Genomic DNA, 110,077 nt, shown 5'->3' with positions numbered 1-110,077 from the left:
CACATCCTCTTAGATCTTGTAGAAAAAGCCTCAATAACAAGATAAACAAAATGGATCTTGAATGATCTGAGAAACTACAGCTCTTACATGTCCCACTCAACAACTACCCCAGTCACTCTCCCTCCTTCTGTCCACACAACCCTTACTCTTTCCACTATCACCCCCGTTAGTGAGTAGAGGCTTCAAACACCCTGAGAGACCTGGGCGAAGCCCTAAAAGGATGGAGGGGATTACATCCCTTTATAGGGTACCCAGCACACAGTAGTTTACCTAATAAATATTTGTGGGATGAGTAAATTGGTTGGATGGATGGATGGATGGATGGATGGATGGATGGATGGATGGATGGATCGCAGTCAGAAAGGCCCCACCCCCATCCTTCCACACAAACATACTCATACCTAAAGCCTGAGAAGCTCCAGGCCAGGACAAAGGATAAGAGAAGCATTCTTTTTTCTGAGAACAGGGTGTGTATATGAGAGAAACAGATTGGTTTGTGGGTGGGTTGATCAACTCCATTGACTTGCCTCTAAAAACTCTGTATGCTCTGATGGCACTGTGATTTAGTTAGAAAATATTTCCTGACCCAAAGGAACTGTCTACAAGGACTGAGGGGGATTATTATTGTTGTTGTTATTATTATTGAAAACCCTCACCTAGGAAATTATTATTATTATTATTATTATTGAAAACCCTCAGCTAGGAAATAATAACAACAATAATAATATTATTATTATTGAAAACCCTCAGCTAGGAAATAACTAGTGTGTATGTGTGTGTGTGTTTTCTTTTGAGAGGACATTTTAAAACCTTAAGCTGTATGTTTCAGTAAAAGGTTAGTAATAAGGCCTGATCTCTTCAAAACAAGCAAACAAAATGGGAACCAACTGCCCCCTCCCCCAAGCTCGGCTTTCAGAACTGTGTGAGTGGCTCCTCCTGTCTGGCCAAAGCGGCAGCAGCCAGGCCCCCAGGCAGGCGCAGAAAGGGCCTTTGATTTCTGAAGGGGCTTTGGGAAGCACATCCGGCTTCTCAATCTACATACCCTCAACAGTGCCTCACTCACCCAGGCCTGGCCCTGAGTCTCAGCCCCAGTCTTAACCCTGGCAGCTTGCAGGGTTTGTCAAGACCATCCAGATCCAGGGCCTCAGGAGTCCTTTACAACTGACTTGGAATTACTTGGGGTTGGGGGAGCTGGCTCAAAAAAAGACCAGAAGGAACACTCTGAGGAATTGTTTGGGCTGGCACAGACACAGAATGACTGCAACAGACACACATCAAACACATGGGAACCTGACTCACTGCTCACCCCTGGCACCAGCTCATCAGCACGCCGAACAACACCAGAGTCTAGAAGGAAGAAGGAGAGTGAGCTGGGTAGGCTACTTGCTCCCCACTCTGACTGCAGCTGGACTTGCCCAGATCACAAGGAGCACTTGGAGTAATCCTTTCCTTTTCTATTTTTACCTCTAGAGAAAGCATTCAGGGTACAGATACAAAGATACATTATCAGCCTCCATTAAAATAGACCCACCGAGTTTGTTTTGAGGGGTATAACAAAAGGCTCCCCCAAAATCTCTTTCCCACTAACCCCATCATGGTGGAAAAGACCTCCCTCCTTGTTCCTTTGCTCAAGGGACCAGGGGCTCCTGTGAAAATTAGAATATTACCTATGAGACAAAAAAACATTAAACCATTTTCAGCTAGCAACACCTAAGATTTAATTATTAGATTATAATAATAATGGCTAACATTGAGCATTTACTACAGGCTAGGCACTGAAGTGCTTTGCACACATTATTAGCTCATTACTTCCTCATGGCAAACTTAAAATTGCTTCTATTATTACCCCCATTTTACAGATGAATTATGTAGTGAGATTAACTGACTTGCCCAAGGTCACACAGCTAATGCATTATGGAGCCAACACTTACCCTAGATCTCTCTGGACAATGTCCACGTGATAACTCTCGGTGCATACCGTCTCCATTTACCTACTAATGGCCTGATCAGATGTCATGCCTAGTAGGTCATTAATTAGGACAAATTTGACTAGAGCAGAAGAATTCCCCGGATAGTTTTTCTGTCCTTTGTGTCCTTTTTTTTTTAAAGATTTTATTGGGGAAGGGGAACAGGACTTTATTGGGAACAGTGTGTACTTCCAGGGCTTTTTCCAAGTCAAGTTGTTGTCCTTTCAGTCTTAGTTGTGGAGGGCGCAGTTCAGCTCCAGGTTCAGTTGCTGTTATTAGTTGCAGGGGGCGCAGCCCACCATCCCTTGCGGAAATCGAACCCGCAACCTTTGGGGTTAGGAGCATGGAGCTCCAACAGCCTGAACCACTGGGCCAGCCCCTGTCCTTTGTGCCTTTTCTCAAGCTATTTCCTCTACTCAAAATGTCTCCCTTCCCTTTAGAGGTCAGATACACAAATGACCTTAGAGGTCAGATGTCTCTCTCTGAGGAGTCCCAAATGAGTAGACTCCACAAAATATTGGTTAAGGCTATGAATGGACTGTGAAAGGGAAAAGACAAATCACCTTGAGATGAGTTGGAGCTCTCCAGTTTGCTGGGGTCCCCACACGGCTCCCGCAGGCTTTTCAGTGTTTGTCATTTCCTAGGCCACTGATGGTGCACTTGTTAATGCTGTTGATCTTCTCGGGTATTTGGAGGAGGGTTGTTTGGTTTTTGTTTCCTGGAGGGTGTTGGGATGGATAGTTTCTAGTTGTGTTTTGGAAGAGGTCACATCTTTGCTTACTGTCACGACTGGATAGAAAAGTCCACCCTAACATGTAAAGCCCAGGAAGACTCATTTTCACCCAGGGGACATCTGGACAAACCAGGGCAAGCATATAGACTAGCTCCGACTATTTTTCTGAGGAGGGCAAAGAAAGATCAAAGTGGTTCAGCCACAAGCTTTGAGTGTGGCTCTACTCTGGTAACCTGTAGGAAAATGTCTGAGACCCACCCTGGTATCACTGAGCAGGACTTTTCTAGGTGGACAAGGGTAGGTAGGGCATTTCAGGTAGAGAAAACAAGTGCAAAGACACAAAGGTCAGAGAACATGGCTTACTAAGGGACTGCAAGTACTAGTTAAGCATGGCTAAGTTAAGATAGGGTAACAGGTGGGAAATGGGAAAAATGTGGCAAGAGATAAACCTCTGGAAGCACATAAGAAGGCGCTAGAATACCATGCAAAGGATCATTTAAGTGTTTTTTTTGTTTGTTTGTTTTTTAAGGCAAACAGCCTTTTGGTGGTGATTACTTTGCAGTACATACAGATGTTGAATTACAATGCTGTACACCTGAAACTAATATAATGGCATATACCAATTTTACCTCAATTTTAAAAAGGCAAGCACCATAGTCAGATTTATATATTAGAAATATTATTCTAACGGCTTTCATCCCAAGGACAATATTGAGTGCCTACTACATGCTAGGTCTGTGCTAGACTCTAGGGGCACAGAGAAGACTCAGAAACTGCCTTCAAGTTGCTCACAGCTTCATGTGTGAGACAATGAACTAACATATGCAATAGAGTAGTAAGTACAATGAAGGATGGACTGAAAGGGAGACAGACTGGAAGCTTGGACACCAGGTAGGTGACAGTTGTAGTACACATCTGAGGACCTGAAGCAGGGCAGTTGGTAGGAAGGGTGAAACAGTGCCTCCATCCCCCTCCAGTGGGTCTCCCTCATATTTTCCTTTTATCGTTTCTTCCATGCCTTACTATGTGCTGAGTTGCTAAAGGAGGATTAAGCTGCGAGCAGCTTTTGTCCTTCGGGGGTGGGACACGTGGTGTAGGTAATTCTCATTGCCATTCCACAATCTTATTCATTGGCTCCCTCATCACATTTACCCAAATTACTATACTTCAAATTATTTCTACTCTTCTCAAAGGTCTGGCCCAAGCCTCAGCCAATAACCTCCCTTCTTGCTTTACTGAGAAGGTGGAAGCTATCCCTGCAAAATCCTTCTCTACCTCAGAGTTTCTTCCAGTTTTCTTCTGATTCCGTCATTCCCAAAGTAAAATCCCCTTTTTCCGTTCCCTAAGGTCCATACCTCTACTCATCATGATCTCACACCATTCTCTTCCGATATCCTCTGGGACCTTCTTCATAGATTTTCTCTTTCTTGCTTTCATCTTCAATCGTTTCCTTGCCGCTGACACTTCCCTGCTATCTAAAAACATTTCAGGAGCAGGAATTTTGTTGATTCCTGTGAGCTGGGAAGGGGGAAGAACATTACCTCACTAGAGAAAGCTTCCCCCGCCCCCGCACACACACATATCCCCCCACTGGGATTCAGTTAGAACAGCAAACACACACACAACTAGGTCAAGAATGTTTTACCAACAAGGTGGAGAAAGTCTGGAGGGAAGTAATATCATCAGGGCAAAGAATTTCCAGGCTTTAAAATAAGGCTGGGAAGTAAAATGCAGCACTAAGAAAATGCCGAGGATAAGAATAATACATCTTGGTCAGTTATTTGCAGAGTGCTTTTTTTGCCACATTTTTTATTTACTTAGCAGAGATTTGCTTCCAATAAATGGGGATTTCATGAAACAAAACCAAAAGGGTTAAGTGGAGCAGTAGACAGAGGTGAAATGTCTCAGGAGAAGGTAGGATGTGAGAATGAGTCAGACAGCAGGAGGGAGGGAGTTCCACCAAGAGCGTATGACATAGACAAGGAAGCCGGAAATTGGGAGCTACGTTGGAGGAACATGTGAATGTTGGGGTGCAATGCTGAAAAGGCTGGATTTTGTCACTGGAGCTGATTCAGAATACTGTAAAGCCACAACAGACTAAGGGTTGAAGATTCAGTGTTGTCCCAGCCAGTGTTCTGAGCACCCTCTACTGCTTGTGCTGAACATCTCAAAGTGCAGAACTCAGTCTTGCATACTTGGTTACCTCCCACCCTCTTCTGCTATTCTTTAAGCTTCTGCTAAACCAGACCCAGCAGCTGGGATGTTATGTAACCAAATATTATGTTCTATTTATGTTTTCAAATATATTCTGTTTAGACCAAAGCCATTCAAGCTCCAGTTAAAGTGGTACAGTGGACAGGACACTGAATTAGGAGGCAGAAGACAAAGGTTCTAATCCAAATTTTGCTACTAAATTTCTGTTAACCTTTTTGATTCTTGGGTTGTTGTTGGTTTTTCTCCACCAGAAAGAGGATAACATCTGTCTTGTCACTTGATTAGCCTGATGCTCAAACAGGATAATGGATGTGAATATATACTGAATATACTGAAATTATAAAGTACTATTCAAACATAAGAGATGATTGTTTCTTACTTCAAGGTCCTGGTGGTTTTCCTATCTCCAGAAGACACAAAGATCCAGAGTAGATTGTAACGGTTAAAGAAGTGCTTGCTGCCAGGAATGTAATTAGCTCCATTTCTAAGACAGATCAGATATTAGAGTGCTTTAAGTAGACATGCCAACAAGGCAGTCGGACTCTTGTTCACCATCCCTCACATTATCTACCTGCCCATCCTCCTGCCAGCCCAGAATGCTAGACACACACACACGTACTAACAGTCTTTACATGTGAGATTCCAGGATAGGATACACAACACGCTAAGAACCACTGGTTTTCTAGGCTAGAGAACTGCAAAGGATTTGTACTTTCATCACGTTTAGGTTGCTGGGACAAGGTGGGCATTTCTTACTTGTATCTTGCATTGAGAGAAGAGGTGAACTAACAGTTCTTGAGCTCATAATCTGTGCCAAACACCGTGTAAAACACTTGACATCCGTTACCTCCTGTAATGCTCACAACTTCATGAGGTAAGGATTATTGTCCCCAACTCTACAAACAAGGAAAGTGCAGCTCAGAGATACCAAGTAACTTGTTCAAGTTCATTAAGCTAATAACAAATGTAAGCAGGTATCCCATCCCAAATCCATCTGATTCCAACGCTGATGCTCTTTCCACTTCTCTCCTTCTCCAAGGCAGGGCCTCAATATTAAAAGTAGGGCACATCTTAGAAATGACCACTTCTTGGTACACTCGAAAGCACATACGGGCATAGTATCTGGCAAGTACCTTGGCCACCATCAGGTAGAGGCCCCTTCCAGTGACACCTTCACATCCTGATGCTGTTTTCAAATCTAAAGCAAGCCTGGGCCTAAAAGACAAGAGCCATCTATCTTTTAAATCTAGTAGTGAGCTCTATACATCTCACTAACAAAAGGCAAGATATTTGCGTGACAAAGGCAATTTCAAGGTGAGACTGTGTCAGTGATAAAAGCATGCTTCACACAGTGTTGTCCGGTCAATAACCAAACAAACTCAGAGCTACTGCCTTAGATTCCATCTTAAATTCATGATATAGGGGTGGGTAGAGTTAGTAGATACCAATTTGGCATGATTTGAAGAGGACTGAAATGCTATCACTGATCAAAATGACTTTTCCCTCTGGCCCTGCAATGAGGCCTGCAATTCCCTATTAATCACTTCTTTCAGGTTAAGGCATCTATCAAAATGTAAGTGCTATCTTTAGTCACTATACATTATACTCATTGGTTTAGCACCTTCATTCTAATCACCAGACAGGTATGGGACATGGCAGATTCTGGAGGGGAAGGCCGAGGGCAAGATTCAATGTGATATACGATGGGTAGCTAGAGTCCAGCAGGGCCAGACTGAGACAATTAGAAACCCCAAGCACTGAAGAGGTAATGTTACAAACCCCACACACCCATATATAATTCAAAATAAAAATAATACTAATCTGCAAAATAAGCATAAGATGGTTCAACAAAATCTGATCTTTCCCATAATTACTACTGCGATTCTTTTTTATTGTCATACAATTTACTCATTAAAAGTATACAATTCAATGGCTTTTAGTATACTCAGAGTTGTGAAACCATCACCACAATCAATTTTAGAATTTTCATTACCCTCTCCCCCCAAAAAACCTATATTAGTCCCTCCCCACTTCCCCCCAGGCCCCTCCCAGCCCTAGGTAACCACAAATCCACTTTCCATCTCTGTAGATTTTTCTACTCTGGACATTTATATAAATGGAATCATACAATATGTGGTCTTTTGTGATTGGCTTCTTTCACTTAGCATATTGTCAAGGTTCTTCCATGTTGTAACATGTATCATACTCTATTCCTTTTTATTGTCAAATGACATCACATTGTGTGTATATGCCATATTTTATTTATCCATTCATCAGCCAATAGACATCTAGGTTGTTTCCATGTTTTGGCTATTGTAAGTATTGCTGTTGTGAGCACTTGTGTACAAGTGTTTGTATGGACACGTGTTCTCAATTCTTTTAAGTACACACCTGGGAATGGAATTTCTGGCTTATATGGTAACTCTATGTGCAACTTTTTGAGGAACCACCAGACTGTTTATCAAAGTGGCTGTACCATTTTATATTCCCACCACACCAATAATTGTTATTGCCTGTCTTTTAGATTATAGCCATCCTAGAGGGTATGAAGTGGTATCATATTGTGTCAATCCCTTTTTGAAATATCAAATATCTGTTTAAAAAGAATGTCTTCAATTATTTTTTATTTTTTTAATTAAAGTTTATTGGGGTGACAGTGGTTAGCAAAGTTACATAGGTTTCAAGTGTACAATTCTGTAATACATCATCTATGTGTCACATTGTACGTTTACCACCCAGAGTCAGTTCTCTTTCCATCACCATACATTAGACCCTGTTTACCCTCACCTACCACCCCCTCCCCATTTATCTAACCCTGGTAACCACTGAACTATTGCCTGTGTCTATGAGTTTTTGTTTCTTTGTCTTGTTCCATTCGAAAAAAAGTCTTTAATGCCTCCACGTAGCTGATTTCCTAAGCATAGGCTCGATCTGCCTATTATTAGGCCATTCAGGACTGAGATCTGCTTGAATGGATTTGGTTCCTGGGGTTGGACGGCATGGAAGGGAGGGCCTACTGTGTAAAAAAAACATTTCCATCACCAAACCAAGATACAAAGATGACTAAGCCACACTGCCTGTCTAGCAAAGGGGGGCAGACACCTACTCAAACAACTACAAAACAAAGTAGAATGAGAGAAGTGCTAAATAAGGCAATAGAAGTAGAGAAGGGTGTTAGGGTAAACCAGATGCAGTTCTCCCAAGGACAGTGCTAAGCAGCCCCAAATGTCACCAGCTTACCCAGCCACAGCGTGAAGCCAGAGTCTTCTTGGAAAGAGCTATAAGAGCAGGGAACAAGGCTCTTAGAGATATACTGTTCTGGGCTTGAGAGGTGTATTTGTCATTTTCTCATTTCAATTACTATTCATGCTTACTACCCACTGACTCTTTTAGACTTGGCCTCATTACTTTTAGCCTTATGTCAATGTGTAGGACTGCACTGAAGAATGGCTGTAAAGTGCTTTGTAATTCTAAAGTGCATTATAAATAATAATCTCCCATTGCCACTTTCTTATCAACAAGCAAATCCTACTCCAGCAGTTCCTCACTGCCTTCTCTCCAATCTACTATTTTACCAAATTGTTCCCATTACACCTCTTCGCATCAGTACACCCCATCTTCTGGAGGTAATACTAACAATCAGCTAAGCCTTCAGAGAGCCTTTGCAGTCTTCTAAGCACTTGGATTCAGTATTTTGCTTTGGAAATAGAAAGCAAACCAGAGAGAGTGCTCCCATTTCTTAACGGAGATGTTGAGATTAAGTGACCCAATAATTAAAAAGAAATCATGTTAGCACACTGAAATTCTGTGTTCTCCCTGCCTTACCCTGCCTCTTCTCATGAGGAAACTGCAGCTATTTAGGTTGTGGGTTTGGGGTTCCTACTCCCCAGACCCCAAGCCTTTCTCCTGAGAGTAGCTAAGAGGAAGCAGGCTGCCTGAGCACAGCTAACTCCTATTCAACAGACCAGAGAAGAGAATTTCACTTTTGAACTGCTCTCTACTTTCCTGAAGTGGGACTCAATTGTGCTTGAAAATGTCAAGCACAACCTAATTGCCCTCAACCATCTGTCTGAACCCTGCTTAGAGCAAATGGGCCAGGATGTTGCAAAAACACATGACTCTGCCTGAGGGAGGCCTTGAGAGAAGCCCTTTAGAAATTTAGAGCCCTCTAATTATTTATTTATTCAAATATTTATTGAGCACTTACTAATTTTAATACTTCAGAGTCGTAATAGCTTAGTGGTTACCAGCACGGGTTCTGAAGGCCGACTGCCTAGGCTCAAACACTGACTCTCGTGCTTTCTTATTGACGTTAGTTTCCCTCTTGGTAAAATGAAAATAATAAAATGACTCATACCATAGGGTCAGTGTGAGGAAGAAATGAGATCCATATGTGAAGTGCCTGGCACATTGGAAGTGTTCAATCAATGTTAGCTATTACTGCTATTCTTGCCGAATCAGAGCAAACCTGTCAGGGATCAACAGATAGCAGTAAAATGTTACAGCCCTTCAGCCAGTTTCATGGGCCCATTGTTGGAACCACTCTGGGGAAGAAGCACCTGCTGAGAAGAGTGGTAGGAAAGGTGTCCTGACTGGTGGAGGTAAAGTAGGAATGATATCTGGATGCCAGAGAACTACTTGGTGCACTGCTGAAGTTTCAGAAGAATATCAATAGCAAGGAGGAAATTATTGCCTAGCAATACATTCTGTTCTAGGGCAAATGATTCCTGCTAACACAGCCGTGCCCCTATGCGTCCTGTTTTCCATCACATGACTAACAACACAGTGCAGACTTAGGACAATGATTCCTAGGTGCAAAGCCTGGGGCCTGCCACATTATTTCAACTTTCTCCCAGCAGCCCTTTTCCTGGAATTCGCCCTGTAAGTTGTGGTACCCCAATTGACCCCAAGAAAAGGCAAAATGTGGCAGAGAGAAAATCCAACTGATGAAGCTAACTGAGCAGAGGACTGATTTTGGACTACCATGAGGGGGTAGAGGGTCTTTTGCTGGAACGAGGTTCAAAAGCAACTAGGGAAGGTGGGGAGTGAAGACGAAAATACTGTTTTGACCATGCTAATGGCTGTCCATCAGGAATCTTTAACCCCTTCCCTGGCTCATGTTTATAAAGCGTGTACTCTGTGCAACAGGAGTGCTAAGCATTGCAAGGGACAGAAAAGAAGCAATAATTGAACTTCCTGCTTCCAAACTGTGGTTAAACTGAAGCAGGAAAAATATTCTTCATTTTCTGCTATAATTTAATTCCAGATTAGAGAGTACAATGGTAACAGATGCACTAATTGCTTTTACTTTACATATAGCACTTAGAGTTAGGGCCTCTTGAACTCAATTCACAAAGTGACGTAAAACCATGTGTGGGGACCCCTGTCTGTTACAGGATTGCAGCTAGAACTGTATAAAATTCTGTTTGTGTTCTCTGCTGCACCAGTCTCTCATTGAACTGGAGTTCCATAGTCTTTAAACAATAACCAATCCAGTGATATATCTCTGGTCCTCCCAGGGAAGGGCTAGAGAGCCTCAAAGGCATATACACAGTGAGTTCATATCATTGGGCACTACTCTGCCAGCTGTTTTCTTTCCAGTGCCTTGGCCATTTGGAGGCCCTGTTTTTGTTTTCCACCCCTGATGGGCTGAACCTCAGAAACAGTGGGCTGGTGAGCAACCATTTGTGAACAATCTAATCGTGAGGGAACTGGGGCAAAGGCAGACTGAGCAGAATGAACCCTGAATACTGACGAGCCACAAACCCACCCACACATCAGTATACTCTTCAGATTCCGGTGTCTGAGTTCCTCGCACCTCCCACTTAGGGTAAGAAAGAGAGAGGCGAGGGGGAGGAACAGGCGAGGCAAGTCATTTTCTATGATTATGTTTCTCTTCTACAAGACATTCTCACAAAGTTCTCCTTTGCTGGTCTGGGGTGGATTAGCTGTAGTTGTGCGGAAAGCAAAGGACGGCCTTTTCCAGCCATGTGGATCTCTGGTTCTACTCCTGACTCCCACAGAGATGAGCCAGATTTGGTGTCCATGCTGTTCAGCCTTTTGTTGTTGCTGCTGTTCAAACCTACCAAGGGCCAAGCTATCCAGAAAAATCTCTGCGTACTGAAAGCTTGCTATTACTGCTATTACTACTACTTTTTAAAATTTTTATTGAACTACCATTGGCATACAATATTGTATTAGTTTCAGGTGTACAACACAGCAATTCAACATTTATACACCCTACGATGTGATCACCCCATAAGTCTAGTAACCACCTGTCACTATGCAAAATTATTACGATATTAACAAATATATTTCCTGTGCTGTGGGAATAAGAGGTACAAATTTTCAGTTACAGAATAAATATTACCACTTTCATCAGTGATTCCTTTTGGAAAAGCTCAGCCTGAATGCACAGCAACTGAGAAATTAATTTTGACCTCAAGGGAAGAGTGTCTGTGAGACTTTCCAAGGGGGGCTGATATTTAAACTGGTCACCAGGTAAAGGAGCACATCCCAGGTTGAGAGCAGCATGAGCAAGCGCAGTATGTAAGTGCAAGGCGAGTTCAAGAAAGCTGAGTGGGGCTACAGTGGAAGGTATGAGAGCAGAGCGTATTGCCCGAGAAACTGGAACAGGTAGGGAGGGGCAGATTGTGAAGCATGTCATGCTAAGGGGTGGGGATTGACTCCTCTAGGCAATGGGGTGTTCTAAGCAGATGAAACACAATCCAATCCATGTTTATAAAGAGAGCTTTGGTGGGAATATGGAGGCTTGATAGGCAGAGATAAGGAGACCATTTAGGAGGCTCTCGCAAAACGCTAGGTAAGAAATGACAGCTATATCTAGGGCAGTGGTAGCGGGTAGTGAAAGGTGATAGATTTGAACAACACTGAGAAGCAGTGGTGTGCTGATACACTGGCTCTCCTGAAAACAAAAAACAAAGGCCCGATGTATAGTATTTGTTGACTCCCATGGTGTAAATACTTCCCCATGGTTGATTTCAAGCTACCAACTGGACGTCATGGGTTGTGGAGTTGGGAAGAGATGTGCTTAATCAGCTCTCTTGAGCCAGTGTGAGCCGGTGTGAGCCAGCATACCTACAAGGTGACCAAAGAGATGTGGGGAAAGAGAGGGCAAAATTAAAGATGATGGAAGTGTCTAATTTGGATGACTCCTTAGATGTTAGTGGAGAGGAAATGCAGGAGGAAAAATAGACTTTCTTTACTTGTCTATCTGGGGTAGGTGGGGATTAAGAGGTAAGAGGCATACCAAGAGGGAATTATGACTTTGGAGTTCGACGTGTTGAGTTGGAAGTGCTAGCCCTGGAATGCAATTATCAGTGAGGCTCTGCCTTGTAACAATAACTCACATTAATACTTATAGTGTACTAAGCACATTATGTATTTTTATGTTCTTTTAGCTTCACAACAACCCTTTGGGTCTAACAGAATACCTGGCATATAGCAGTTGCTCAACACACATCTATTAAATGAATGAACGGATTAGGTATTGTCATTTTCATTTTACAGATAAGAGAAATGAGATACAAACTGGCTAAGTAACTTGCACACGGGCACACAGCTGGGACTCAAACTCAGGCCTGTGGGATTCCAATGATGTGTCTGCTGTACCACATGTGTGCTGTGGAGACAAACCACGGCAGGATCTTTTCTTTTTATCTTTCTAACTCTAGTCTAACACAATGCTCATACATAGTGTTACGGACTGAAGGTTTGTGTCTACCTCAAATTCATATGCTGAAGCCCTAACCCCCAATGTGACTGTATTCTGAGAAAGGTCCTTTGCAGAGGTGGTTAGGGTTAGATAAAGTCATAAGGGTGGGGCCCTGATCCAATGGGATCGGTATCCTTACAAGAAAATGAAGAGACACCAAAGCTCATTCTCGCATTCTCTCTCTCTCTCTCTCTCTCTCTCTCTCTCTCTCTCTCTCTCTCTCTCTCTCCACCCCATGTGCACGCACCCAGGAAAGGCTATGTCAGGACATGGTGAGAAGGTGGCTGTCTGCAAACCAGGAAGAGAACTCTCACCAGAAGTTGAATTGGACAGCACTTTAGTTTTGGACTTTTCAGCCTCTAGCACTGTGAGAAAATAAGTGTCTGTTGTTGAAGCCACCTAATCTATAGTATTTTGTTATGGTAGCCCAAGCAAACTAATACACATAGTACAGGATCATTAAATAGTTGTTAAATGAACAAAGACTGATCCTAACATTTATATTGGAATTACTATTTTTCAGAGACAAGATCTATTTGGAAATCAGGAAGAAATAGGAGTAAAAAGAGGCTCCACATGATAGATCTTTGGTGGTAGACTTTTCTCTGATGGAAACTTTTCTCTGTGGGATTAGTGAGGGATTCCTTGCCAGGGTTTACAATGGTATCTATCACTAACCAAGCCTCAGAAATATCTTTTCCTGAGAATCATCATATTCTGCTTCCTCCATTATTGATTTACTTAGGACATTAGGAATGCAATGAGAGAATTACAAAAGTATGCATTAACAAATATGTATTGAGTACCTAAGGTGCTATACAATATGCCCATAATAGTATTTATTTTTTACCACAAGTCTGGGAGGTAGTTCATATTATCCCATTTTTGCCAATGAGAAAATTGAGGTTGGCAGAGGCTAAGTAATTTGCTTAAGGTCATCTTATAAGTGGAATCACACATTTAAACTCATGTTTGACTTTTAAAAAAATTATCTTCTCCCCTTCCTTACCCCTACCAACCAGCAGGGTGCATCCTCTGCTCAAGAGATCTTTTCTCTACCTCTTGGTTTCTGCTTGTCTCCACATGGGGGTACTATGCTAACTGCTCTGTGTGCGTTTTCTTATTTTACTCTCTTGGGAACCCTATACATCTAGTGCAGTAGGTAGCACATAATAAATATTCGATAAATGTTTTTTGGAAAGATAACCATGTAATAATAATAGAAACTATTAATAACATTTGAGCTTTCTATGGGTCAGCATCTATTTGAAATATTTTACATGTATTAACTCATTTAATTTCCACAACAACACAACAAGGCAGCAACTATTGTTATCTACATTTTAAATATAACTGCTAACTTTTTGGGTGTTTCAAAGGCATCTCAAACTCAACATGTTTAAAATTGAGTACCTCTTCCCCACCACATCCTGCTCCCCTGAGTAGACATATCTGTCTGCCTAACATCCTATTGTCCCTGCTTCTGTAAAAAGCACACATTATTCTTTGGAGAAATTGGCCCTATCCCATTTAATTGGTTCTTGTGGAATTATGAATCACAGTATCTCCACCTCCCTGCGACAACAGGGGCACGTGATCCAAGCAAGGTCGGACTCTCTGTCTTAGGAATCTGAATCTCAAGTGCATATGGAGATGGAAGTTTGCTAGGGCTCGGATACGTAATGGCAGCACCCTAAAGAGACATCCACAATTTCCTGCTGTAGAGAAACCCATAGGAGTTGCTGTGATCCTGTCCTTTCCAAGATCTGGTAGCTCAGCTCTTCCTTCAGTTGTGACCTCTCCTATATCCTTCCAATGAATTTTAGGTTGCTTTTTTTGTTCTTGTTGTTTAAGTCAGTTAGAGTCTATCTGTCTATGTCTGTTTGTCTGCCTGTCTGCCTGTCTGCCTGTCTGCCTGTCTGCCTATCTATCTATCTATCTATCTATCTATCTATCTATCTATCTATCTATGGATCATATATCTATTATTTTTCTGTTTGCCACTAAAGGACTCTGATTAAACCAAACTTAGTGAATTGTACCATTTTTATTTACCTAGTAGCTTAGATTAGAAACCTGAGAATGCTAGGCTGATAACATACTCTTATACCATCAGTCAAAAAGTCTGATATTGACTCAACTTCAATCTTTCTAATTTGTCTCTCTATTCTTATTGCTACTGCCTTGATTCAGGCTTTTGTCTTCCCTTAATTGTAGCAATAGCTTCTTAGTTGGCCTTGCTTCCGGTACAGTCCCTTCCAATATACTCATGCTGAGGTGCACGCTTTCTGAAAACCCAAACCTGATCATGTTACTCCACTATTTAATACCTACTGTGGTTCCTCATACCCTTAAGATGAGTCTGAATTCCTTAGCTTAGCACAAAAGGCAACTGATGACAAAGACCCTGCCCATAATTCTCCCTCTTGAACAAAAGATAAAATAAAACCACTATTTTTGTGTTAACATGCAACTACCCCCCAACACACACAACATGCAACTACCCTGCCCCCAACCACACACACACATAATACAAACCAATAGGCAGGAGATATTTTCAAAATATTCCCCCAAAAGACTTTAACTCCTGGAGGGACAGACCATGTTTTATTCATCTTTGTAATCACAATGCCTACTCATAGTAGGCACATGATATTTAATTCCCTTTACTCTTTCCCATGCTGGATATTCCCCAGTAACTCCTCAATGGCATTATTTCATCTTCTTTCTTTGTTGCTTTGACTCTTCTGCACAAGCCAAAATGTACACATTATAATCTTTTCTTCCTGTGATGGTCCCCCAATGAGCCTATGCCTCCCTACGTTCACGCCCTATCTGATTCATCCCCATGTCTCTCCGTTTCCCTTGAAATCTTGACTGGTCTTGTGACTTAACTTTTTACCAACAGAAATGACTATATGAATGTTGAGGAGAGGGCAGGAGAAGCCTTATAGCTTCTATCTGGGCCATGTGGACCACTCCCTCTAAGAACCGAGCCATTATACTGTGATAAATCCAAGGCACGTGGAGAAGGCACGTGTAGTTGCTCCAGTTGACAGCCCCAGCTGCGTTTCTAGCCCACAGCCAGCATCAGCTACCAGTGATGTGAATAAGCCATCCTGAACATCCAGCTCAATCAAGCCTTTCGATGACTCCAATAATTGCCCAACTGGGGCTAGTCAGCATGCAAGGGTGAGAGACAAAAATAGTTTTAACCTTGGGGTGGTTTGTTACACAACAAGAGATCATCAGAACACTTTCCTCATTCCACCCTGTATCTAAAAAATAATTCTCATAGGTAAACCTGCTCATGTTGTAGGACTGAACTTTTTCTCCTAGTCATAGCGTCATCGAGTCTAACAAGTTTTTGCTCCTGGGACATTCAGAGAAAGTAATCCAGATGATTCAGCCATAATCTACATCTTCTACAGTTCTGAGTTTCTCTTTAAAAGACTGAATGTATTCATTTATTTTTTTAAAAAAATTAGGAATAGTACTGATTACAGGATTTCAGTAATTGCAGCTTTGTGATGAAGTATTTAGAAATTCATCCTAAGTAATGGCCAGGTACTTTTTCTTTCAACTCTGAAAATCTACCCTAGAACTCTTCTACTGATAGCTATAGAACCCATAGACATCTTCATCCCTATACATGGTCTCCAGGAGCCAATCCCTCTTCTACTTGCATTAGAAAGATATTTAACAGCAGCAGACAGACCACTGACATCTCATTCCCATTTCTTCAGACAACATCTCAACAATCTATAACAAATAAATTCTAGGAACCTGTGCCAGTAATTTACCCATTGCCCCTCATCCCCACTCCCACCATTCTATACTTTGCTCTGTACATGTCCCAGGCTCTCTTGCCAACTTAGCTTGCTCTTAGAGTTTGCCAATAGGAGGCGCTGGCAGATCAGAAAGCAGGAGGAAAAGAGATGTATCCTGCTTTTGGCTCTGATGAGTGGCAGTTGCTGGCAGAAACTGTAGTAGCAGCAATAGTAAAGTTTCTAGCTCTGGTTAAGGTGATACCACCTTGGCAGATCTGGGACTGATCGTAATGTCTCTAGCAGTAGTACAATAGTAGGTACAAGCTTGAGAGCTTCACTCCTCTCTGGGTATTGTTTCTTTTTCTCTTGTCCCCCCCTCACACTCTGCCCTTTCCCTTTTGCTCTACCATTCTTTTCAAGACCTTTGTAACTAATTCTTTTTTTTATTTTATTAAATTCCCTGTTTGAAACATCAAGAGTAATTTAAATTCTATTTACCTGGCTGGACCCTACGACCACAAAGAACTTACAGATGAGACAATCTGATCCCTGCTGATGATTTCAAGAAAGTGATAAATACAGAAATAGCATCAGAGGACTTAAACAAGCAAAATATTGTACTTAAAAAAACCCTTTTGTATTGTAAAGAATAACACACACAGAAAAAACAGCACACAGCAACATATGGCTCAATGATTTACCACGAGTCAGTGACGTAACCAGTACCCAGATCATGAAACAGAATGTTACCAGTACCCCAGAATCCTCTTGTCAATCACCAAGTCCTCACTCTTCCACAAAGGTAACCACTAACTTGACTTCTATGAGAATCATGTCCTCATCTTGCTTTATAGCTTTACCACATAAGCATGTATCCCTGAGCATGAATCATTTAGTTTTCCTATTTTTTGAATTGTTATACACATGTAATCAAACAATATGTATTCTTCTGTGTCTGGTTTCTTTCACTCAACATTATATTCATAAACTTCATCCATTTTGATGCAAGGAACTGTAATTCATACATTTTATTGCTATATAATATTCTACTGTATGAACAAACATGGCTACCAAACAAGGTCTGATCTGAGGCTATATTAATAAAGTAGATGACATTAGGTAAAATACCAATGAACTAGAGGGCACACTGTGAAGGATGACTAAGTCAGTAAAGGTCTAGTTGTTTATACTATTCTGGAAAAAGGGAAAGCTTGGGCATACAAGAAAAGGAGCCACAGCTGTCTTAAAATGTTTAAAGAGCTAGGTACAAGAGGAATTGAACTTATTATTCTCTGTACTTTCAGAGGGAGGGCAGAATTAGAACCAATAGGTAGATGGTATAAATAAGTGTATTTCAGCCATCTTGTCACTATGTTCTTGTCCTTATCACCACATAAACTTCTTGGAGCTAATTTGGTCAGATAGGCAGGCCACAGGCATACCTATCTAAATATGGGTAAACTAAATGATCTACCTGGCTAGTTGCCTGAGCCCAGGGTTTTCAAATGCAATAAAATAGTTATAAGAGATAACCCTCATCTTAGCATTCCCTGCAAGCTTTCTGTTGAGAGTTTTCAGCTGGAGCAAGCAGAGGCAAATCAATAAAAAAGATAGGATAGGAACTATAGTAGATACTGACCATACAAATCATGAGCACTACATAATGTGAAGGAAGGCCTCTGAACTGGAAAATTAGGATGTCATTTGAGTTTTACACTAATCTTTTTCTTTTTCTTGAGGGCGCAGCTCACAGTGGCCCATGCGGGGATCAAACTGGCAACCTTGGTGTTATCAGCACCACGCTCTAACCAACTAAGCTAACCGGCCGCCCCTACACTAATCTTAAAAATCAATTCCTGTACTAGGTAATGTTGGAAATTTTTCTGACAAAAAAGTGACCTTAAATATATAAAGTTAGAGGAAAAAGACTGCAGAAATTTCTTGGGACCTCTGTGTGTATAAATGCTATCTGCCTTAGAGTTATAAAGTTCAAACAAGAGAAGGTAAATATAAGCACTTCATAAACTGCAATGTGCATTAAACTAAGAAAATGAGCTTTTAAAAAAGCAAGGTTTCATAGAACTCTCAGAGGAATCTACCTGAAGTACCAAACCAGGGTTTAGTCTGAATAATTTTTTTTCAGAAATGAGGCTCCCAAAAATTTCCTGATGGGATTCTTGAACAGAATTAAAGACATAAGAATTAACCCCTGAGAGGGAGTTAATTTTGTGAATAAACATAAAAGGTACACCATTAGACTTTAGACCATCAGGTCAAATTTTGCTAAGAAAAGCCTTCTTCTAGTCTACCAGCTCCTTAAATACACCACCAGAGGTTTTCCTTTTATAGGCTGGCCAAAACACTAAAGGCGTTGTTGCTTAAGTGGTAATTTCAAAGATAACTGATAAACAAAGTGGGTTTTGCAAAAATTTATTCCCTAATCTAAGCATACTGAAGAAAGAGGTGTAGGATCTGATGTTAATAGTAAATGGTAGGATGAGAAACTTCTCTCCGAGCCTTCAAATTCTATCTTAAGATTTTGGTGGGGAACTTCAGTCATTTACAATAATATGAGTACAAAGATTTCAATCATACCTCTCTCAATTGACTATTAGCCATAGTACGGTGCCTCATTGTACTTATGTGTAGGGGAAAATCAAGATAGAGAAAGAACACAGTATTTTTTTTTTTTTTAAATTCACATCTTACAGAAAAACAAAATAGATGAGGTTGGGTATGTATATTTTTTTGAGGTTAGAAAAAATAAAAAGATAGAAAAGAAAAGAATGTTATTTAAAATTTGAAAACAGAAAATTACAAAATATTGCTGAAATTAAAGAAAAAGTAAATAGACTGTTATACTATGTTCATGAATTAGAAAACTCATCATTTTTAATATGCTCATTTTACCCAAATTGATAAATAGCTTCAATACAATCTCAATAGAAATGCCAACAAGTTTTGTTGTGGAAATCAACAAGATTCTAAAATTTATATGGAAAGCAAAGGTTGTGGAAGTAATCTTAAACAAAAATAAAGCTGGAGGGCTTACACTATCAGATATCAAGACTTGTATTATAATGCTACAGTAATTAGGACAACATGTATCTATGCAATGATAGTCAAATAGACCAAAGGGAAGAGTGTCATCAGCAGGATGGCCACATTAGACATCCTTTGCTCATATTCCCTTCTCAACAACAATTTGGCATCCATCTATACACCAAAGTGCCTTTGTGGGAGATGTGGGTTCCCAGTAAGAGATTTTAAAATCCTGGTACAGTCTAAGAATGCAGACAGTCATTTTAAGAAGACAGGCCTGCACCCAGGCTGCTGACTTGCTACTGTGGCCCCAGCTATAGACCCAGAAACAGCTCTGTACCCCTGCAGACTGGGCTACAACCGCATTTAGTTTTGATTCTGTCACCAGCACCATACACTAAGGGAAAACTTTGCATTTGAACTATACTAAAGACCAGTGGACTTAAAAGACATATATAGAATACTCTATTCAACAACAGCAACAGCAGCATATACATTCTTCTCAAGTGCAAAAAGAACATTCTCCAGCATAGATCACATGATAGGTCACAAAACAGGTCTGGACAAATTTAAGAAGACTGAAATCATACCAAGTATCTTTTCCAACAACAGTGGTATGAAACTAGAAACCAATTACAGAAGGAAAACTGGAAAATTCACAAAAAATATGTGGAAATTAAACAACATACTCTGAACAATCAATGGGTCAAAGAAGAAATGAAAAATCAAAAGATATCTTGAAACAAATAAAAATGGAAACACAACATACCAAAACTTATAGGATGTAGCAAAAGCAGTTCTTAGAGGAAAGTGATAAATGTCTACATTAAGGAAAAAAAAATCAAATAAACAACTTAACCTTACACCCCCAGGAATTAGAAAAGGAAGAACTAGGCCCAAAGTTAGCAGAAGAAATGAAATAAAGATAAGTGGAAACAAATGAAATAGAAGCCAGAAAAATCATAGAAGAGATCAACGGAACTGAGAGCTGGTGTTTTGAAAAGATAAAATTGACAAACCTTTAGCTACACTAAGAAAAAAGAGAGAAGACTCAAATAAATAAAATCAGAAATGAAAGAAGAGACATTACAACTGATACCACAGAAGCACACAGGATCATAGAAACTACTATGAACAATTATATGCCAACAAATTGGATAGCTTAGAAAAAATGGGTAAATTCCTAGAAACATACAACCTACCAAGACTGAATCATGAAGAAATAGAAAATTTTGAACAGACCAATAATGAGTAAGAAGATTTAATCAGTTATCAAAAGCCTCACAAAACAGAAAAGCCCAGGACCAGATGGCTTCACTGGTGAATTCTACCAAATATTTAAAAAATTAATGCCAATTATTCACAAACTCTTCCAAAATATAAAAGAGGGCAGGAACACATTTTAACTCATTCTATGAGGCCAGTATTATCCAATATTAAAACAAGACAAAGAGGGGTGGCCAGATGGCTCAGTTGGTTAGAGCATGAGCCCTGAACAATAGGGTTGCCGGTTCAATTCCCACATTGGCCAGTGAGCTACGCCTTCCACAACTAGATTGAAGACAACGAGCTGCCGCAGAGCTGCCGGAAGGGCGGCCAGATGGATCAGTTGGTTAGAGTGCGAGCTCTGAACAACAAGGTTGCTGGTTTGATTCCTGCATGGGATGGTGGGCTGCGCCCCCTGTAACTAAAGACTGAAAATGGTGACCGGACTTGGAGCTGAGCTGTGCCCTCTACAACTAGATTGAAGGACAATGACTTGTAGCTGATGGGCCCTGGAGAAACACACTGTTCCCCAATAGTCCCCAATAAAATAAAATTTTAAAAAAAGACAAAGAAATCACGAGAAAACTACAGACCAAGATCACTTATGAATATAGACATAGTAAATCCTCAATAAAATACTAGCAAATCAAATCCAGCCACAGATAAAAAGTATTGCATACCAGGACCAAATGGGATTTGTCTCATGTTGAGTCAACATAGAAATATCAATCAATGTAATTCACAGTATTACTAGAATAAAGAACAAATACCAAACCATATGATCAGCTCAATAGATGCAGAAAAACCACCTGACAAAATTCAACACCATTTTATAATAAAGAGCTCAGCAAATGAATAGAAGAGAATTTCCTAAACTTCATAAAGAACATCTAACACATAACCACAGCTAACATCATACTTAATTGTGAAAGGCTAAAAGCTCCATCCCTGAGTTTACAAACAAGAAAAGAATATCCTCTCACCCCACTTCCATTCACCACTGTATTGGAGATTCTACTAGCCATGAAAAGAAAGTAAAATAAAAGGTATCCAGACTGCAAAAGAAGTAAAAATACCTCTATTTGCAGATGACATGATCTTGTATATAGATAACCAAAAAAATCCTCTAATAAACTACTTGAGGTATTAAACGAGTATGGAAAGGATGCAAATTACAAGATCAAAATACTAAAATCAGTTGTATTTTGAAATTGTTATAGCTCCATAGCAAAAAAACAAAAAACCTAATTTTTAAAAATAGGGCAAAGAAACTGAACAGACATTTCTCCGAAGAAGACATACAAATGGCAAACAGGTATAAGAAAAGGTGCTAATCATCAGGGAAATGCAAATCAAAACCACAAGGAGATATCACCTCACACCTATTAGGATGGCTATTATTTTTCTGAAAAATCTGAAAAGATAACAAGTGTTGTCAAGGATGTGGAGAAAAGAGAACGCTTGTGAACTGTTGGCAGGAATGCAAATTGGTATAACGACTACAGAAAACAGTATGCAGGGTCTTCAAAAACTTAAAGATGTAATTACTGTATGATCTAGCAATCCCACTTCTGGGTACATATCCAAAGAAATTGCAATCAGGATCTTGGAGAGCTATCTGCACTCACATGCTCACTGCAGCATTATTCAAAACAGCCAACACAGGGAAGCAACCTAAATGTCCATGGATGGATGAATGAACAGAGAAAATGTGATATATACAGGTACATACAATGGAATATTATTCAACCTGAAAAAGAAGGAAATTCTGCCATTTGCGACAACATGGGTGAACCCGGAGGACATTGTTTTAAATGAAATAAGCCAGACACAGAAGGACAAGTACTACATGATACCACTCATTATGAGAAATTTATGAATTTTATGAATTAAAAAGTCAAAATCATAAAAGGATGAGTAGAATGGTAACGCCAGGCGCTGGAGGGAGGAGGGGTGGGGAGGTAGTAGTCAAAGGGTACAAAGTTTCAGCAAAAAAAATAAAATAAAAATAAAAACAATCGTATTTTATACACTTGTAATGAAGAATGCAAAAATAAGGAAAACAATGCCATTTACATTAGCATCTATAAAAAGAATACAATATTTAGGAATAAATTTAACAAAATAAGTTCAAGATTTGTACACTAAAAACCATAAAACATTGTTGAAATTAAGTAAAGCAGACCTAAATAGATGGAAAGACATTTGGTGTTCACGGACTGGAAGACTTAAAATCATTGAGGTGGCACAACTCCCCAAACTAATCTACAGTTTCAATGTGTTCCCCATCAAAATTCCAATTGCCTTTCTGTGTAGAAATTGAGAAGCTAATCCTAGGCTTCATATGGAAATGCAGGGACCCAGAATAGCCAAAACAATATTGAAAAAGGACAAAGTTGGAGTATTCACACTTCTCAGTTTGAAAGCTTACTACAAAGCTACACTAATCAAGACAGCGTGGTACTGACATAAGAACAAACATATAGATAGATCATCAGGACAGAATTGAAGGTCTACAAATAAACCCATACTTCTATAGTCAATTGATTTCTAACAAGGATACCAATGGGGGAAGTAAGAGCCTTATTCATTGGGGGAAATAATAGCCTTTTAAATAAATGGTGTTGTGACAAATGCATATATCTCCATGTAAAGGAATGAATTTGAACCTCAAACTAACATTGTATAAAATAACTATCTCAAAGTAGATAAAATACCTAAATAAAACAGCTAAGACTATAAAACTCTTAGAAGAAAATGTTAATGTAAATCTTCATGACCTTGGATTAGTCAACAGTTTCTTTTTTTTATTAGTTTCAGGTACACAAGACAAAGTAATACTTAGACGTTTATTATTTATATCCCTCACACTGTGAACCCCCATCCACTATCCCTCTGACATCGCACAGAACCATTATATTTCCACTGTCTCTATTCCTAATGCTGTACTCCGCTTCTTGTAAGTATATACATACATATATATACACATATATATATATATATATATATATATATATATATATATATATATATAATTATAGTTGGCATTCATTATTGTTCAGCTTCAGGTGTACAGTGCAGTGATCAGGCATCTACATCATCCCTGAGGTGGTCTCCCAAATGGGACAAGTGTCCATCGGATACCCTACAAAATCTTTACAACATTATTGATTACATTCCCCAAATTAATTTTCAAAACCCCATGGCCATCTTGTGGTTACTGACTGTTTTCTAATCCCTCACCTTCCCCCTTATCCCCATCCCCCTCCCATCTAGCAACCCTCAGTTTTTCCTCTATGTCTCCAAAACTGTTTCTGATTAGTTCATTCACTTATTCTTTTCTTTAGATTCCACATATAAGTGAGATTATATGGTATTTGTCTTTCTCTGTCTGACTTATTTCACTTAACATAATGTTCTCTAGGTCCAACCATGTTGTTGCAAATGGTAAGATTTCTTTCTTCTTTATGGCTGCGTAATACTCCATTGTATAAATGTACCACTGTTTCTTAATCCAGTCATCTACTGATGGGCATTTCGGTTGTTTCCTTGTCTTGGCTACTGTGTATAGTGCTGCAATAAACATAGGAGTGCATAAAGATTTTTGAATTAGAGTTTTGGATTTCTCTGGATAGATACCTAGGAGTGGAATTGCTGGATCATAAGGTAGTTCCATTTTCAGACTTTTGAGATACCTCCATACTGTTTTCCATAGTGGCTGCACCAATCTGCATTCCCACCAACAGTGCACAAGTGTTCCCTTTTCTCCACATCTGCGCCAGCACTTGTTGTTTGTTGATAGCCATTTTGACTGGGGTGAGGTGATATCTCATTGTGGTTTTTATTTGCATTTCTCTGATGGTTAGTGAGGTTGAGCATTTCTTCATATGTCTGTTTCCCATCTGTATGTCCTTTTTAGAAAAATGTCTCTTCATGTCCTCTGCCCATTTTTAATTGGGTTGTATGTTTTTTTGGAGTTGAGTGAGTTTTTTTTAAAAATAAATTTGTGATATTAACCCCTTATCAGATATATCATTGGCAAATATCTTTTCCCATTTTGTTTTATTGATGGTTTCCTTTGCTGTGAAAAAACTTTTTAGTTTGATGTAACCCCACATGTTTATTTTTTCTCTTACTTCCCTCGCGTGAGGGGATATATCAGTAAAAATCTTACTCCAGGTAATGTCTGTGAAGTTTCTTCCTATATTTTCTTCTAGGAATTTTATGGTTTCAGATCTTACATTTAATTCTTTAAGCCATTTTGAATTTATTTTTGCATATGGTATAAGGAGGTGGTCCAGCTTCATTTGTTTGCATGTGTCTGTCCAGGTTTCCCAGCACCATTTATTGAAGAGACTGTCTTTACCCCACCGTACATTCTTGCTTCCATTGTCGTAGATTAAATGGCCATATAGGCATGGATTTATTTCTGGACTCTCGATTCTGTTCCATTGATCTATGTGTCTGTTTTTATGCCAGTACCATGCTGTTTTGATTACTGTAGCCTTGTAGTATAATTTGATGTCAGGTATTGTTATACCTCCCACTTTGTTCTTATTTCTCAAGATTGCTGAGGCTATCCGGGGTCTTTTATGGTCCCATATAAATTTTAGGATTATATGTTCTATTTCTGTGAAAACGTCGTTGGTAGTTTGATAGGAATTGCGTTGAATATGTATATTGCCTTAGGCAGTATGGACATTTTAACTATATTAATTCTTCCTATCCATGAACATGGTATGTGTTTCCATCTATTTGTATCTTCTTTCATTTCTTTCTTCAGTGTCTTATAATTTTCTGAGTACAGATCTTTTACTTCTTTGGTTAAATTTATTCCCAGGTATTTTATAGTCTTTGGAGCAATTGTAAATGGGATTGTTTTTTAATTTCTCCTTCTGATGTTTTATTATTGGTATATACAAATGCAACTGATTTCTGAATATTAATTTTGTATCCTGCTACTTTACTAAATTCATCTATCAGCTCTAATAGTTTCTTGGTGGAGTCTTTAGGGTTCTCTATATATAGTATCATGTCATCTGCATATAATGACAATTTTACTTCTTCCTTACCGATTTGGATGCCTTTTATTTCTTTATCTTGTCTGATTGCTGTGGCTAGAACTTCCAGTACTATGTTGAATAGAAGTGGAGAAAGTGGGCAACCTTGACTTGTTCCTGATTTTAAAGGGAATGGTTTTAGCTTTTCCCATTGAGTATGATGTTAGCTGTGGGTTTATCATATATGGCATTTATTATGTTGAGATATGATCTCTCTATTCCCACTTTCTTAAGAGTTTTTATCATAAATGGCTGCTGGATTTTGTCAAATGCTTTTTCTGCATCTATTGATATGATCGTGTGATTTTTGTTTTTCATTTTGTTAATGTGGTGTATCACATTAATTGATTTGCGGATGTTGAACCACTCTTGCATACTAGGGATGAATCCCACTTGATCATGGTGTGTGATCTTTTTAATGTATTGCTGAATTCTGTTCGCTAATATTTTGTTGAGGATTTTTGCATCTATGTTCATTAGAGATATCGGCCTGTAGTTTTTTTTTTTTGTGGTGTCTTTGTCTGATTTTGGGATCAGGGTGATAGTGGCTTCGTAAAAAGTGTTTGGGAGTCTTCCCTCATTCTGGATTTTTTGGAAGAGCTTGAGGGGAATAGGTGATAATTCTTTTTTGAACGTTTTGTAAAATTCACCTGTAAAGCCATCTGGTCCAGGGCTTTTGTTTGTTGGGAGATTGTTGATTACTGATTCAATTTCTCTGGTGGTAATCAGTCTATTCAGGTTTTCTGTTTCTTCTTGAGTTAGCCTTGGAAGGTTGTATGCCTCTAGAAAATTGTCCATTTCTTCCAGATTGTCAAATTTGTTGGCATATAGTTGCTCATAGTAATTTCTTAATTTTTTTTGTATTTCTGCAGTGTCTGTTGTCACTTCTCCTCTTTCATTTCTGATTTTATTAATTTGGGTCCTCTCTCTCTTTTTTAATGAGTCTGGCTAAAGGTTTGTCAATTTTGTTTATCTTCTCTAAGAACCAACTCTTGGATTCATTGATCTTTTGTATTGTTTTTCTGGTTTCTATTTCATTTATTTCCACTCTGATCTTTAGTATCTCCTTCCCTGTATTCCCTTTGGGCTTATTTTGCTGTTCTTTTTCCAGATCCCTTAAGTGTGAAGATAAACTGTTGATTAGTGATGTTTCTTGTTTCTTTAGATAGGCCTGCAATGCTATGAATTTCCCTCTTAGGACTGCTTTCACGGCATCCCATAGATTTTGGGTCGTCGTGTTTTCATTTTCGTTTGTCTCAAGACATCTTTTGATTTTTTTCCTTGATCTCCTGGTTGACCCATTCATTATTTAGTAACATGTTATTCAGCCTCCATGAATTGGTGTGTCTTCTAGTTTTTTTCCCTGTAGTTCATTTCTAATTTCATAGCACTGTGGTCAGAGATGACAATTGGTATGATTTCAATTTTCTTAAATTTATCAAGACTTGTTTTGTGGCCTAACATATGGTCTATCTTGGAAAATGTTCCATGTGCGCTTGAGAAGAACGTGGATTCTGCAGCTTTGAGGTGAAATGCTCTGAAGATATTGGTTAAATCCAAGTGGTCCAATGTATCATTTAAAGCTGTTATTTCCATATTGATTTTCTGTCTGGAATACCTGCCCCTTGTTGTCAGAGGTGTGTTGAAGTCCCCTACTATGATAGTGTTACTGTTGATCTCTGTCTTTATGTCAGTCAATATCTGTTTTGTATATTTAGGTGCTCCTATGTTGGGTGCATAGATGTTTACTAGGGTTATGTCCTCTTGTCGGATCGATCCCTTTATTATTATATAGTGCCCATCTTTGTCTTTTAATATGTTCTTCATTTTAAAGTCTATTTTGTCAGATATAAGTATTGCAACTCCAGGTTTTTCTCATTTCCATTTGCATGAAATATCTTACTCCAACCCTTCACTTTCAGCCTGTGTGTGTCTTTTGATCTGAGGTGAGTCTCTTGTATACAGCATATACAAGGGTCTTGCTTTCTTATCCACTCAGCCACCCTATGTCTCTTGATTGGAGCATTTAATCCATTTGCATTTAAAGTGATTATTGATAGGTACATAGTTACTGCCATTTCTAAATTTATAGTTAGATTGTTTTCATCTTTCTTCTATTTACAGAAGTCCTTTTAGTATTTCTTGCAATGCTGGCTTGGTGGGAATAAATTCCTTTAGCTTATTCTTTTCTGGGAAGCTCTTTATCTCTCCATCAACTTTAAATGATAGCCTTGCTGGATAAAGCAATCTAGGTTGTAGGCCTTTGTTTTCCATCACTTTGAGTATCTCCTGCCACTAACCTCCTGGCCTTCAATGTTTCTGTAGAAAAGTCATTTGATAGTCTTATGGGAGTTCCCTTGTATGTAACCCTCTGTCTTTCTCTTGCTGCTTTTAGGATTCTCTCTTTGTCTTTAACCTTTGCCATTTTAACTATAATGTGTCTTGGTGTGGACCTGTTTGGGTTTATCCTGGTTGGAACTCTCTGCACTTCCTGGGCTTGTATGTTGGTTTCCTTCATCAGGTTAGGGAAGTTTTTGGACATTATTACTTCAAATATGTTCTCAATCCCTTGCTTCCTCTCTTCACCTTCTGGTATTCCTATGATGCGCATGTTGTTGCGCTTGATGTTATCCCAGAGGTCTCTTAAACCATCTTCATTGTTTTTTATTCTTTTTTCTTTCTGTTGTTCTGTTTGGGTGATCTCTGCTAACTTGTCTTCTAAGTCGCTGATTCGATCCTCTGCTTCATCTAACCTGCTGTTAATTCCTTCAAGTGAGTTCTTTATTTCAGTAATTGTGTTCTTTAGTTCTAACTGGTTGTTCATTATGATTTCTACATCCTTCTTTATGTCGTCTCTAAGCTCCTTAAACATTCTTATCATCAGTGTTCTGAACTCTGTCTCTGATAGGTTGGTTACCTCTGTTTCATTTGGTTCCATTTCTGGAGGTTTCTTCTGTTCTTTTATTTGGGACATGTTTCTTTGTTTCCCCATTCTGGCTGACTCTCTGTGTTTGCTTTGATGTATTAGGTAGATCCCCTAGAGTTCTTAGTTCTTGCTGGGTTATCTTATGTAGTATGTGTCCTTTATATTTGACTTGCACTACTTCGTTCTTCTCCTCTGCGTGTGCTCCAAAGGTGACTCTTGTGTTGTGTATATTGTCCTGTTAAAGAAGATCTTTAATTGCTCTTCGCTTGTGAGTAGGTGGGGTTAATTCCCAGGCTGACTGGTTGTGAGACTTGGCTCTGCCCACCGCAGGGTGTTCTGCTGCGTGAGGGTTGACCACTTAAATGTGGTTTGGCCTCTATGGTTTGGCTTTTGTGCCTATAGAGAATTCCCTCTGGTGTGTAACTTGTAGGTCAAATCCGGTAGTACTCTGGTTTGCTCTGGAGTTGGCCTCTGGGTGTGTTGAATCTTGTGTCTCTTAAGCTGGGCCCTGGTAGGGCAATTTCAGAACAAAGCAAATCACCAAGCACAACAACAACAACAACAACAACAAAGAAAAAAATCAAATACCTTCACATGTAAAAACATCCGACAACCCCCACTCAACACAGGCAAAGATATCGAAGATATAAAGACAAAACAAAACAAAACAAAAAGCAGCGCCAGTCTTGGCTTTAGCCCACCAAGTACTCTCCAGGTTGTCCTCTGCTGTAGCAAAGAGTCCTCTGTGTATTGTGCAGGCAGAGCCGGTCACCTGGTGCCCAGAGTGATGTTGGAACTGCAGATTTAGATGCGTGGGGCTGAGGGGTCTGGATGGTAGTTTCTACAAAGTCAGTGCAGTTTCTGCTCTTGCGTGCACATATGAGCACTGAGAGTAGCACCACCAGCCCTGTGTCCAGTTCTCCTGAGTCTTAGGGCACTTTTTCTGTGTGTGTGTGTGTGTGTGTGTGTGTGGCGGGTGGGAGATTTCTGAGCTGCTGAAAGCCCAGAGCTGTGTCTGCCGCTTACTGCTGATCCCTGGGAGTGCCTCTGCAGTTGTAATTGTCTTCCCTAGGCAGGCATGAAAAAGTGGTGGCTGGGGGTGGAGGAGTCTCTTCTCTCCTAGCCCAGCAAAAATCACTCTTCCCAGCCTCTTCCCTGGGTCAGAGCTGCACGCTGGTCTTCCCAGAGCCTGAGCACTAAGGCTCCTCTGTAATCTGACACTACTCCTCAGTTCAGGGGCCAGTTTAAGTCTCTGGATGGGTGGGGGTAGGATTGGAAGAGTGGGGGGAGGGGCCCAGGTATGGAGTTTGTGTCCTTTGTCCGGCCTAGGGCCCAACTGGAGGTCTCACTGAGGTTACTGCCTCAAATGCTGGATATGCTGCCCCCTCGGCGGGAGAGATCAGCTGTGGGACGCAGGGAAAGAGCCCACCTCCTGGCTTTTGTGTTCTCTGTTCTGTCCTAGGCTCCCCTGCATCTCTGCAGTTGCGGATGCAGGCCGCATTTCCACCGCCGCAGATGCCGGCGTGTTTCCACCACCGCAGATGCGGGCTGCGTTTCTACAGCCACAGGTGCGGACTGCATTTCCATAGCTGCAGATACGGACTGCGTTTCTACCGCCGCAGATGTGGGCCGCATCCCCACAGCCGCAGATGCGGGCCGCATCCCCACAGCCGCAGATATGGGTCGCGTTTCCACAGCCACAGGTGTGGACCGTGTTTCCACAGCAGCAGATACGGACCGCATTTCCAACGCTGCAGATGCAGGCCACATCTCCATTCCGTTCCCTTCCCTCTTCCCCTGCTCGCCCAATTTGCCCACCTTCAAGTAATCCTTGCACAAGTCTCTTAGCTGTTCTGCGTGATGAGCGGAGAGTCCTTTGATGGGTTATAGATGTCCCGTTTTTTGATAAGATCTGGAGGAGAACTCAAAAAGTGCGCCTTGCTGCCGCCATTCCTATGACGTCCCTCCAGTCAATAGTTTCTTAAACATGACACCTAACCAAGAAAAAGCAACTAAATAATGAAAAAAACAGACTGGACTTCATCAAAATTTAAAGTTTTGTACGTTAATGGGCACTATCAAGAAAGTATAAGGGTAACCCACTACTTGCAAATCATATATCTGGTAAGCATCTTGTATTCAGAATATATAAAGATGTCTTACAACTCAACAACAAAAAGACAAACAACCCAATTTTTAAAATGGGCAAAGTACTCAAATAGGCATTTCTCCAGAAAAGATATATAATGGCCAGCAAGACATGAAAAAACGCTCAACATCAGATTCATTAGGTAAATGAAAATCAAAGCCACAATGATACCCATTCAGACCCACTAGCATGGCTATAATTTTAAAAAATGAAAAATAACAAGTGTTAGTAAGGATGTGGAAAAAACGGAACCCTCATATATTGCTGATGGGAATGTAAAATGATGCAGACACTTTGGAAAACAGTTTGGAAGTTCCTCAATAGGTTAAACATAAAATTAGCATTGAACCCTGCAATTCTATTCCTAGGTATATACCCAAAATAACTGAAACACAGGTGTTCAAATGAACATTTGTATATATGAATGTTCACAGCAGCACTACTGACAATAGCCAAAGGTGGAAACAATCCAAACGTCCATCACCTGATGAATGAATAACAAAATGTGGTCTACCCATACGATGGAGTATTACTCAGCCACAAAAAGGAACGAAGTACTGAAACATGTTGCATAATGTTGAAATCATTATGCTAAGTGAAGGAAGACAGCCACAAAAGGCCATATATTATATGATTCCATTAATATGAAATATTCAGAACAGGCAAATTTGTAGAGACTAAAGAGATTAGGGGAGAGAGGGAACAGGGAGTGACTGCTTAATGGACCTGGGGTTCCCATTTGGTGTGGTAAAAAAGTTCTGGAACTAGATATTGGTGATGGTTGTACAATATTGTAAGTGTACTTAATGCCACTGAGTTGCACACTTAGAAATGGTTAAAATGGTAAATATTATGCTATGTGTATTTTATCAGAATAAGTAGTAAAATAGTAATCTTACCAAAATTAGCCTTAAAAAATGCTTAAAAATAGAATAAATGAGCAAACTATTCAGAAACAGTCTCAGAGATATAGAGAAAAAAACTGAGGGTTGCTAGATGGGAGGGAGGTAGGGATGAGGGAGGTGAGGGGATTAGAAAGCACAAATTGGTAACCACAAGATTGCCACGGGGATACAAAAGACAGTTTGGGGAATATAATCAATAACGTTGTAAAGATTTTGCAGGGTTTCTGATGGACACTTATCAGGGAGACCACCTTATGGACAGCGTAGGTGCCTGACCACTGTGCTGTACACCTGAAGCTGAAGCTGAGTAATACTGAATGTCAACTATAATTTTATATGTATATGGTGACAGAATGTGGAGTACAGTATAGAGAATAGAGTCAATGGAACTGTAACAGCTATACGCGATGTCAGAGGGACAGTAGATTGGGGGGAAGGGTTATCACTTTGTGAGGGGTGTAAATGTCTAACTATTACATTGTTTTGGACACCTGAAACTAATAATAAAACAAGTGCTTAAAGAAACCTAATAATACAAAAATACAAAATACGAAATATTTAAGAAGTCAAAGTTAAAACTATTGGTGATCGAATAAGAAAAAATTCTAAGAAAAAAAATTAATGCTCATTAATATCAAGGAAAAATCTGAGAGTAAGGCTAAAAGGAGCTAATATAATTGGTTATTAGCCAATATATCTACTGTTAGGTCAATGGCGGACAGAGGCAGGATTTTTCATGAAGTGTAGATCCCAGCAAGACTCAATTACTGTCCGACTCCTAGAACCTAAGTCATGAGCCAAGAATCCTCAAGTGCTTTCTTTCAGCTCAGGTCATTTCCAAACACAAGGCACATGGCTCTTTGAAGTCAGGAAGGGCAGAAAAATCCGAATTGTACTCTAGCTCCCCATTCAGTTCAACACACTAACTACTGTAGCCTTCTCTGCGCTTGTAAAGGCTGTTGCAGAGATCGAATACTTACTTCCTTGTAGTGGGGTAAATGTCCACCAGGGGGTGATAGTACGTTATCCTAGATTCAGCAATAACACGTAATTCTAAATATGACTTAAGTTTTTTACATAGAACATCTTAGAAACTGAGCTTTTTTAAAATAAGCCTAATTTTTACAATTCTCATCTGAAATTAAATAGATTAATACTTTTTTTTACAGTTATCCATTTAAAAATGTGAAAGTTTCCAAATCCTATTTAATATATTCATTCTAGCTATGTACTATACCCTAAATTCAGAATGCGGGAAATTAACTAAATGTTTTGTCAGAAATCTAGTTGTGCTTTATTTGCTTGAATACAGCCGTAATAGCTATATTATATATTTCATTCTCGGCAGAAAAATATGCAAATCCATCTAAAACTGCTCAAAAACTTTTTAAAGAGAAATAATGATTTTTATCCACATACAATTTCAAAACCTACTTTCTACTTATCTGTATTTTAGAAGATTATTCTAATGTATTTGTTTTCCTCGATGACCCTAAAATATTTCAAATAAATGTGTAAACCTGATATTTACCTTTAAGAATTCTTAATCCAGTGCCTTAGACTACTCAGCCATGCTACCATGCAAATTCCTAGAAGTACTTGATAGGTGCACAACTACCCCACACAATTCTTCTTCTTGCATATTCATAATTTCCTAGACTGGAAGAAGACACGGTATGAAACAGATGAGAAGCAAATCATGATTTGATGACTATAAATTTTCTAAATTTGTTATTATACAAAAGATAATCATGCAAACACAAGATCTTTAAGATATTTCATTGTTTTCCAAAATGGGACTTGAAGCAGTCCTTACAAGTTTTTTTTAACAGCTTTAGTGTTACAATTTCATAACATAAAACTCATCCATTTAAAATGAAATAAAATTCAGTGGTTTTTATTATGTTTAGAGCTTAGAACATTTTCATCATCTTAAAAAGAAACCTCATACCCATTAGCAGTCACTCTCTGTCTTAGTCCATTGCGGCTGCTGTAACAGAGTACCACAGACTGGGCAACATATAAACAGAAATTTCTCACAGTTCTGGAGGCTGGGAAGTCCAAGATCAAGGTACTGGCAGATTCATTCTGTTGAGGGCCGGCTTCCTGGTCCACAGACAGCCACCTTCTTGCTATAAACTTACCTGTGAAAGGGGCAAGGGAGCTCTCTGGGGTCTCTTTTTTAAGGGCTCTCATACCATTTAGTAGGGCTCCACCCTATGATCTAATCACCTCCCAAAGACCCTACCTTCAAATGTCATCACACTGGAGATTAGGTTTCAACATATGAATGGGGGGGGGGCAAACTTTTAGTCTATAGTGCTCCCCATTATCTGTCAGCCTATCCCCAAGAGCCCTAGACAACCACTTAACTACTTTCTGTCTATAGATTGCCTACTGTGGATATTTTCATATAAATGGAACCATACAATATGTGCTCTTTCATGACTGGATTATTTCATTTTGCACATTGTTTTTGAGGTTTGTCCATATCACAATATGTATCACTTCTTTATTTTTTTTGTTAGTGTTCCATTATATGGAAATAACATTTTATTTATTCATTCATCAGTTGATTCCACTTTTGGCTATTATGAATAACGCTGCTATGAACATTTGTGTACAAGTTTTTGTGAGGACGTTTTCATTTCTCTTAGGTATATACCCAGGAGTGGAACTGCTCAGTCATATGGTATTTCTAATTTAGATTTTTGAGGAACTGCCAAATTGTACTGCAGTTGGCTACACCATTTATAGTACAGTTGGCAATGAATATTTCAATTTCTCCACATCCTTACTTGTCTTTATTACAGCCATCCCAATGGTGGAAAGTGATATCTCATTGTGATTTTGATTTGAATTTAACTAATGACTAATGATGTTGAGTGTCTTTTCATGTTATTATCCATTCACATACTTTTCTGGGGAAAAAATATCTATTTGGATCCTTTGCCTGTGATTTAATTGACTGACTTTATTATTGAGTTGTAACAGTTATTTATAAACTCTGGATACAAGATGTTTATCAGATATCTGATTTGCAAATATTTTCTCCCATTCTGTGCATTTTCTGTACATTTTCTTGGTCTTGTTTGAAGAAGTTTTTAATTTTGATTAAGTTAAATTCATGAATTTTTCGTTCATTTATGCTTTTGTGCATCATAGCTACAAAATCACTAACTCAAGGTCACGAAGGTTTACTATTTTGTCTAGTTTTCACGTTTTAGATATTCCATTTAAGTTTGTGATCCATTTTGAGTTAATATCTACATATGATGTGATATAGGGGTCCAACCAGATTGTTTTGCATGGAGATATCCAGATGTCCCAGCCCCACTTTCTGAAAAGACTGTTCTTTCCCCCATTGAATTGTCTTGGTATTCTTGTTAAAAAACAAATTGACCCTAGATGAATGGGTTTATTTCTGGACTCTCAGTTCTGTTCCATTGACCTATGTGTATCCTTATGCCATTAAATAGTGTCTTGATCAGTGCAGCTTTGCATTAAGCTTTGAAACAGGGAAATGAGGTCTCCAACTTTGTTCTTTTGCAGTATTATTTTGGTTATTTGTGGCCCCTTGCATTTCCACTTGAGTTTTAGGATCAGCTTGATTATTTCTACAAATGCCAGCTGGAGTTTGATAGAGATGCACTGAAACTGTATATCAATTTGGGGAGTACTGCTACCTTAACAAAAGTCAGTCTTCGCATCTATGAGTATCAAATATCTGAGTAAAAAAATGCATTTATTAGACGCAGTTTTACTTTTTTGTTCGTTTTACTTTCTTTAAACAATGTTTTGATACGGTGTATTACATTGATGTTAATAAAACAACCTTGCATTACTGGGATAAACCCAAGTTGGTCATGGAGTGTAATTTTTTTCATATATTGCTGGATTTGATCTGCTAGCATTTTCTCAAGCATCTTAAATGTGTAGATTTTTTTAAAAAAATCAGATTTGGGGCATTATCAGTCTTATTTCTTCAAAGTTTTTTCTGTCCCTTTGTCTCTTCCTCTGGTATACCCATGAGTGTGTCTGTGTGCTTAATAGTGTTAGCACACATTTCTCGAAGGCTCCGTTCATATTTCTTCCCTCTTTTCAAGTCCAGAATTTCCATCTGGTGTGTATATATGTATGAACTCTATTACTGATACTCTTTTTGATGAGACATTGTCATCATATAGTCCTTTAATTAAACATGGCTTTTTAACGCTCTTTGACCATATTTATAATAGCTGCTTTGAAGTCCTTATCCACCAAGTTCAACATCTGATCCCCCTTAAAGTCAACTTCTACTGTCTTTTCCCCATGTATGGGTCACATGCTCCTGTTTCTTTGCATGTCTTATAACCTCTTATTAATTTGAACAGTTTAGGCAATACATTGTAGCAGCTCTGGACACTGATTGTTCCTGCTCCAAGATTTGCTGCTGTTTAGTAATTTGGCTGGACACAATCTGTCAAGTCTATTCCCCCCCACAGTGTGCCGCCTCTAATGTTCCTGTTAAGATTTATTATCTTTAAACCTGGCTTCTTGAGGGTCATCCCTGGGTCAGTAATTTAACAGTTAGACACTGATTGATCCGAGTTGTGCTTAAACCCTTGAATCAATAAGGTTTTCATTTTTTGCTGTTTTTAATCTGTGCGGCCTGGACACTGCTTACACACTTCAGGGACTTTACAAGTTTGTCGCACATTTAGTCAAGGACTAAAAGCAAAGCAGTTTCCTCTCCAGTTGCTCCTGCATGTGGTATTAGGCATGTACACATTCTTCCATATCAACAGGCCTCCTTTGTGCTTTCTCTGATCTCCCTGCTAAACTTCTGGCTACTCTGCCTCTATTAGTGTCATATCACGCTTTTGGACTCCGCTGATTTTTATTTTGGACAGTTCCTTGGAGCATAAATTGCTCCACAATAAAGTTAGGCCCCTCAGGCAGGGCCAGTGTATTGCCAGTCTTTGAGGTTTTCTCTGACCCCCTCCTAGGCAGAACCTCTGTTTTATGCAACAGTGTGTAGGAGAGATGGGAGCTGCCACTTGGCTGCTGAGCCCACTGGAACACCTCTTCTGTAACCCAGAGTTGGGTGGGTGTTTGGGGTATAGCCTCTAGCTCATAAGTTGTTGCGTCCTACTACTATTACTAGTTCTACAGATTTTGAATAAATGGTTTTCAATTTATTGTAAATCATTTTATCATTCTCCAGAGACTCTGAATGATTGTCTTTGCGAATTCTGACCAAGTAGAAAGATGTTTCTCTGGGGAGAGGTTCCACTGAGATCTGCACATTATCACCTAGAAGTCCTCTGCATCAGTTTTCAACTGACTGCAGAAACGGGTGATCAACTGTCTGTATTTAACTTAGTCCACAAAGCTGATTATAAACAGAAAAATGAATTTCTAATTTTTAAGTTAAAATTAATGTCTAACTTAAAAAATATATATACTTTATTCTTCCTCGTTAACCCAGCTAACAAAAAGTTGCCTACAAATAGATACAAGGGGAAAGCACAGCATATAAAAAATTCAGTATTGTTCAATTTCATACATGATTTAACTGTGCTATTGTATTCAGGTGGAATACTCATAAATGCCCAGGATGTCGAACTATTACATAGGTCCTTATACATTTATACTTTCAGCACTTTTTTCAGAAAGGCTCAGGTAACCTCTGTTCACCAGAGGATAAAGCTTAGAAAAGGCATGTTATCTCGGTAAGCTCCTGCCTTCTGGGATAGACAGTCTTCAATTGTATTTCTGTAAGCTACACTTTGATTGGATATACTGCAAAGGTAGGAAACATTTTTATATCATTTTCCCCTTTTTGGCTTTTCGATGAAATTTCAGATTTTCTACCATATTATATGCCAAACCTTTGAAAAACAGACATTAAAATCTAAATTTTACCAAAGAGGGAATGAAGAGGAAAAGTGCTTAAGTGACTTCCAAAGTCATACAATTCATTAACGACAAACCTAGAACTAGAAGCAATGGAAGGACTCCTTGACATCCATCCTTCAGCTCTGTGCACCAAATCTTGTTAGATAAACTAATATTCTTCCTGGAAAGCTGAAAAAATTGGTTTTACTGGTATGTACTTAAAAGTAGACTTTAATTCACATGTACTATTATGATCCTTGGGAAGATATCATTTTCTGAATGTTACAAAAATAAAACATTGGTAATTCAGGTCAACAATATGTTCTGTTAAACACTGTTGCCCATTGTCTTAGTCAGATCAGGTTGCTATAACAAAACTGCCATAGACTGGGTGGCTTAAAAAAAAACAGAAATTTATTTCTCACAATTCTGGAGGCTGGAATTCCAACATGGTGGGTTCCGGTGAAAGCCCTCTTCTTAGCTTGTAGACAGCTGCTTTCTTGCTATTTCTTCACATGGTGGAGAGAAAGGTCGTATTTTTCTTGTCTCTTCTTATAAAGACATCAATCCCATTCACAAGGGCTCCACCTTCACGATCTAATTACCTCCCAAAGTCTCCACTTCCACATACCATTACATTGGGGGTGAGGGCTTTAACATATGAATTTGGGGAGACACAAACATTCAGCCCACAGCAGCCATATTTATTAGAAATAGAATTTTTAAATGATTCTATTTAAAAACCTAAAAGTTTAATAAAGTGAAAAGTAATATCAACTGAAATCTTAAAAATACAGAGGATGCCAAAAAAAGTATACACATTTTAAGAAAGGAAAAAACTATTAAAATTGTAATAATATATACCAATAACAAAAGATGAATACAAATCATGTGTATACATTTTTTTGGCACCCCCGGTATTAATACCAATTTTAGAGATTTTTTTCTTTCTAGTAAACCATTTTGTAATATAAAAGGTAAAGAGAAAATTTCTACTATGTTAATAAAAGTTATGTAAAGTACCACAGACTGAACTACTTTTCTTTCCAGATCATCCCCAATGCCATGGAAGAAGTTACGATAAAATGGAAAACAAAATGTTAGAAATCTAATAACAACTTTAGCATTGAACATTAAGTGAACATTTATAATGTCAACAATTTTGCAAATACTAGGTAAACAAACTATTATTTGTGTACAATTGGGAAAATAAATCAAGTTTTCTATTTTTTTTCTAGACATCTTTTCCACCAAAGCAAAACAGCTATTCTTATATAAACCTTGTTTTACTTTGCCACGAAGAGTCTTCCAAAAAGTTTTCAAATAACTAGAGGTTTGGCCTATTTCTATAGCCATATGTATAATCTTAAGTGAGTTAAAACATTGACCAAGGAAAAACTGGGGCAAAAAGGTGCCCAGGGAATAATTACTGAACAAATGACAAACCTAAGGGAACATTTTTTTTCTTCTGGAACGTAAACTTAAGTTTAGAAAAGTTTCTTCAATAATCTGAATATTGTTAGTTGTTAAATAATCAGATCCCTTCTCACAAGTTAAAGTTCTACGTGATCTTAAAGATCAAAATATCACGTTCTGAAAAACAAAATAGAAAGTTATTTGGAGTACAAACTTAAAAACCAAAGAGAACTCTATATGAGATTACCCATTGCAGAAGTTATCATATTTATTTCAAAGCAACTAAAGTTTGCCGTCAACATACCACACCATTAAATACTTTTTGAAACGCTCCTTCACTTGGCTTCCAGCAAAATGAAGTCTGACTTTTCTTGTAGCTCACTGGAGGGTCCTTCTCAGTATTTTGCTGGTTCCTCCTCTACTTCTTAAGGTTGGCACACCCCAGGGCTCAGTCTTTTGTCACCTTCTCTTTCCTAGTTGCACTAAGTGATCTCATCCAATGTCATGGCTATTCCCTAATGACTCCCAGATTAATTTGCCAGTTCCCACTTGTACCTCGGATATCCAACTTGGATATCCAACTGCCTACTCAGCATCTCCATCCTAACACGGCCACAACAGAACTCCTGATTCCACATCTGTTCCTCCTCCAAGGTGCCTCACCTCTGCATCCCAGAATTCACCCAGTTGCTCAAAAACCTAGGAGTCATCCTTCACCGCTCTCTTCCCCCTCCTTATATCCAAGTTATCAGCAGATGTTATCTTCTCTACCTTTAAAGTAGAGCCTGAATCTAGCATCTAACCATCTCTTCCACCCTCTTCAACCACACTACTCTAAGACTCTCGCTTGGAACACTAATAACCTAACCGGTCTCTCTTCTTTAACCCTAAATCCTCTTCAGTCTAACCTTCACCCTGAAGCTCCATGTAGCTAAGTCAAATTATGTCACTCCTCTGCATTCAATCCTTTGAATGGTTTCCCATGACATATCCAAACCGAGCTGTAAGGACTTTCATGAACTATCCTCTGGCTTTCTCCCATTTCAATTCTTATCATTCTTCTCCCTTAATCACTATGTTGTAACCTTACTGGCCTCTCTGCTATTCTCCAAACAGGCCAAGTAAGTTAACATTTTTAAGCTTTTTCACTTGCCTTGACATCTTTCCAGAATGCTCTTTCCCCAAATAGTCACATGGTTCATACACTCATTTCAATAGGGCCTCTGCAAACGTCACCAGCTCAAACAAGCCTTCTTTAACCACCTTATCTAAAATAGCGATTCTCTCAACAGTCTGTCTCTATTCCTTGCTTTTTCTTTATAGCACCTCATATTACATGTTTATTTATATTTTTATTGTCTGTCTTCTCCAATAGGATATAGTAAATTCCACAAAAGCATGTACTTTGTATTGGCCACAGCTGTATAACGAGTACACAGAAGAATACTTGGCACATAGTAAGCTCAATAAATATGTATTGAATCCGAAAATGAATGAATAAATGGGATTCTATTCTGAGCATCATCCAGTAATATAGTTTAGGGCTTTATTTTGCTTTGAAGCAAAAAAAAACACAAACAAACAAACAAACAAAACCAAGAAAAGAACCATAAGAATGTGCCCTTAAAAACAAAAATTCACCTTGATTTCTCTCAAATGATATGAATTTTATTAAAAGGGGGAGAGTTACTCAGTAGCATTGAAGCAAAATTTTATAGTAAGTTTTCAGCAAGATATTTTAACTATTATAATTTTTTTAAAGCTTCAGAATTATCCCTGAAAATAAAGTTGCAATTAGTTTATTTGTGCCTGAAGACTTAAAAAGTGGGATATATACATATACTGGTACGCACACACAAGAGAGCAGTTTCGTGAAATAGTAATGTCTTGATTATCCCACAATTCTCTCTCCCCTTCCTTCTCTCATCAAATTGCTACCAGTGAAGGCCAAGGACTCTACCAACTACCTAAGGCTAGCTTTTAGAGTTAGAAATGTATCCTGTTAACTGGGTGTCGGTGCAGTTGTTCACAGTAAGAAAAACGGGAATACCCACAGAGGTTTCACGGAGGCAGCAGAGTATTTTACATGAATATGTCTGTGGCTTAACTGCCACTGTATTACCTGCTCTCTTCCATCAGCGCAGTTTATACTCCACAAGAATGTAAAAAACCCCAGCACATAACGATGTATCTCTTGATATATAATTTGGTGAAAGGCAGAACTTGATGATGAAATCATTTTTCACTAGGGGGCTAAAGACTCTAGATCCTGAAAAACAAAGTTAGCCACATCGAAGCTTTCCTGAGCCATGGACAGAAGGCTAGTCCAAGCACACCCTGAGGATGTCTGTTGGTGAAAAGAATATGGAAACTCAAGTTGAGCCACTTGGCCTCTCTAGCAACACGGAAGGAATTTAGTCCAGTATGCTCCGTTTATTTCTATCAGCATGCATTTCATGTCGATCATGGGGTTTATGCTCTCTGATCAGTGGACAGAAGAACGATGGATACTACTTCTTATGAAAAGTTTCAAGCCTTGTAGCCCCTCTGAAAATAAATAGTCCAAATACCAGTTCCATTTCTTTCCCTGTAGGCAAAAAAAGGGGATAATTACTTATCAAATATTTACTATGTTTATTCTCTACTTCCTCTTCTTTGCTGAGGAAAGGTTCCCTGCATCCTGGATGCACATACTGAGTTAGCTCAGAGGAAACAGGTTCATAATTGCAACTTGGTCACTATGTAACATTCAGACCAGAAAGTACCCAAAGTTTAAGGGCTACACATTCTTTTTACTATATTGGCAAAAAAATTTAGCTGTTCAACTGAGTAAGTATTGTGAAATGGAAATGGGTCATTATTCCCACCCACTGTGAAATAGATAACACAGGAGCAGACATTATTATATTACTGCCTATGTTAAATATGTACACATCAGGGTTTCTATAATAATGAGACAACTGTGTATGCTTTTGTTAAATTGGCCTTATTATAGTCACACTATAAATACATGCAACTGTATTCTAAAATGAGACACATGGTCACAACAAGAGCCAAAACCATGCATAGTTTTATCTTTAGAGAAGACTGTAGAGGGTATGTGTCAATAAATTCACCTAAAAGTCACTGGAATAAATTCAGAAGGCAAACATTTCATTTTGACTTTGTGGAGGCAGCAGACTTAAGATCTGGGAAAAAGTGAAGGTATAAATTCTTTTAATGATATGAAGCTGTATGAATTCCCTGGACATGATTAAAATAAGTTTATTTACCTGAATAGAGCTCACGTCTACCGTCCTTTCTTCTGGCCAGTCCTTTAAAAAACAACAGGAAAAAAACACACAAAAAACAAAATAAGGAAGGGTGTCCATATGGGGATAGAAATATTCGGTTAGCAAAAATTACGAGAACACTAAGATGGCTCTTTACTGTCTGATTAATTTGCTACATTCTATTCCTACCATCAGTCTTGAATTCCTTTTGAATAAACACACACCATAACCTTCCACATTTCTTCCTAGAAGCACAAACAGAAGAAAAGTAAAACCACAGTGGATAAAGTGAGCACCATTTTGCTAATCTATGGTCTCACTTTTTAAAATTCTGTGTTCAGCCACTGGGGTGGCAATGGAAGGTATCAGAGAGAAGGCTTTTTCAGAGGAATAAGATACCCGAATTGAGTCTTGAAGGAAGAGGAGGAAGTCTGGTGAGGCAGTCTGTGTAAACAGTAGCTATAAAACTGTAATTCTTTACGAGAACTCAGGCCTAAGTGACCCCATTTATTCCCTGGCCTTAACTATCACCTATTGTATTTCATTGAAATGCCGTCAATTCTTACAAACATTTTTTTATTCATCACTAAGAAAAACCTGCCTATTAAATTATATATAACACAATGCCTTTTCAACGCTTAGAATTTTTAAAAATTTTATAATAACTGCAAGATGTAGGCAGATTATGATCATATATCATTTTTATAAACATGAAATGGTAAATATATACAAAATTAGTGGTGAAAGTAATTCTAAAACTTCACATTTAGAATCCAACTCTTCTGAATTACTTTTCTACTACTTGACTTTGGATATCTATGCGTGTTCACAAAATAGCGTCATCTGTGCCAGAGTGTGGGTCATGCAGCATTTCTTAAAAGAACTAAAAGTTACTGGTGCTGGGGTGCCAGTTACATAAAGCTAATCAGCTTTTGGTCCCTGTTTCAAAAAAAGTCCACAACATGTATCCTTCCCTCCCCTCTTCCTCTAAGTCATCTGGTTTCTGAGACTTAAAACAGTGCTCCACTATTGTCTCCAAAAATTTTCCCCAAGCTGCTGACATCCATTGTGCAAGGTGTAATTCTGGTAATCTGCCTGTGCACTCTCAAAAACTACAAATGACAACTACATCATGATTGCAGCTTGGCTGACATCAATCAGAAGATGAGACGCATCTTGATCTCTGAGAAGTTAAAAAGTAAAAAAAAAGTGTGTTTTTGGAACTGATGAAATATTGTCCAGGCTGATGAATTCTGTATTTATTTCTCTAGTTCCAACCTCTCTCCTGAGCTCCAAGCCCCTATTTCCAACAGCCTACTTATATTTCTTGAATGTCTTAATAGGCATCTCAAACTTAAGTAGGTCAAAACAGAACTTGATTCTCAACTTGCCTTCCCAAACAACCAAAATAACCTCTCCTGTTCTTTCATCAGTATTCCTCTTATTAATAAATGAAACCACCCATTAACCCAATTGCTCAACTCGAAAAACTCAAAAGTCCTTTTGTTTTTCTCATTCCCATTTCTAATTAAGCTATCTTCAAGTCTTGTCTGTTCTACCTCTGTAATACGAGTATATCTCACGTCAGTCCACTTCTATGCATCTCTACTATCACCACTTGAATACAAATCACTATCAGTATCTCTTATCTAGACTCCACCAACAGCCTCCTAATTGGTGCCCCTGCTTCCACTCAGGCCTCCCCTTATAACTATCCTCCATGAAAAAGCCAAAGTGATCTCTACTAAACATCAACTCAGAACATACTACAACCCTGCTTAAAAATCTTTTAATTGTTTCCCCATGGCACTGCTATCAGATTTGTAAGGTAGATGGCCCTGCATCTCTCCAACCTCACGGCATTCCATTCTCCCTCTTGCCCCTTAACCATTAAGTCAAACTGTACTTCCTTTTTCCCTCGAATCCCTTGAGTCCTTGTACTGCTCCCATTGCCTGGAACTCTCTTTTTCCAGATATTCCTGGGCCGGCTTATTCTCATCTTTTAGAAGAAACCTCAGATCAAATGTCGCTCCATAAAAAGGCCTTCATGAACACCCATCCCTGATAATTCTCCAGTCACTTGCTGTCTCATCCCACCCTGTTTATGTCCTTTGTAGCCTTTCTCAAAATTTAAAATTATGTTTACTTATTTCATTACTTGCATAGTGTTTATTTTCATCAGGTGTTTAAACTCCATTTGGGCAGAGATGGTATCTATCTTCTTAAGTACTGTATTCCCAATGCCAGAAGCATAGTGGACACTAAATAAATATTTGTTGAATGAGTAAACAAAGAAACAACTAGTCATTAATTCAAAGGTAATTTATGATAAGAAAACCTAGAGCTTCAGAATTTCCTGAAATGTAAGCTCTACAAATGTTCGAAATATTTGAACTCATTAAATGAGCTGAGCTCTTTGACACTGAGAACCGATAGGCTACATTAAATTTACTGAATTATCTCTAAAAATCTGGCTAATTTGAAGTATTTACAGTGTGATAACTCAGTAAAATAAAACTGTCAAAATTAAATCATACTAACATGGTAGGTATCAGAGGTTATTTTTACCATCTCAAAAGTAAGATACTTAGATAATGAATCGTTAGTTGGTGATAATTAGGGCTCAAAAGGCACTCTTTACAAAAAAAAAGATTGGCATTAAAGCCTACTTTCAGAACCACATAGAAACATCATCAATTATAAAAATGGCAGTTTCATCTTCTGCCAAATGTGTTCTATGCCACTAGAATTTAACCATCCAGAACTAACCTTCCTTAAACATTGTAAAAAATATTTTCTATTTAAAAGAATATATCAATTCTTGATCCTCCAAAACAAGTTTGCTTACCTATATCCAAGTTGATACTATTTACTACTTTAGAGGCTGAGTCTTATAACTAAGACAGACAGACAGACAGACAGACAGACACACACACACACACACACACACACAGTCTAGGGAAAAAAACTGACTTATGAAAATCAATTCCACTCTATGATTCATTACATGCTTTTCCAAATAAGAATTCAATGAAACTGTGTTGACAGGGTATGAAGAAATGGGCACCCATTCATTGTTAGCGGTAATGTAAACTGGTATAACCTCTACTAAAAGCAATTTGACAGTACATAACAAAATTAAAAAGGTATACCCTTTTGAAAGCAATTCCACTTGGACCAATTTTATCCAATAGACACACTTACATGTGTTTAAAATGATGCATATAGTTCAAGAACATTCATTAGAGTATAATTTAATAACAAGATTAGAAACAAATTAAATGCTCAATTATAAATTATACGTTTAACTTATGTTAGATCCATACAATGAAATACTACAGACTTCAACAAGAATGAGGCAGCCCTTTATGTAAAAATATGAAACAAAGCCAAGATATGAAGTCAAAAAATCAAGAAGCAGAAAAGTATGTATAGTGTTGAAAAAGATCATTTACAAAGATGTATACAGTATGCCTCTAGAAGGATATAAGAAACTGAGAGTGGTTATTTTATCATAAACAGTGCCCACGTGGATTTCCACTTCCAGGATGAGGTCATGAGGAGTTCTGTGGACCCATTCCCTAGCAAAATGGGCAAAACTAGCAAAAATTTTTTTTAAAAATCCAGTATTTAATGTCTCTGGAAATTGTCCTAAGAGCATATGGCAAATATAAAAATATTTATTGAAGAAAATCTACTAAAATTCCATAAGAACAGTGAGTGTCTGGGGCATGTGAGCCATGACCGGCTCCTTCCTAGTGAGTGTGGCTGAGGGGTCAGGGCTATAAACACCTACATTAAAAATAAAGGAAGATCTCAATTCAATAATCTAACCCACTGCCTTAAGAAACTAGAAACAAGAGAACAAACTAAAACTAAAGCAAGAAGGAAGTAAATGATAAAGATTAGAGCAAAAATAAATGAAATAAGGAATAAAAACAGAGAGTCTCACACTTTCTGATTTCAAAACTTACTAAAAAGTTATAGTAATTAAAACAGTGTGGTACTGGAATGAAAACATACAGATCAATGGAAAAGAATAGAGAGCTCAGACATAAACCTTCATGTATATGGTCAAATACAATCTTTGACAAAGGTGTCAAAACAACTCAAAGGGGGAAAGAACAGACTCTTCAACAAAAAGTGCTGGGAAAACTGAATATCTACATGCAAAAGAATAAAGTTAGACCCTTATTTTACACCTATACAAAAATTAACTCAAAATGGATTAAAGACCTAAACGTAAGACTTAAAATATAAAATTCCTAGAAAACGGGGAAAGCTTTGACACTGGACTTTGCAATGATTTCTTGGATATAACATTAAAAACACAAACAACAAAAGCAAAAATAGACAAAAAATAGCCAATGGGACTACATCAAACTTGAAACTTCTATGTATCAAAGGAAACAATCAAGAGAATGAAAAGGCAACCTACGGCATGGGGGAAAGTATTTGTAAATCATGTATCTGATAAGGGGTTAATATCCAAACTTTTTATATAAAGAACTCCTACAACTCAACCAAAAAAATAACAAAAAACCCAAATAACCTGATTTTAAAAATAGGCAAAAGACCTGAATACACATTTCTCCAAGGAAGATATAGACAGCCAATGAGCACATGAAAAGATTCTCTACATCATTAATTAGGGAAAGGAGAATCAAAATCACAATGAGACACCACCTCACACCCATGAAAATGGCTTTTACCCCTAACCCCAAGAAAAACACCCAGAAAATAATAAGTGTTGGTGAGGACATGGAGACACTGGAACCCTTGTGCACTGCTTATATAAATGCAAAATTCATATGGAAATTCCTATGGAAAAGAGTATGGTGTTTCCTCAAAAAAGTAAAAACAGAATTACCGTATGACCCAGCAATTCCACTTCTGGGCATAAACCCAACAGAACTGAAAGCAAAGACCTGAACAGATAATTTTATAACCATGTTCATAGCAGCATTATTTACAATAGCCAAAAGTTGGAAGTAACCCAAATGTCTATCAAAGGATGAACAGATAAACAAAATGTGGTATATACATACAATGGAATATTTTTCAGCTTTCAAAAGGAAGGATACTCTGACACATGCTACAACATGGACGAGCCCTGAAGACATTATTCTAAGTGACATAAGCTATTTACAAAAGGACGAATACAGATGATTCCACTTATATGAGGTACCTAGAGTAGTCAAACTCATAGAGACTGAAAGTAGAATGAAGGCTGCAAAGGGCTATGGGAAGGAAGCAATAAGGAGATATTATTTAGTATATATAGTTTCAGTTTTATAAGATGAAAAGAGTTCAGTGGACAGATGGTAGTAATGGTAGCAAAACAGTGTAAACATACTTAATGCCATTGAACTATACACTTAAAAATGGTTAAGACAGTAAATTTTATGTTATGTGTATTTAACCACAATTACAATCTTAAAACAAATTAAGTATAGAAAAAGCAATGAAACCAAAAGTTGGTGCTTTCAAAAAGAACAACATTGACAAACCTTTAGCTAGACTAAATAAGTGAGAAAAAATTACTAAATTACTAAAATCAGAAATGAAAAGAGGGAAATTACTAATGACAACAGAAAAAAACGTATTGTAAAGTATACCAATAAATTAGATAAATTATAGGAAATGGACAAATTCTAGAAAGAAGCAACTAAATGTTGAGAGTGACTCAGGAAGAAATAAAATATCTGAATAGACCTGTAACAAGAAAAGAGGTTGAATAGTAATTTAAAACATTCCCACTAAAAAAAACCAAAAACAAACAAGCCCATGACCAAAGGGCTTCACGGGTAAAATCTACCAAATATTTAAAGAATTAATCCTTCACAAACTTTTCCAAAGAGTAGGAGAGAGAATACTTCCTAACTTATTCTATGAGGCTAAAATTAACCTGAAACAAAAACCAGACGAAGATACCACAAGGAAAAATCAATATCCCTGAGTCTCCACAAACTACTTGGAAATCAAATCTGGCAACATGTAAAGGGACTGCTCTCCACAACCAAATGGGATTTATCCCAGGAATATAGGGTTGGTTAAACATCTGAACATCAATTAACATAATATACTATATCAATAGAATAAAAGGCAAAAAAAGAACACCATGTGATCATGTTTGTAGAAGCAGAAAAGGCATTTCACAAAATCCAAAACCCTTTCATGATAAAAACATTCAACAAACCAAAAATAGAAGGGAAGTTTCTCAACCTGATAAAGGGCATCCATGGAAACTCCTAACATCATACTGGTGGAAAACTGAATTGCTTCCTCCAGGATCAAGAAAAGAATAAACTTGTTCATTCTTGCCACTTTTCTTCAACATTCATTGCACCTGAGGCTCTAGGGAATGCAATTAGGCAAGAAAAAAAGAATAAAAGGCATCCAGACTTGAAAGGAGGAAATAAAATTATCTGTTTGCAGAAGACATAATTTTGTATACAGAAAACCCCATGCACTGAAAAGCTATAAAAACTAATAAATGAGTTCAACAAGGTTTCAGGATATAAGGTCAATTAACACAAATCAATTGCATTTCTATACAGAAGCAATAAAGCAAATGAAAATTAAATTAATAAAACAACCCCATTTATAATAACGTCAAAAGTAAAATACTTAGAAATAAATTTAATAAAAGTATAAAACTCATACTATGAAAGCTACAAACCATTGTTGAAGAAAACTAGAGGACCTAAATAAATGGAAAGACATCCTATGTTCATAGATTAGAAGATATAACATTGTTAAGACGGCAATGCTATCCAAATTATCTATAGATCCAAGACATTACCAATCCAAATCTCAGTTGGTTCTATGTAAAAACTGAGAAGCTGATTCTAAAATTCATATGGAATTTCAAGGGACCAAGAATAACCAAAACGACCTTGAAAAAGAAGAACAAAGCTGGAGGTCTCACACTTTCCAATTTCGAAGCTTATTACAAAGCTATACCAATCAAGACAGGGTTGTACTGGAATAAGGATAGACATAGATCAATGGAACAAAATTGAGATTTCTGAATAATCCACAAACCTACGGTCAATAGATTTCAACAAGTATGCCAAGACATTTTAATGGGGGAAGAAGAGTATTTTCAACAAATGGCGTTGGGACAACTGAATAGTCACATGCAAAAAAAATGAAGTTGAACACCTGTATCACATCCTACATAAAAATTAATGCAAAAATGGATCAAAAACCTGTAAGAGCTAAAACTATAAAATTTTTACACAAAACATACAAGTAAATCTTCATGATCTTGGGTTAGACAATGATTTCTTAGCTATGACATTAAAAGCAGAAGTCAGACATAAACAACCAATTATCCAAAAAGGAAATTAAGAAAACAATACCATTTACAATAGTTTTAAAAAAGAATGAAATATTTAGGAATAAACTTAACCAAGGAGGTGAAAGATATTTACAATGAAAATTATAAAACACTGATGAAAGAAACTGAAGTATACACAAATAAATGGAAAGATATCCCGTGTTCACAGACTGGAAGAATATTGTAAAAATGTCCAAACTAGCCAGAGGGTAACGGGGGCGGGGGGTGGGGGGTGGGAGATGAGGGTAAGGGGGATCGAATATATGGTGATGGAAGGAGAACTGACTCTGGGTGATGAACACACAATGGGATTTATAGATGATGCAATACAGAATTGTACACCTGAAATCTATGTAATTTTACTAACAATTGTCACCCCAATAAATTTAATTAAAAAAAAAAATGTCCAAACTAGCCAAAGTGATGCACAGATTCAATGCAATCTTTATCAAAATCCCAATGGCATTCTTTACAGAAATAGAAAAAAAAATCAAAGAAGTCCTGTGTAACTACAAAACATCTTGGATAGTCAAAGCAATTGTGAGCAAGAAGGACAAAGCTGGAGGCATCATACTTCCTGATTTGAAAATATATAACAAAGCCACAGTAATCAAAACAGTATGGTACTGATATAAAGACAGATACAAAAACCCATTGAACAGAATCGAGACTCAGAAATATATGCCTGCATATACAGTCAACTGATTTTGACAGTTGGGTGCCAAGGGTGCCAAGAATACACAATTGTAAAAGGACAGTCTCTTCAAGAAATGGTGCTAGGAAAATTGGGTATCCACAGGCAAAAGAATGAAATTGAACCCCTACTTTACACCACTCACAAAAATTAAGTTGAGTGGATTAAAGACTTAAAAAAAAAAAGAAAAAAACAACTAAAACCCATAAAACTCTGAGAAGAATACATAGGGAAAAGGCTTCTGGACATTGGCCTTGACAATCATTTCCTGGACATGACACCAAAAGCACAGATAACAAAAGCAAAAATAGACAAGAGGGATAACATCAAACTACAAAGCTTCTGTACAGCAAAGGAAAAAAATCAACAAAATGAAAAGGCAGCCACACTGAATGGAAGAAAATATTTGCAAACCATATATCTGATAAACAGTTAATATCCAGAATATATAAGAAACTCCTACAACTCAACAGCAAAAAAAAAACAAATAACCTAATTAAAAAATGGGCAAGGGAACTAAAGAGACATTTCTCCAAAGAAGACATACAAATGGCCAACAGTAATAAGAAAAGTTATTAAACATCACTAATCATCAGGGACATGCAAATAAAAACCACAATGAGCTATCACCTTATGCCTGTTAAAATGACTTTTATAAAAAAAAACAACAACAAAAGATAACAAGTGTTAACGAGAATGTGGAGAAAAGGCAACCTTTGTACACTGTTAACGGAAAGGTAAATTGGTATAATTGCTATGAAAACAGCATAGTAGTTGCTCATCTGAAGAAACCCAAAATGCTACTTCGAAGGGACATGTACATCCATGCATTCATTGCAGCATTGTTTATAATGGCTAAGATGTAGAGGCAGCCTGGGTGTCTATCAGTGGATGAATGGATAAAGAGTAGGTGGTACATATATACAATAGAATATTGCTCAGCCATAAAAAAGAACAAAATCTTACCATCAGCAACATGGATTGTGCTGACTGGAGTTAAGTTGGACAGAGGAAGACAAATGTCATATAATTTCACTTATATGTAGAATCTAAAGAACAAAATATACAAACAAACAAACTCATAGAGAACATTTTGATGGTTGCCAGATAGGAGGGGGGTTGGGGGACTGGGTAAAAAAGGGGAAGGGATTAAGAAATACAAATTGGTAGTTACAACATAATCATGGGATGTATAGTCCAATTAATATAGTCAATAATATTGTAATCAGATGGGTACTAGATTTATTGGGGTGATCACTTCATAAGTTATATAAATATCTAATTACTACATTATACACTTGAAACTAATATTATATGTCAACGACAATTGAAAAATAAAAATTATTTTAAAAAAGAAAAAAAAACAAAGTAGCAAAAGTTCTCATGCTCACTTCGGCAGCACATATACTAAAATTGGAATGATACAGAGAAAATTAGCATGGCCTCTGTGTAAGGATGACACACAAATTTGTGAAGTGTTCCATATATTTTTAAAAAGAAAAAAAGTTCTAAAAATACCCATAATTTCACGGTTTTAAAATATAATCATTAAAAATACATTTAAAAAAATAGAACAACCAGATTCAAATCCAAAGGAATTGAAATCAGGATCTTGAAGAGCTATCTGTACACCCATGTTCAATGCAGCATTATTCACAACAGCCAAGACTGGGAAGCAACCTAAATGTCCATCAACAGATGAATGAACAGAGAAAATGTGGTATATATGGAATATCATGCAGCCTTAAAAAAGAAGGAAATCCTGTCATTTACAACAATATGAATGAACCTAAAGGAAATTATGTTAGGTGAAATAAGCCAAACACAGAAGGACAGATACTACATGACATGACTTATATGATGAAAGTAAAATAATCAAGTTCATAGAAGCCGAGAATAGAATGGTGGTTGCCAGGGGCTGGGAGGAGGAGGAAATGGGGAGGCATTAAAAACCATTGAAAAAAAGCACAAGTGGTAAAAGAAAAAAATCTGTAAATTAGAGTTAATCAAAATTATGAATTTTTGTCCTTCAAAAGATACCAAAAAATGGAAAAAGATAACCCACAGAACATGAGAAAACTTTTGCAAATCACATTATCTGATAAGTGACTTGAATCTAGTATATAGAAATGATTCCTATAAGCCAGAAAGAATAACACAAAAAACCTAATTAAAAATAAAGGGTCTGAATAAACATTTCTCCTAAGAAAATGTACAAATGGTCAATAAGCGAATGAAAGAATGCTGAACGTCAAGAAAATACATATCAAAACCACAGTGAGATACCACCTCACACCCACTAGGATGGCTAGAATAAAAAAAAAAACACAGATAACAAGTTTGGGAGAAGATATGGAGAAAATGGAACACTCTAACATTGCTGGTAGGAATGTAAAATGGTGCAGCTACTGTGGAAAACAGTCTTGAAGTTCCTCCAATAGTTAAACATAGAGATCCATATGATCCAGCATTCCCACTCCTAAATATATACCCAAGAGAAATGAAAACAGGTCTAAAAAAAATGGTGCACACAAGTCTTTATGGAAGTATCATTCATGATAGCCAGAAAGTGGAAATAACCTAAATGTCCATTAACTGATGAATGGATAAGCAAAATGTAGCATATCCACACAAAAGTATATTTGGCAGTAAAAACAAGTGAAGTACTGATACATACTATGACAAAGATGAACACTGAAAACATTACACTAAGTGAAAGAAGCCAGTCACAAAAAAACCATATATTGCATGAGTCCACTTTTATGAGTTTCCAGAATAAGCAAATCTACACAGCTATGAAGTAGATTAGTGTTTGCCTAGGACTGAGGGGATGAAAACACTAGGGAGTGATGGCTAAGGGATGTAGGGTTTCTTTTTGGGATAATGCAAATATTCTAAAATAAATTGTGATGATGGATGCACAGCTCTGTGAATGTATTAAAAGTCATTGAACTGTATACTTTAAATGAGTCAATTGCATGGTATTTGAATTATATCTTAAAACTGTTAAAAATGAAGATGAAAAAATTTTAAAGCGCCCCTGTCTTTTATAGGTATATGAAACATTTACAGCAAAATTGTATAATATTTGGTATTTGCTTCAGAATTGGGTGTTGGAGGTTATAAAACTGGGTGGGAGCAGAGACCGAACTAGGTGATGGGTATGTGGCAGTTTATTATACTATTCTCTCCACTTTTCTATGTTTGAAATTTTTTTTTAAAAAAAGAAGTTTTGCAAAAAGAGTAACAAAGAGCTAATGCTGGTAAGGAATGCCAAAATCTGGGGTAAGGTAAGACAAAATGTAGAAGATGGAACCAAGAGGGGCAAACTTAATACTCAGAATCACTCTTGGCCTAAGGACATTTGCCAATCCAGAGGAATCAGCTGCAAAACTGAACTGTACTGCTACAATTTTGAAGGGCTTAGGTGACTAAAGTCAAAGTACAGGTTTGCCAAAAGTGGGAACACTTCCCTGACTTTAAACTAGTAGAAAACCAAAGGGCTACAACTTCAAGGTAAGAGTTCACTTGCAGTCTGTCCGCCTGCAGGGAATCTCAAGCACAGAACTTGGATTAGGGTAGTCCCAGAAAAAGGGCACCCTTAGGTACCTGTCAGAAACAAATAAAAGTTCTCTCTGCAGAAAGATATTCTAATCTCTAATTCTTTCTAAAAAAAAAAAAATACACCAAGGCCCAACACATGGTCAAAGATAACCAGACATACAAAGAAATTAAGCTACATTACGAAGCAAGAGGAAAATGAGGCAACACAGACAGACACACAGAAACTTTCAATACTGGAATTATCAGACTCAGATTATAAAAAATGCTTAGTTAGTTTAAAGAAGTAACACTGAATGGAAAAAAAAAAAAAGGAAGCAACACTTCAGACAGAAGTGTTGGCAGAATCCATTGTTTCTTTGTTGAGCCCTACCACCTCTCAAAGTGCAGATGCAGGCTGTCGCTATATCTGAGTCTCTACCAACCTAGTAACACTGCTCCTTCACCAAGCCCCAGTGATTTCCTGAGACCCTGCCCCACCCAACTTTTGGCCCACTCAAGCCACTTCCAGTGGCTTTTCCATATAAACAGCCTGTCTTGGCTCTTGCTGTGGACTTTCCTAAAATCTCTAAATGTTCACAAAACCCAAACAAGCAGCATCTGGCTTCGGTGTATTCTGTACCTCTGGATGAGCAGCCCCAAGCCTGGCATTAGCAGCAGTCAACCATGGTTTACAGCTTGGCCTCTCACGGCACCTCCAAAGCCAGTGCAGATGATGGCCATCATCGGATTGCTTTGTGGCTCATGCCAGGTGGCCCCGGGTAGGGCCAGGTTGCAGCTGAACATGGCTTGCAGCATGGCCCCAATCAGGAGGCCCTAGGGCTGGCAAGTCCAGTGGTCAGCTTTGGACCAAGACGGAGCATCACCCGGCCACGTCCAAGGATGAAACACCCAAAGGGCAGACTGGGCAGGCACCAGAGCCCTGCTGCAGCAAATCCTGCTCTGCAGGGTCAGCCCGTGCACCACAGCTCCTCCACTATAGTCACGGCCAGTGCTCACAACCAATGAGTCCAAGGGTCAATTCCTCCCACTAATGTGCAAACAGCAACTAAGGCTCAACTACAACAGGAGGGCACACACAACCCACACAAATGACACACCCGGAGCATTTGGCTCTGGTGACCAGGGACACTGTGCCACTGAACTGCAACAGACACCTACTACATAAGGCCCGTCTACTACGACTGGGAGGCATAGCAGCTCTACCTAACACATAGAAACAAACAGGGAGACAGCCAAAGTGGGGAGACAAAAAAAACCCCAAAACAAAACAAACAAACAAAAACCGTCCCAAATGAAAGAACAGAACAAAGAACCAGAAAAAGAACAAAATGAAGGAAAGCAATCTACCAGATGCAGAGTTCAAAACACGGGTTTAAGGATGCTCAATGATCTCAGGGAGTACTTCAACAAAGAGACAGGAAACATAAAAACGAAGACAGAAAACATAAAAAAGAACACTGAATCAAGAAAAAATGCAATATCTAAAACATGAAAACAAACCGAAACAAATGTACTCAGCTGTACGTAAAATATAGTATGTGCACTGTAGACTTGTAGTAGGATTTAGTCCAGGAGCAAAAAGAACAAAATTATTTCAAATTTTATGCAGTCATCTCATTATTAATAGTAATACTAATACCATTAATTTGAAACAAGTTTTTATATATTATATGATAAATCAGGCAAGTTATGAAGGCAAGAAAAAAAAGAGGAAGGAATATCAGAAAATCACTAAACTGTATGACCTCTGAAATTCCTCTATGTACTTAAAAATATAATTTTCATTCAAATATTGAAAACAATCAATAGGTTTTTGCAGGACACATATTACTTTTTTCAATATCTGGTCCTTGACTACATTTCAAATCCTTATTTCCTAACATGCTATATAGTCTAGCCTGGCAGCTCTCAACCCTTGTTGATCAGAATAATTATATTAAAAAATAGATCCTGGATGTCACCCTAGAGTTATTAAAAGAGAATCTCGGTGGGAGCAATCAGGGATGTATACTTTGGAAAGACACTCTGGGAACTGCTGCTGCTCAGTCAGAGTAGAATCCCTGCTCAAACCCTACTTAAGTTCCTCCAACATGGCAGGCTCTAAATCGGGGCAGCACACCATAGCCCACAGCCCAGTGCCTGTTTTTGTAAAGAAACTTTTATTGGAACACGACTATGCCCATTTGCTTACCAATCGTCTATGGCCACTTTCATGTTACAATGAAAAAGGCTGAGTAGTCTCAACAGAGACCACATGGCCTGCAAACCCAAAATATCTACAATCTGGCCCTCTACAGAAAAAGTTTGCTGTTCCCTCCACTATCTGCACTTTCCCTCAAATACTGCTCCTGTCTTGGCAAGCTCATGCTCATCCTTCAAAACTCCAATTAGCATCACTTCTTCTGTAAAGCCTGAACTGGGTTAGCACCCTTGTATATTTTTTACCACCTTCTGTACTTTCCATGTATTATTCATTGATCTTTAAGATGTCTGTTTAATGACTACCTCCCCGATTAAACTGCAAGCTCTATGAGGGCAACACCCAGATGTGTCTTGTTTACCAGTGTCTGGTTTGCTGCATGCATATATTAAACATTTATTCAATGAATATCTCCTCCATTCTGTACAACTTCCCCCATTTTGTTAGATTTCTCGATGTTCCAGTCTGTTACAGGAAATTCTAAATCCAGACTATCAGTGTGTTTGTAATCCCACCCTGTTGTGTCATCCACACATTTGATACGCACACTGAGTTCTTCCTCAAGTCATTAATAATCCTGGAAATGACAAGGCGATAATAAAGTCCTAAGAACACCCTGACCCAACCCCTCCTGTATTTTGACATCAATCTAGTAAATAATCAACAGTCTTTGACTAAGACTCCAACTTTAATTGTAATATTATCTAGCCTACATTTTCCATCTGTCTGGAAGGATTTTATGAGATCTTCCACTTCTCTGCAGAATTTTCTTACCTGGCACCACCTCTACTCAAGCAGAACTGAACTAATAATCAGTCCCCCATCTTTCTCACAACTATACCTTTTGTCTCTTTGTCACACCGTAATGCAGTAATGTTTACAAGTCTGTCTCTGCCACAAGTTCAAGCTCTTGGAGACTTACTTAAGCTAACTTTGATTCCCCATAGCCTGCCACAATGCCCAAAATTTAGCTGGTATTCAAAAAGGAATGACTAAACACATTTTGCAATTCAGACACACTAAATATATGGCACTTCCTATTTCTGCCATCATAGCATTCCCATGTAAAATCTAAATATCCTTACCTGTAGCAAAAAGGAAACAGCATAACTCAATAGAGCAGGGTGTTGAACCAAATTTAAACTGTTTTTATATTTTTCTATTCCAATATTTTTAAAGACTTCAGGGTCAATATATGATCCTTTCTGGAAGGGTTTGGATGTCCACAGGCAACCAACCATGGCTGTCAAATAGTGATTATATTCTTCATAGGTCTTGCTGCTGAATATGAACTCTGATTTTGACTATTGGGAAAGAAAAAAAAATGTCATTATCACCTATTCTTCCTTTCCTTCATATTCCCAACAGATCATAAATATCTATACTCAATTTTTAAACAATGGTGACTTAACACAGAGGTTTATCATTCATACCTTTAGTACCGACTCATTTTTCTTTGCAGCTATTAAATTTTTACGGTATCTAAAAGGGAGAACAAACAGAATGAGCGTTTAACATTAAATGCCTTTGAAATGTAAAATGTAAATAAAAGTGTATATTTTAAATGTAAATACATGCAGATATGCACATACATAAATATCCAACTGTCCAGTTAAGGTTTTTAACTTGTTTTGGTACATTCTCCTCAAGGAATAAAAATCATTGGTGGCTAATTTAAGATATGCATGTAACAATATTTAAGTTATACTTCAATACGAAAGAGAAAATAATAAAAGAAATGCTTTTAATGTTTCACTGTCAAGGAATTAATAGAGGCTCAAAAGCAGTCAGTCACGGGGTTGACAGTTCGATTCCTACATGGGCCAGTGAGTTGCGCCCTCCACAACTAGATTGAAGACAATCCGGGGAGGCCAGATGGCTCAGTTGGTTAGCGCACAAGCTCCCAGCAACAAGGTTGCCAGTTCAATTCCCACATGGGATGGTGGGTTCGACTGGACCTGGAGCTGAGCTGCACCCTCCAATGACTTGGAGCCCTGGAGAAACACAATGTTCCCCAATAAAATTAAAATAAAAAAGCAGTCACTAACACAGACCATGTTTTCTTAATGTGGAAAAAAGGTGCAGTAGAAAGGATAAAGAGGAAATTTAAAAATGCAATCTCTTTTTCTTGCCTGAGAACTATTATCTAATTAGTTTTTAAAGATTTTAACCTTGGCATAATCCTGCAAGCTATGCTAAAGGAGTCTACACCTATGGACTAAAAAGAGTCATTTCAGTCCATAAGTGAAAGAAGTAGAAGGAACCAGAAATAATACTTACAGTTTCATGTAACTGACAACACCCCCTCACCCCCCAGAAAATGTTATTTTCGCTAGAGATGCTACAGAGACCTAAACCAGTTGTCAGTAAATGACTAACTCTTTTTTAAGACACAGCAATGAGAATTAACAATGCTGAGTGCAGCAGTACCACTGCACAAAAGATTCTTAACTATGAATTTTTAAAATCTATATCCCCCATAGTCATGTTAAAAAACAACAAACAAACAAACAATAAAACAAACCACGGTTAAAATAGCCTCATATTGGAAGGTCATTTCCAAAAGAATGGAATGTTTCCTATTTCCATAGGCCCTGGCAGAAAATAGCTAGTCATTTCACTGTTTAATATTTTACTGTATCATATACAACAAATTTATTATAGTGTGTTTATAAATTCACACTTGAAAAAGTGAAGATAAAATTATGATGTACTAATTCATAAACCAGTCAAAAGGCTTTGTACCTGTGCATAATGTAACAGAGCTGGTTCAGGATACTGGAATCCAGACTGAGGAGTGCGAGATAGAAGATTCCAGGAGGAAACAACACCACTAATGGAAGGTTATAGTTTATATATATGTCACACACCTTTTGGGAAGAATGATAACATCAGTATATAGATTATTCCCCAGAACCCTTCAACCAAGTTCACCCAAAGAATCATCAGTAGAGAACAAGCGATATAACACCAGGTTGGAGAGTGCCCGACTCATACATAGAATAGGTAGCCACAAGCCTGCTTAAAAACGTACCTCACCAAAACAAAACAAAAATACGAGGTCTGACAATTAGGTTCGAGGTCTGACAATTCAGTTCGTGAACTTATTGTAACAATGTTGTTAACCTTTTTGATATCAGAAGGGTTATTCATTATGAATTTGTACCAACTGGACAAACAGTTAACCAAGTTTACTATTTGGAAGTGCTGAAAAGGCTGCATGGAAAAGTTAGACGACCTGAACTTTTTACCAACAATTCATGGCTCTTGCATCACAACACTGCACCAGCTCACACAGCACTGTCTCTGATGGAGTTTTTAGCCCGTAAACAAATAACTGTATTGGAACACCCTCCCTGCTCACCTGATCTGGCCCCCAATGACTTCTTTCTTTACCAGAAGATAAAGCAAATATTGAAAGGAAGACATTTTGATGACATTCAGGACATCAAGGGTAATATGATGACAGCTCTGATGGCCATTCCAGAAAAAGAGTTCCAGAATTGCTCAGAAGGGTGACTAGGCACTGGCATCGGTGCATAGCTTCCCAAGGGGAGTACTTAGAAGGTGACCATAGTGATATTCAGCAATGAGGTATGTAGCACTTTTTCTAGGATGAGTTTGAGAACTTAATTGTCTAACCTCGTATCTCACCAAACATTAAACTTATCACAGAGGATTATTTTTAGAAGATTATTCAAATCTTTCTTTTTTTAGGGGGACAGATTTTAGAGTTGGAGAGAAAGGGGAAGAGAACATCTCTTTCTCCTAAGTCCCATAAATAATGATTTATCATATGAACTAGCTGTCAACATGGAAAACAAAGGAGCATGCTTTTAAGCAAATGCAACACAAGACATCTAGGTATTAGGGAAGGGAGGAGGCCAGAAAAACTGAGATTAGTGGCTACTTCCTACATAATAGTTCTGTCCAGGTCAAATACTATAAAACAATAGAACAGGACCAGAATCATAGGTACTGGGAGAAACAAGGCAATTGAAAGGTGGAGCAGAGATCTGAAGGTACTTTCAGTTTTTGCCAGGGGTTAGGGATGATCAAAAAGTGATGCTAGAGACAGACTTCTGCCTAGGGCCAGCATCATACACGAGAATGTCTATTAAAGTGGTACCTTGACTTTTCCCAAAAAAGCATTTGTTTTTCCAATTTATTTTATGAAAGTCAGTTATTCAGGTGAAAATAGAATCATTACCTTCAAAATATGTAGGTTATTCTAACTATGCTAATAAGGTCATAGCCCAACTTAATGATTGCAAATAAAATTTAAATAACAGACAAGTACAGCAGAAAGCCATCACAACAATCTAGATAGGGTAAATGAGACGTGTACTACCTTCTCATAGAAATCCAAAACAAAGTGTAGCAGGAAAGTACTGTTGCTTTCCAAGCGCATTGCATTAGTGGACAGCCACCCTACATAGTGAATAAGTTTAGACAGAGAGTTCATGGATCCACTGAATGTCGTCTCTCTGCAATAAGAAACCAGGACAATCAGATTCACATTAGCAAAAGTCATCCCAATTTCCAAGGTAAAGCTGGATAATATACAGCAAAAGTTGTTAGGGGTTTCAGTAAATGATCAGTGCTCCAATGCATAATTCACTTTTTTTTTAAACCAGTGATTACTTATAAGACTATACAGCCCTCTAGGGAACCATTACGATCAATTCATAGAACATCTTCTGTAATACTCTACTCATAAATACCAGATAAATAAAGGATTAAGCTCCAGACAGACTTTAGATAATATTAGATAATACCCAATGTCCAGGGACCACCGTAGTCAGCAAATTAGTTTCTAAGTATACAAATCAAAATCTGGTTTTGCCTACATTCCTGAGCTAAAATGCTGTTAAAAATATTTTCTGTCATTTAACTGGAATCCAGTTCAATCCTAAATTAGTAAAATTTTTGGCATCTTTCATTCTTTCAGTAAAAAGCATTCTTGGGCATTTTATATTCTTCCCAAATCAATGAACTGTATCTCTTTAAATCATGGATATAATTGGTTCAATTCATCCATCTACTTACCCCTGTCCTTCAATCCACTGTTGAGTAGATTAGGAAAAGACCTAGAAATGTGATGTCATAGTTTTACCCTGTGATCTACGTAGCCAACAATGGTTATGCATAAGGAAAAGGGAATAGATGATAATGATTCTGTCATTCCCCTCCACCATGATAGTTCAGTGCCAGAGCAAGCCGGAAAACATTAGGAGGCCATTCAAACAGGTGGACATCCACATAGTCAGCCGGCCATTTGCAAAATTGTATTCTATGATTTTTGGCAGCACTTTGTAAATGTGTCTGAGATAATTTGAACAATGGAGATTGCTCAGAACAGCATCCTTGGAAGAGCTACTGGCATTTTAGATGAAACAATTTGCTACTCAGGACTGCCTCCTACGCGCCACCCATTGCAGCATATCCTGGCTCCTACCTACTAATGATGGCAACACCCTCTTCCCAGTTACCATGCCAACCAAAAATGCTCCCTGGAGAACCACTGTTGAAAATGGTTTCCCACCTTTTGCTCCCTGTAATTTATAACTATAATTTACTCTTTCTTTGACAGTCATATGGCAAATTGTCCTGTGATGGAGACATGACATTACACCTATATCCCCAGAACAGAAGGAATTACTGAGATCTTACAAGACCTATAGTATATAATGACAAGTAGTATTATGATAAACATAGTTATCTACATTTTATGTTCCTTTATTTGTTTCAAGAATTTTAGAAAGATCTCCTTTTTAAATGCCCTCCTAAAACATATGACACTAATTTAAAAAAGGGGGGGATCACAGGAGTTTTGGAAAGAAAATATGGAAATTGTAAAGCACCTGTATCAGGATACCTGAGACTTACCTTGGAAGCTGGCCGAAGATTATAGATGCAAACATACTATTATTAATAGAATTGAGGTGTTTGAAGAAGTTAAGCATTTAAATGGAATTTCTTTATGACAGTGGTTCTCAAACTTTAGCTTGCACCAAAATTACAGATTACAGGGCCATACCTCAGGAATTTACTTCAGTAGGTCTAGGGTAGAGCCCGAGAATTTGCAGCTCTAACAAGTTCGCAAGTGATAGCGATGCTGCTGGTCCAGGGACCACACATTGAGAAGCACAGCATTACAAGATGCTTTCACTACCCACAAATGCTCTATTCCTACTAAAAGTGATCATATATACATGATATATGGAAGGATTACAGCAATGAATATGAAGAATTAAAAACAGTTTTTCAAGCTACTCCCAAGAAGCTTCTATTCTCCATTCTCCTAGCCAAGTAGGAGATCACCACAAGGAAAAGTACATATAGAAAAATAAGTCTCGGCTAATCTTTTAACCAAGCTAATCACCAGCTATCTGCAACTGAGGCTAATGGACCCTGATCTTATAAAGAATGTGACTGATACAGGGAATTTGAACATTGATTAGGTACTTGAAGATATTAAGAACTATTATTTTAGGTGTTATACTGGCATCATTTTTCAACAGCTGAAATGATGTCTAAGTTTTGCTTTAAAAAAACCTAGTATAGGGGTAGAAGAAAGTGAGAGGTATCATAGATGAAAAAAAAGCTAACCATGAGTTGATAATTGTTGAAGGAGGATGATGCGTACACCGGGGTAACATCATACCATTTTCTCTAGTTTTGATTACATTTGCAACTTTCTACAATGCAAAGTTTTAAAAACTTAACGTTAAAAAAATCATGTGGCTGATAATAAACTATAGGAGAAGCCAAAGATTTCACGTAGCTTGAAAACAACCTAATTAGGCAGTTCCTTGAAATTCAGCCTTTTACTTTCACTTTGAAGGTAAAGCACACATTTAACAATAATCAACATAATGGAAACTCAGGGTTCTTTTTTTATTACAAAGTGAAAATAAATTTATATATATATATATATATATATATATATATATACACACACACACACACACACACACACACACACATATATGTGTGTGTGTGTGTATATATGTATATATATATATATAAAACCTATCTCTATCTATCTATCTATCTATCTATCTATCTATCTATCTATCTATCTATCTCCAAAACACTGCAGAGAAACAGAAAAACAAAACTGTACAGCAAAATTACAGACTTTCCTAGCCATCATCAAAATTGACTTTACATGTAAGAATACATTTTATAAAGTGAGCTAATCTGAATGGAAGTCAAAGTTCTAATGTCAACTCTCTAATCTTTTGCTATATTAACCTTTTCAAGTCACTTACTAGATGCTTAGGCAATGCTTTCTGATATTAGGTTGGTGCAAAAATAATTGCGTTTTTTGCAATTGTTTTTAACCTTTTAAACCACAATTACTTTTGCACCAACCTAACATAATAGCACTTGAAGAATTAACCTTCCTCACATGATTTTGGGGAAGGAGAGTGAAAGGTAACAAAAAAATCAGAAAAATACGACTAAGCATTTACATAAAACAACTAGGTCTCATGCCACACTATTAAATACCATATGCAAACATGTTTTATACAGATCACGTCTTGTGGACGGCGGTAAGATAACTCACAGAGGACTGGCCGGCACAGTTTTCTTGTGGATGTCCATAGAAAGCCACAACAGCCAATTCTGCAGTAGCTCTTTCAGGCTCTCAAGAACACTACACTGAGGGGGCAAAACAAAAAATTCATAAAATCATTCAGACATATCACAGCATTGAGAACTAACAAACTAAACCAGAGGCTTAGAAGTGGAAGGGACCAAGGAGATGAGCTCATCCAGTTCAGAACCCAATAGCTGCTGCTCCAACCTGATCAGTCTCCAGGAGAGATGATAGCAAGTACAAGTTTATTTGGCCATTTTCTCTACAGGACTGACCCCAGCTTACCAGCCCAGGAACAGACTTCTGTTTCTCTAAATTACATTCATTTATAACATATATTACATCATCAAATATAACATCACCCACCCCTTATTGTCTCTTCTCAGAGATCCTTTGAAGTTGCTACAGATAAGAGTTTCCCACCCTTTTCACCTTGTTAGGTCTATGTCTACAATTTACTCTCTTGTTGATGGTCATCAAATTTATCTTGTCTTCTGTGACTGGGTAACAAACAATTCTAGTCTTTCCTTTCTCAGGCCTTGCCTTGATTTTCCAGGGACTCACTCACATGCAAAAATAGTCTTGACAGAAGGGTGCCCGGGGCATTTATGAGGATAAATCATAACATCTATAAATCTAAACACAATTCATGCCATCCCAAAACCTACTACAGGAAAGCTTTCTTAAACATCCTTAATAAATAATGGCCCAGATACTATCTGAGCATCTTCAGTGATACGGTGCTCGCTGCTACTTCACAGAAACAGTTCAATTAATATTTTTTAGAATGTGGATGAAAAGGAGGGTATATACAAGTTCAGTAAACAAAAATCACCTCACAGGGTGTTCTGATTATAAATTCCTAACTAGGCAGGTCATGGTGGGTAGTCAAGCCCCAGGCATGTAACTTCTTTAGTAAAAGGTTTTTTGATGTTGTTGATGTTGCTGTTTAATTAAAGTTTATTGGGGTGACAACTGTTAGTAAAGTTACATAGATTCCAGGTGTGCAATTCTGTATTACATCATCTATAAATCCCATTGTGTGTTCATCACCCAGAGTCAGTTCTCCTTCCATCACCATATATTTGATCCCCTTTACCGTCATCTATCACCCCCCACCCCCCTTGTCCTCTGGTAACCACTAAACTATTGTCTGTGTCTATGAGTTTTGTTTCTTTGTCTTGTGCCTTTGCTGTTTTTGGTTTATATACCACACATCAGTGAAATCATATGGTTCTCTGCTTTTTCTGTCTGAATTATTTCGCTTAGCATTATATTCTCAAGATCCATCCATGTTGTCACAAATGGTCCTATTTCATCTTTTCTTACCACCGAATAGTATTCCATTGTGTATATATACCACAACTTCTTTATCCATTCATCTATCGAAGGACATTTTGGTTGTTTCCATGTCTTGGCCACTGTAAATAAAGCTGCAATGAACATTGGAGCACATGTGTCTTTACGGAAAAATGCTTTCAGATTTTGGGGTAGATACCCAGGAGAGGGATGGCTGGGTCATATGGCAATTCTATTCTTAACTTTTTGAGGAACAGCCTTCCATAGTGGCTGCACCAATCTACGTTTCGACCAACAGTGCATGAGGGTTCCTTTTTCTCCACAGCCTCTCCAACGCTTGTGACTGTTTGTCTTGTTGATGATAGCCATTTTAACTGGGGTGAAGTGGTATCTCATTGTGATTTTTATTTGTATTTCTCGCATGATTAGTAATGCTGAGCATTTTTTCAGGTCTATTAGTCCTTTTTGTCCTTTTTGGAGAAACGCCTCTTCAGGTCCTCTGCCCATTATTTATTTATTTAATTTTAAATTAATTTCAGGTGTAGAAAACAATGCAATAGTTACACATTTATCATTTATATCCCTCACACAGTAATAACCCCCCTCCCCCCATCTACTACCCCTCTGACACCACATACAGCCATTACATTTCCACTGTCTCTATTCCTAATGCTGTACTCCACTTCTTGTAACTATAAAATTGTAGTTGACATTCATTATTGTTCAGCTTCACCTTCAGGTGTACAGTGCAGTGATCAGGCATCTACATCATCCCTGAGGTGGTCTCCCTAACGAGACAAGTGTCCATCGGGTACCCTACAAAATCTTTACAACATTATTGATTACATTCCCCAAATAGACTTTCGTATCCCCGTGGCAATCTTGTGGTTACTGATTGTGCTTACTAAACCCCTCACCTTCCCCCTTATCCCCACCCCCCTCCCGTCTAGCAGCCCTCAGTTTTTCCTCTGTCTCTGAGACTGTTTCTGATTAGTTCATTAGTTTACTCTTTTCTTTAGATTCCACATATAAATGAGATCATATGGTATTTGTCTTTCTCTGTCACTAATCATTAGAGAAATGCAAATAAAAACCATAATGAGATACTACCTCACCCCAGTCAAAATGGCTATCATCAATAAATCAACAAACAACAAGTGCTGGTGAGAATGTGGAGAAAAGGGAACCCTTGTGCACTGTTGGTGGGAATGCAGATTGGTGTAGCCACTATGGAAAACAGTATGGAGGGATCTCAAAAATCTGAAAATGGAACTACCTTATGACCCAGCAATTCCACTCCTAGGTATCTATCCGGAGAAATCCAAAACTCTTTAATTCAAAAAAATGTATGCACCCCTATGTTTATTGCAGCACTATACACAATAGCCAAGACATGGAAACAACCGAAATGCCCATCGGTAGACGACTGGATTAAGAAACTGTGGTACATTTATACAATGGAGTATTAAGCAGCCATAAAGAAGACTGAAATCTTACCATTTCTAACAATATGGATGGACCTAGAGACATTATGCTAAGTGAAATAAGTCCTCTGCCCATATTTTCATTGGATTGTTTGTTTTTTTGTTGTTGAGTTGTATGAGCTCCTTCTATATTTTGGATATTAGCCCCTTATCGGAGGCATTGTTGGAGAAAATCTCCCATTCGGTTGGCTGCCTCTATTTTGTTGATGGTTTCTTTTGCGGAGCAGAAGATTTTTAGTTTGATATAGTCCCATTGATTTATTTTAGCTTTTACTTCCCTTGTCTTTGGAGTCAAATTCATAAAATGCTCTTTGAACCCAAGGTCCATAAGTTTAGTACCTATGTTTTCTTCTATGCAGTTTATTGTTTCAGGTCTTGTGTTTAGGTCTTTGATCCATTCTGAATTACGTTTGGTACATGGTGACAGACAGCAGTCCAGTTTCATTCTTTTGCATGTGGCTTTCCAATTCGCCCAGCACCATTTATTGAAGAGGCTGTCTTTTCTCCATTGTATGTTTTTGGTTTCTTTGCTAAAAATTATCTGTCCATATTTACGTGGTTTTATTTCTGGGTTCTCAATTCTATTCCATTGGTGTATGTGTCTGTTTCTCGCCAATACCATGCTGTTTTGATTATTGTTGCCCTGTAGTACAAGCTAAAGTCAGGGAGTATGATACCTCCAGCACTGTTCTTTTTTCTTAGTTTTCAACAGAAAGAATTAAGTACCTAGGAATAAACTTAACCAAGGATACTGAAAAGTGTAAGAAATTTTTAAAAGAAACTGAAGAAGACACAAAAAAATGGAAAGACATTCCATGTTCATGGGTTAGAAGAAACAACATAGTTAAAATGGCCATATTACCCAAAGCAATATAAAGACTTAATGCAATCCCCATCAAAATCCCAATGGCAGTTTTTAAAGAAATAGAACAAAAAGTCATCAGATTTGTATGGAACCACAAAAGACCCCGAATAGTCAAAGCAATCCTAAGATTTTTAAGCCGGCCCTGACCATTGTTCTCATGCATCTGGGTTAACACACCTTTGAAATGCCAGAGTAATCCTCTTTTCCAGACCCCTCAAGGGATCATATAATCTTAACTATGCTGGATCTCGCTTTCTCTCACATTCATGTAACTTTCCTTAATCCCATATGTATAAAATAAACTGCAAAACTGTCATTCTCCAGAGCATTTGAGATCTTACTTCCCAGCAGGTCATCACTTTGGCTCAAACTCTTATAAAAAATTCTCTACAGGTTTGGGCATTTATGTTTCTTATCTAGACAAGAAATTGACACCTCACATTCAGGTGTAAAAGAAAGCTGCTTTAGTTGAGTATTTTCTTGTACCCTATACTTCTCTGTGCTTCTTTCCCCCTTTCATTGAGCCCATCCTTCCCAAATCTTTCAACTGCAGTTTCCAGAACCTCTATTCCATGGTAATCTAAACCAACACTTTCATATTCTTCAAAGTCTGCTTTTTCTGTCTTCTCACTCTCATCATATCAGTGCTCTGCCTTGCCACTCAGCTAGGGCACTGTTTCCTGTGAATACATTTCCACATCCCACTTCAATACCTGGACACTGTCCTGGCTCCCCACTGCTCAGATGAGAACAGAATATAAGCCCCTTCTTTGAGAAGGAAATATCAAATCAGAGATGAATCTCCCTTTAGGAAGGGAGTCAGCTATAAAAAGGTATTATAAAGAAATCAATGAACTTTCTATTTAATCAAGTGCCACAGAAACACTGCCTTTTTTAGAAGAATATTTACAAATATTTTGTGAGCTACAGAAGCTCATTAGCAGTAATATCAGCTGAATTTGCTAGGCTAAGATCAAAGACTCCCGGTTTAGATTGCACTCAGTTTTATTCATGAATTTGACAATCTTTTGGTTTATTGAACATAACACAAAAGCTATCTATTCTTCAACACTATTCCCAAACTATTCCTCCTCCTTCCTTATGTAGAAACCCTTTCTCCTTTGATGTTGACACTATTCAATTACACTACCTTTTACTTACCTTTCCATATCTCTGCTGTCTACTTCCTTGACACTCATGTACATTCACTGAGAACCTTAGCACTCTGTGCCTCATGTCCTGCCATCAGCACCTGAGTTATGCCAGTGTCCATGAAGATGATCTACCCAATATTTCAGCCTCACAGTTCCTTGATCCCAAATCAAATAACCTTCACCTTCACTCTACCTTAGTTACGCACTCCCACAGCCACACTAAACTTTGTCATCACCTGAACTGACCCACCATCAAAATCTATTATCCTTTCTTGTTATGACTTCCTATTCTTCCAGCTTTCTCAGACACCCAACTCCAACTAGTTATTCTTGTTCTTCCAACTTTAGAGATATTCAACCCCTTGATTCCTTCATTTTTAATGCCAATTTGCAGTCTTTTCAGCCTTCTCCTGGCCTTACCTCTGTATCTAGACTAGACCACACTGTTAATCATTCACAACTCCTTTGCACTACATTCAACCTGCGAAACCCTGTATGATTCAATCTCATAACTCTCTCGGCTCCTACATCTGAGCTGAAGAAAAACAAAACTAAACAGATAGGCACCACTCCAAATTTATGAGCTCCAACTTCATATGGGCCATTAATGAAGCCCAACAATCCTTTTACTTATCTTTAATCAGCTCTGTCTCCTGTTTTTCTCAGTGGCTGTGCTATACATGTAATATCCCCCAAATCCCCTATGCAATTCTATCCTCTACAAAACACTTCCTATTTTTAGGAATATAACATTTTTAGGCACAGAGTATTTCAATTTCTTGCTCTTTCTTCCAACTGTATAAATATACATATCCACCTATCTATATGTTCCTGTCCCCAGTCTTAGAGAATAAGTGGCACCTGCCCAATCCCTCAACATCCATTCAAGCAAATTCATCTACCTAGTCTTAAACCAGTGCCTTCATGTTTCTTTCTCCACCATCAATTATCCCCCATCCTTTTTCCATTTTCAACCTCTCCCTCTTCTCAGCTGGCTCTTTCTATTCTATCTATAAACATACTCAGGTTTCTCTCATTTTGGACACAAAAAAAAACCCCAAACCAAAAAATCCCCAGAACTGTCCCTTGATTCAAAGTCCCACTTTAGCTATCTCTCTATCTCTTCTTTTTTAGCCAAACTTTTCAAAACATAGTCCATACTCACTGTCTTGTCTTCATTTCCCATTGACTCAACTTCCACAGTCTGGCTTCTACCCCCACATTCCACTGAAACTGTTCACAAAGGTAGCTAAAACCTCTGTATTATCAATTCCAAAAACTGTTTTGGTCCTTATCATTCTGGACCTTCCTGCGATATATGGTGATATTATTCCCTCACTCCTTGATATCCTGCATTCTCTGTTTCCTTGGCACTATTGTTCTCCTGGTTCTTTTCATACTTTGAAAAAATTAAATGTATTGGGGTAACATTGGTTACTAACACTACACTTTCATACTTCTTGAAAAGATTCTTTTATAGACTCTCCTTTTCATTTGAAAACTAAATAGTGAATATTCATTCCCCTGAGTTCTGTCCTTGGTTCACTGTGTTTCTCTTCCTCCATCTTTTCCTCTCCTCACAACCCCCACTCAAATATGAATATATGAATGTGTATATAAATGTATATTTACTTATTAGGCTGGGCCATATGAAACTGCCAGTTGTCAAACATCCCTGATCTACAAAAATGGTAATTTCATATGGTTCAATTAATATTTGCAGATAAATAGCTCTGTAGATTGGTGGAATAAGAAAAGAAATAAAGAATACCTGAATTAGAAGATCAGAAGAGAATTACAAAAAACTGTAAAATGAAGCTACTGAAAATGTATTAGCTGAAAGAAGTGGTGTGTGTTGTCACATGAATGATATGAATGATACTGGTCTAGAAATAAGTTACTAGACTAATAATATAAATAAACCTCAAATCCAAGTTAATGTGATAGGTAATTAATAAAATGCCCTTTGATTATGACAAACACCAGAAAAACATATTTTTCCTGTAAATGTGGCCAACAGTACATGATTTAAGGTGAAAAAATTATAAAAGAAACATCATTTATATTGTCACTCTTTTGGAATAGGAATAAGCATTCTATAAGAAAGTGGCTCTCAAATTCAGTCAGGTGAAACTCCTGGAAGCCACAGTGGTCTTTTTGGAGAATGCCCAAAAACAGAAACATAATTTTTAAAGTTGGAACAATTATATTAGCAGAAAATGACTATATTACAAATATATAGTATGAGTGTCACAGGCAGTTTTGTTTGCTTTGTATGTATCCCCAGTGTCAAAAAGCCGTCTAGCACACAGTGGGTAATCAATAAATACTGGTGAGATGAATAAGTGTATCTACAAAAATATCAACCATAGCAGTCAAACCAAGTATGCTTAAGAATTTCTCAGTTTGCTTTTATTATTAGGTTGGTGCAAAAGTAATTGCGGTTTAAAACGTTAAAAATTGCAAAAACCGCAATTAGTTTTGCACCAACCTAACAATACTCATGTGTTATCTATTGCACTTTATCATCTGCTAAAAGTGGAAACAGTTTAGGAAAACTGTATGCAACAAAAACCTTAGAAACAGAAAACCCTATGCATTAACTTTGATTTCATGGATGCAGCACCTCAAGTCCAGGTCCAAGAGAATCCTGTTAGAAAACCACTGCTGTAATGTAGGTTTGGAATTATGTACCACTGGCCATAGAATAATATTTCCTACTGAATCTAAGCAAGATAGCTTTTTTTTTACCTTGAAATAAATGGTTGATGTGAAGAAGAGCTGTGCTAGATGGTCAAAAATAACTGGTTTCATCTCTAGGAATTAAAAAAAAAAAGAGTATTCAAAATCCTTTTAATTAATATTACATTGAATTACATATCACACCAAATTTTCATGATACATACCAGAGAAGCTACTAAAAGGAACCCAGCTCACAAGTTGAAGGAACTGTGACCGACAACAGAAGCCATCCCAGAGAGGAAGGCTCTTATATAGGAATGTTTCACAGGAACAAAATCCCTCCTGTAACACAAGTCAATAGTAAAATCTTATCTGGAGCTCTTCAGTCTTAACTGCTCTCTAAACAACCAGTTTATTCGGTGCTATAGTTGTTTTACTCTTAGACTAATTTTGCCATTAATATAATTAAAAGTCTTGGGTTAGGTGCCAGACTTCCTCATAAAAAGGATCAGATGATTAATATTTGGATATATTACCATCTTTATCAACATAGTTTTCAAACACTATGTTTTCAAACATCATCAACTGGAAAGAAGGTAAAAAGTTACTGAATATTTTTAAATGTAAATAAAATTGTATGATTTTGGGGTACATGCAGTCACTTGAACAGTCAATAAATGTATACAATGTTGTACATAATAAGGCTGGAATTTCAGTAGAGGCCACAAACCAAATCCAAACTCTGGACAGCTCCATATGGAGAGGCCTGAGTGTCTAGGCTATTTACGTTTCCACCAAAGTAAGGATCCAGGGCTTTCCTTTTTTCCTGTGTCACCCAGGGCCCTAAAGAGTGGTGCACACAAGGACTCTACTCCAGACCTTTTCATAATATGAATTCTCTGTGCAATCTCATCCATCGCATAGCTAAAACCACCACCTATATCATGAGTAGTTCTAAATCTGTATCGCTAGCCCAGTTCTCATTACTGAGCTCCAGACTCCTTATCTGTCTACTGAATATGACCTCTTAGGAGCCCAACAGGCATCTTTTAAATCAAATTTATCTTTCCTTCAAAGCCTGCTCCTCCTATAGCCAATCCCTTTCTCATTGAATGCCATTATCATCCTCCCAAGCGGGAAACCTAAAAAGTCAACCTAAATTCATCTCTTTACCCTCACCAGTATCATCCACACCCAACTTCCAATTCAATGGTTTCAGGCCAAATCCTTAACATTTATTTACTCAACAAACATTTTTTGAGCATCTCTTTTGTACCAGGTGCCAAGCTGAACATCTGTAAACAAACAAAATTTAGACACGGTTCCCACCCACTGGGAGCTCATAATGTGTAGAGAAACATGCTGAAAGTTCCATGATACAGGTAACCACAGAGAGCTAAGGGAGCACAGAGAACAAACATCTAACCCATACTAGGGTGTTGAGTAAAGGCTTCTTGATGGTGCTGATACCTGAGATGTAGTTTAAAGTACAACTCAGGGTTATCCATGCCAAATAATTGGCCAGAACATATTCAACATCCAAAAAAGTGTCTGTTGATTTTAAGAACACAGGTAGTGACTCTATGAGATTTATCTTAGTGGGTAATTCAATTAATTGAATACATTCAATTACATCTTCAGTTTGTTCTCTAAACTTACAGGCCATTCTCTCTTATTTGCATAATTTAAAAAATTCTTTCTTCAAATCCAACAATACAAAGACAAACATCAACTTGGCTCTATTTACAATGAGTTTTGAATTGAGCAAATATTGTTTATCAAAGCTGTGGAGCACTAAAGAAAAGGTTTTCAGTGGATGTTTAAATAAATTTGAGTAAGTGGAACCTTACTTGTAAGAAGCACTGTGCCCTGATGATAGTGTCCAGGAAGTTGGTAAATTCTTTTCCTTGTTGATAATTATTGACCTTGTACCAAATACATTCTGGAGCAGAAATATTAAACATAAGTATCCAGTTGCACAACAATAAAAACAACATAAAACATGATTACCATAACTATAGTGACAAATAAATGACAAATATAAACAAGCAATCAGTCTCATACACCCTAGCCAACTGGCACTGTAGATTGAAACAGGTATGTGGAGGTGATAGTGAGAAGTTCTCAAGAACTTGGTAATGCAGGGGGAAAGTTTATAGTGAAAAAATAACTGCTAAAATTCACGTACAATGAATGCGATTAGCTTTATGTCATACAGTAATCCAGGAGACTATGAATGTATGAATTTAAAGTTTGCAAATGCCCCGAATTTCAATTAGGGTGAGATGGAGGTAATCTAACAGTGATAGGACTTTAATAAGTGGAAATAGAATAAACTGGATCATATCCTACCCAAAGAAAGACTCCGAGTAGAAAAAGGAGAGTTAACCTGGAACCGACTAAAACCAACTTTTAAGCACATGAAGAGTCAGGAGTTGCTTATTTAGGAAAGAAACAATGTGATGAACAAAATACTATATCTCTAGAGAAATCGACCTCCTTGGAGGAATGAAATGATCAGAATTTACTACGCCCTGGATGAAAAACTCCCTCGTTGCCCTTTCCTTCAATTCTATAATCAGGAAATCTTCTAATGATTAATTTGACTCCTATATATACTGAATGGTCTAAGAGAGGAGATATTCGAGTTGGCAGACATGAACATTTTGGTCACCAGAATTACTTCTATTATAAAATAATAAGGTGACATTCTGGCTTATACCATAGTCTCCTCTGAGTTTGCTTAGCATCAATCTATAGATTCTGGGGCTTAGTGGCAAGTTTCTGGACATACAAAGATAAAGAGGCCTTGGATTTTGATGGTCATCAAAGTGGAGGCACCCAATGCATTTTGGTGCCATCTGGCAATATCTCCTTAACAACACCCCTCCTTTCTTACTGCCCTTAAAATCACAACAATGGAAGCATTCAGGTTCTGAATATATGATTATCTGAGAAATAATTACAGCATATGAAGGCTCCTCCTGTCTAGTTTGGCACCCTTATGAAAGAAACTCATCTGTAAACTATATTCTTCCTTCCTCATTCATCCAACTTTTAAGTATCCATTTTTACCTTCTTGTAATATCTGACTCAACCAATGATAGAGCCTCAGTAAGATCGATTTATCTTTGACACAGTTAATATAATGAAGCAGCAGAGAATTGTTCAGCACTGCGCCCATCTGAGAAGGCAGCTGCAAAGACAGAACAATTGATCAACTGTAAATATATAAAAAGTAGGTCAGAGCAACAAGTAACTCATCAGATAGGAAATATATAACAAAAAGAAAGACCATGAAGAACAAATGGAAAGTGCAAATCAGCACATGGTCCAGTCACATACCTCTAAGCAATGAATATTCTGTAAGAGTTGAGGGAAGCTTCTAAGCTGTTCTACTGGAAATGATCTATTGCTACCGAGATAATCAGAAAGACTCATTCCTTTTTCTCCATATTCTTTACGGTGGCTACTGGAATTTAGCACTGGTATAAGTGAGTGAGCATTCCATTTCTAAACAAGAAAGACAATAAAACAATCTATCAATAGACTAAACAGACTACAAGCCATAAAAGGCAGTTGTTAAAGTGGTTCAATGAATGGCCTCTCAATGTAGTTTGTATAGAATCCTGGGTAATAAAAATGTATTTAAGAATCTGAATAGTTATCATTTGGATTTAATAAAAGAAGGCATCCCAAGTCATTTAAAGATACTTACTCTTTTTCTAGGACGGACATTAGCTGGACCTAACATGAGCTTCAGAGGTTCTGGAGAAGGTCCCTGATTCCTTTGCCTCACAGCAATTAGAGCTGTCTTCCACAGATTCTCTGAATTCTTAAAATAGATCTATAAATTTGGATGTAAAGTACATGAGAGTAGGTACCCATAAGTTGAAGCAAAATAAAATCTAAAATTCTTTATTAATTGAGAGTATATTATGAACTATTTTGCTGGCATGCAAATCAATTTAAAGATTTTTTTTTTTTTTACTGATCAGGAATCTATTAAACACAACAAACAGAATCAAAACAAAGTGTCAATCCCGCCCCCCCAAAAAAAAAATTCCCAGAAACAATGCCAGAATACTAGGTCTTAAAACAGTATGCCATGTGGTATATAAACCAAAAACAACAAAAGAACAAGACAAACAAATGGGAAACAGAAACTCATAGACACAGACAATAGTTTAGTGGTTGCCACAGGGTAAGGGGGGCGGGGGGTGGAGGGTGGGTGATGAGGGTAAGGGGGATCGAATATATGGTGATGGAAGGAGAACTGACTCTGGGTGATGAACACACAATGGGATTTATAGATGATGTAATACAGAATTGTACACCTGAAATCTATGTAATTTTACTAACAATTGTCACCCCAATAAATTTAATAAAATAAAATTAAAAAAAACAACAACAACAGTATGCCATAAACATTTAGTCTAACTCTGTAAATTAACTTAATCAAAAATAACATATTTCAATCTCAGTATGACTCATTGGTCCTTAATCCCTTACCTTCTTCTTTACAGGCAAAGATACAGAAATCAATGTAGGAACAAAGAACTTATACAGCGACAACAAAGCCTGGAGATGAGGCTGCTTTCCCTGAAATAAAGAGTTTTCAATGTTCAATTCTATGGTCAATAATAAAATAAAGGAACAATAAAATAAACAGATTAAACATATATTCAGACCCCAATTTTACAATGTGATACAGTTATAGGAAGATGCTATAAAAAAAAATCAAGGAATGAGTAACCAGACATTAAAATCAACTATTATAAAACAACCCTTGCCAACTTGTCTTCTCCTTCATGACCTATTCCCCTATTTTACCTCTTCCTTATATTTTCTCTCTTCACCGCCCATGCCTTAGGCTCACCAGTCATACGTGCTAGCATGGCTTACTCTCACTGGTAGCATATTCAGGACTCAAAGTTTACTCATTCTTGATTTAGACAAAAAGGTGGGAAGACAAAAAGGGAAGCTAAGAAAACAGAACAAGGAAAACACTGATATATTATTATAATTCCTGAAAAATCAACTAGAAAATCTAACAATAGGTAAGCACTAATCAAACTGCTTGCTATAACTGAAACAAGTCTTAAGAAAAACATTATTTTTACAATGACAGAAGTCATTAGTGCTGTATACCTGTGTTTGATATATCTGGCTATGCAGAGAAAACATACCACTATCCCAAGGAAGTAACCAAATTGTTTCATTATATTACAATTTTGTTGAATCAAATACTGTACAAAATAAGGAAGGCAGAAAATGGGGCTTAGTAATAGAGTATCCCTATTTTATAGCAGCTTCTTGAAATTAAATTTATTATAACAAAACCAAAAGGACCCAGTTTTTCTATGCCAAAATATCTTCTGATCTCTGTACTTACATCAATTACTATCAGAGTGCTTGCTTTGAGTTGAGATGTTTTTTGATAGGGCAGGTATTTAGGAGTGGAGAGATCTTTAGAACTTATTGTCTGCTTAACTAACCTATCTTTGTTGTTAAAAAAAGTCAACACTCTTTTAAAAAGGACACTTTTAGTTAAACATGACATACTGAATGTATGTGTTTAACTCTGAGTCTTCCCAAAGTCTCACTATAAAGTAAAGGAATGAAAAAGACATAAAGCACGAGTTCAAAAAGAACAAGAGAGGAGACAACAGCAAATGAGAATTCTCCACAAGATTTTGGAACCTAGAATGAAGATGGACAAATAGTAACCAACTTAGCAGAACAGAGAAAACGAAACCTAAGGCAGCAACAGAAAAAGCCTCAAAAGCGGCAGATTCATGCTTGAGAACTCCCAGAAAAGCTCAAGAATTTGTAGGACTAGATACCTCTGAAAAATGGAGGTGCAAGAGGGGCAGAAAACAGGAGGATTGCTTGAAAAACCTATGTAAGAAGCAGTTAGAACCCCAAATTCCTTCACTACACTTATAGGCGAATATCAGCGTTTGACTCTGCAGATGAAGCTGGACTCAGACAGCAGGCACAGCTGAGGGAGGATACCAGGACCTCTCTGCACCCCTTTCTACTAAGCTTCCAGAGTGCTAATAGCCAGGTTCCTACCCCTATGATGGTTCACTGTATGTGTCAACTTGGCTGAGCCACGGGGTGCCCAAATATTCAGAGTAATAAACATTACTCTGGGTTTTTCTGTGAAGATGTTTTGAATGATTTACATTTAAATAAGTGGGCTTTGAGTAAAGCAGATTGCCTTCCATAATGTGGGTGGGCCTGTACTCATTCAAGTTGAAAGTCAATACAGACAAAAAGACCAGCCTCCCCCAATCAAGAGAGAATTCTTCAGCAGAATGCCTTCAGACTTCATCTGCAACACCGGCCCTTCCTGGTTCTACAGCAGAATTCCTTCGTACTCAAACTGGAAAATCAGATCTCCTAGGTCTCCAGTCTGCTGGCCCACCCTGCAGTTTAGATTTGCTAGCCTCCATAATCACGTGAGCCCATTCCTTATAATAAATCTCTTCCTATATACGGGGGTGCCAAAAAATGTATACAAGTGGACACTTTGGCCATGTCGTGCGGGATGTCACACAGGGTCTCTGCTCCCACTCCCCAGATAAGAATGCAGGATATCGTGAGGCCAAAAAGGAACACTCACGGGGCCATAGGTAGGGGAGTCACACCACTATAGTCTTGCTGGTGGCTGGGTTGGAGACACAGGAAGCAGGAGCCACTCTGTCTGCAACCTGCTGTCCACTTCTCTGCAATCTGTAACCCGCACTCCGCCGTGCTAACTGCAATCCGCGCTTGCCAGCTCAACCACCATCTTCTTGCTATCCCCCTTTTTCTACTAGCGTAGCCACAGCAGTTATGTTAGTGGCCAATGGCTCACTGGTTACAGCTGACGGCCAACTAGCCACAGCTGATGGCCATCCAATCACAGTTGATGGCCATTTACTACCCGAGCCAGCACCTTTCCACATGAGGCCGAGAGCCTGGAAACTGCACTCCTGGCTCTGTCCCCACAGGCCAACATTGCTCAAGCAGTCGTTTGCTGTAATCAGAAGTGTCTGGATGCTGATGGTAACCACTTTGAGCACCTCTGGTAATTGCAGAAGTCAAATGTGACTTGTATTCATCTTTTGTTATCAGTATATATTATTATAATTTTAATAGTTTTCCTTTCTGAAAATGTGTATACATTTTTTGGTACCCTCTGTATACACACACATGCTATTGGTTCTGTTTCTCTGGAGAAGCCTGACTAATACAACCCCGAGGCAGGAGACAGAATTCCTCTCTTCGGGAAAAGTGACACACTCATCTGGGGGTCTCCCCAATTAAAACGTGAAGTTCCTACAATAAACAAGTCCTGCTCACGTACACAAGTTTTCAATCACCATTTTAATGTTTCACTACTAAATATAGACAGACAAGGTTTACCACCAGGCTTTAGATAAAAGCCTCTACCATGAAAGACCAAACTAAAGAAATGCACTCTGAGGAAACAGAGACAAAGCTGGGAACAGAAAAACCAAACCACAGCCTAAAGCACACAGGCTCATGCTGGCAAGGGGAGAATCCCAGAAACCATCCTCATCAACCCTTAAGGTGAGACCTAACTGCCCCTTCCTGTTGCAAACGTTGCTCTCAACAGGGTCTGGTGATTATAAAATAACGTGCTTGCTCCACTTCCCACCATTCATGCTGGCCATGAGAAAGACAACTTCTGTGTTTTGCTTCCTCCATGGATTGGGAGTTATGGGGCATGGATGGGTATGGAGGGGACATATGCCTTTGCAGGTACCTGAAATTCACATATCCAATATATGGGTTCACGTGTGCTGTTATCATTGTATATGTTCACTTACATGTGAGCATCGCTATGTCTTCTTGGTTTGATAGTGTTGGACTTGTGAAAACTCACCAAAATCCAGCTAATCAAAACAATTTTATGAATACATCTTTATAAACGGGCATTGATAATTGAATTTAGTAATGTACTATATAGAATGTTAATAATAAAGCCATACATTTAACATCTGGGTTTAAAATTTTTAGACAATCATGTACTAAATCATTTTCTTAAACTTGAACAATACCTTGTTGTTTCAGTTACTACAAATGAGCCAAGAGCTTATTTATGGTAAGAATTTTCTTATTCTGTTGAAATGTTTTGCTGTTAACATGGAAAAATGTTTATCTTCTTCACAATTTCTATTAATGTGAAATGAAATTCAATTTGGACAAAAACATTATCATTAATATAGTTTTTGAGAGAGCTTCTCAGAGAACTAAGAGAAGATATTGTACCCATAGAAACCAAAACAAGAACAATCATTGAACTGTACTAACAGGAAGCCTCATACTGGAGAAGCATGAATGTGCATGTGTGTCTTTCATTAAATTTGAGTGCCTTGGGTAGGTCGCACTACAACTTCCTATTGTTTTATACCCGAAGCTTCATAGACTTCTGTTACCTGGCAGGTATGGTAGAAATAACAATACAAGAGAGCTGTAAGGACAAGAGCTGATTGTCAGGGACTATACTGAAGTTTAAGTATCCAAAACGAATGCTTTCCTAGATCACATCAATAACAAAAAAATAAACTGCTCACTTTATTTTAAGAAAATAAAGTAGTCATTTTTGACTACTCCCTGACACTTATTTCCAGCCGTAACAATCCAGTTCCTGCAAGTTTCTGCTGTTTGACATCTACCTGCCTTTGTTCATGCTGTTCCCTCTGTCAAGAGTGCCCTGCTCTTCTTGCTTGGCCTAGTTAAATCCTATTCATCCCTTAAATTTCTCTCAAGTGTCACCACTCCTTTTGACCCCAGTCTGATTCTGATTTTTTATTTTGTTGACTGAGCTCCCCAGAACTTCAATAAGTTCCTTGAAGATAATGACTCATTCAATTTTATATCCCCAAAGCCTAGCTTAGTACCTATCAGAGAGGACAATGGCCAGTTTTGGGTCTTTTTGGTACTCACCATTTTGGCCTGAAGATCAAGGAGCTTTCTCACACGAAATGGTTTGACTAGCAAAGGTAAAAAAACAACAACACAAAAACAAAAAAAAGTACTATACATGTTGCCCATATAGCTTCTTCTAACACATCAAGAATACAAACACGCTGTTCAGTTAAGACGTTAAGCTGATGCTTTTAGATAAAAATACTAAAAAGCAATTCTCGTAAAATCCTGTCATAGAACTAATAATGCTAATAGTTAACTTTATAAAGACAAATATGCATGCTAATTCCACAGAGTGAATATAATATAACTGGAATGAAAATACTCACCATTCTCTTTTTTGGTAAGCAAATATAAGAAATGGCAGACATAAGGGCACTGTTAAAATAAAAAGATTAAAAAAAAGAGAAAAGTGACAATATATCTTGAACAGAGCAGCAACACATTTTCCTCAAATGTCAATCTTATAATGATTAAGTAAAAAGGCTTCAGGATATCATTGGACAAAATAGTTGTACAAAGCTTCTCTTTTTCATACTACATAGTAGTGATAAAAAATAGTTTTAACTGGCGTCCCATTATGCTGTTTTAAAAAATATTTTTAGACTATAAAAACACTGCAGTTTGAAAAACAGAAAAACATCCTATCTAACAAAAATTAATGTATCCCTTCTAGCATAGTCCATTATTTATTAAGATACAAACTTAAAACTTTTATCCTGAATTCCCACTTAAAAGCATTGTCTCAAAATGATCATTTTCAAAATGATCATTTTCAATGATTTTAATATTCCAGTGAGTGGACATACCATAATTTAATCAACCATTTAGACCTCAGTTTGGTAAAAAGCACACACTCAAAGTGTTACTTAAATTACTGAATGATTGGTTCCCGTATACCATTTCATTTTAGGTATCCACTTGTTGAGGATTTATTCTAGATCAGGGGTCAGCAAACTCCGGTTCACCTGTTGTTGTAAATCAAGTTTCACTGGCACACAGCCACATTCATTCATCTATGTATCGTCTATAGCTGCTTTCACTACACCAGCACAATGAGTAGTTGTGACAGAGACAGTATGACCCTCAAACCTAAAAATTTACTACCTAGGCCTTCAAGAAAAAACTTGTCGACACCTGCTCTAGGTGTTAGGAAATTGAAAAATAAATTATGTAATGCAACAAGAGAAGGTAACAAAAGCAGACTTTCATTAAACAAATTTGTATTTTGGTAGTCAATTGTCATTCTAGCAAACAGTTAACCACTGTATCTGAATCACTACAGAGTGAGGCTCCCACCAAATTATATGAAAAGGACTTTTCTGAAGTGTGCTTTTTAAAAGTTAGGCTTTTTATTGATTTGGGTGATATCTGCACAAATTTGTTACATTTATAAAAATTAATTGAGCTGATCACTTATGATATAGGCAATTTTCTGTATGTATATTATACGTCAATAAATATTTTTTAACCACCAAACCATTGTCTGTGTCTATGAGTTTCTGTTTCTCATATATGGTGATGGAAGGAGAACTGACTCTGGGTGATGAACACACAATGGGATTTATAGATGATGTAATACAGAATTGTACACCTGAAATCTATGTAATTTTACTAACAATTGTCACCCCAATAAATTTAATAAAATTAAAAAAAATATATTTTTTAAAAGACAGAATAAAAAGTAAAAGAAAAATAGTAGGCCCCTTCCCTCCTGTCAAGCTGAGCAATTAACTCTCTAGTCAGCATTATGAAAACTACTCAAGTATATTGCAACTGATTTGACAAACATTTTTGAGTAGTTCCTATTAATTTATTCACTCATAAAACAAATATTTATTGAGTGGTGAATAAAACAGACAAAAAGGCCTGCTCTTATGAAGTTTGTGTGCCATGAATAGTGTTACTAAATACTTCGGTCATAAAAGGCTCAGTCCCTGCCTGGAAGAACTGAGTCTAATGAGTTATTACAAGAAAAAGGAAAGAATGCTTTATTATTTCCCATTCTTTACAAAGTATGCATAAACACAGAATTCATTTTATTGCAATTTGGTCAGTTGATGAACAAAACGAATACAAGGTTAAAAGAGATGTCAAAGATAAGGGAGAGTCAATCACATACTAATCATCATTCATCCCCTCTTGTATACCACAGGACAAGCCTCTCCCAAGAATTTATAACCACAAGCTGGCACTCTATAGGTCTGCAGTTTGAATTTACACTAGTGCTACGACCAAGAAAACCTCAAGGGAAGAATTTAAAGTGGTTCCAGCTTAGTTGTACCTCCCAGACAACTCATATATCCGATAAAGGACTTGAACCTATAATATAGAAAGAACACTTATGACCTGATAATAAAAAGACAAATAACCCAATTAAAAAATGGGCAAAGGATCTGAATAGACACTTCTCCAAAAAAGACATACAACTAGCCAATAAGCACAAGAAAAAATGTTCAATATCACTAATCGCTAGAAAAATACAAATCAAAACCACAATGAAACACCACTTTATACCCAAGAGGATGGCTATAATAAAAAAGTCAGATAAATAACAAGTGTCAGTGAGGATGTGATGAAATTGGAACCCTCATACACTACTGGTGGGAAGCTAAAATGGTACAGTCACTGTGGAAAACAGTTTGGTGGTTCCTCAAAATGCTAAACATAGAATGACCATATATACAGCAATTCCACTCCTAGGTATATATCAAAAAGAACTGAAAGCAGGGACTTGAACACATACTTGTACACCAATGTTCATTGCAGCATTATTCATGTTAGCCAAAAGGTGGAAACAACCCAAGAATCCATCAACAGATGAATGGATAAACAAAATGTGGTATATACATACAGTATTATTCAGCCACAAAAATGAAGTTCTGATACATGCTAAGACACAGATGAAACTTAAAGACATTATACTAAGTGAAAGAAATCAGACACAAAAGGACAAATATTCTATGATTCCACTTATAAGAGATTCTTAGAATAGGCAAATTCATAGACAGGAAGTAGATTAGAGGTTACCAGAGGCTGGGGGAAGGACGAATGAGGGGTTATTGCTTAATAGGTAGAGTTTCTGTTCAGGGTAATAAAAAAGTGTGGGAAATAGATAGTAGTGATTATACAGCATTGTGAATATAATTAATGCCAATGAATTGTACACTTAAAAATATTTAAAATGGTAAATTTTATCTTATAGACAAAACAGGTTAAAAAATGAAGTACTGATACATGCTACATGGATGAAACTTGAAAATATGTTAAGTGAAAGAAGCTAGTCATAAAAGATCACATCTTAAAAAAATAAAAAAAAATAAAAGATCACATCTTATATGATTCCATTCATATGAAATGTCCAACAGAGGTAAAGACAAAAAATAGATTAGGAGTTATTTAGGAACCTCTAAAGAGGAAGATGGGGGGTGATAGCTAAAGCACATAGGGTTTTTGAGATGATGAAAACGTTCCAAAATTGTCTATGTTCATGGTTGCACGTATCTGTGAACATAGTAAAAAACAGTGAATTGTGTACTTTAAGAGAGTGGATTGTATTGTATGTGAATTATATCTCAATAAAGCTGTTTTTTAAAACAGAGAAAAAAGAAATGACAGATTACAGTTAGACTGATTCAATGACAATGGAAAGGAGTCCGTGGAATAATATCATCAATGTCCTGAGAGAATTTAACTGTCACCCTAGAGTTCTACAAATAGCACAACCAATTTTCAAGAACAAGAGCATAGTAAAGACATTTCCAGACAAAGACAGAGAGTTTAGCATCAAAAGATTCTCATTGAAAGAATATGCTAAAGAATATCCTTTTAGATAAAGGAAAATGATCTCAGATTGGAGGTCTGAGATGCAAAAACAAATGATGAGCAAAGATATCAGTAAATATGTGGGCAAATCGAAACAAACATCAACTGTGAAAACAATAATAATGTCTCCTTCACGTGTATGTGGAGGAGGATGGAGAAGAAGGAGCTAGAACTGAAACCAAACAATAGCATATAACTGGGAGTGATGTGACCAGAGTTAAAACATTCTAAGGTCCTGGTATCATTTAAGATGAGGTACAGATACTGGTTACCTTTTAACTTTAAGAAAAAACACATTAGAAAGGAAAATTGATAAAATTTTAGATGTTTATTAATTCATTAAAAATAAACCTATCAGATGCTAACATAAATGTTTTATGAAAAATTACCGTATTTTCCAAAAAGAAAAATAGTAGAGTGAAATTGTTTTACATTTTACATTATATATGCATGTTAAAATAGGTACAACAGCACCTAAAAGAACACACACAGAGAATATGTTAACTTCCAAACAAGAAGAGGGGAAAAACCAGAGAGGGAAAAAAATCAAGAGATCATTTCGAAAGCTTGAAATAAGTTATTTGAATTTATTTTTGTTATAACAATAATCACTACAAAGGTAAATAAACTAATCCTCCAGTAAAGCAAAACAAAAAATCATCAAACAGGATGTGAAAACAAAATCTAGTTATATGCTATTTAAAAGAGGCATATAAGACAGGAGGGCAAAAATTTTTTTTTAAAAACCAGAAGATGAAAATATACCAAGCAACTACTAGCCAAAATAAAGCAGAATAGCAACGTCAAGTATCAGACAAAATATACTAAAACAAAAAGCATTTCTAACAACAAATGGTTACTCCATGATAAAAGGTTTGATTCACCAGGACAATATGAAAACTGTCATTGTGCATATACCTAATAATAGACTCAAAATATACATAGCGAAAATTGACAGAACTTTAAGGAAAAACTGACAATTTTGCCCTCATAGTTGAAGATTTTCAATATATCTCTCTCAGTAATTGATCGATGGGCAGCAACAAACAATCCATAAAGATACAGAAAATTTCAATTCCAGTAACCTTCATTCCCTCACTTCATTTCAGTAAAGTGAACCATCCCTTCTGAAATCTTCAACTCCAATGCTACAAATTCCTATCCTTCTAGAATGTCACCTGGCATCCTGAACCTCATCTACGTGTGCTCCTCAGCTGTACTCTTCCGTCCTTACCTTCTCCCCCTTACCACCCACCACCACCAGACACCAACAAGTCAGTCTAGTTAAGGTCTCCTGAAACATAATTTACACATCGCACAACTTTGCTTGAAATAGTCGTGTCATGTCAAACATCATTTCCTTTTATCAAATACTAATCAACCTTCAAGGCCAGCTCAATGCCCACATACTTTATGATACTTCTTCTAATCACTCTAGTTTTCTCTTCCTTCCTGGAAATATCACAGCAATTATTATCCTACATTATCATCTACGCTCTTTAACAATTCTAACTGTTTTCCCTAACCCCCCCCAGTTGGATTACAAATGCCTGGAACATGGAAACTCTCTGCTAAACTTTGAATCTTCTACAGTGCCTAGTAAAATGCAACAAACACAGTGGAAATGTCAATTTTAAAAAATGAAATCAATGGATGAATTCCCTTTCCCAAAAGGCAAGAGGAACTCCATTAGGTGAATGGTTCACATGGTCTGCGAAGTACTGATGGTCCTTTAAAGTCTTCCAGGTGAACAGTTATTGATTTCTTAGTTATTAATGTTTTGAATGGGAATAACTATGCTATTGAATCAAAAGCAGTCCATTGGGATCTCATGAAAAGCAATGCTTTCCTTCTCATTAATTCTGATGAGGATTTTGCAGTATTAATCAAGAAAATGTAGAATAAGTGACCCAAAGGACCCTGTGGAAGTGGTTTAAAATGGAAGAGATGGCAACCACTGCTCTAGATCAGGAAAGAAACTCCAAGGTGGAGTTAATCCTATCTAAAACATTTTATCTCCTTGAAAGAAGATATAAAGCAAATGTAGTAAAAACTTTGTATTTGTTAACCTGAGAGACAGGTGCAAGGGTGTTCAAGTTATTCTTTATACCTTTCTATATGTTTGACATCTTTTACAGTAAGGAAGGAAAAACACATTGTGTGGCACTTTGAAGCACATGGTGTGTCAATATCCAAGCGCACACCATTTGATTCACGCATGATGCCGTCCCATTTTTACCTACCAGTCCATCATCTTGCAATGAAGCAAAAAAGAAGCCATACAGCAAGTTAATTTTCTCCTTGTGATCAATGAAGTCAAACATTGCAACCAGCCAACGATAAAAAAGTACCTATTGAGAGATAAAATGCTGATCTTTAGGGAAATATACCTGGCACAGAAGAAATTAATTCCCCCCTCAGGGCTGTTTTAGAAGCCTTTAACACAAAGCAGGATAATAGATTTTATTTCTCAGTACAAATTTCTGTTTGAATAGTCTCTGCATCAGGCTACATTGTTCCAAAACTACGGGCTTTGCACAAAAGGCCAGTGCCACTATTCCATAAGTGGCTCTTCCTTGTCAGCACTTAAGTGGTTCTGAAGGACTTATCAAAGCGTTTAAAAAGATTACCTTGGTGTTACCATAACACTTGCCAACACAAAGCCAGGAGACTGCCTTAACCACAGAATCTTCTGATATTAGAGTTGCTGGAATCATGCACTTCAATATCCGTGAGTTTACAGCACTTCCTGGAAAGCAGACAAACTCTAAATTAAACTACATTTTAGTATCTTGATAGTTTCCTTACTATTATTCACTCTTGGTCCTAAAACTCTCACTTTATATTGAAGACAATAAAAAAAGAATAATATTTGACATCTCTTATCATTACAAAACAGAGTTCAAAACAAACATGTACCTTTAACTTCTAATATAAATTATAAAGCAATGTCTTTGGCTCTAATATTTCTATTTAAAAAGGGAGGATGAGTACTGGGTCTCTTTAGGGTTGATGAAATGCTTGGGAACTATATAGTGGTGATGGTTGCACAACTCTGCAAATGTTATTTTTTCTTTTTTTAACCTGAATTGTACACTTCAAAAGGGTTAATTTTATGGCATGTGAATTACACCTCAAAAAAAAAAAGTCTCTTACTCACAGGAAATGTTCAAGGATTACCGTATTATTTTTAATAGCACAGTCGATTCTGATGTACTTAAAGCTACTGACAGACATTTGCATGAGCAGCTACACTTAAGAATAAATAAACGTATTTGTATTCTCCATTCCCCCCCAAAAGTGGGGAGAATAGCAGAATGGAACAACTATTCTTGGAATTAGCTGGCAGTAATATTCTATACTGGTCCAATTTTTACATCATATTCTCTGGCTTCCATGGTATACTCCCACCTGTTAAGAGAAGTGATGTTGCAAATAGCTTTGTATACACCCTATATCAACTATTGCTTATTAAGTTTCAAAAATTAAATATGTACCTCATTATTTTTTTTTATTTAAATATTGCTTTATTTACGTTATAGTGTGATGATCACAAGCATTCACTGCAAAAAACACACTGTTCTCAATTTCTCATGCAAGCTGAATTCTCAAAAACATCTTGGATGCATGTGTCTTTAGCCACTGTTTGACATGCATTACAGTAACGCAAGCACCTCCATTCACTATCATAACACTGTTCTCAACTTCTCCCACAAGTAGCATTCTCAGAAATGTCTTATAAACGTGTCTTTTTTATTTCCCTGAGGATAAAGACCTATCTTTATTTTTTTAAATAAAAATTGTATATATTTAAGATGTATAACATGATATTATATACATATACATAGTAAAATGACTACTACAGTCGGGCTAATTAACATATCTCCTCACACAGCTACCATTTGTGTGTGTGTGGTGATCTACTCAAATCTACATCAAATCTACTCTCAGCAAATTTCCAGTATTCAATACAGTATTATTAACTACAGTCATCATGCTCTCCACTAGATCTCTAGATTTAGCTATCCTACATAACTGCAACAATACGTCTCATCAATTTCTACCCATCATTCTGTGGAGAAGAAAGGAAGCAGTGATAGCAGATAATGAATCACAAGAATAAAAATTGGCTTTTCACTCTTGTGGTTTCTTGTTTTTCTTTCTCTTTTCTCCCACACTCCCATCCCCTAACCCTTCTAAAGTTTAAAATAGGCTGACCACTAACACTTTACACGTTCCAAATTCAAAGGGGGAATTCAATACAAACTGTATTCTTACCTCCCAGTGACTTTTTAATTAATTTCTAAAGAGTCTAAAGTCACTTTGCATCTGATTATGATGACATTTCTAGCACACCTGCCCCTGAATATGCATTTCAACTCAGGAAAAGAGCTACGTGCAAAGACCTAGTAGTGAGGGGGGATATCATAGAAATAACTAAAGGGGGGAAAAAAGCAATTAAGGAGGCCACATTTGAAATCACCAAATTCCAGCTTAACAGAAAAATGAAAAGTTAGACTAAAGAGCCAGAGATTGTTTCTTTTAAATTGTTATATACATGTTTCCAAGTCTGAGGCATGCATTTTAAAAGAGGCATGCATTTGGCACGAGACCTGGAAAATATCATGAAAACCTTCTAACCATTAATTTCTGAGATAGCAAAAAAGAGAAATTCCAGAATAGAAAACACCTGTACATTCTATACATGTTTTAAGGGTAGAAGGGAGAGGGAGAATTGTTCTCGATAGACACTGATCAGTTAAACATGGATTCCTGGAAAGATGTTAGAACTGAACAATCTGAAAACACTTATAAGAGCCAATTTCATTAGGTCGAATTTAACTTTCTAGGAAAACACAGAGAACTAATCAGGTAAAAGCGAGAATATACCTGGGAATCATATATTGAATTCAGCTAGTAATGTGTTGTTGATTTAAAACACACGGATACACACCCCTGAAAACATGACTAGGGTATACACAAGGAACCCAATATGCAAGGGCCAGGAAATAGTATATAAAGCATCCAGTTTGGGTAGTTGTCTTAAAAAAAAAAGTAGAAAACCCAGAAGCAGTATGGTGCAGTATAAACACTAAAAGAAGAGTTAGGAGATCTGAGTTCCCCAGTTCTAGCTCTGACATTTAGACAAGTCTCTTTAACTACTCTGGACCTCAGTTTCCTCACCTTTAAAATGAAGATGTACAGGGTCTAAAACAACTGCCAAGTCTGAATTTGGATGAGAATAGGTTAAAACATTCTTCTCAAATAAAAAGAATACTGACCAGATGTTATTTCTTTCTAAGAACCCCACTTCCACTCCCATTCCAAATGAACTTGGAACAGGAAAGGAACCATTTGTACAAAGAAAAAGCATCTTGACTGTTAAAGTCACAGATGCTGTAATGGAGACAGCATCAACAGGGACTTGTCAGAGATAAGTGAACCCAAAGGCAATGAAGTACACCAAGTGATGTCTTAAGGTGCCTTCCAGCAACATGGTTTAAATTATTATCTACGCTTCTTCACAGAAATAATAAAAAATGGTTCCAATGTATTTTGCGACAAGAGTCTACACATTTTATTCATAAATACAGGGGTGCCAAAAAAAGTATACAAGTGGACACTCTGGTTCAACATTGCTCAAGCAGTATTTCACCATAATCAGAAGTGTCTGGATGTTGATGGTAACCACTTTGAGCACCTCTTGTAACTGCAGAAGTCAAATGTGACTTGTATTCATCTTTTGTTATCAGTATATATTGAGTATTACAATTTTAATAGTTTTCCTTTCTTAAAATGTGTATACCTTTTTTGACACCCTCTATATATGTGATAACTAGCCATTGTCAGCATATGCACACAGAAACTTGGCTCATAAGGTAGTTTGAATGTAAGAAAGGCCCGTTTTGGTTTTACAAAGAGAATATTAATAGTAAAAATAAAGAACTGCAACTGAGTCCAACAAACAATCTAATTCAAAGTCTGGAAGTCAAAACCAACAGCATACTGATGACAAATGTACCCCCTTGACATACCAAATTTGCCACTGAGTGCCACATTTAATAAAACGTCAATTTCTTCTGGAGCTAACCCGTTCTTCCAAGCCACATTTTCCACCGTTTTCAAGTGTTTTTCCAAGGTTTTAGCTTTACTCCGTGAAGTTTTAAAGGGACCTGGAAAAAGGAACCATATTAAACAGTGGGGCCTCTAAAATTCTTTCAGTCCTCAGCCTCAATAATTACAACTCAAGATACTTTAAAGAAATAGCTTCATGTATAAAATGTCTTCCTAAAAACTCTTCAAAACCTTTAAAACTCTAGAATATTTAATAGCAACAGCACCTTCAGTGAGGAAAACTGAACCCTGCCCTGGCATCTCTGCTCTCTAAACTAAAGTACTGAACTTAAGACAATAAGCTGTTATGACTAGGGAAGCGGTTCCCAAACTTTGCTGCACATGGGGATCACCTTGGCAGCCTTAAAAAAAAAATACCGATGCCCAGGTTGCATCCCATACCAATAAAATCAGATTGTCTAAGAGTGGATGTCAGGCATCAATGTTTCCTAAAGATCCTCAGTTAATCCCAACGTGCAGCAGTTTGGAAACTGCTCTGCCAGGAACGTGCTTTGCTGTTGCAGCCCCAGTACCTAGAATACTGATATGTACCATGTGTCAATTAGTCTATTAAATAAACAAAAGCATGAGTGAGCAAAAATATGCTTTCCTTTAAAATTCCTTAAGAAAAAAGTCTAGAATATTTTCACAGAAATAGGATTTTCATAAGGAAAACAATCTTACCTTTCTCAAAGAATCTCAATGCTACTTGCAGAGCATCTTCTGCTTCATCATCGGCATGTTCATAATCTTCCACTGAATTGTTTTGTTCATGTTTTGAGATGCTCTTTGAGTTGCTTAGGTCCTCTTTTAGTTTCCAGGCCAAGAGATTAGTCTGATAACTATTACTACCTTGTGAAGTTCTCTTTGGTGTCTGAGATTTCTTAACTCTCTTTTGAGGTGACATTACTGCACATGTTCTATACAGAAACAAGTGTCAAGTTACCATTAATCAGCCAAACTGCCTTTTTGCTCCACAAAGACAGCGACATCTGCCTGTATTCCCAACAATTAGGATACAGTACCTAGCATAAAACAAGTACTCAATAAAAAACAATACGAAAAACTGTCAACAATAGAGGCAACGAAACCTACAGGTTAACATTCTCAGAAAGCCCTGGACCTAAATCAGAAGAGAGAAAAACAACTCTCCAAGGTAACAGTCATGAACTGAATTGGCCTTCTTATAGAGAAAAACAAAAACAAAAACTAAAACCAATAAGAGTACAGTTCTCTTAAGATGATTATATCACATAAACGAGTCCAATACAAAGCCATCTCATGAACTCAATCTTACTTTCTCAAATCACCCCTATTTTTCTTCACCCCTCCTTGATTTTGCTTTCATATTTTATGTTCCCTACTTTGTCAGTGCTAAGTTAAAACTGCGGTGTTCAAAAGTCAAACTGGTGGGCAAACTAAGGATTCTCAGAATAGAAACATTCCCTATTAATTCACTTATTCAATAAATAATTACTGAACATCATCTATATGCCAAGTAGAGTTCTAGTTACCAGGGATAAGATAATAAACAGTCAAAGTCTTTGCTCTCATGAAACTTATGGGGGTGGAGAGCAGGGTGAGAGTCAATAAATAAGTAAATAATAGTGAACATAATACACAGTGATGTCCCAGAAACAGGGTAGGCATGAGGAGCTACTTTGGAAAAGCGTTCAGAGGAAGCTTCTCTGATTGACCTTTAAACTGACATTTACATGCCAAGAAAGAATCAGCTTTGTGAATATCTGGTGGAAGAGTATTTCATGAAGGGGGAAAAGCAAGACTTGCCAAGGCCTTAAAGCAAGAGCTTTGTGTGTTAGAGAAACAGCAGCAACACCAGTGGGGAGAGGGAGAGTTAGGGACATGAAAAAGGTAGAGGGTAATGGGAGATCAAGTCAGAAAGGCAGCCAGGGAGGAGCACATTGGGAACTGAAGGCTAGAGTAAGTTTGAATTTCAAGTATCATGGGAACTATGGGGGAAGAGAGTGGTGTTGGAGAGAGAAGTGATACCATCTGATTTATGTTTTAAGACCGTTTTAGCTGCAGTGTGGAGAATAGAATGTTAGGGGTCAAGGAGTGGAAACAGACTAAAAGGGTTTTGCAGAAGTCCAAAAAGATATAACTGCAGTCTGAACTAGGCCTAAGGTACAGCGGTGGAAGAGGTAGAAAAAGATTGTATTCATGATAAGTTTTGGAGATAGACTGGGCAAGAGCATGACAAATATTGGATGTAGAGAAAAGTTAAAAGAGGAACACAGAAGGACTTCTAAATTTTTGGCTTCAAATGGGAAAAACTAAAGGAATGGTCGGAATGACACTCAATCCCACCTCCCTAGAATAGATGAGGCCAGGGCAAGAAATCAGTATGTATGTCTAACCCAATGGGAGGTTCCAGGTTACAAATTGTTTCCTAAGCTCCTACGAAAGAAGGACGGGCGAGCAGCTTCTGACCCCATCCGATTGACCGGTCCCATACCTTCCCAAGAACCTCCCCCACCTTTTACAGCCTGCCCCAGCAGGGAACGAACTTGGCCACGACAACTGACCCCCTGGGCAGATTCCTGGGCTAGGGGAAAACCCCGACCCCAGCCACATCTTGCAGGATAGTCCTGCTCAGACGTCAGGAGATGCCCTTCACTCCGGGGCCCCTATTTCGCGCGGTATTTAAAAGTACCTCACCTAATACGCTTCTCCGTCTCCAAATCTCCGGAGCCCAGGCATCTCCTCCAGGATTCAAATGAGCGTGCCCCGCCCTGCGCATGCGCTTCCGCGGAGACTCAGGCAGCGGCCCGGCGGAGCGGCGCGCTCTGCTGTAACCTGATTGGTTGGGTTACAACTCAACGGCGCGAGGCGGCGCGCGCGCCGAAGCTGACGCAAACCCAATTCCAGTTTGCCGTTGGCCCCACCCGCCCGGCCCCGGGTACGCGCGGCAAGTGGGCCGTTGCTGCCGGAGCCAGGTGATTGGCTGGCGTTCCCACAGCCCTAATAATGTCCACATTCGTCATTTTGCGTAAAATAGAGCAGTGTCTGAATTCTTGAATTTAACAAGATTAATTATAGTGATCATTTTGCCCAGACTGACCCCAAATGTCGGAACTTTGTAGGAAAATATAAAGCTGCAAACTTCACAATACAGACTGCCTCTTCCATGCTGGGCATGAGACTTAGGTTAAAGGGTCTGTGACCTCTAAAGCTGTCATTTTCCCCATGTGAAACTAGGAGGTGGGAGGAAAGGCTGGATCTGCCCTCCTATTACCGAGGATGGGCACCGATATCTTCCAGAGTTTGCTAGAAACATGTGTCCTGAGCCAGATGTGGCACCTTGCAAGAAACAAGCCAGTCGACACATAAAGATTCCTAATTTTGAGGAATGGATGGACCTTAAAGAAATTGGCTAAAACAGTTACAAAGGCTTAGTGTGATATCTGAGCTTAGTGCCTAGTTTAATCTAATAGAGTGGAAATCAGAGAGGAAAGATATAAATTTAACAGCTCTAGCTGATTTTTTTTTGAGGCCAAAACATACCTGCAAGATGTAGGCAAAACTGTAAGAAATTTTGCTGTCTTAAGGAGAGAAGAAGAATCAACTGTTAAGTTGATGTATTTGGGAAAGACTACAGCAGAAATGACTATTTACCACATTATATATTTCTATGGGTTCAAAGCACTTTCGGGAACTCTTATTTAATCACGCACGAGAATTGAGTGTTCAGCATTTTCTATGATAGCTGCTCTTCCTTATCTAGTAAAACTGAACATTTCTCAAAAGTCCTTTTTATACTTTTAGTCATCTCATAGATTCAAATGTAAATTTGAAGGAATTTTAAGCCTCCAATCCCTTTCTTTTTTTGTAGATGATGAAACTGAGGCCTTGAGTGGTGAAATAACTTGCCTAATGTGAGAAGTCTGTGGCACTGGAACTTGTGCTACCTTGTGGACACATATACTGAGATACACTGGTTCACCTTCATTTAATACACCTGCAATTTTCTCTGAACTAATTCTTCCACCTTCCCTTGGCATCACCTAATGAAGCAGAATTCCCCAAACCTGGAAATTGTATTGGGATCCTAATTCTATGGCTTTCCATCTTATGTGCTGACATCACAGAACTCTGGGGGAACTTAAATGATATTGGAAAGTTGACAACCTCATATACTAATATTAAGTGATTATACTCCCCCTTCTCTTTCTTCTCCTCCCTCATCAAGACTAAAAAAGAAAAAAAGTAAGCCTGAATCCCTTGATATGACCCTTGCTTTCCACATTTTCATTATTTGTCCAGTTTCCTCCAAATTTCAATTTTTTTTATTTTGAAAGAACGAGAGAAATAAAACAGAGAGGTACCAATTAACAAGAACAATGACATTGAAGAAAATACAATAATTTGTACTCCCCCACACACAACACCCCCCACCCCTTTCCCCATCCCTGGCACAATAATATTAAAACCATCAAAGCACATCTAGCAAGGAGAAACAGCAATATGTAATGAAGAAAGCAAATTTTCATACTGCTCAATCCAACCAACTCATCAAATGTCCTTCCCACAGCCAAACTCCACACCCTGGAATGATAAAGAAGTGTAGAGGAGACAACTTTGGGGGGTAACCTGGATCTCTGCTTGCACTAGCAAAGTTCAGTGATGATTCAATTGGAATAGTGAATCTCGTTGGCAGGGAAACACTGGGTATAGTTCCTCTGTCAAATTTCAGATGATTTAAGAGAACAGCTAGAGTTTGAGATTCACAGACTTCTAACAGGACTAATCCCTGCTCCCTCAACCACAGCAGTGGAGAAGCTGCCAAATCCTGGTTAGCTGCTGAGAATAGTGGAAGTGAGGCAGTTTTGGTTTAAGAAAATCCGAAAAAGACGTCTGGGCAACAAGTTTACTGCTTCAGTTTCAAACTGTCAGTAAAGGAGTGTAACTCGCTGTCTCAAATTGAAAGAACTTTTTCCTAAAGTGGTAGGTTTAAGTTTTCAGCTTAATCTATTGAGGGATTCCCCCATCCTATGGGAATACATCACTTGTTTTATACCAAAAGTAGGATTATCTTTATAGGAGGTTTATTTTATTCTGTCTTCACTAAAATTGGTCTATAAAGGGAAGGATACCCATGAAGGATTAGTTCAAGATCAGAGCCTTCTCCTTGGCATGTGCGTGCACACACACACACAGCAAATACATTTTCCCACACATATAATTTCACAGTCACATGCTTGCTGGAGTCCATCTCAAAAAAACACTTCAATAGTTAGCCATATACATGTACATGCAGCAAGATGTGAGAGTTGCCCCGAAGTGATTAAAGGTGGCGCACATATGTCTATGTGGGGAGGTCATTTTAGAGTATAGGTGTACACAAGCCAATAGGGCCATTAACTTGCAGATTATATTTTTCCCTCTCCCCCAAGGTAAATAAATCAAATGAAAAACACACACTGACATCTTTTTGGGTGTCATGGAGGCAACTGCCAGGAAGGTCCACTTTTTGCACTTTTGTTTTCCTATGACAACTTCATTTTGCCCTGAGGGGCCTTCTCGTACAAGGAGGGCTGCTCCTCGCCTTTCCCTGCATTTCCCACCTTTCCTGGGGGCGAGGGCTTCTTCTCAGAAGATCGGTCTTCGGGCTTGCGCGCAATCAGCAGGCGGCAGGTGAGCAGGATTCCAAACACCAGGGCATGGGCGTAGCGTTTGAGAGGATCACCGACTAGCTGGTGGAAGAAGAGCACAACCAACACCAGCAAGAGCAGGAAGAAGTTGGCCACATCTTTGGGACGTCCAGGCACAAGGGTCATGACAATGCCACAGGCCACCTCAAGAGTCCCAATGCTTTTGCGAAGGAGAATGGAATTGATCCCCATTTTCTTCAGCAGAGGAAGGGCTCGGACATACGTCTTGTAAGCACGTTTCTAGAGTGGAATACCATAAGGAAATCACTGCGTTAACTATGATTTTAACATTAGAATGAATAATACACAAGCAAGGTCCTCCTTCCCCACGATTCCCTTTCTATAACAGCCAAGGGTGTCCCATTTTTTACTGTGCCCCCTAAATAAAAGCCTTGTAATTAAGAAAAAAAGCAAGCAATCTGCTAAGAGCCCTGTGATTTAAACCTTATTACTCAGCACCAAAGGTAAGAGAATTTGGCTTTATAGTTTAATTTTTTCTGATTATAAATCATAAACAACATTAAAAATTTAAAAGAAAATTCACCGGGCCCATAAGAACTGGTACAGATTACCCACATCCTCATTTTCTAGTGCCTGTCTTGTCCAAACCCAGATGCATATGAATGCCAACAAAAATGAAACGAGGCAAGGCACAGTATGGTAAAGCCTCACTAATTTGGACCTACCTAATTTGGAATTAATGATTCTTCAGAAACTTCAGCTGAGCTGGAGTTTATATTTATGGAATCTATTTTTTTAAAGTGTGTGCTAAACAAATAGAAAATTAAAAATGTATGCAAGTGTTAGCCCCTTATATATCTTTAAAATATAGTAAGACAAAAATCATTCTCATGGTCATTGAGATAAATCCCAAAGCCATTACAAGACACTACTTTGATTAGCCTGGTTCGAGTTCATTAATTTTAATTCAACAAATATTTATTGAACACCTACTATGGATTATTCGATGGAGATATACAGATGAATAAGACAGGGTCAAGAAGCTCTTGGTCTAGTGGGGGGAAACAGATACATAAACAGCATTATAAAGCAGCATGGTTAGTGGTATATAATAGAGGTCTGTACAATGTCCAATTGTAGCCCAAAGGAAGACATCATAGGACAGAGGAGGGAGTCACTGGATATATTACAAAGTAATAGAATTATGTTGACCTTAGAGTAATAGAGAATCATGTTTATCACTATTCAGAGTGGCCTGATCCTCATTTTGGAGTAAATTGATGAGATTTTATCAAGCGTCTTATTGGGTTGGCCCACTACTTTGTTTTCATTAAGTATCCATTAATTCATTCAATATTTATTAAGTGTCTCCTTATGCTGGGCACTATACTAGGTACTCTGGATACAGATATCAATTATTCAAAGGCCCTGCCTTCCTGAACCTTGAGTTTCTAAGAGGAAGAAAAGTTATGCAAATACATAAGTGCAATAAAGTATTATGAATGCTGACCAAAATTATGTAGTGGGTATAGTGGAGGCACAGCAGAGGGAATGGTCAAGTCTCCCTAGATGGAGACTGAGAAAAGCTAGAGCAGACTCTTAAAAGAAGAGCAGGTGTTCGCAAGATCAATAAGGGAAGGGCATTGCAGACAGAGGAAGCTGGACGAGCAAATGCCCTGAGAAACAAAATAGACTTGTGTGTTGTGAACACTGCCCTAGTTCAGCATAGGTTGGGGGGAAGAGGAGAGGGTGGGAACACATGAGATTGGGGAGATAGATATGAATCAGATCATGGAAAATTACATATGTTGTGTTGTAGAGCTGGACTTTATCCTATAATCCAGGGGCAGTAACATAATTTGCTTTTAAGGAAGCTCCTTCTGGAAATAATATGGAGGATGGATTGGGAGAGGTATGCCTAGAAGCAAGGAGACCAGGCAAGAGACCTAGACTAGAGTAATGACAGTAAGGATAGAGGGAAGGGGACAGAGTAGAAGATACTTTGAATGCAAAATCAACAGAATTTGATGTTTTACTGGGTGTGGACACTGAGGAAAAGAAGTAAAGAAAGATTCTTTGGTCTCTGGCTTGGATGCCTGGATAAAAGTTTGGGAATGCACATAGAGGAACAGGTTGGGATGACAGAGGGCAGGAAGGAGTGAGGAACTCAATTTGGGGTTTTCTGAGATGAAGTATCTCTAAGATATCTAAGTGGAGATGTCTGGTAGGCAAACAGTAAGAGAGGTCTGGGGTAAAGCTACAGAATGGATAGTCATCAGTATGCCCAGGTAGAATGTATACAGTGGAAAAAATTGTGTAACAGACATTTAAGAAATGGGGAGAGGAAGCGAGTCCACAAAGTAGACAGAAGAAAGTGTGGTCAGAAAAGTAGGAGGAAAACCAAGACAGACAGGGTCATAGGGGCCAAGAGGAGTTTTAAGAAAAGAATACCCAGAAATGGAATTGCTGGGTCATAAGGTAGTTCTATTTTTAATTTTTTGAGGAACCTCCACACTGTTTTCCATAGCGGCTGAACAAATTTACATTCCCACCAACAGTAAACAAGGGTTCCCTTTCCCTACATCCTCACCAACGAAGCAAAAAACACTAATTTGAAAAGATATACCCATCCCTATGTTCATTTACAATAGCCAAGATATGGAAGCAACTTGTGTTTCCATCGATAGATGAATAGATAAAGAAGATGTGATTCACACACACACACACGAATATTACTCAGCAAAAAAAAAAAAAAAAAAAAAAAAACCACAGAAAAAAAACCGAATGAAATCTTGTCATTTGCGACAACATGCATGGACCTAGAGAGTACTATGCTAAGTGAAATAAGTCAGACAGAGAAAGACAAATACCATGTGATCTGACTTATACATGGCACAGAAATAGACTCATAGATACAGAGAACAAATTGATGGTTGCCAGAGGGGCGGGGGATGGGGTATAGATGAAAAAGGTGAAGGGGAATAAGAGGTACAAACTTCCAGTTATAAAATAAATAAGCCACAGGGATATAGCTCATAGAACAGGGAATATAGTCAATAATATTATTAATGACTGTAGAGTGACAAGCAGTTACTAGACTTACCGTGGTGATCACATTGTAAGGTATATAAATATAGAATCACTATGTTGTACACATGAAACTAATATAATATTGTATGCCAACTATACTTTAATATTTTTTTTAATTAAAAAAGAAAAGAAAGAAGAAAACAGTTAAAAGCACGATATGCAAGACAAGTATTACAAGAATTGGGCAGAAAGCCAACTTGACCTCTCAGAAGCATCTGGTGCTTAGAATAGTGTTCACACTCTCTAGGTTTGGAACAAACATTCACTTCTGGACAAGTGAATGCACCCTTATTTCATGGATTAATTATCATGAGTGGCACAGATAATCCTCTGTAAGGACTGTTAGAAGACTGATGGTTTACTGAAAAATGCATGGGTTTGGATTCAAACGGACTTGGGTTCAAATCCCATCTCTGCCACTTTCTAGTTGAGTGTCCATGGGCAAATTATTTGACCTCCCTTAACTTCATTTTCCTGAGCAGGGATGAGACTAAGGTGAAGTGAGTGAGGCTATTTGCCTTGAGTACAAAATTTAAGAGGGAAAATATACTCATTGATCAAGGTAAATGATATCTGTGATGAACAAAATGTCAAAATTTTAAATAAAGGCAGGATCTGACTCTGCACTTTCACAACCCTGCCTCACTCACCTCTTCCTAATCTCATCCCTGTCAGATACTGTCTTTACTTAAAATTTTACCTCACTCTAGTCCTTATCCTGTTCCTGAGCACATAAAGAAGTACAAAATGTTAATTGTTCTTCCTCCCTCTTCCCATCTTGGGTTAAATCAGGGATTTTCAGAGAGGAATTTGGAGAGAAGTTGACCACTGGGCAGAGTGAAACCCGGAGCTGAATTCAGCCAGACCCACATGTAGCAGAGCAGAGCTGAGGGTTAGGTCACCTGGTAGTGGGGAGAAGCCTGCCCATTTCCTCTCACTATTAACCTAGATGCCACTTGCCCACTCTCTCCCACTCTGCATTCTGGTTATGGTAGCAGGGGGACGTTAGGGAAAGAAATCTTGACCCAAGAGGCTTACTTAACACTTTTAATTAAGGTCTATTTGCAATTAGTAACACAAAGCTTCCCAAGAGGCAATTCCTAAATCCTAAGTGTAAGCTTCTGACATGATGAACACAGGATGGAAGAAGAGTTATCTTACAGTCATTTTAGAACCAAGCCTTCCAGATGCTGGCTGAGTGGCTTCTGGAAAGTGCTCCATTTTTGACCAGGGCTAACCACCCATCATTCAAGAACAGATTATGATCTGGTATACTATAGTGGAATATGTAGCCCAGGGCCAAATTCCAGGTCTTTAAATCAAATTCCTATGAATTCAGTGATATTTTTTCTCTCCATTTGGTGTAACTCCATATTACTTTTTCAGTTGTTTATCTAACCCCTTAAACTGCAGCTGTGGATATTTTTAATGCAGCTGTTGCCTCTTTCTTTCCTCCTTTTTTCAAGAGAAACTGCATGTGGATAAGCCATGTCATCAATTCTTTAGTTCAAAGCTGAGTAGGTACGGATAGCATCTGTTCTCCAGGACTCCAGATAAGGAATGTTTAATTTGTTAGAGAGAGGACTGGGCTTAGATGGGGTCTTGACATCACAGGAGGTGCTTTATTCTTTCTCCTGTGGAATAGGATGGCGACATCTAAAGAATCCTACTATTGCCAGTCTCATCGATGTTTGGTCCCAGCCACCTCAGTTTTAACAATAGGCGTGTCACATATCTTGAGTGTATAGTAAGGAGAGCTCTAAAGACTAATTGTTCTGATAGTAAGAATAAAGAGAGTTGACTGAATTACTCTCCCAAAAGGCTCTTGCAATTCACTTTTTTAGGTCTGTTTCCTTTCCATTGCAATGACCCAGACCCCATAGCCATAGCTTCCATTTAGGGGAAGGAAGCAGGAAAGAGAATGTTTCAAATCCCTTTAATCAAAGGCAATCATCCAGCAATATCCTTGGCCTGGGATTCTTTAGATAAGCTAAACTCCAATTTTAGTTTTGTCCCTAAATTGCTTAGAGAGAATTACTAAGTAATTTATTACCTCGGTTTCCCCTTTTGTAAATTAAATGAGCATTTTGGAGATTTAGTCAAAGAATCATAGCGTTTAGTCAAAGCACCATAGCATCAACACACACACACACATTTTATCATTAATGAGATACACAATTAGAAATCCATACGTTTGCAAGCCACAGTAATTATTTTAATGATAATAGGGATGAATCAAGCAGGTCCATTCTTGTGATTCAGACATGAGTCAAAAGCATATGGAGCCTCTTTTAGTCATACCTTTTTTTTTTGTCATTTATTCTTCACAACACCCCAGGGTCCATGATCTCATATTAATGACATTAAACTTGAACAGCTCAAAACTGTCGAATAATATTCATCTTTGATTATAATTAATAACAGATCCAAGGCAGCTATCAGGACAAAATGGGAACAGAGGGCAAGTAGTTTGTTCCACTTTAGTTCACCTATGCAAATTAGGTGAAAGAAAAAAAAATAATTTGGCTGATATACTGCATGATTCCATTTATATAATGTTCAAAAGCAGGTAAAATTTACTTACATTGTTGGAAGTCAAGATACTAATTACCCTTTAGGAGGTAGTGACTGGAAGGGGCCATGAGGGGATTTTTCTGAGGTACTGGTTATGTACTGTTTCTTGATATGGGTGCTGGTTACACAGGAGTATGCTGAAAACTCCTTGCACTTATGTGCACATTTCAGTATATATAATACTTAGATAAAATTTGCAGGGAAAAATAACCTATATGAAAGCAGAGGAGGGCACTGACAAAAATCTCAGCCTGGTTGCTGTCTTATACCATAAAGCTATAAGTGCTGCAAAATTTACTGACTCAAATAAGATTCTCCTGAAACGCCATATGTGAATCACAGATCATTTCTTAAATGTAATAAAAAGCCATCACATGTATAATTAATTGCCAAATATGCATATGAATGATAAACATCTTTTAAGCAATTCTACTTCCCACTGTCATATAATGCTCACCTAAAGCAGAAGCTGGGAGACCTGATCCTACTAACAAAAGTGGATCCCTCCCTGATTTCATTTCAGGGCAGAAGAATCTGACTTCTACTGCCAGTCAAAGGTCACTCTGAAACAAGCAGTTTTTGGCCACTGAGAGGCTGCAAGTTCCCTGGCATAAGCTCCAATGTAGTTTAGCTTGGGATGGCTAGCTGTGTGAATTAGGCAAAGCCACTTCTCATCTCAGATTCAGCTTCCACTCTGAGGGAATAAATATACTGTACTACCTCAGAGAGCAGTCTAAGCATCAGTGAATTACTATCTTATTACCTAGTTGGAAAGCAATTAATGGCAGTGATTGGAAGCATAAAAGATCACCTGTGGACATTAAATAAACTGCTCAACCATATCTGGAATGTTTCCCCAGGGTTATACAAACCGGAGAGTATTTAACTATAGATAAGCAAATCAATCGAATCAACAAAACTTTCCTATGAGGGGATGCAAGGAAGCAGAGACTTGCCCTGTCTTCCTGAAGGCCCAAATCACTTGGCTTCATTGTGACAAGATATTTGGTGTTTTATTACCATTCCATATGTGGCCCCTTGTGCTTACAGGATGGAACCACTGCTATAAAGAGCCGAATACCAGTTATATTTCCCTTAGTAGCATTTATAAGTGCTGTCTCCCAATTTCAAGTGAGTTAATAAAGGCATTTATTTAGTCAAGAGAGTGGTCTGTCATGTTGAATTCACATGGGATTTAGAGTACTCTACAACGACACTTGCCAAATCTAGAGGAGGTATGGGCCAACACACACCAAATGGGCTATTCAAGAGAGGCACCTGGAAATTCTGCACGGGATCCACTTGTGCATTACCCAGCAGCAAGTGTGGAGTTTTCAATATTAGCTGATTGCATAAAGTTTGTTCACCAGGGCACATGAAACTGACATCTTGCTCTTCTAAATGCCTGATTTCAATCCCTTAAACTGGCCATTCAAATTAGCCAGGAATCCACTGCACAAAATAGAATCAATTATCATTATCACCTCATCCAGCACATTTTTTTGAACACCTATTATATGCAAACACTGTACCAGATGCTTCCACATGTAATCTCAGTTAATATTTACAACAACCTTCTGAGGTAGGTATTATTATCCTCATTTTACAGATGAGAAAATTGAGAACTAAGATTGTCAGGATTTGAACCCAAACCTGTATGACTCAAAGCCTGTACTATTTCCACTAACTTTTCCTGGCTTTACCAGTAGAGACAGGAAAGAAGTTCATAGTCATTTGTTTGGTTTGTAGCAATGATTCTTCATGGCGAGGATAACACCTAGGCATAGCACTAATGGTTTTAGAACAAGAAAAAAATAGTTGGCAGAAAAGAAAAAAAAAATCTAAATTTGAAAAATCGGTTTCAAAGTAAAATGAACACCCAAGATATGGACTGGGGCAGTTGAACTGACACAAAAAAGAAGAGAGAATGTGCTATATATTTTCAAGAATCAGCTGTAAGTTCTGATATCCAAAAAAGTTGTAACCATTAAAGACTCCTCTACTGAGAGTACTGAGTCACCGACTTGGTTTCTAATCCTCCAACAACAGTTTATTCTATGACCTTGGATCAGTTTATCCATCAGTAAAATAAGAATATATAATAAAATGAATCTACCTCAAGAAATATTTTAAAGAATAATCTTAAAACAACAATAGTATGTAACACCATCACCTTGAGATTTTATGAGAAAAGCCACTGCAGTCAATACATGACTAACTCCATCAATGCAGAGGAATCATTCCTAAGGAAAACAGAAAATCCCAGACACTCATCTCAGCTGATCTAGGGTTGAGGTCCTGAGGGGCTGTACTCCCTTCTAAGAAGCAAGAACCAACTCCTGAACTGCATAATTAAGAGCCAATCAGAGAAATTTGAAAGGTGGTGACCAGCCAAGACAGTGCTACAATGACTCATTCATTCACCCATCCATTCAGAAATTATAAATTGAGCACTTCCTTTGTACTAGAAGTGAATTTTCTCCACTTCCTATGGGTTCAAGAATAAAGCTGGACCAGTGTAGGCACTATGCAGTGGGTCTTACCCCAGACAGCCATCTGCAGCCTGGAGCCCAGTGCACAATGCAGGAGGGGACTCTGGAAAAGGGGAATCTGAAAATCCTCTTTAAGCTTCTGTGAAATCTCCCTCCTGGCTAGATATAGTTCTTTTATTCCCTCCAGACTTCCCTGAACACAGAAGCATAGAATTATAGAATTACGTGCACACATACACACACACACAATGGTTCTGTACTACTGTATTAGATTATAGTCATTTAAATAGGTTACTTTGTATGATATTATTTAAATATGTTTGTATGATATTATTTAAATGTTCCTTTGTACGATACGAAATCTTCATATTTGTTTCTTCTGCCTTTCATTAGACTGAAATAGCTCCACTCCCTAGGAAAAAACCTACTGCGAACCCATTTGTGGCTGGTCCTCCTCGTAAGCTCCTGACAAGCTGGTAGAAAGCTTCCCGGTGACTCCATCTTAGTTGGACTGCCTGCAGAGCCTAACACTGTACTTAGGGTGCAGCTGTGGGGCGTGGGGTGGGCTCTAAAGCAGCTGAACAGGTTCTAGGGGACAGGGAGTATACTGAAGAAGAGTATATTCCTAAGGAAAGGGAACCTTAAAGATACCTAAGGTGCACACATACAAACATATTAATATATGTGTATATGAAAAATAAAGCAAAAGCAAATTCATTTGTTTATAATCAAACACTAAACTACTACTGCCAAGACAAAAATATAGTGGCATTTCCCCTCCACCCAGTCCCTCTGCCTTTGGTGGCTCCTGCTACCCCACCTCCCCTCCTATCTCCACCCCTCCCCAAGGCAGGCTGCCTTGGATACTCATTTTGACCTGATTTCAATTCCATCTGGTCAAACATGCTGGGAGGAGGGGAAGGGAGAAGGAGAAACACATTAGGATTTTCTACTGGGACTAGACTTGGCCCTTGAGTTCCAGCCACCCTCCCCCACCCTAGGGTGATTCTGTGGTGAGGGAGACATGGAAAGCACCAGATCAAACCCTGAGACAAAAACCAAAGCTACCTGGAAACATTTTCTGAGCAGCTACAATTTTCCATTCTCCATCCATTTGCAGCTCAAGTTGAGGGGCCCTGGAAGGCTCTCAGTGGGCTCCAGGATTGCTATGTATTCCTGTTAACCTGTGGGGCCATTCCTCTTTGCCTCAGCCTTAACGGTGCATCCCTCTTGCCTCTTTTCTCTCTCCCTTCCTGTTCCTCCCCTAAGCTCCTTTCCTTCTTGACCTTGAGAGCCCAGTAATGGGCTCCCTCTTATTACTGGAAGTCTGGCAAAGATAGTGAGAAGCAGGTTCCCTTCAGCTGGGGTGGGGAAATGAAGAGGCAGAGTGAAGGCGAGAGGCGAGAGACCAAAAGGAAACGTCCCCTGCCGTCTCCTGATACTCCACGGCAGAGGAACAAGTCCTCTTCACGCCCAACTGGGGAGAGCAGCCCAGCCCCCAGGTTGCAGAGGAGATGTTTTGGCCAGTCACCTTCCGTGATTCTAACTCTGCAGAGGGGAAAACCTGCAGAGGGCCTGGCCCTGGGCATCCACAGGAGGAAAGGTGGGGATTATAGACTATTTTGCAAGAGATAAAGCAGACTTGGCAGATTGTGCAGATTAGCCCACAAATAAAGCAAAATAAACCAAAACATCCAGCCCTCCCTTGAGAGAAGGGGAAGAAGCAAGCCTTCGGCGACCTTTATTTGGGCCAAGACTGCTTTGTCTCAAGGATACAGACACGCGCCCAGGCTGCTAGGGGAATACCATCAGCTCTCCGTCTGGGATGAGGAATACCTTTCCCGCCCCTAAAAATTGCTTCTTTTACTGGCACTTTCTCCCTCAGCCCTTTCCCTCCTTCCCCTTTGTTCTTCCTGAAAATAAATAAACTCCAGCTTGCCTAACTCTTAGCTTCAAGGGAAGGAATCAGACTTGCAGACTGGTTGCCCGGACTTTGGGTGTGCTGGAAGAAGGGGAAGGGAAAGGTTCCTGCCAGTGACAGGTGTTACTCAGGTCTCAGCCTCCTGGATTAGTTCGGGGTATGTGAGGGGGTACTCGCTGGGCAACCCCTCCCCCAACTAGCATTCAGTGGCTAGATCCAGAACAGATGCTCCTGGTATAGCCCACAAATGAAATCGCTCTCGTCCAGCTGCTCCTTCCAAGCTGCAAAGTTGTTGGGGAGACAGGAGGGTCCGTGGTGGGGGTGGGGGTTATGGGGATGGGACCGCGGATTGGGAAGGAAAGAAGGGGAAAGGTATTCGCGATCCCCTGCGGGTGCGCTCCTCATCACCCGTTCGCTTCACTTACCATCTCATTGTAGGCATCCTTGCTGAGCCTGGGGGTCAACTTGATAGTCCCCATGAAAACAAAGAAGAGTCCCAGGGCCACTGAGAGGGCCACGACAGTTATGGTTCTGGGGGATGCCATGGGGTCACCACGGCAGGTCCCAACTAATCCTATTGCTTTGCGCACCCTGTCAGTCTAAAGCGCAGGCAGTTAGCACAGAGAGTTCGAGAGGGACGCTGCGGAGGCGGCAGGCAGCTAGAATGACAAAGGGAGAGGAGGGAGCTTGAGAGAAAAATTGAGTGATCCAGATTCAACCTCTCTCACTACAACAATCGCTGGGTCCTAATGCCCTTCGTTTGCTCCTCCCTGGCTGAAAGCACAGTCTTGAGGTTAAATGAAGCCCTAAACTGAGGTGGAAACTTCAAGTAGTGTTAAATGGGGGAAAGGTAGGGTATGCTTCGAGCTCAGTCCCTGAACTGTCTCTGGAATAAGTATCAGGGAAGACCGCCTTTCTACCACTTTACACCAGGAACACTTTTCATCTCTGTAGTCCTCTAGTTATCACTGCCTTTCGTCAACCTCTTTCTTTTTCTCCCCTTTCCTTTGCCTCGATGAAATCGTTAGTCCTCAGAGGTGCTGTTTTCTGCAGTTGATGACACTCAAGGATAAAACTGCAAAGTTGTCAGGCTTGATTGCTGCCAATGAAGGCTTTCTCTTCCTCTAAATCCGTTCATGGCTCCCATTGCCCAGTTGTTAACTGCAGAGTTTTAAACTTGGCATTCAAGACCGTCCACATTTTGATCTCTGCCCCTCTATGGAGGCGTATCTTCCAATAGCTCCCACTGCCATGTGCCACCCCTCATCTCCAATCTACTCATGGCCCCATGCAACCTGAGCTTTCCCACCTCCCTTACATTCTTTTTCCCTACCCCAGCACTCTTCACTAACATTCAACTTTCTCTTCAATGTCACCTCCTCCACAAAGCCTTCTCTGATTCATCCCTAGCTGGATTTGATTTCTTCCTCCTCTGATTTCCTGTAATAATAACCAATATTTATTGACTGTTTACAAAGTGCTAGACACTGCCCTTTATTTGTATTAACTCATTTAATCTTTACAGCAACACCGTGAGCTAGATATGAGCTCCTATTTTATGGATGGGACATTGAAGGTAAGTAAGCAACTTGCCCAAGAGTATGCACTTGTAAATGGAGAGCCAGAATTCAAACCTAGGCAGTCATTTCCAGAGCCCAGGTTGTTAACCTTTGCTCTACTGCCTCTCTGTATGATATTTTGCATCATTAGTAGGGCACTTACCTGATACTGTAATCACACACACACACACACACACACACACACACACACACACACACGACTTTTTGAGAGGCAGTGTTCATTTCAGTAAGGGAGAGAGGATAGTTCGGAGTTAGATACAGAAGATCCAGGGTTTAAAGCCCAGCTCTATCACTACCTCTGTGAACTTGGATAAGTCGTTTAACTTACCTGAGCCTCCATTTCCACATTTATAAAATGTAGATCAAAATTCTGCCTCAAAGATTTGTTGTAAGAATTCCATGTAAGCAAATTGCCTAGCAAGTGTCTAACATATAATGATACCTCAATGGATACACTTCTCTTCTTGCTTCTTCTGCCTTCCACTTCAGTTAGTTTAGATTATAAGCATGTAAAAGGTAGGAACAACTTCTATATATCTCCCCATAGTCTCTAGAATAGCGTCTTTTGTGCACCAAATCCTAATAAATCTTCGTTGGAAAAAATTGATGAATTTAAATGCAAATATCCCTAGGAATGGTAACACTTTAAGATTTAGCAGTCATTTACATCTTATGGTAGAAAAATTTCAGACTCTTTTCTGATTATAATTACTGAATTAAATTACTGAGTGCCTACAAAGTGAAAACAAGGGAATTAGGCACCGTGGGACTATACAGATAAATGAGTCAAAGACCCTGCTCCCAATGGGCCTATTCTGTAGAGAATAGGGTTTTTTAGAGAGGAATTTCTTTACACATGAAAGAAATACTGGAAAGAATAAAACAAAATGAAATGTTTGTCTTTATAATTTGTTTTCCAAATGTCCTACATTGAGTATGGCAGTCAAATGAGTACTTAGGGAAGCCCATTCACATAGTTAAGCAACTGATAAAAAAATATATGTACATGCATACTACTTTTCCCTTCAAATTGCGTGATAATGGAAATAATAGTATTCATTATAAACTGTATAAAATACTGACTAACAAGTAATATAGAAAAAAATAACTCATGATCCCAACATGCAGAGATAAACATTGTTAATATTTTCATCAATATTTTAATTGACCTTTTTCTTAAATACCTCTCTATGTGCAAAATAGATATGAATTCATTTTTCAAAATTTGATCCTACTATAGTCAGTTTTATACCCTGTTTTTTTTCCTCTGCTTAGCATTTTTCTGTATCATTGGACTGTCTTCAAAAATACAATCTTTTAAAAATGATTGCCTTAGAAAAGAATAAAGGGGGGTCTAAAATATGGTGATGGAAGGAGACCTGATTTTGGGTGGTGAACACACAATGCAATATACAGATGATGTATTATAGAATTGTACACTTGAAATCTATATAGTTTTATTAATCGATGTCACCCCCAATAAATTTAACAAAATTAAAAAACACCGAGTGAGTTTAACAAAAATTTGGATGCAGTTCAAATTTAAACAAATAATAATGATTGCATAATACTTCAGCACCATTTAAATGTACTATAATTCATTTAACTATCTTCCTATTGCTAGATACTGATGTTTCCATGGTTTTCACTTCTGCAAATAAAGATGTGATGCACTTTCTTGTACATAAAACTTTGCCTGAATTCCTAAATTTTTCCTTAGGATAAATTCCCAGAAGTTGAATTATAAACTTTTCATATATCTAACATTTACTTATCATTTAAAGGATGCCAGACACTATGTTCAGTGACTTGCATGTATTGTAAGATTAGTACTATTGATTGTCTTCATTTTATGGATGAGGAAACAGAGCAAGGAGTGAATCAGTTCCCTGAGTCCAGAGCAGGGCTGCCACCTTTTGGGGTAGTCAACCTAAACCTTTGTTGTGCCTCAGTATGCTTCTGCTGCTACTTTAATTAATTTAAAACATTTTAAAAGACTTTTGATACATATTACTATGTGCTTTCCAGAAAGGAATTTACCCTCCCATCGGCAGTATGGAAGTGTGTATGCATCACCACATCAAATTTGCATTGAAAATTTCAGTGTGTTTTTCATCTTCGCCAATTTCATTCATTAAAAAAAATTTATTTCATGGAATATTGATGTGTTGGAACATTTTTCATCTATTTATAGGTTATATGTATATCTTCTGTTTATGTTCTTTTCCTTTATTTTGAGTATTGGTGTTTTTTAATTGATTCATAAGAGATCTTTATATCATACAGATATCAATCATATTTTAAGTATTTTTTCCAGTTTGGGTTTGCTAATAAAATTGGAGCCAAATCTAGCAATACTTTTATAATGTTTTCCATTGCTTTTATGCTTAGGTATGTCTTCCCAATCTCAAGGTTAAACATTTGCCTATATTTTATTAAAGCTGTTTTATGTTTTGTTTTGTTTTTTACATTTTATACTGACAGCTAATTCAGAGTCCTCATTGGTTTGTGATGCTTCCTTTATTGTATATCAGGTTCTTACCTTTTTTTTTTTAAATTTATTGGGGTGACAATTGTTAGTAAAATTACATAGATTTCAGGTGTACAATTCTGTAGTACATCATCTATAAATCCCATTGTGTGTTCACCACACAGAGTCAGTTCTCCTTCC

At 38.0% G+C, this 110,077-nt stretch overlaps 2 protein-coding genes and 1 non-coding gene across 3 annotated transcripts; 1 reads left to right on the top strand and 2 right to left on the bottom strand.

The window, feature by feature from the left end:
- Window positions 1–38,039: 38,039 nt before the first annotated feature.
- CENPI (centromere protein I) lies at window positions 38,040–92,903 on the bottom strand. The gene is made up of 21 exons (XM_019716681.2): window positions 92,796–92,903; window positions 90,801–91,036; window positions 90,038–90,175; window positions 86,633–86,751; window positions 86,246–86,353; window positions 80,507–80,555; window positions 80,196–80,242; window positions 75,744–75,833; window positions 74,950–75,078; window positions 74,577–74,744; window positions 74,307–74,427; window positions 73,082–73,173; window positions 71,456–71,573; window positions 71,301–71,365; window positions 63,715–63,809; window positions 60,490–60,625; window positions 58,884–59,008; window positions 57,572–57,620; window positions 57,224–57,442; window positions 42,336–42,377; window positions 38,040–41,650 (listed from the first exon to the last, which is right to left on the bottom strand). Exons 2-21 carry the CDS (start codon window positions 91,021–91,023, stop codon window positions 41,549–41,551), a joined length of 2,235 nt encoding a protein of 744 aa, XP_019572240.2. The 5' UTR covers window positions 91,024–91,036; window positions 92,796–92,903; the 3' UTR covers window positions 38,040–41,548.
- LOC141569834 (U6 spliceosomal RNA) lies at window positions 51,758–51,864 on the top strand. Its single transcript, XR_012493613.1, has one exon. It is a non-coding gene; the product is annotated as a U6 spliceosomal RNA (small nuclear RNA).
- Window positions 92,904–94,400: 1,497 nt separating the features above from the next.
- Window positions 94,401–106,502, bottom strand: TMEM35A (transmembrane protein 35A). The gene is made up of 2 exons (XM_019716609.2): window positions 106,252–106,502; window positions 94,401–96,028 (listed from the first exon to the last, which is right to left on the bottom strand). Exons 1-2 carry the CDS (start codon window positions 106,369–106,371, stop codon window positions 95,624–95,626), a joined length of 525 nt encoding a protein of 174 aa, XP_019572168.1. The 5' UTR covers window positions 106,372–106,502; the 3' UTR covers window positions 94,401–95,623.
- Window positions 106,503–110,077: the final 3,575 nt, after the last annotated feature.

This window comes from Rhinolophus sinicus, chromosome X (genome assembly GCF_036562045.2).
Source record: "Rhinolophus sinicus isolate RSC01 chromosome X, ASM3656204v1, whole genome shotgun sequence".
In the NCBI taxonomy this organism is placed as follows: Eukaryota; Metazoa; Chordata; class Mammalia; order Chiroptera; family Rhinolophidae; genus Rhinolophus; species Rhinolophus sinicus.
The sequence above is the reverse complement of the archived record's forward strand: the minus strand, read 5'-3'. Positions and strand labels throughout refer to the sequence as shown.

Coding starts and splice junctions, on each gene's coding strand:
- CENPI (XM_019716681.2), bottom strand. CDS start 91,023: ATGTCACCTCAAAAGAGAGTTAAGAAATCTCAGACACCAAAGAGAACT. Junction 80,243..80,506: donor GCTTACCAAAAAAGAGAATG/GTGAGTATTTTC, acceptor TACCTTTGCTAG/TCAAACCATTTCGTGTGAGA. Junction 63,810..71,300: donor CATCAACCATTTATTTCAAG/GTAAAAAAAAAG, acceptor TTGCCCCCTCAG/TGTAGTGTTCTTGAGAGCCT.
- TMEM35A (XM_019716609.2), bottom strand. CDS start 106,371: ATGGCATCCCCCAGAACCATAACTGTCGTGGCCCTCTCAGTGGCCCTG. Junction 96,029..106,251: donor AGGATGCCTACAATGAGATG/GTAAGTGAAGCG, acceptor ATTCCACTCTAG/AAACGTGCTTACAAGACGTA.